This window comes from Coregonus clupeaformis, chromosome 8, assembly GCF_020615455.1.
Source record: "Coregonus clupeaformis isolate EN_2021a chromosome 8, ASM2061545v1, whole genome shotgun sequence".
Classification (NCBI taxonomy): Eukaryota; Metazoa; Chordata; class Actinopteri; order Salmoniformes; family Salmonidae; genus Coregonus; species Coregonus clupeaformis.
The window spans coordinates 56,808,610-56,952,788 of NC_059199.1; the positions used below are offsets into that span (position 1 = coordinate 56,808,610).

Here is a 144,179-nt window from a genome sequence, read left to right on the forward strand (position 1 = left end):
CATTACATCTTCTGTCCCCATCTCTTAGCTGTTATTCATGAGCCTAGAGAGAACATCTCTGTCCTCTAAGCAGCCCTGCCTGTAGGCTACTGGAGACCACTGAAAGTCTTTCATGCTTAAAATTTTAACTGTGGTTCCTGGGGTTGACACTACAGCTCGTTAGGGTCCCTGATGAGTGGGGGACATCAGGAACATGCTGTGATCTCATTATCTCGCCGGCCTCTCCGGATACGGTCCAATTGCCACAGTGTGAACAAATGACGTGTAATTAAAGTTAAACAAATGGGCCATGTCATCGCAGCGCAATACTGTCTGGTTGCACCCCCTCCCCAACCGCCTGCTAGTTAAGGAACATTGAGGAAGCGTAATATTTTCCTTGACCCCAACTTGACAGGGCGGATGATAAGCTAATGCAATCTGCGCTAACTTGAGCAGGTAGCAGTGTAGCCAGCGGGAACTGAAAGCAGTCTAGCTGAAAGGTAAAGGATATGGTCTGGTACTGGTTGCGGTTATCGGTTCAGATATACTGGTAACTGCTTATGCCGCTGCATATAGAATATACCTAAAAGCTGGCAGGGGAAACATAACCTGGAAAGAAATTAAGAGGTTAGATAATGGCTATGATAATGTTATGGCACTGTAATATACCACACGACACAGGCCCATACCCGTCTATTCATCTTGAGCCAAAAGGGGCTGAAAATCAATGTTTACATACACTTAGGTTGGAGTCATTAAAACTCGTTTTTCAACCACTCCACACATTTATTGTTAACAAACTATACAGCATCATTTACATTTACATTTAAGTCATTTAGCAGACGCTCTTATCCAGAGCGACTTACAAATTGGTGCATTCACCCTATAGCCAGTGGGTTAACCACTTTACAAATTTTTATTTATTTTTGTTTTTGTTTATTTTTTGTTTATTTTTTTTTATTTATTTAAAAAAAAAAATATATATATATTTTTTTTAAATTATTTTTTAATTTTTTTATCATGCTGTGGGGGCGCTTTTCTGCAGGAGAGACTGGTGCACTTCACAAAATAGATGGCATCATGAGGAAGGAAAATTATGTGGATATATTGAAGCAATATCTCAAGACATCAGTCAGGAAGTTAAAGCTTGGTCACAAATGGGTCTTCCAAATGGACCATGACCCCAAGCATACTTCCAAAGTTGTGGCAAAATGGCTTAAGGACAACAAAGTCAAGGTATTGGAGTAGCCATCACAAAGCTCTGACCTCAATCCTATAGAAAGAGTGTGGGCAGAACTGAAAAAGCGTCTGCGAGCAAGGAGGCCTACAAACCTGACTCAGTTACATCAGCTCTGTCAGGAGGAACGGGCCAAAATTCACCCAACTTATTGTGGGAAGCTTGTGGAAGCCTACCCGAAACATTTGACCCAAGTCAAACAATTTAAAGGCAATGCTACCAAATACTAATTGAGTGTATGTAAACTTCTGACCCACTGGGATTGTGATGAAAGAAATAAAAGCTGAAATAAATCATTCTCTCTACTATTATTCTGACATTTTTTACATTTCAGTCATTTAGCAGACGCTCTTAACCAGAGCGACTTACAGTTAGTGCATACATTTTCATACCAGCCCCCCGTGGGAATCGAACCCACAACCCTGGCGTTGCAAATGCCATGCTCTACCAACTGAGCTACAGTGGTGATCCTAAATGACCTAAGCCAGGGAATTTTTACTAGGATTAAATGTCAGGATTTGTGAAAAACTGAGTTTAAATGTATTTGGCTAAGGTGTATGTAAACTTCTGACTTCAACTGTAAACTACGCCATTTTATCCCTTAACTGACTGACAGCAATTATTTTTAGCAAAAAAATGTGTCAATCAACCCCCGAGCCTCGGTCCCAAACCCCAGCCCCTGCACAACATAAGCGCTGCCATGGTGACGCATGAGTCATCCGGCCTTAATCACCTGTATGTGTCCCTTATGACACCACCGCCACCGCCGGAAGCACCGACTCTGCGGAGCATAGCCCCAGAAGTTTCAATTAGGGCATACATTTCAGGGTCTAATATCCTTCCTGGGCCCAGTTCAGAGAGGGTAGGCATGGAGCTAAGTGCTAGGTTGTGTGGGACTGAGGCGTCTGCCAGGCCTGTATGCCCTCTGGCATCCCTGCACACCCAGGCAGGGAGCTATAGGGGGTTTACTTAGCAAGGCTGGAGCCGTCCTTGAATGGGCCCCGTGATAACATAGCAATGGTATTCTGCAAGTGTGGTCAAGGAGATAGCTGCCTGTGTCAATTGTCTACATGCAATGGATAGAGCTAGGGAGAGTAGAGAGAGCAGAGAGAGTGAGTGAGGGAGAAAGGGAGAGAGATGGAGAGAGTAGAGAGGAGGAGGAAGAAAGAGAAAAAGGAGAGAAACAGTGAGGAGGAAGAAATGAGAGCTTGAGAGGAAAAGAAAGAGGGGGAAAAGAGAGAAAAAGAGTGAGGGAGAAAGCAAAGCAGCATCATTATATTTGAGTTAGTTTCCCCCTTCTGTCTTTTACCCATAGGCATTTTAAGAGACGGCAGGTGATCCATCGCAGATCTCAAAGCACCACAGGGATCCTTACACCACACTCCATAACTGCAAAGCCTTCCCTCAAATACTTTTTGACACCTCGGTCAAATCATAGCTCTTTATGCCAGAAGCACAGACGAGGTCCAAGTCACCATGAGACACACACACCACAGGAGTTTCATAAACACTGTTACGATCTTTGTCTGAAAACAAACTCCTAAATCTCCCACTAATAGCCTGTTTCAGCCCACCAACAGCTCTTGCAATATCGCTGTTTTTTTAAAATGACGCTGGATACAGACAAGGTGCAATAGTGTGCCAGAAAATTGGTTTCTTGCAGACAACTCCTATGTTCAGACACTTTGAGATCAATCCTTTGCAAAGAATCTATACTTAGTCCCTTAGGTCTCTTTAATCTGTTTAAACTCAACTGGAAGTGCGTGTTAAAACACCTCTGCAACTATTGCATACATAACATCTGTCAGGGTAAAGGTTATTTCAGTTGGGGCTGAATCCTCCTATACAGTATTAGCCCTGAGACATCACTGTAGACTCTTATGACATTACAGTTTTGTATCAGGGTTAATGCACTATTCCTTTGATGTAATTTATGTGTGTATTCTACTGTTGTATCTTCTCTGAAAATTGTATAGACATCTACATCCATGTTTGGTGGTTCATGATGAATGTTTGTAAACTTTGTCATTCCTATTTTTAGATCCTGGGTTCGAGTGGGAATGAGGATCACATTCAAGGCCTTTCTTCTTCAGAAAAGTTTAAACAAAAATATCACAAGGGCAATGTTTTCTAATTGTCGCATCCACTCCCAATGAAAAATTTACAGCAGTCCACTCCACCGCCAGGGATAGCCTCAGCACCAACCAAGAGGCCTCTGGAGTTTCAACTTACCTGAATGTTGTCAAGTGAATCTTCTCTATGTTGAAATCTTGGTTGAAATCCAGGTTTTGAATTGTGATTTGAAGACTGAGCCACGGCAATTTCCAGATTTCAGAGGTTGGTCACTCATACCTTCCACCTTACCTTCAGATATCTCATTGTTCTCCTCGGTGACACTGGTGTCTTTCTGGTTCTTGGGTCGTACATTCTGGGGCTGTACGTTCTCATTGTCAGGCTCTGAAAGTTGGGCTGAAACAAACCAAACACATTTCCATTGACACATTATACTGTAGAATACATTTTGTCAAAGATGTTTGAACAATGGCAATCACACAGACCAGCTATTTCCTTTGATTAAACAACCTCATTAAATCCTGGAATAAGTTGTAAAAGTTCAAAGGCTCTTCTCACCCTCAAATGTTCCTAGGAGTGGCTTGCTCTCCTGAGCACCTTTCACAGCAGTGACCTTGACTGTGTACAACTTTCTGGGATCTAAGTCTATGATCACTTTGGCTTCCTTTTTTGTCACCTCTAGTTCAGTCTCCTCTGCATCTGTCATTGGGAGAAAGTAACAAACAAGACCAAACTTTGTCAATATTCAAGAAATTGTTTTCACTTGTGTTCTGATTGTTTGTTAAATGCATTCTATTGAAAATTAGTTTACCATCATTTTATTTTGAGTTCGACTATTTTGAAATCTCCTTTTCATGTGGAATGTCAGGAATGGTATTGATGTTGAGTTGACGTACTAGTTGCAATGAAGGATACTACTGCTACGGGGGTATATTGGCAGTAAACGAACTAGTCAGCGGCTAAACGGCTGCTGCAGGACAAGTAAAGAGAGGCCTCTGCGCTTAACACACCTGAATTATTTTAAGCAGTACCCACAGGACATGAAGAACCTCAGTTTGACTCACTCAACTGTCTCTATCTTCAAAAACAACTTAACAGGGCTGTTTGTTAAAAAAAAACAGGAGAGAAAGCACTCACTGTGTAGCCTGCTGTGTAGCCAGGCAGAGCATTGAAGCACTTAAGGGAATGTAGCTATGTATCTAAAATGTACCATTTATGCATACGTTTCATCATTCTTGTTCTGCATATCAGAACAGAACTACGGAATTATAATTATCCTGACATTTAACACTCATCTTTCACAGGTTCACTGACACGTACTGTTCCTCCTTTATTACAATGATGGTATATCTGCTAAGCACGGCCTGAAGGCAACATGTTGCAAATGGAAGTGTGTGGGCATGTTGTAGAAATTGGGGTGTCAAGCCTTGTCAGATCTTGCTTAAAGATGATTAAAAATACTATTTAGTGAGGGGTGCGCCCATCATAGGTCATTCATAGGTTTTATTGACCAATACTTCCGAATGTACCACAGCATACTTGAAAAGCACTGATATTTTATATTTTTCAGCAAAATGTCTGTGTGATTACAGCACACTCAGTATACATGATACATAATGCATCAGAAATGCACAGTGATCACACTTATCTTACCCTGCATCTTATAACGGTCAAGTCAATGTGCATTTTGAAACCTGACAAAAATGGGAGTGTAAGGGCTCTATTTTCTACTGGTGTTAAGCCAGCGCAGTGTCAAAAGCACGCTCATTGGCAATTTCGACCGGCGCTCTGCTATTTTCAAACACTTGCGCCAGGATTGGTAATTGACCTTTCTTATATGAGCTCGCTTGTGCTGAGGTGGGAGGGGTGGCAATATCTGAGGTGTGCCCTTAAAAACGTGCAACAATTTGCCAATTTGCCAAAATCCCATTTCGTTTCATTTGATTAAAAACCAAGCATAGCCTCCCCTCCTCTCAATGAAGGCAGTTTTTTTTGTCCTGCCCAATGCATTCACCAAGTAGTCAAGACTATCGATAAAGGGTTTGGCCCGTGAGACCGCTTTGAAATACATCTTAATCACCAAAGCTGTATTAATGCATACTCCATTCGGCTTGTATTCACCCCCATTTCCAAAGAGCGCCTCTTGTCCGGCTACCAAAGACGTGCTCCACCAAACATATTCAAATTATCCAGCCAGTCCTATAACATCATATTATGGGTAGGCTATATCTTGCTTATTGAGAACGTGCCTCACACATACAAAACAATTTATGGGAGCCTAGTATTTTTTATTTGTGGTAAGTGCGATGCGTAAATATATTTAGGCCTATGCTCGTTGAAGCCAATTTCAACAATGTGACTGTCAATTACTCATTACTGTGGCCTAAGCTATTTAATAAACTGTAGTATCAATCCACAATGGACTAGGATGAGAATATTTAGTGCCCCCACCCGAATTGGAGTTGACGACAACGCAAATACTATCAATAACCTACAGATTTTGGGACAACGAAATGCAGTATTAAGCCATGAAGCATGTTGATTGGCAGTGAGTGGCCAAGCCCTCGTCACACCTCCAATTTATTTATCCATCAAACCCCACCCCTTTCGTGCCACCGCCAGCTACTACGCCAATAATTCTGGTTGTGAAAATAGCAAAAATATTTCTGACAAACCCCTAAACATATAGTGCTACTGCCAGCGCTAAGATTTACCATTGCATTAGGTTTGTTAAAATAGAGCCCTAAGTGTTGGAGAAGGGAGTAAGTATTACTACCCACAATCCAGCGCTGCATTCAATTTCACCCCAATCATGATGATTTGTGTATGTCTGCGGGTGTCGCTCTCTGTCAAAGCAACTCTTCTTCAATGAACATAGGCTCATTGACTAGCCTCTCGCATGAGCTCCCATTTCAACCCACACGGAATATGAAAACTCTGACTGACTCCGCAATTGGAATGCCATTCTGAGCAATGACAAACACTGAACCACAGGGGTGGAGAGAAAGAGAGAAGAGGGAAATCAGACCTGGTTTCAAATAGCATTCGTTTTCTTTAAAATACTCAAATACTTCAGCTGCGCTAGATTGAGCTTGTCTGGTTCAAAGGAACCAACGGAATAGCCCCAAAAGTGCAAACCTCGCCACCCATAGGATACTCCAGGCAGGCAGATCAAGAGCTCATAGCATTTAAAAAGACAAACAAATACTATTTGAACCCAGGTCTGGAAGAAAACGGATGAAATATCCTCCATGCTGCAGCTGGCATGAAGAGAAGTTCACCAAATGAAACTGGCTTGGTGGGGAGATGTGCTCCTCAGCAGGGTGCCAGGGGTGGGATGAGATTGTGTCCCCCGCCCCGGCCCGCCTCAGGCAGTTTAGATACAGCTGCTTGTGCTCTGCTCACTGGGTCTTATCTGACGCTTACTACATTATCTTGATCAACACCAGCTCAAGGCCAGGCAAGCCACTGGAGCTGCAGCTTCCCCCTAGCTGCAGGTAAGGACTCAAAGTAAAAGCCATGGTGGAATGTCATGGAGTCTATCTATACATTGAGAATTGGCCATTTATAAATATGTTTCCTTAAGAACAACATGAGAAGTGAAATGGTAGGCTGTACTACACAGTGAGTCAATCGCCTAATAGGTGCATCAATCATAGTGATTAATATAGATTACAAAATGGTTGTTTGATTACATTATCATCTGATAGATAGTTGATATGTAATTATGTTTTCTTCACTGCAAGTATGAAGCTGTTGTGAAACACGCAACATAAGTTAGAGAGCATCCTTCAAGGCCGAATCGTAACTTGATCATTTGTTCTCATTGCTGGACCTTACCTGATTGTGTGCTATAAATAAATCTGTAGCTTTCAAAGTCTCCTTTCGGTTCTTTCCATGACACAAGCAGCTGGGTTGCGCTCAGGACTTTGAAACGAAGTCTTCGTGGGGTGGCAACTAGACAAAAAAAGACAATAACTGACTAACTCAAGAAGCGTTTGTATATAGTATTCTATAGTAATATTCAATGCATGGTTAATGACACCAAGACAGTGGTTGGGGTTCAATCAGGTGTAAAAACCAATGTTCTTTGAAAAAAGATTTTTAGCCAATTGAAATGCATGAAACTTGAGATTCCCCAGTTAAAAGTGATTATGAAACAGTTAGCAGCTAGATTGAACTCCAGCCAGAGTTTGGCAAGGTAACAGGCACTCTCCATCTGTGTTTCAACAGTCCTAAAAGAGTGTATCTTGGCCAAATTAAAAAGATACAGATTCAAAGAGTACCACAGATGTCACTTAAAAGCAAAGTCACATTCTCTCCCTTCCTTTGCCATTGATAGCGCTCATATCTCTTTTGATGGGGGGTCTTTTGTGCAGCACTTATCTCAGCATTAAAGTACCATCCCCGATCTCATCATGATTGCATTTCGCCGGAGCAGTCGAATTGAGACTGTATTACAAAGAGTGTGCTCTTTACTTTGGGGCCTTTTCAGAGTAGAATGTGCCTTTTTTTTCAATTGCAGCAGCGACAAATTGAAAGGCACTGGAATAGCATTTATTCCTGTCTTCAAGAAGATATCTATCTGCAAGTCGAGCGATATACCACTTTCACCACTTCCTCTTGGGTCAACATCCCATCAGCTCTGCAAAGCAGGCAATAATAGGCATTACCAAATCCCAGAGAAAAACTAAACAAACCCCAAAAAAACATTCCCATCCAATTTGGTAACAATGGAAAGAACTGCAAACAGTCCCACAAACTGGTCTTGTTTGTGTCCTCATTAAGAGCAGGCAAGATATCTTTTGCCAATGTATTCTTTAAATACCTTCAGACGTTAATGGTATGGAAAGAATACAATCAAGGTATGGAAAGAATACGATCAAGCACATAGAATGGAGTAACTCATCGGAGGGTAAAGAGCCCGGAGATGGTGCATGGTGCTAACAGGCGAATAATAATACTGTACCGAGCTCACCAACCTGAAAATGGGGGGTGGGTATTCAGCAGGGCTTAACTCTCTCTGAAAAAAAGATACGTCTTCTCTGAAGAATGTCGCTTCCCCGAGTAAGAGAATTAGAAAGTGTGTTGTTTGTGTGCGTTTTTTTTTTAACCTTCAGAGACTTGGTTCATTAATTTGCACATTTCCAGAACAGACTAGTAGTATAACATCTACAAGACTAAGGACTTGCCTGTGTGAAGATGGGCTTAAATTCTTATATATTTTTCATAGCTGTCTTGCGCAAACAGCCGGCAGGCTGGTGAGGGTTTAAGAGGCCTCAAGCACCCATGGGAAGTTTGGAACAAGTCAGACATGGAAAGTGTAATGCATTTTAAATTATCTGTGAAAATGTGTTATAAGGAGGGCCATATTGGGTGAGATACTGACACTGTAGGGATGGGCATGTGGCCACATGCCGCTGGGTGACAGTGGCATGTGTTCCCAGACCTCCTTCCCTTGTTTATCGCCTTAAGGTCCGGATGCTTTCAGTTAAACCTCTGTGGTGTACTTTGAAGGAAACTTCTATAGAAGCCCACTGACAGCCCACCCTGACCTGTAAAAGGGACAGGTTGTTTACCTTAAACCAGAGGGCAGCCCTTCAGAGCAGAAGGCTTCCGCCGAAACCCAATGGATGCTGTCCAAGGTGTAATGCTACAATACAACGCAAAGCAGCACTATACTGTAGCCCAGGTTAGCACAGTGCAGAGTCCACTCTTAGCACAGGAATGCTGTAGTTTGTTTCACTTGAATCAAATCAAATCAAATCAAATTGTATTTGCCACATGCGCCAAATACAACAGGTGTAGACCTTACAGTGAAATGCTTACTTGAGGACTGGGCAACGTTGTCTAGACAAGCCCAGATAAACAAACTGCAGCTGTTTGAGGATGCAGTTCTTGTTCGTCTTCACATCAAAAAGGTTAAGGTCAAAGGCAGATATATAAGGGTAGGTAGTTCATGTCAAAGCATATTCTGAAAGCACTTGAGTCAACTGCAAAAGGAATGTTAATGATGTGATTTTACACACAAAAATGAGCCTATATTACCAGAAAATAGTGACTTTTCCCTTCGAAGTAAAATAATCACAAAGTGACAGTGACACAAAGACAAATGCTTCGACAAAAACTGCACATCAAAAAGACACACACAGGACGACAAAGAATAAGAAACAGCCTATATAATTGTGTTTACCTTGACCCTGAGCTGGCACAGGTAAGACAGAGATAAGAGCCAGACAGAGTACAGGACTCCATACCCACATCTTCAGTCCTATAGCTTGCATCCTTCACACTGGTATAGGAGAGGAGCTCAGAAAACCTGAGGAGACAGCAAAGGGAATGACAATGCTTGATGCTATTGGAAATAAATAACTTCCATTATTAATGGGATCATCATTATCTATACTTCCCCAGAGTCAGATGAACTTGTGGATACAATTTTTATGTATCTGTGTACAGTATGAAGGAAGTTAGAGGTAGTGTCGTGAGCCAATGCTAACTAGCGTTAACGAAATGACTGGAAGTCTAGATCACGGGTTCTTAAACTTTTTCAGCCTGGGACCCAAATTAGAAATTCTGTGTTTTCCTGAGACCCAAGCTTATCAAAGCATGCAACTATACGTACATATCGGTACATTTCATTGCCCATATGCCTAAAACAAATGCAATATAGACTAAAACAAATAACAATAAAATGAAATACCCATATAAATAGCTAATCATGTTTATTTTCTCCCATTAAAAACACTTATATATCTGTCTAGGTTGGAATTGTTGCTGTTAAAATACCATAAATCATTTTTATTCTGAATTGGAATAAACTGATTGATCACATCACACAGATGTAGACCAGAAAACACACACACACACAGTCCTAATGAGAGGTGTGTGGCTGGTTGAAGTTTTCAACAAGCATGTCTATTCTGTGCTCAGCTTTTGATAGTGTAACCCTGAGGTCATGCTCAGCATTGAGTCTGTTTCTGTACTTTTACTGTTTTTTTTAAGTATAGCAGAATTGAGAACCCTGACTCGCATAGGTATGTTGTGCCAAACTGGATCAGAACATATACTGCTTTCAGTTAGACAAGAAAGAGAGGAGCAACCCAGAACTGTGAGAGTGTTTTTCTTAAAAAGCATCTTGCTTCAATCAGTTTATTGTATTTTAACAGCAACAGTTCCAACATAGACTTTTTTCACAAATAATTTGTTCAGTAAGATCAGTAGACCTGATCATTGTTCATCTTCATCTTCCCACTCACGCAGCTGCCAAACTGAGCAGAGACACCGATACTAGCAGAGAGCGCACTAAAAAGAGAGCGCAGTTGCACTTAGCCAAATCAATTCTAGTAATGAATGAAATAATTATACATTTACTCTGACACGTCGCAACCCAGCATGAACAGGTCCGCAACCCACGTTGGGTCGCAACCCATACTTTAAGAAAGGCTGGTCTAGAGGAACAGCTTGACTGAAAATCTCGAACTATCCCTTTAATGCAATTTCAAAGTAAGGAATGGAATTGGTTCTTAAGGAGGTAACAATTCACCGATATGCATAGGTCCACGATTAAGATACAAGTGCGTAGGTCTGCGGAATCCAAACAGATCCAAATGTAGTAACGTTACAAATCGCTGGTTCACAAATGTATTTTGCTCATATTACATTCTTTCTACCTTCTGAAAAAAAACTATAATATTTTGTGACAACCGATGCGTCCTGTCCTTCAGTGTCGAACTGCATGTAACTGTGTCATTGATCTAAAAGTCATTTTGCATGTGGACCCCAAAACTAGACGTTGAACTGAGGTATGTGCCCAGTGGGAACTCTGATCTGGCTATACCTGCTGAACGGCGCTTACTACAATAGATTTTGTTTTGATTGTTCAGGTTCACCATCAGCAATAGTTTTGGTAGTTTTACTTTAAACAATCAGTGTATATGATATTTTTTTTGATATACAAGGTAAAGTTGATAATTTCAGAGTGAGGACAGTAACCCTATTTTGCGAGAAGCACTGCATGGTCAAAGCAAGAGGAGAAGAGAAGATCCTTCAGTTAAAACGTCCAAACGGTCAAAACCATTCCATTTTGAGATAGGGGTGAAATCCAAAGTTGTGCTATTTATTGATTGGCTATGTCATAGCTAATTTGTAAACGACAAATATTGATACATTACTATCTCAAACACTTGGCAATTTAATGAGTGGGTGATGATTTCAGAACCAAGGCTACATTGCCCCCAATAATCTGATAGTGGTATTGGAATGGTAGATGCCTAGTCTCCCTTATGACTCAACTAAGGTGCCTACATAGTACATACACCAAATACATACATCATTTACACACACCACACTCACACACACACACAGATGTCAGCTGAGACAGATTCAGCTCAGAGAGGCCCAGCTCATGAGCTCCATCTGCAGCAGATTTTAATTTAGAATGGACAATTAATGTGTTTATGCAACAAATGTTAGTGCATCCAATCTCATTACATCAAACCTAATCATATCGACTCGTTCTCTAATCAAACTGATTCGCAACTAATCATTTCAAACTAAAACGCTCATTTTGGAGCCCATGTATCTAGCACAGGAGGTTGGTGGCACCTTAATTGGGGAGGATGGGCTTGTGGTAATGGCTGGAGAGGAATCAGTGGAATGGTATCAAATACATCAAACACATGGTCGAATCGTCTTGAAAGGGAAAGATTCACATCCCTATAAGTTATAGAGCAATACAATTACTATCATTGATCAACTCCAAAGAATGTAGATACAAAAGTTGATTCCTATTTAAATTTCAAATAACTTTGGAAATAACTCATCAAAGCATCTAAACTTTGACATAACCATACTGACACCCATAAACCACTCAAAGCATATTTGAAACGTGGCATGCTCCTGCAGAGTACTGTGGCAGGAATAAAATGCAGGCAATTATGTAAAATGAATGACTATTTTCTCAAAAAATTGGAGGATGTAAAAGAAAAGATGTCACACCTTTACCTTTATCTCAAACTTATGCAAACATTTCAACAGGAATACTTAATCATTAGGCTAGCTGACATTTCAAAGCAGTACTTCCAATTCTCTATGCCTAATCATTCTCCTCAGCTATTAAATAGCCTAAATAGCCTTCTAATCTTAGCATTCTGAGAAATTGCAGGAGTAACCTACAGGCAAACCCCAGTAGTAGTCAACTATCCTCGATGATGGTTCGTGTAGGCCTACAGATTTAGGAAAACATTGAAAACGACTGTACATTATATTTTAATGATAAATTAGATAAACAAACAGTATCGACGAAATACAATAGATATAGTACATCGACTAAACTACATTTGCATAAATTGTCAAACATGCGCCCCCACGACCACCACTGTCGCATGACAGGTGAGGTTCCACTTCCTACCACTTCTACTTTGAATGTGTAGAAATAATACACTGACTTTATCCCAAACTAAAGAAAATATCTCATACCTTTTCAAAACATATGTTTACAGGTAATATTGCTCCCAATGGACCCTTCATGCGTGTCTTCCTTCGCCGGCTGTTGGCAAACTATCTTCAGCTCGCGCTCCTTCAGTTTCAGACTTGCGAAGGTGGGTGTATCCCGCGCTGCTATTCATTCACCCATCCCTTTAGCTATTCATTCCTTCACCTCGTTTAATCTCGATTGAGACAGATAAATGTATTTCGGCTGCAGCCAATATAAAAGAGGTGACAAGCTGCGAAAACTCTGTTTCTACCATTCGTCGGCGAGCTTTTTTTCAAGTATGTATTTTTCGCGCACTTCTAGTCAGCACGAGTGCTACCTACGCGCAATTGTTCGTTCCTCTTCTTAGGGGAGAATATACTGTGGCTGAAACATTTTAGGTAGCTTAATCAGCCAGCCATATGATATCTTGGCATAGTCTAGATTATTATTATTATTATTATTATTATTATTATTATTATTATTATATTACACACACACACACACACACATAAGTGTTGTTATGTAGGCCTATAAAACAATATTTACATGTGAACCTGCTACATGCATGGTTTCTGAGTAGCCTAGTCCTCTCAAAACCAATTTCAGGTTTCAAGGTTTCAATTTGTAAGATCTCCATCCTCATCTCTGCTCTATTATTTGTTTGCATTCCATCTATCTGGCTGTCACTATCATCAGGGTGCAGCAAGTTGTCCTTGGCTCAATATGCAATGGGACATGTATGAAAGTGTCTATCAATCTTATGCTTATGCAACCAAAATATGTTCCATCAGTCTATGTTTTATTTGAATGGTTGGGTAAGAGATAAAATAATTTCTGGAAAGTGACTTTGTTAAAAAATAAATCAAATCAAATCAAATCAAATCAAATTTTATTGGTCACATGCGCCGAATACAACAGGTGCAGACATTACAGTGAAATGCTTACTTACAGCCCTTAACCAACAGTGCATTTATTTTAAACAAAAAAAGTAAAAATAAAACAACAACAACAAAAAAAAGTGTTGAGAAAAAATAGAGCAAAAGTAAAATAAAGTGACAGTAGGGAGGCTATATATACAGGGGGGTACCGTTGCAGAGTCAATGTGCGGGGGCACCGGCTAGTTGAGGTAGTTGAGGTAATATGTACATGTGGGTAGAGTTAAAGTGACTATGCATAAATACTTAACAGAGTAGCAGCAGCGTAAAAAGGATGGGGTGGGGGGGCAGTGCAAATAGTCAGGGTAGCCATGATTAGCTGTTCAGGAGTCTTATGGCTTGGGGGTAGAAGCTGTTGAGAAGTCTTTTGGACCTAGACTTGGCACTCCGGTACGCTTGCCGTGCGGTAGCAGAGAGAACAGTCTATGACTAGGGTGGCTGGAGTCTTTGACAATTTTGAGGGCCTTCCTCTGACACCGCCTGGTATAGAGGTCCTGGATGGCAGGAAGCTTTGCCCCAGTGATGTACTGGGCCGTACGCACTACCCTCTGTAGTGCCTTGCGGTCGGAGGCCAAGCAGTTGCCATACCAGGCGGTGATGCAACCAGTCAGGATGCTCTCGATGGTGCAGCTGTAGAATTTTTTGAGGATCTGAGGACCCATGCCAAATCTTTTTAGTCTCCTGAGGGGGAATAGGCTTTGTCATGCCCTCTTCACGACTGTCTTGGTGTGTTTGGACCATGATAGTTCGTTGGTGATGTGGACACCAAGGAACTTGAAGCTCTCAACCTGTTCCACTACAGCCCCGTCGATGAGAATGGGGGCGTGCTCAGTCCTCTTTTTTTTCCTGTAGTCCACAATCATCTCCTTTGTCTTGGTCACGTTGAGGGAGAGGTTGTTGTCCTGGCACGTGTAACTAACTAACTAGGGGCGGCAGGTAGCTTAGTGGTTAAGAGCGTTGTGCCAGTAACCGAAAGGTCGCTGGTTCTAATCCCCGAGCCGACTAGGTGAAAAACCTGTCGATGTGCCCTTGAGCAAGGCACTTAACCCTAATTGCTCCTGTAAGTCGCTCTGGATAAGAGCGTCTGCTAAATGACCAATTTATTTTTATTTATTTATTTGACCACATCAAATGTGTTAATGCCTTTCATAATATCTATGTCAAGTTAAGAGTCAGAGGAATCCTAGGATCCTTGGGACATCCCTACCCGAAAACCCTAACCATAACCTTAACCCCTACCCTAACCTTAACCTTAACCATAACCCTTACCTAGCCCTAACCTTAACCCTTTGCCACAATGGTGTTATGAGTGGGATGGCACTCCAATGCAGCCTAAATTTTTTTGAATGAATATCCAATCAAGTTTAATGTTTCACACAATTAATATTGTATTTTTTAAATTAAATGGTTCCAAACACACTATATTGAAAAATATAGTTGTTTTGACTTATCTGAGTAACTTCGGGATAGCTGTTTTGATTAGACTATCTCACATCAAACCTGTGCTCATTCATCAGTGGACAGTTAACACGTCATTGACTAAAGGATGGCTGTGACTGAATGCAGTACAGTGTGTTAGCATGGGTAACCCCATGCAGTATTAGGGGCTAGGCTACAGGAGCCCCTCAGGCTACACACCTTTCCCAGTTGGCCCGATGTCGAATGTTTCTCTACAAGCACAGAGGGGTAGTTAGAAACGCCATGTTTTAGGCATCGCCATGACAGCAAGGTCATGGTCATGACAGAGGTGATAAAGAATAATATTTTAAAAATCTATTACCAGTGGAATCCCTCTTCAGCTGTCTTTATTGGAGGCCCCTTATGGGTTTCACATTCCTGCAGTTATGGGATTGACAGTAGTCACAGTAGTTGCAGTAGGATATGGTTACACATGGCTCTGGGTTACACTCTATCTGTTACTCTTTTTGGTTCTGAATACCTTGTGCATTTGTGCATTTATAATGCTAAGCTCCCCACTAGATGGAGTTTGAAATAGCTCACAATTCTGCCCTTGACACAAGCCCTGACCCATCTAAAGAGCATTCCATGCTACTGCACTTAAGCCCTTGACCCATTAACCCCTCAAGAGAGTTATTTTAACATACATTTCCTACACTAACAGGCGCAAATCTAGATATTTTAGTATCCCTCTATTACTCTGTAGTGATAGCAACTCTAATAATAATGCAGGAAAAAAATATATAATGCAGAGGAAAAGCTTGTGGTTTGTTATTGACCATGTACTATTATAATCTCCACCGGGCACAGCCGGAAGAGGACTGGCCTCCCCTCAGAGCCTGGTTCCCCTCTAGGTTTCTTCCTAAGTTCCTGCCTTTCTAGAGAGTATTTTCTAGCCACCTTGCTTCTACATCTGCATTGCTTGCTCTTTGGGGTTTTAGCCTGGGTTTCTGTATAAGCACTTTGTGACATCTGCTGATGTAAAAAGGGCTTTATAAATGAATGTGATCAATTGATTGTAATATTATTGTGGCAAACGTGACATCAAACAAACATGATGACAAAAAAAACAACATCTTAAAGTACTGAAAAGGTCTTCACAGGAAAAAGCCTGTAAAAGAGATTTGGATATTCAGTCAATGAGATCCAATTTGGGGATACGAGTTGTATATGTGGTACATACTGCCACCTGGTGGTCAGAGCCATATAGAGTCTATGGCTCTGCTTACATTGTTGAACGTTGTTCCTTATACTGTAGTTCATATGCCATCTACATATATTATAGCACCATGCACTCCTTAACCAGATATTATTGCCACTTAATCTAGGAATGCCAATGTGATCCTTTCGATCTTGATCTTCAAGGTAATTTCAACTTTTATTGCAGTTTCAAGTTCCTGCCATGGTTCAATAAATGCTCTCACTTTATTGCCATTAGATTGAAGCAGAGTAAAAATTCTAGCCATAATCTTGATGAAAATATGATTTTGTCCAGTGATGTTGCTAAAATAATTTGCTTCATTAGATGTGATTCCTTAAAAAAAAAAAAGATTATAAGATTGATTATTTGCGTGATGAATTATATAATTGCTTTAAAATCATAAACATTGATACATTCAAATACACATTTGCTAATATTTTGAATTGAATTACTTTATTTTATTAATTCATTGGCTAATTTGAATATTTACACACTGATCAAACACTAACACAAATGTAGATACTCTTTGCTGGCCTGGCTGCACTAATACCCTCTAAAGATCAGTTGATCATGGCAAATGTATAGGGTCAGGCTATATGGCTATATACAAGTACAAATCCTTTAGTGATTTTGGTCCTTCATACCTTATGTTGGACCATGTAATCATGCATTACACTTGAAATATTTTACAAAATGCACAATGTCACTGCAATAACCTATTTCCATTTGACATAATACATTAATTAGTTTTTTCAAAAATAAAAAAAGATTAACATGTTGATAGGCTACTACTGATTGATTATTTGAACTTTTATCAGTATTATGGGTTTCCAAAAACATTGCAGTGGAATCAGAAACCAAGATGACATCCAAGCCTTTTTATGCTGCTAGAAAGTGGTCTGTAGTTTGACAGTATTGTGCTATTTTCAGTCCAATATGAATACAAGGTTTAAATTGCTCCTGCTACCAAACTTAAGAATTCAATGCCAAACATATTCAAAGCAAAATGCAAAGCTAATTCAACAAAACAACTTCTATTTAGAAACACCTCTGCCACGTCAGAAAGCGTGGAGTTGTTTACAGTATGTGCCACCTCACTTATCAACAACTCCCTAAATACTTGTCTTTCTAGGAAGGAACCCTCCATTGGAGCATACGAGGGAGTGGATGGAAAAGCAAACAGCAGGGGGATGGCAATGAGTAGGCGCACAGGTCAAAAGTCTAAACCGCCGCGAGAGAACAAAAACACAAACTTGGTCCATGTTAACCACGGAACACTGGTCAGAGTCTCAGACTGATGATGTAAGCACACCTGGCTTCACAATGGGGCTCATCAGGTTTCTGTGGAGTCACTGTTGCTGTGACCCCCGTCTCAGGTCGAAGATGTAGCTAAGATTTGCTCCATATCAAGGTCATAAGGTTTCTATGGATTTATTTGGGCCGAAATGGTCCACATTCTTACTCTAAGCTTTCCGCCTCCAAGAGCCAATGGGTTACTGAGGCCTTAAGTTGACTGTAACCAAATACAATACAACCTCATCCTCAACAATCAGACTCCTCCATAACCTCCATGACCACGGTTCGCGGTCCAGTGAGGATGAGGTTGCTGACCATCTTGTAGTCCAGAGACAGGACGTCCAGACCATTGACATAGACCACAAACTGGCACACCTGGAAAACAGACTTTGGTCAAATACTGTACGTACTGAAGAGAATTTATGAGAGCTGCATACAGCAGAGGAGACATTTATTGATTACCCATCTAACAAATATATTGATTTGACAAAGCTATCAATCTGTAGACACTGGAGCGGCTCTTTGCACTACATGTTCCACAATGCCATGGTGCTCACCTTCACTCCTACTGCTGCTGCAGGGCCACTGGGGTCCACTGCCTGGATGTGACATGGCCTACTCCCCCTGACCACAAAGCCCCAGCCCACCGCATCACCAACAATCTGGAGAAAGATTTATCACATTACTTACAAAGAAAATACTCTGTAAAATCACAAATATAATGTACTCATGAAAAAGGTTTTATTGATATTTGGTTGAGTTTCATGCTTTTAGCATGAATAAGAGATAACACTGTGGAAACGTACCGTAAACGTCCTCTTTATGTATGGACCTCCTGGTCTCTGCAGCTCCTCTGGACTCACTTGTCTCTTCAGCACTGTCAATGGAACAAACACATAATTAGCAGGTTCTCAGTGTAATCATGAACATTGGTGTTTACATTTAATCTGTACAGTAGAGAGGACATGATACAGCTTTAGGTGAAGACCAGAGAGACTCTTACCTGATTTGGGGTTTGACAGCACTGGTGAGGTAGGGGTAAGAATGGGACCTCTGTTACAATACCCACTGTTGCCACTACTACGACTGTTATCATGCCCCCGAGACACCACCTTTCTTTCCTTGGATGGAGTGACTGAGAGAAGGAGAATAATAATATATAGAGATATCACACAGAGGGAACATTGGCATGTTGTATGATTGAGAGTGATTGACAAAGTGTACCGAGAGGAAAAGGCACTAATAACAAAAGGAAGCCACCATGTTATTCATTCCGAGATTTCACACACACATACACTCCAGTTTCAGAACTGTTTACTGTGCTGTAGTATCTACAGTAGAATACTAACACACACCACATAACCCACTGCCTACCATGTCATATCTGAGTGTTTTGAAAGAACTAAGCGTCTGCTGCTAATCAAATATAGCCACACAACGTGCTGATGAACACTCCCTGACCTGATTGATATCATAATAACACTTCCTGACAAGCTAATGTTTATCTACCAGCCTATCCAGGTAGCTATAGATACTACACTTAGTTACATAACAATCACCAGCATACTATTATGATGGCACATCAAATAAATGTCAAATTCACCCCCAGTCAAACTCAATGCAAAAATGCTTTCATCTATGTTCTGAATCTCTTCTAATTTATGGTTGAATATAATTGGACTGATCTATCATTCGGCATCAATCAAATTGATCTCAATCTAACAAAAAAAAAATGAATAAATGTGATCATTAAAAAAAATGTAATAAGAGCCCAATAAGAGCCCATTGAAAACAGTTCCACAGTCACTTGTGATACCATTGTATTCACAGCACTCATAAAGGTGAACAACACCAATGTTTATGATTTAACAAGAGACACAATATTACATTAGCCATAGCAAGTAAACCTAAAACAAATTCAGTAAACCTAAAATCAACACTTTTCACATAATAAAAGTAGCCCTTACCAACTGTCCGAGGTCCCATCATACAATTCAATTCACTTCAAAGGTTTGCCAGCCAAAGTGCCAAGTAACTTGGGAAGTTGCTGTCCACTATCTCTGATGCTGCAGTCAGCTGTGGTGCTCCGGTGTAAATGTTAAATGTTAACCCCCAGAGAGAGTAAACAGTCTAGGCTGGCTGGGAGGGAGGGAGAGGGAGGGGTTGAGGGATGCCTTGTTGCCAGGCTATCCCAGGGTAGGAGATAAGAGCTGAGAAAGGCATTGGGATCACTAAAGCTCTAATGGAGGTAGGGACAGAAACAGTGGAGTTTTCCACTGGTCACTGTGGTCAGGCAAGGTGGAGTGGAATAACTGGACATTCTCTGTTACACACATGCACACACAAACACACACATACACACACATTCTCTGTCATGGTACATGGTTGAGAGACGTGGCCAGGAGGAATGTTCAACAACATCAACGACAACAACAACATCCATATCAACAATGACAACATCCACAATGAGATATAGACAAACAAACCGCTGATAATGGCCTAATGATAATGGCATTCTGTGAGATGAATCAAGAACATTCCTAGCTGTTGACAGCAAGAGGTATTTGCTTCTACAAATACAATATTCAATATATTTACCCAATGATATAACAGGCCTATATAATACCATTGGTCATTTGGAAACAAAGAAGCTACAGGAAATTTAAGAGCAGTAGCAAATAGAACATAATAGGATCAAACATATTTGTTTCTAGAAACAAAAGCTGCCATGTGTTTGCTGGGTGTCATTTAGGTCAATGAACCTGTTCAATATTTTTTTAAACCATATGACAATGACAGTCATCCTAACGTATAGTTTACTATCACTGTCCTAGATTATGTGAACTATATCCAAGAGAAAGTTTATTGTGTCATTTCAATGACAAACCAAGATGATCATCAAACCAAGATGATCATTGACCACACACCAACACTGAGTGCACCATAATCCGTAGTATAACATTAATGACCTCTATTCTGTGGTTCCTTTGCCTGCTTGCCCGGCCAGAGAGCAATATGCAATAGCAATGTCGCTCTACTCTCACATTTCTAAAAGGTAGAGACATACTTCATAATGTATAGAGGTGAGTCATGATCAATAGACTGATAGACAAAGTCTGATATGGATGACACACTGCCTCTGGTATTTAAAAAACATACAGCTGAATAACTTTATATAGGCCTTCTCTTACATATAGATGTACAATCTTCATTTGATCACTCTTTTGTTGCCGAGAATTTTCCTGCACAGCAGGAAATGCAAACCTGTAGGCTATTCGAGATTTAAAAAGGCTTCTAAAGTTAGCAATTTCCACTATAAAATGTCAGACTTGATTTGCCCTAATGAAAAATGCATCAACCCCTACAAAAACATGTCCATTAATTATAATCCACATAATAATTCACATTTCCTGTTGCTGCAGGATTATTTTCCTTCTGTAGCAAACTAGCTCAAATTAAGCTCCTACATCTGTAAACTTAGGGCTCAATTCAATAAAACCCACATGCATATGTCCCCAAATAAAATAACAGAATGTTCCTGGATATTATACTACTATTACTAACAGTTAGGCTCTGCTCAAAGGTAGATGTCTTCGGATTTCCAGAAAAGGTAGTGTGTATGTGTGTGTGTGTAAGACTGTGCACAGACTCAGACTCCGCTAGTAAATAAACTTGCTATGGCGGGTTTGACTGAATTCACATAAGGTCACACTGTTATATAAAATGCAGTAAGCTGTAAAGTACACTACCAGTCAAAAGTTTGGACACACCTACTCATTCAAGGGTTTTTCTTTATTTCTACAATTTTTTACATTGTAGAATAATAGTGAATACATCAAAACTATGAAATAACACAAAAAAAGTGTTAAATAAATCAAAATATATTTTATATTTGAGATTCTTCAAATAGCCACCCTTTGCCTTGATGACAGCTTTGCACACTCTTGGCATTCTCTCAACCAGCTTCATGAGCTAGTCACCTGGAATGCATTTCAATTAACAGGTGTGCGTTCTTAAAAGTTAATTTGTGGAATTTCTTTCCTTCTTAATGCGTTTGAGCCAATCGGTTGTGTTGTGAAAAGGTAGGGGGTATACAGAAGATAGCCCTATTTGGTAAAAGACCAAGTCCATATTATGGCAAGAACAGCTCAAATAAGCAGTCCATCATTACTTTAAGACAATACGTAATTTCAAGTACTTTGAAAGTTTCTTCAAGTGCAGTCGCAAAAACCATCAAGCGCTATGATGAAACTGGCTCTCATGAGGACTGCCACAGGAATGGAAGAAGACCCAGAGCTACCACTGCTGCAGAGGATAAGTTCATTAGAGTTAACAGCCTCAGAAATTGCAGCCCAAGTAAATGCTTCACAGAGTTCAAGTAACAGACACATCTCAACATCAACTGTTCAGAGGAGACTGTGTGAATCAGGCCTTCATGGTCGAATTGCTACAAAAAAACACTACTAAAGGATACCAATAATAAGAAGAGACTTGCTTGGGCCAAGAAACACGAGCAATCCTTTGGTCTGTAGTCCAAATTGGAGATTTTTGGTTCCAACCGCCGTGTCTTTGTGAGACGCCGTGTGGGTGAACGGATTATCTCCTCATGTGTATTTCCCATCGTAAAGCATGGAGGAGGAGGTGTTATGGTGTGGGGGTGATTTGCTGTTGACACTGTCTGTGATTTATTTAGAATTCAAGGCACACTTAACCAGCATGGCTACGACAGCATTCTGCAGTGATACGCCATCCCATCTGGTTTGGGCTTAGTGGGACTATCATTAGTTTTTCAACAGGAGAATGACCCAACACACCTCCAGGCTCTGTAAGGGCTATTTTACCAAGAAGGAGACAATCTTTGACCATTTTTAGGGCCTTCTTCTGACACCGCCTGGTATAGAGGTCCTGGATGGCAGGAATCTTGGCCCCAGTGATGTACTGTGCCGTACGCACTACCCTCTGTAGTGCCTTGCGGCCGGAAGCCGAGCAGTTGCCATACCAAGCAGTGATGCAACCAGTCAGGATGCTCTCGATGGTGCAGCTGTAAAACCTTTTGAGGATCTGAGGACCCATTCCAAATCTTTTCAGTCTCCTTAGGGGGAATAGGTTTTGTCATGCCCTCTTCACGACTGTCTTGGTGTGCTTGGACACCAAGGAACTTGAAGCTCTCAACCTGCTCTACTACAGCCCCTTCGATGAGAATGGGAACAGCTGATGCTCTCATGCATGTTTCAGTGTTACTTGCCTCGAATCGAGCATAGAAGTAATTTAGCTCGTCTGGTAGGCTCGTGTCACTGGGCAGCTCGCGGCTGTGCTTCCCTTTATAGTTTGCAAGCCCTGCCACATCCGACGAGCGTCGGAGCCGGTGTAGTACCATTTGATCTTAGTCCTGTATTGACGCTTTGCCTGTTTGATGGTTCGTCGGAGGGCATAGCGGGATTTCTTATAAGCTTCCAGGTTAGAGTCCCGCTCCTTGAAAGCGGCAGCTCTACCCTTTAGCTCAGTGCGGATGTTGCCTGTAATCCATGGCTTCTGGTTGGGGTATGTACGTACAGTCACTGTGGGGACGACGTCATCAATGCACTTATTGATGAAGCCAGTGACTGATGTGGTGTACTCCTCAATGCCGTCGGAAAAATCCCGGAACATATTCCAGTCTGTGCTAGCAAAACAGTCCTGTAGCTTAGCATCTGCTTCATCTGACCACTTTTTTATTGACCGAGTCACTGGTGCTTCCTGCTTTAGTTTTTGCTTGTAAGCAGGAATCAGGAGAATATAATTATGGTGAGATTTGCCAAATGGAGGGCAGGGGAGAGCTTTGTACGTGTCTCTGTGTGTGGAGTAAAGGTAGTCTAGAGTTTTTTTCCCTCTGATTGCACATTTAACATGCTGATAGAAATGAGGTAAAACAGATTTAGGTTTCCCTGCAATAACGTTCCCGCCTCTGAATGAGTGTTTTCCTGTTTGCTTATGGCCGTATAAAGAAGAATATAGATGAAAACTCTCTTGGTAGATAGTGTGGTCTACAGCTTATCATGAGATACTCTACCTCAGGCGAGAAAAACCTTGAGACTTCCTTATATATCGTGCACCAGCTGTTGTTTACAAATATACATAGACCGCCACCCCTTGTCTGACCAGAGGCTGCCGTTCTATCCTGCCGATACAGTGTATAACCCGCCAGCTGTATGTTATTCATGTCTTCGTTCAGCCACGACTCGGTGAAACAGAAGATATTACAGTTTTGAATGTCCCGTTGGTAGGATATTCGTACCTGTAGTTCGTCCACTTTATTATCAAGTGATTGTAAATTGACCAATAGTATCGATGGCAAAGGCAGATTAGCCACTCGTCGCCGGATCCTTACCAAGCACCCTGATCTCCTTCCGCGATATCTCCTTTTCTTTCTACTGCGAATGACGGGGATGAGGGCCCTATCGGGTGTCTGGAGCAAATCCCTCTCGTCTGACTCATTAAAGAAAAATTATTAGTCCAATTCAAGGTGAGTAATCGCTGTTCTGATGTCCAGACAACAGAGTGAAGGATAAGCAGCCAACAAGTGCTCAGCATATGTGGGAACTCCTTCAAGACTGTTGGAAAAGCATTCCAGGTGAAGCTGGTTGAGAGAATGCCAAGAGTGTGCAAAGCTGTCATGAAGGCAAAGGGTGGCTATTTGAAGAATCTCAAATAGAAAATATATTTGGATTTGTTTAACACTTTTTTGCTTACTACATGATTCCATATGTGTTATTACATAGACAAAAACATAGAAGATAAGCTAAGTTTAGAGAACTGCAAGATGACAGTACAGTCAACATGATAGTATTACCACATGACTTACTGTAAAACATTTGAACCACAAATGTAGTTTAGATTTGTCCTTGCTTTGTATCATGTGTAACAGAGTCCACCCCTGCTATAGGCCTACATGATAGCAATGGCAGGCACACAGTGTCATTTCACAGTAGTTTTTTAATCATTGCCATTTAAGGTCAGTTGACAGAAGGTTGAAGGAATTACACACTTTTCAGGAGACAATGGTTGGTCAGCTGGATGTGGTGTTTCAGTGCAGGGCTTGAGCAAAAGTATTAACAGTACCAGAGTTGGTGACCACTGTTACGATGCTTTTGTATTAGTCCCGTGTGGCTCACTTGGTAGAGCATGGCACTTGCAATGCCAGGGTTGTGGGTTTGATTCCCACAGGGGAAAAGTATGAAAATGTATGCACTCACTACTGTAAGTTGCTCTGGATAAGATCGTCTACTAAAATGTACAAATGTACTGTAAATGTATTATAGATAACATTGCCATCTACTGGCCATAGACTGAGTTATAGTGACTACCAAACCACAACTATTTTGTTGATCATAATAATGTGTTAATAATGCAATCATAGTTTGTAATTCTCTGCTACCAACTTTTCAGTTTCATACCACTCTTTGAAGTTCAATAGATCCTTTAGACTCGACTGGGTTGTAAAAAAAAAATACTATTCTGTTTTCACAGACTGTCTCCATCCAAGATGTGCTTGAATCTTTCCACTAGCTTGGTGGGGAATTATTGAGGACATCTACATTTGTTTCTAACAATGGACAACTTAACTAACAAGCAGTCATGATCCAGCAAGGCTTATATTCGTAGTCATACAGTAACAGTGCTGTAACAAAGTGCAAATGAATGGAGGTTACACAGAAGTAGAAATTATGTCAGTACCACTATTCACCAGCAGAGAGAGTACGTTTGATGAGTTCAAGTGTCCCGTTGCAGATGGTAGAGCATACTGTGTGTTTCTGTAAATTCATATCAATGTCAGATTTAGACTTGGTAAATTATTTGGAAAAATACCTCATTTTAATTTGACGCTACAGCACCAAAGTGCAAATTTGTTTAAATCGGCAATCTGCAGTTGCTACATCCATTTTTGTACTTATAAATTGATAATATGTTCTGATTGATTCATGAAGAATATAACTTATAAATGCCTCATGAGCTTAGTTCAACTGTCGCACCCCATCAGAACCCAAAATATATGCTTTTTTACTCCAATGTTTGTAAACAAAGTAAATGTAAAACACTGCATAGCCTCAAACAATGGTTACATTTATACTTTTATATATTGGATGGTCAGTCCTTGCATCCATAGCTAAGTCTATAAATTTGAGAGTGGTTACATTTCTCTAGCCCCATCCCTTAGCCTTTTACTGAAACAGTGGCAGGATGGTGCTTTGTTAATGTTTCAACTACTGATTGCCCCTTTAAGTCTTACATCAGCAAGCAGCACCTAACACCAGTATCTAGCAACAATTATTGTCTCTCCCCAAAATCTGCTCCCAAATAAAAAAATATTCTGAATTGCCCATGTCAGTTCATTCAATCATTTGATTGGATGTGAAAGATTTCAATTGCTACTACAAGAGCTCTGAACGGTTATCTGTTCATTCTCCCCAAGTTACCTTTCAAAACAGCGATGGTGGGTAGTTTGACCAGAAACTTGCAAAATGTCCCACCGATAACTTTAATAACTATAGAAAAATGAACAGATGAAGACATACGGGTGCCGAAAGCAGTAGAACAGTAGGGAACATTCAAGACATACACTACATGACCAAAAGTATGTGGACACCTGCTCGTTGAACATCTCATTCCCCTTTGCTACTATAACAGCCTCCACTCTTCTGGGAAGGCTTTCCACTAGATGTTGGAACATTGCTGCTGGAACTTGCTTCCACAAGAGCATTAGTGAGGCTGGGCACTGATGTTGGGCGATTAGGCCTGGCTCGCAGTCGGCATTCCAATTCATCCCAAAGGTGTTCGATGGGGTTGAGGTCAGGGCTCTGTGCAGGCCAGTCAAGTTCTTCCACGCCAATCTCAACAAACCATTTCTGTATGGACCTCACTTTGTGCACGGGGGCATTGTAATGCTGAAACAGGAAAGGGCCTTCCCCAAACTGTTACCACAAAGTTGGAAGCACAGAATCATTGTATGCTGTTGCGTTAAGATTTCCCTTCACTGGAACTAAGGGGCCTAGTCCGAACAATGAAAAACAGCCCCAGACCATTATTCCTCCTCCACCAAACTTTACAGTTGACATTATGCATTCGGGCAGGTAGCGTTCTCCTGGCATCTGCCAAACACAGATTTGTCCGTCGGACTGCCAGATGGTGAAGCGTGATTCATCACTCCAAAGAACGCGTTTCCTCTCCTCCAGAATCCAATGGCTGCAAGCTTTACACCACTCCAGCCGACGCTTGGCATTGCGTATGGTGATCTTAGACTTGTGTGTGGCTGCTCGGCCATGGAAACCCATTTCATTAAGCTCCCGACGAACAGTTATTGTGCTAACGTTGCTTCCAGAGGCCGTTTGGAACTCGGTAGTGAGTGTTGCAACCGAGGACAGATGATTTTTACATGCTACGCACTTCAGCTCTCGGTGGTCCCATTCTGTGAGCATGTGTGGCCTACCACTTCAAGGCTGAGCCGTTGTTGCTCCTAGACGTTTCCACTTCACAATAATAGCACTTACAGTTGACAGGGGCAGCTCTAGCAGGGCAGAATGTGAAGAACAGATTTGTTGGAAAGGTGGCATCCTATGATGGTGCCACGTTGAAAGTCACTGAGCGTAAGTGTAATCAGATTGTGTTTGCTTGCTAGGTAACGTTAAATATTCGCGTATTGATGTAACCACGTCATCAGCTATTTAAATGAACAGTTAAACCAGAGAGGTTTCAAACTATTTGGCTAAACATACTTATTGGGAATTCAGGAATGTGTAAATTATAAAGTTTTTAAATACTGAATAGGAACCTAGAGGAGGACAGAAAATAGGGTGTGCTGTTGAGACTACTGTAGAACATTGCAAAACAGTTTTTTATCCAGATACTGTATTGCAAAACAGTGTTTTTATCCAGATACTGTATTTAGTGACAAGACATGATATTTATTCAGTATAGATTAATCTAACATTATGTTTTTCCCCATATATATATACACTACCAGTCAAAAGTTTTAGAACACCTACTCATTCAAGGTTTTTTCTTTATTTTTACTATTTTTTACATTGTAGAATAATAGCGAAGACATCAAAACTATGAAATAACACACAAACAAATCAAAATATATTTTATATTTGAAATTCTTCAAATAGCCACCCTTTGCTTTAAGGACAGCTTTGCACACTCTTGGCATTCTCTCAACCAGCTTCACCTGGAATGCTTTTCCAACAGTCTTGAAGGAGTTCCCACATATGCTGAGCACTTGTTGGCTGCTTTTCCTTCACTCTGCCGTCCGACTCATCCCAAACCATCTCAGTTGGGTTGACGTCGGGGGATTGTGGAGGCCAGGTCATCTGATGCAGCGCTCCATCACTCTCCTTTTGGTTACTACATGATTCCATATGTGTTATTTTATAGTTTTGATGTCTTCACTATTATCCTACAATGTAGACAATAGTATAAATAAAGAAAAACCCTTGAATGAGTAGGTGTCTCCAAACTTTTGACTGGTACTGTATATATTAAATTTTTTCTTAAATTCAAATAGAGGAGGAATGGTCCTCCCCTTCCTCCAATGACATTGAAGTTCCTAAAAACTGATACAGTATAACATATTTTTTTATCCCACAAATAGTTAAGGTTAGAATTGGGAGTAGGGTTATCTGATTCTAGATCTGTGGTTAAGGGACCCCTCTTCTATTATGTACCTTGAGCATCACAAAGCACAAAAGCACAAATGTATCCCATGGCATCATGGATGTGGTAGTTTTGAAGGGCAGTGCATTAGAGGACAAACCTAAGTACTGTAGTTCTTGTGCTTTTATCCATTACCAATCCATAGAAAGGTAATTTGGGGGAAGGATGTTTTGCATAAGTCTGTATCCAACATGATTATTGAGAAGGAATTGATTCAATTTGGGAAATTTGTGACATTTTGGCCTTTATCGTTGTAGTGTCTAAAATAAGGCCTGGGTAAGGCCAAAATGTCACAAATTTCCCAACTTTAATTAGTTAGCCTATTTCTCAATAATTATTAAGGATACAGATTTCAAAGGTTTGCCAAACATCCTTCCCCAAAGTTGCTGATTTGGAATATTTGCAGAGCATAGAGACATACAGCCTCAAACCTGTCAGCCTTTCAAGGAGAAAACTGTCAACGCTCGCAATTCTCAAACTTGTGAATACTGGCTTGGCCTTCAAAAACTATAAATAAATAATACCCCTCAACCAGCCTCTCAGCATGCGGTACAATAAGTTCAAATATGTTTTTTAGTTACATTACATTGTTTGAACTAGGTCAGTGGTCCTACATTAGTGAGCTGTGTGGGCAAAATGTAACGCAATTCGCCACAACACACAGCAATAAACAACATGAATAACATAAAACTGTAAAATGGTACATCTGTCCATATTCTGTGAGATATGAGTATTATGAGGAACAATTCTACTGGTGCGCTTGTTTTCACTGTTTATTTGGACCAATCACGATTTTGCATGAGTTCACCTACACCTGGCTGCCGTCTTTTGCATTTTGGAAAGAGGAGGGATTCATTTGGCCCATAGACTTGGCTGAGGCTTTAAGAGGGGAGGGGAAGTTTACTTGTCTGCTACCGACTTGTCCGCCAAAGTTCCGCCACTTGTACTTGGCGAAACATCTCAGCCTTTCCCCCCAGACCCAAATCTATAAGCTGGCAGGAAGCCAGCGGTCAAGCAAGATTTGGTTCTGGGTTGCCGAGATTACCTTTAATATGATTAGTCTTCTGTAAACATGACTTGGAATATGAATTCCAAGAAAATGCTGTCTTTAAAAGGACAGTTCAGTTCGAAATCATAACGTTTTCAGACCTCAAAAGTAGTCTAATGTCATTATGATTCCATGTCCCACGGCAATGTTTGCGTAGATCCAGCTACATGCCCCAAATGAATAGATGGATAAGCACCAAATAAAATAATATATTTTCTATTCACTTTAATTGAGGCATATAGACCTAGCTGAACTGTCCCGTTAACCTTTGTTGAGATTAGCTGACAGCCACTATCATTGTCAGAAAGAAACCCAATTGCATCAATGAGGTACACTGTCTAATGAAAATCCTAGAAATGCCTCATAGGCTGACAAGTAATCTTTACGTTGTTACAGGTGAATAGTGTGTGTGTGTGTGTGTGTGTGTGTGTGTGTGTGTGTGTGTGTGTGTGTGTGTGTGTGTGTGTGTGTCTCTCCAAAACTCTTGAGCGTGCCGTCTTTAGCCAACTCTCTCGCTATCTCTCTCAGAATGACCTTCTTGATCCAAACCAGTCAGGTTTCAAGACTGGTCATTCAACTGAGACTGCTCTTCTCTGTGTCACGGAGGCTCTCCGCACTGCTAAAGCTAACTCTCTCTCCTCTGCTCTCGTCCTTCTAGACCTATCTGCTGCCTTTGATACTGTGAACCATCAGATCCTCCTCTCCACCCTCTCCGAGTTGGGCATCTCCGGCGCGGCTCACTCTTGGATTGCGTCCTACCTGACAGGTCGCTCCTACCTGGTGGCGTGGCGAGAATCTGTCTCTGCACCACGTGCTCTCACCACTGGTGTCCCCCAGGCTCAGTTCTAGGCCCTCTCCTATTCTCGCTATACACCAAGTCACTTGGCTTTGTCATATCCTCACATGGCCTTTCCTATCATTGCTACGCAGACGACACACAATTAATCTTCTCCTTTCCCCCTTCTGATAACCAGGTGGCGAATCGCATCTCTGCATGTCTGGCAGACATATCAGTGTGGATGATGGATCACCACCTCAAGCTGAACCTCGGCAAGACGGAGCTGCTCTTCCTCCCGGGGAAGGACTGGCCGTTCCATGATCATCACAGTTGACAACTCCGTTGTGTCCTCCTCCCAGAGTGCAAAGAGCCTTGGCGTGACCCTGGACAACACCCTGTCGTTCTCCGCTAACATCAAGGCGGTGACCCGATCCTGTAGGTTCATGCTCTACAACTTTCGCAGAGTACGACCCTGCCTTACACAGGAAGCGGCACAGGTCCTAATCCAGGCACTTGTCATCTCCCGTCTGGATTACTGCAACTCACTGTTGGCTGGGCTCCCTGCCTGTGCCATTAAACCCCTACAACTCATCCAGAACGCCGCAGCCCGTCTGGTGTTCAACCTTCCCAAGTTCTCTCACGTCACCCCGCTCCTCCGCACACTCCACTGGCTTCCAGTTGAAGCTCGCATCTGCTACAAGACCATGGTGCTTGCCTACGGAGCTGTGAGGGGAACGGCACCTCCGTACCTTCAGGCTCTGATCAGTCCCTACACCCAAACGAGGGCATTGCGTTCATCCACCTCTGGCCTGCTGGCTCCCCTACCTCTGCGGAAGCACAGTTCCCACTCAGCCCAGTCAAAACTGTTCGCTGCTCTGGCACCCCAATGGTGGAACAAGCTCCCTCACGATGCCAGGACAGCAGAGTCACTCACCACCTTCCGGAGACACTTGAAACCCCACCTCTTTAAGGAATACCTGGGATAGGATAAAGTAATCCTTCTACCCCCCCTTACCCTACCCCCCAAAAAATAAAAAATAAAATAATATAACTATTGTAAAGTGGTTGTCCCACTGGCTATCATAAGGTGAATGCACCAATTTGTAAGTCGCTCTGGATAAGAGCGTCTGCTAAATGACGAAAATGTAAAATGTGTGTGTGTGTGTGTGTGTGTGTGTGTGTGTGTGTGTGTGTGTGTGTGTGTGTGTGTGTGTGTGTGTGTGTGTGTGTGTGTGTGTGTGTGTGTGTGTGTGGTGGGGCAAATATTTACAAACTTTGTCCAAAGTGCAGTGGTGTGCTCTTTCACATTGCTCTCAACCAATGTCAGCACAAGCTTATTTGAGTATACTCTTGACCTCACTTCCTATAACCATATTACTGTCCATTTGATTCCTGGGCTATTCTTAATTTGTTCAGTTAATCTAGAGTGGCAACAATGTTTCCCTTTAAGGTCTGTCATTGTGGTTGACACTTTTGACTGTACAAAGACTGAGGCAGGTTGGGACCCGAGCAATGGTTACTGCATGTGGAGTAGTGACAAACTCACAAATTCATGATATTCTTTTTTGTCTAATGTATTTTCTTTAATCATTTAAACTTGTGGTGTGTATCTGGAGTTCGAAAAAAAACTCCAAGGCTCTTACATGCAGGATTCTCTGGTCTAAATTCGCAGGATAACATTGTTAGAAACCATATCCAATAAGTGTCCTTATAGTAAAGTTAGCCAACCAGAGCCTGAGGGGGAACAAGACTGTGTCCAATCCAAGACAGTCTGTCATTTTAGTCCGTGTCAGAAGTTGAATGAAGCCCTTTTTCAGAGAGAGAGAGCGAGTGTGAGAGAGAGAGAAAGAAAATGTTTAATTAATCTGGTCCCCAGGTGACATGGAAGTTGAAACCCTATCCAATCCAACTTGCTGTAGGATCAGGGAGGTAAGCATAGCTCCAGGTAGCAGAGGTTCACGGCCCAATCAATTTGCTCCATGGCCATGCCAGGTAATCCGCTCCAGAGGCCAAATAGCCTAATAAGACAGGGCAAGCTTTTAGTCTTAATGCAGTGTCTTTCAACAGCTACCCATGACTCCCTAAGCCTCCAACGGCTGAATAAAAGACCATTGTTTCATAAATATTTCATAACATCGGAGTACATTTTAGGAAGTGGATGCCCTCAAGCAAAGGTTGTCCTGATTAGTTTCAAACAGTAAAGCAGCGACAGAGAGCCTCCTGTAAAGGGTTTGACTCCCAGAATAAAAAAACTGTATTGGTAACATTGTCATCTTTATAATGCTGTGGATTAGAGCCCCTGTGAAATGAATGGAATATAACATTATGTACTGTACTGTATATCAGCATGCACTGAAAGATGCCCCTGTGGGCTGTTTGAACCCTCTATACTTCTGGGACAGCCTTGAGAGAAGCATTGAGTAAATGTTCCCTTTGCATTGTGACATCCCCTTTGACTCAGTAAACAGAACATAATGATTAGTAAACTATACCGAATGGGGCGTATTTGTTGTAGTGAATGAAATCGAGGACTCATACCTCAAATATGTGTTACCCTGTTCAGTATCAAAATACTGTTATCTTTGCTTTTTGGGCTTGATTAATGAAATGCATAAGTACACAGGCAATTATAAAGGGCAAGAGGAGTGCTTTACCATGCATTTCCAAAATATATTTCAATAAGGTGTCAATTTCAAGTCAAATCCCTAGCACCACAAGTAGAGGTCGACAAGGGGGCACATGCCATATCTGACAAACAGTACAGCCCTATCTGTTATCTCAATGTGTCCTCATCCTCGGGATAAACATGGAATCACCCTGTGCGCTCACCCTCCCATGCAATGTTTTTGGTACATTTTAAAACGCATTTCCTGCAATTCTACACAGTTTGACATGACTTATTATGCCTTTCTTGAGGCTTATTTTGAGGGGTATATTGAGGGGTATTTTGAAAGCACAGTATAAGTGGAAGGATAAGTGAAAGGCCCCCCATCAGGAAAACCGCTTACTTCCTGCATTTCAACACATTTTGCCATTGGGCAGAGAGAAACATTTGCAGTTTTATAATGCTATTCTACACATTTTGTCATGCGTCTGAGAGACAATTTGGCAGTTTTAAAGCTACTTTTCTGCAATTATACACATTTTGCCATGGGGCAGTGAGAAAATCCTATACTCATATTTGTTGCCAAAGCATAAATAGGAGAAAAAAACACTTCAAAAACCCCACCTCAAACTTGTATCTCAAACAGACTGTTTAAAAAATGCTTGCTATTTCCTCATAGAGGAGGGTGAGCTGGCCAATCAGCGTTCTACTCGCAGGAATATTTTGTATGACTGGTATACGCTCACACCATTCTGTTGTTGGGGTGCGCCCACACCATTCCAACACAGAAAAGCTGCTGTTTAACATACTTAATTAACATTTTTTGGAAAGAAAACGATTTCACTCATATTGTAATTAATTATAGGTCATATTTCATAGAAATCTGCAAACACTGGCGAGTTTATAACCGCTTTAAACTGTATAACTGATCAATGCACCATCAAACCAGGTCATTTCATGCTTAAAACCCCCCAAAAAAGAATGAATAAGATATTTGGCTACAGAAGTACCATTTCTTACCGATCTCTACAGCTTCCGTCCAAAAACAAATCCAGTGAAATGACATGAACACATACTGGAGGAGTTACTGGCTAGCTACAAGTGGCTAGCTTAGCTAACAAACTAGCTATGTTGGTCGCGGCGCACATGACCAGAATCACACATCGATGAACCACAAAAGGCACACCCCATTTCTTTTTTTCGTGCCCAAAGTTGACCATTAAAGCTAATTTCCTGCAATTCTATACATTTTGACATTGCTTATGACGTGTTCATATACTATCTGGGTTGCCCCGACCCCCAGGGGGCCCACAAACCCCCCAAATAATATATAAATATGTACATTTTAATATATACATATATACATTTTAAATAAATTATTGGGGGGGACAGTCGACCTTTTCAGAATATGGGGGGGCCCATCCCCCGCGGCAATTTCGCATATGCTCCCATGGCCTTTTCCAAACAAGTTCTTGGTGTGGTGTTTTCTCAAATTTGGCAGCTACATGATTTTACAGCTGTCATTTCAACATAAGCTGTAGTAGAGAAAGTTTTTATAAAAACCCACCCCCTCTCTCTGAGCGCCTCTCTCTCCCTCTCCCTCTCCCTCAGTCATTGCGCGGGTCGAGTAAACCCACAGTTTAGTGCTGACTATGGTTTACAGAACATCTGCCAGCAGCACCATTGTACCACAGTGCAGCTGTCACCATTACTTAATCCGCATTGGTTTGCAGCAAAAAGAAAATTGAGCAAGACAACTCAACAGCGCTGAACACATACGCCCTAGTCATCGATTCAGAACGGTCAGAGGTGGACTTTGTCCACCATTTTTTGACTCTTTTGGGGAATACTAAAGAGGAGGATACGCAATTTGGAACATGTTACTGGGAAAATTGGTACGGTAAAATTGTTGCATAATTGTTGTATTCTGAAATGTAGTCTTGAAATTCTTGGACTTCTTTTGGACAACCTGACAAAATGCAAAATGCTTCCTTGCAACAGATTGATTCGTGTAGGGAAGAAATTGTTCTTTGAATCGTATAGACAGGCGTCCAGATTTTGCAAGCGAGCTATAACAAAACGTATGTAATTATTCTTCCTAGGCATTAACATATTGTCTTAAACGAAAATAAACAATTGATGAATAGCCTAATTGTCGGTAGGCTATAGTCTGTAAATAGTGGCACACGCACTTGTTTACCCGGGAAAGTAAACATGTTAATTGGCTAATGATTAATATTTTGTCATGTAAGGCTCCATTATGTTCTGTGACTAATTATTTTTCATACATCTTAATTGATGCCAGCTATTTTTTGAATGTTTCAACTGAAACTGAATAGGCAGGCCTATGTGTCAGATGTATCAGTTTAACTGCAACAGTTCAGATGAACTTGAAACAATATTGATGCAAATGAGTGACAGGAATCGTCTGTTCAGATTGATTAGCCTATAATTAATCACATTCATTTAAGTCTTCTCTTAATTGACTTAATTATCAGCATCTAATTGAGATGTTTATTTATTCCCCCCAGAAAATTTCACATATGAAAAGATTGGTTTCAATAGCCGAGCAAACTTGTACAAAAACAAATAAAAAAATCTAATCAAATACACATGATTCAGGGATCAACTTACAAAGATTATTAAAGACAAAGGGCTTGTTTGGATTGAACTAATTTCAAGGATTGTTTATATTACACTACCTCGTTCAAAATACATCGAACATGGGGATAGTTTTTAAAAAGCGATATTTGTGTATGAAATATTTTGCCATGATAATAAAGTTACTATACATAAATTCAGCTTTTCTGTCATCCATTAGAAAAACAAACCTCTCTTCAAACTGCGTCAATCCGTGGGCTGTTTGTGGAATAACAAAAGGCAACCAACCACTTGTTGTGATGAATTTTAAGGAGTACATCAAGCAAAAAAAAATATTACGTTCCTCTCTTCAAGGATTGTTTAATCATATTTCAAGCTCAACACATACATACACTAGTAACAGAATATTTGTCAATATGAAGGTACTATGGTCAGACCAGAGGCAAATATAGGCTATAGGTCAAATACTTTAAAATAGCCTATTTGAGGTGCTCTTGATTTTGCTGTAAATGTACAGTGTAGGCTAAATCATGCTCAGCTTGAGTATTTGAATGTAGTTGACATCAACCAGTATACAAATATCTAAGTTGTCACGGTACCTACCTATAACTGGTATTTTCGCACTAGTAGAACATTATTTTGGGATTTGTTTGAATTCATCAGGTGGATTACCTGATGTTCTAGTCTTGACTCCTTGATGCTGATGTTGCGTGAACAGCTTTAGGATGATGTCTATCTCTTATTCTCAGGTAGTTGTTCTCGTCGCACTCCTTACGGGATCCAGTGTTAGTGTGGCATATGTCTTTCAAGCAAGTCGACCTGGAGAAGATGCAGGATCTCCGCCACAAACCAAAAGTGAGACATGAATCGATGTGTTGACATCTGGCCTTTCCTGCCCTGACACTCAATTGGAAAATAATGGTTTTATTACAGTAGAATAAAATAGAGGATAATATAACTGTCCCTTCGAGGATGGAAATTGTCCTATGGCATCACCACTGTTCATTTTCTTCCATATTTTTCTGGTACAGTAGGCTAATATACTTACAGTAGTAACCCAATATTTAAGATTGACGTTACATTTTCTGCAGCCTGGTCGCCTTAGCCTTCGTCTTGTCATAACGCCAGAGCTTATTATGTGCAACACACAAACTGTGTTTTCTAGTGAATATGGGATCTGTATTAGGACACATCCATGGAAGTTGTGTCAGAGTCACATGGAGTTGGCATGTCTCTTTAGCATTGTGCTAATGGTGTTCTCTTGTCCCAGCTATTTCAGACTCCCTGTGGGTTAGCTCAGCAGGATCATGTACGGGCAGATGTTTTGAATTGGAGGAAGCTTTACCGCCAGGTTGCAGATGTGACAACTTGTGCAAAACCTACTACAGCTGCTGCTCAGATTTCGATGAGCACTGTTTAAAAACAGGTTTGTGTACCAGCTTGTCTTTTAACTATTTTCTCTTACTGTATCTCTTACTGTGGTGCTATGGTATAATTAAGCAATAAGGCCCGAGGGGGTGTAGTATATGGCCAATATACCACGACTAAGGGCTGTTCTTATGCACGACGCAACACGGAGTGCCTGGATACAGCCCTTAGCCGCTGTATAATTGCTGTATACCACAAACACCCGAGGTGCCTTATTGCTATTATAAACTGGTTACCAACATAATTACAGCAGTAAAAATAAATGTTTTGTCATACTCTTGGTATACGGTCTGATATACCATGGCTTTCAGCCAATCAGCAATCAGGGCTCGAACTGCCCATTTTACAATCCCCAATATGCACAGATTATAACCATCCACTACTGTTGAAAATAATGTACACCAAATTACACAATGGCTGATATTGAATTTGCTTTCTGATTGATTTGTGTGCATGAGTCATGACTATGGTCCTGTTGTAGCTAGTTGTTGGTGCTGAATACAGGCTGTTATGTCCCTTCCCTGGTGCAGCGGGTGGCTTTGAGTGCAGTGAAGATCGCTGTGGGGAGACCAGGAATGATGAGCATGCATGCCACTGCTCAGAAGACTGTCTGGAGAAAGGAGACTGCTGCACCAACTACAAAGCCCTCTGCAACGGTACACACTCAAACTAGGGATGTATGAAGATGTATTCACTGTTGAAGAAAGTGAATTTAGGTCAGTTCATTCCGTATTGGGACCCAAATGGGAAGGCAGTTGGTTAGAAGGTGACGTAGGATGTGGGCTTTGGGTTCTTGTCTTGCATTTTCCTTTGGACAGAAGTGCATTAGCTTCACATATGTTGTTTGCTCTACAATGAACCGCTAAAAAGTGCAAGCTGTGAGTCGCATATACAATGTTACTTTTGCATTCTACATGGTATCGAAAGGAAATTTGAGGAGAATTCTTCTTTTGAATCAAATTCCGATGCACCGGCAACAGACAATTTTACTAGATCATGTGCTAAACTTTTAATTTTCAAATTCTCCTATTGCAGAAGACACTAAATGGGTGGACGATGAGTGTGAGGAGATCACAGGCCCTGAATGCCCTGCAGGGTAAGTTTGAATCAAAAACCCAATAAATGTTTTCTTATTATTTATGATTTTATCCTTAGAAACAGTGACAATGGCTTTATGGTCTGGGGAAAGGGGCAGCAGTTGAGCAGACACCTCCAACTTGGACTGGAACCAGTAGCCCTGTGGCTACCTTTTGACCTAACACTACTAGGCCATATGGTTCCCATAGAATTTGTGTAAAATAAAGAAGTGACATCACGTCAACAGTTAATTTTCCATGACAGCTTTACAGTATTTGATCGTTATTCACAGTTTTATCCGCCCTCCTCTGATCATGCTGTCGGTGGATGGGTTCCGGGCCTCCTACATGAAAAAGGGCAAAGCGGTGATCCCCAACATGGAGAAACTACGTAATTCACTCCCACTCACATCCTGACACTAGATAGGCCATACTGTAGCTAATGGTGTTGAAGGCAGAAAAGGTGAAGTACCCAGGCAATTTGCATGGCAATCACATTTATTTTATAAAGTCGTTTTTTACATTAGCAGTTGTCACAAAGTGCCTTACAGATACCCAGCCTAAAACCCCAAAGTGCAAGCAATGCAGAGGCAGAAGCACAGTGGCTAGGAAAAACTCTCTAGAAGGCATAGGGGTCTACTCTACTCTACTCTACTATTATGTTTAAGATCAGAATGGATGTGTTTAGATTTCATGCAGTGTGATGAAAGTTTCTAGGCTACTGATCATTGGCTCATTTATTTCCATATAGGAACATGTGGCACTCATGCACCCTACATGCGACCGGTGTACCCCTCCAAAACTTTCCCCAATTTGTATACTCTTGCCACGGTATGTTTACTTATTCTGATGCCATATGAATATACCACTGTTTTATTGAAACTTGAAATAAAATATGTTTTCAATTAGATGGTTTCCAATACATTTCTATATACATTGTAACAACTTTACAATAACATTGTAACAACTTTTAAACAGATCATTGATGTTTCAATTATGTTTCTCTGGTAACTCTGTGAGTTGTGATGTTTTTAAGGGGCTTTATCCAGAGTCTCATGGAATAGTGGGCAACTCCATGCATGACCCCGTGTTTGACGCCAATTTCAACCTGAGGGGGAGGGAGAAACTGAACCACCGCTGGTGGGGTGGCCAACCTGTGAGTGTATAGATACTGTCAAATTCTTCACAGTTACACCGTTTTTAAACTTAGGGAAATACACCAAGATTTGTGCAGAATCACAATTACATTTGTAGTGTAAGATAACAACTTGGAGCAGTATCAAGTGGTTAGGAATGGATAAGATAATAAGTGAATGGATTTTTTGCATACTGTATGCCTCATGTTTTATATCTGAGCTTGGAACATTGCCTGTTTCCCTGTATGTCTGTAGATCTGGATCACTGCGGAGAAGCAAGGGGTGAAGGCAGGCACCTTCTTCTGGCCATGGTGAGTTAACTTGGTCACTTTGTCAATGACTATTTCGACCTTCAACTACAGTGGCCTGTTAGAGCAAAATGAAACCCGTCGATTGAGTGCGTCAATTAATAAAAATACAAATAAAATCCCCATCAAAATCTGTCTGTTTAAGCTAGAGATATCAGTTTATAACTGTAGCTTATATCTTTGTATGGGCTGCGTCTCAATCCACCACATCCGCCTATGTCTGCCTTCCGCATCTGCGGTGGAAAGTGCCAGCACTACAGCACTGTTTGTCAGACCAGGAGACATCCCAAAAATCTAATATTGAAAGGGGAGACTCTCACGAACATGATGGTGTCACAGGACTCATCTGAAGGTAACCCGGTACCAGTTTAAAAAATGACTGGAAGTATGGACGTTGTTATTTTACTTGTGAAATAATGCAAATCATTTGCATATCTATGACCTAATAAGCACGAGGGAGGTGGTCCTTCCTACACCACATCTTTACAAACAATACCCCTCATACAAGCAGACACATTGTCCATTGAGCTTTCAAAGCATGGTAGCGTAGAGCCCAGCTTGTTTTGCTAGCTAGTTTTGCTAATTAGTATATACACATGAGAGCCACGTGTTAGACTGCCAAACGAACACTTTGGTGGATATTTCTACGTTTTGACACCCTTTTGGGTTTTTGCGAAAATGTTTTACCCCATAACATGTAGTTATTCTAAACCATGAGATACCGGCAAGTATACTTGACTGACATGTCTGTGTTGTTGCAGGGTGATTCCACTGGAGAGGAGAATCCTGACCATCTTACGTTGGCTAAGTCTTCCTGACGATGAGAGGTTAGATATTCATCCCCAATGCTCATTTAATATTAACATCAACTTGTGCCAAACTCACTTCCACCAATTTTCCCAACCAAATTTCCCCAAAACACTCAGAGATGGACTAATTTGGGGGGGGGCATTAATATATATAAGAGCATTAATAGATACTGAATAGAGAAGCAAGCTACTGTACTGTACTGAGGTCAGTGGTTGAGATGTGTGTCTGTGTGCTGTCTTTAGGCCCTATGTATATGCTGTCCACTCAGAGCAGCCCGACACGTTCGGACACAGACTGGGGCCCTTCAGCAACGAGGTGAGCGCCTCTGATTGGGCCAGAGATAACCTCATCCCCAGGCTCGAATTGGTTCGACAGAGAGAGCGAGCGAGAGCCGGCTGGTGGACGAAATTAGGCCAGAGATGGTTCATGGTTGCTATGGGGCGGGGTGGGTGTTGGGGAGGATGTGTCACGTAAGAGCCTCATCTTAATGGGCTAAAGAGCTAAATCATGTTGCGCTCTCTAACTTTAGTGATATTTAAACATTGATACTGTAAATACAGGTAAAATGTTATCATGAACCACAATTGACAAAGTCCAGAGATTGTTCTTGAGGCATGACTTACTGTAGTAACCATTGTGTGTTTTGTGTGCTGTAGTTGGACAACCCCCTGAGGGAGATTGATAATGTCATTGGTCAGCTGATGAACGGCCTGAAGCAGATGAACCTACACCGCTGTGTCAACATCATCGTTGTTGGAGACCATGGTATGGAAGAACGGACCACAAGGACCACCATTTTGAATTGTATCTGCACTAGCCTATGTCTACTCTGGTTAACTGACTTAACACCAAAACCTGATGTCTTTCCCTGATGTCTTGATAACATTGTGAAAATATCCATATTTACCTTGTTGTAATCTGATGTCTCTGCAACCAGAAAACCATTTTACAAGCATAAAATGATGTTATTTTGATCTCCCATGTCAACTTTTGTTCCATGGGAAATATTTACTAACCTTGGCTTATGCGTAACTTATCTCTTTCTCCCCCTAGGAATGGAGGAGGCCCACTGTGATAGGACTGAGTTCCTCAGTACCTATCCTGTGAACGTGGATGAGATCAATCTGATCCCTGGATCTCTTGGGAGAATCCGGGCCCGGGATCCCAAATCAACCACCTGTGAGTTACACAGTACTGTAAGAGAATGGACATAGCAGGCTAGATTCATGAACTAGAATGTGTTCACACATATTTATTTCGTTCTAGTTAATTTTTTCCTATGTATCTGTTTGACTTTTTATGTTTACTTTTTTCAGATGACCCAAAAGTAGTTGTGGCAAATCTTACAGTAAGTGCACATGAAAAATGAACAAAACTAAACAATTATTATGTTTTTGTTAGATATTTTGCTGGCTGTGTAGAACTTACAGTAAGTCATCTACGTGTGGTCACAGAGTCCATGTAATGACCTTGTTTTTCAGTGTAAAATGCCAAACCAGCACTTTAAGCCTTACTTGAAACAACATCTCCCGAAACGGCTTCACTACGCCAACAACCGCAGAATTGAGGCTGTCCACTTACTCATGGAGAGAAAGTGGCACATTGCCAAGTACTGTATTTTTCTACACTACTAGTACTATCAACTCAACTAGATTAAGTTAAAAAGCGTTATATGGAATTTGGGGACGAATTGGTATTTGTGTAATGCTTTTTATTTTGTATATTCTTTCTATGTGATGCAGGAAAGTGCCTGAAAACAGGAGGCATCCTGGGAGATGTGGTTTCTTTGGTGACCACGGATTTGACAATAAGATCACCAGTATGCAGGTAAACCCCTTAAATTAACATTCTGTCAGTGCAACATTTTTCACATATTGTATTCTTAGCTGCTTGTGCTTACATTGTTTCCAATGTTTGTTCCCTGTATAGACAATCTTTTTGGGCTATGGACCAAGCTTTATGTTCCAGACAAAAGTGGCAGAATTTGAAAATATCGAGTTGTACAATGTCATGTGTGGTACGATTTCTTTCTGTACTTATTAAGTGCTATTACGAGCTTATTTGTTGGCACCACTGATTACTCTGAAACCAATATTTACAAGAGATATTTAATAACTAGGAAATATAACGTTTCTGTGGAAATTTCCATCTCATATGCCCTTTCTCAGACCTCCTGGGCTTGACCCCTGCCCCTAACAATGGAACCCATGGCAGTCTGAATGACATGCTGAAAGCCCCTCCTTTCACACCCATCATGCCAAAAGAAGTGACCGCACCCACCACCTCTGACACCACCTCTGCCATAACCTACGACCTGCGATGTAGCTGTGACAATGAGGTCAGTGGTGAGGTCATGAGTGGAAACCTGAGGTCAGTGGTGAGGTCATGAGTGGAAACCAACTCAAAGTGTTTTATAATATAATAATATAATATGCCATTTAGCAGACGCTTTTATCCAAAGCGACTTACAGTCATGTGTGCATACATTTTTACGTATGGTTGGTCCCTGGGATCGAACCCACTACCCTGGCGTTACAAGCGCCATGCTGTACCAATTGAGCTACAGAGGACCAGGGTTGGGATCCATTCCAAAGAGCAATTTCTCAAGCAAGAATTTAGCTAGGACTGTCTGGGACTGGTCTGAGTAAGGAAAAACTGAAAACGAGCTGTTATTGGCAGAGAGGTTTGGAACTCTCTTTCTTATTGGTCTAATAACTAATTTATCGCCTGGTGATGCCACCGGGCATGCCAAAACTCCATCCCACTAAAACAGGCTGAAATTTCAGGAAGTATTTTCAAACAGCTCTTACACTAAAAGGGCATTATCATAATTGTCACAATTTCACAGTATTATTCCAACCTCATAGTGTGGAAAAAAAAATATATATAAAACAAAGGAAAATCACATTTTTGACTGCACTGGGCATTTAAGGTCTCTGTTCCTCTGTTTCAGAACAAAGTAGAGGAGAACAATCAGAGATTCAGCCCAGCAGCAGATGGTAAGTGTCTATCTTTTAGAGTGTGTTCCGTTATAGTTTACTTAACGTGATAGTTAACTTTTTTGACGTTTTAGCTTATTTTCCACTTACCTAGGGTGTTGTGGAGACATCCAAACCATTTTTAAGTTTGTTAGCTGGTAATTTATCAACTTCCAGAATCTTCTGGCTAACAGTTTATGTGAAAGATTGTATCAGTTAGCAGTGCATTCAAAAGTATTATAACTGGCCTAGTCTGACATGAAACGCGAAAAATGCTAATATTGGGGATATTGACATGCATTGGTTTTTGGACACAAATGGCCAGGGAAACAAAACCAAAGCATGGATTGCTGTCTTACCTTGTCCATAAACTGCTCACTGGGTAAGGAAACTATGTAATTTTGTAATTTGGGTGAACTATCCCTTTAACTATTCTTAAACTCATACCCTGACTTTCCCGCTTACTGAGTGACTAAGAGCTTAGCAACTGCCTGATGTGTAACCGGTGGCACTGTGTGACTTAACAGCTTTGCTTCCTCGCTCACACGTCCGCTACTGGGATTGATCTTGTGTCTTCTGTTTCCCATACACATGTGACCACCCTCTCGTATCACGTCCATGACGCTGGTGGGGGTATTTCAAGCTGAGTTGTGAGCTTTATCAACTAAACTCGGTTACACTCGCCCCTCTCAGTCCATAGCAACCCCAGCCATTGAGCTGAGTGCAACTGCAGATCCGGGGGCACGGCACCACTGTAACCGGCGGCATGCTACTTGCTTAACAGCTTTGCTTGTCAGCTTTGCTTCCTCGCTCACAAGCCCACTGCTGAGAGGGATTGATCTTGCATCCTCTGTCTCGCAAATACACGTGACTGTCCTCTTAAAACACCTTAGCCAGCTTAGCCACCGAAAAGCAATTAAATGGCACAGGTGGTGGTATTTCAAGCTGAATCTTTATCAACTCAACTCGGTTACAGACGCACCATGACAATGTGAACGTGATTGGAAGGGAGAACCCGTAGTGCAGAGCGTTTACACTTTGTACACACGTTCATTTTCTACTCCTGAGTGTCTCCAGCCAGCTCCAACACATTTCCCCCATGCTTTTGAATGCACTAACTAATGCAAATGCTAATGCTAATACTAATGCTAGTGTGCTAACTGACACAATCCGTTTCCACTAGCATTGCTACATGCTCCAAAAACACTAGCCAGGGGATTCTGGACGTTAGTATTGAACCAGCTAACGAACTTAGAACTTTGGATGAAACAATAACACTCAGGTAAGTCGAAAGCTAAAACAAAAACAAAAAACTATCCAGTTTGTTAACCAGCACTTGACCAGCATCATATCAGTGTCTACATGTGAAAACATATTTTTTACATTCTGTAATTAAAAAGATGAGAAGAACCAGAAAATTGCAATATGCATGCAACATGCAATATTCAGACAATATAAAATAAAAATAGTACTATACTGTAGAATTAAAATACAAAGTGACTGATTTCGAGCCCAGGTTAACTACTGCCCTCCTTGCTTGATGAATTGGTGTTTTCACAGACGCCACACACCTCCCCTTCGGTCGACCAGCGGTTCTTTTCCAAACGACGTATAGCCTCCTCCTCCACAGTGACTTCATCAGTGGATACAGCCAGGAACTCTCCATGCCCCTATGGACGTCATTCACAGTGCCCAAACAAGTAGGCTATTCATCACATGGAACACAAGAAATGAAACTGACCTCAAGTCATTTAATGACTCGATCCATATGATTTGAGAGCTTATCCTCAGACCTGGGGCATGTTGATTCGTTGATCAGTGGTTGCAGAATGGTTTTTGAATTGTGACCCACATAAGGCTTGTTACCCACAGAATAGACACACAAAAAAATAGCATAGCCACAGCCCAAATTTTTTCATAATTTCATCATTAATAACGTTTGGTCAGGGACTGGCTATGACCTACCAGTCTGTCCGGAGCCACCATTTGGGAAACATTGCATTAGGTCATATCTTTTCAAAGCTCTTTTGAAATGTCTCTGTTTACTTGAATGGTTGCAGGGAGTAGCAAGTGTGAAAACAATTAGTATGTGTGAAAACAATTAGTAGTCCTGTTGGGAGATCGTAAATGTTATTTTGGTATTTGACTCAACTGGTTAATTGCATTTTGTATTAGAATGTGCGTGGTTTTGCTTTATTGGGGGGAGAGAGCCTGGATAGGGACTTGCGTAACACTAACCTAACAGAACCCTATACAGATCCAGACACGATCCAGCACACAAATATCAAATAATGACATGTCCCCAATCACATACAGCAACACTGTATTGGGTGTTTGTATACCACTTCTCTCTCATTTTACGATGGGATTTCACAATGTGTTACTAATGACAACGTGTTCCCTTCCAGGAAGAAGTCACACCCATCCCTGAGCCTGAGCCAGTGAGTAAGTGTGTGAGAGCAGACATGCGGGTCCCTCCTGAACACAGCCTGGCCTGCACCACCTACAGCCAGGACACCGACATCTCCTATGGCTTCCTCTATCCACCAGGTGGGTCGCTCACTAGCCCACCCTGGGTCGTGTTCATTAAGGCACACTGAAGCAAAACATTTTGCAATGCAAAACGAAAACAAGCGTATCTTATTGGACAAGTTCAGACAGTATCTCTCGTTTCACTTATTTTCGTACCTAATGAAGATGACCCTGGTCTTGGGGAGCTACAGGGTGTGCAGGCTTTTGTTCCAGGCCTAAATGGGAGGTAAATTAAAGTATATGTTTGTATTTTTTATGCTAGAGCTGGCCATGTCTCCTGAATCAAAATATGATGCATCACTGATCACAAACACCGTTCCCATGTACCCTGCATTCAAAAGTGAGTATTCATTTATTTTTATACAACAGGTGGTTTCTCGTGGCTATGACCACTTCACAGCCATGATAAAAATGTCATAACACATGGCCTCTCATGTATTATTGCTTGAATGTATACTTATAATAATTTATTTATCTTTTTTATTTGTATATCCAACCCCTTTGAAAATGCTGGTTCAAATGCTTTATAAATCTGGCACTGCGTTTTGTTAAGCAGTTTGTAGTTATAGGTTCTCTAAGGAGATCCTTGTTGCTCACTTTCTGTTTTTCTCTGGTTGATGCTTCCCTGCAAAGCTATTACAGTTACCAATCACATAGTATATAGTACATGTGGCCCTCTGTGACTCTTGTGCTGCATCTTTGCTTGGACTGGCCATGCTAATGTGTGGAGGGAGAAGTAGGAGGGTGAGTGAGGAGGGAGGCTAGTCTGATGACCTCAGGTCTGGGAGAGAAGGGACAGGCTGACACCCATTGTCCTCTCACTGGAGAGAGACGTCCAGTACCCGCACACACACGCACGCACACACGCACGCACACACGCACACACATACACACAAAGAGAGAGCCTCAGTGAAGCCTGGTGGTGAATGATTATAGAGAAGGATGTGAAGGGGAGTTCCCTTGTCTGGGGAGTTTTAGTGCAGGGCATGACTTGTACTTCTTCTTGAAGGAATGTGCATCAAGATCAGACCAGCCTTTGGCTTTTGAGATGCATACAAGGTGCCCTGCTATAATTCACAAGGTGTAATAGCACATTAATAACATGTATTCACAAAATGCTATACACAGATGCAGTATAGAGAGTATTTTTCAAGGCTGGCTATAAGCATTAATTTCAGTTCATGATTTCTTACAACCTCCTAAATGCATTCATGCAACAGGGGATTTACAGACAATGTTAGCTAACATTTGTTTTGGTTCTTCAACTAACATTTGTCGTTGTCCTTCAACTCTGCAGAAGTATGGAGCTACCTCCAGGGGACTCTTCTCAAGCGCTACGCAGAGGAGAATAACGGCATCAATGTGGTCACCGGTCCCATCTTTGACAACAACTACGATGGCCTCCGGGACACCACCGTGATGATCAAAGAGTAAGGACTCAGACCAATAGCGTTTGCACTTAGCACCTCTGAACGTAATTTTGCGAACCGAGTGTGCACCGATTTTACATGGAGAATCCCATGAAAAATGTAGGCAGTCAGATATCCCTAAAACATAGCTCGCTGAACGATCGGTAGACGAATGCTAGATTCACATTACTGCAGTGGGCTAAATCAGGGTCACACAGAGTGATTCTTTGAAACAAAAGTATACACTTCACATACATACTGTAGCTAGGGGCTTAAAAAAAGAAGACACCAGTACCATGTCAGATATAGAGTAGAAATGTATTCAATTTTGATTTTGCATCCCAAAATTACACTTTATATACTGTACATCACAGGAGACTGAAATATAACAAAACTATTTGACATAGAAACACCGGATTTGATTTGTAAAAAAAACATTATTAATTATGAAATTATGAAAAATATTAATAACATTCCACCCATGAGGCCAAAGAGGGCGCATTTGGTAATTGACTGCAGAAAAAAGGGCTACAGGTGACAGGTAGTGATGGGGGAAAAATACTGTTACATATCACAATTCTATTTTTGGAAGATATTATATCTATATTTGACTCCCAAGTATCAATTTTGCTACTATAGGCAGTGGTAGGTAGCTGTAGGTATTGTTAGCTAGTGCTAGTCGGCTGTACCTGCCCCAAAACGCCGGTATTTTTCATCCTATAGCTTGTTCTCCGGCTTTAAAAAAATAGTGAGCCAACATGTTTTCAGCACTTTTATTTCCATGACTGATCAAAACTTGTTTTCTCATGCTCTCTCTTGTCTCTCTGCAGCAGACATATGGTGAGCAATATGTTATGTCGTGAGAATTGCAATACAAATTGTATTGGCACCTAAGTATCGTGATAATATAATATCGTGAGGTCCCTGGCAATTCCCAGCCCTAGTGACAGGTCAAGGTGTTGCCCTTTGACCTGTGTTTGTAAGATGTTACAATCAAAGGGGATCACGTTTTGTGTTATTGTATTTTTATGTTCATATGGTTATGGCTGTTCAACTGGAGTGATCTGGATTCATTTGGGGTTTTACATAATTAATCAAGGGTCTCCAACAGGTCGATTGAGAGCTACCAGTAGCTTGCAGACCACCTATGAGTAGCCGCCAAACAATCATATGAAACTACATGCAATTTTCACGTGTTCCACCACAAACTGTCGTAAACAAATCTGACAAGTATCAGACACAGCAAGCTCCCAGCTACTATCTAACCAATGCAACATTGACATTGTCCCACCCCTGGTTTGCCACTATCGGCTTAAAAAGCAAACCTAACACAATATCTGCCTATTAATTTACAGCAATATTGCCCCTTTCTGTCTGTGTGGTGCGGGCGTTTGTCTATCACACCGTTTGTAGCCAGGAGTGATGGGTCTTCCGTGAACAAACAGCTCTTTTTAAACGTCTCTTTTAGGTAAGAGAATCGCATATGTGAACGAGCCGTTCATTTGGCTCCCTGATTTGCATACTTTTACTATTGCTTTTTGAGCTCCAGACATCGATTATCTGCAGATAAATTATAAAAACATTGTCTGAAGATGGTAATTCCTCAGTGCAGTAACAATATAGTGAAGAGAGAGCCTCATTCTGGTTCACGCACATTTTTTTCAGTGCGTTGTAACTGGCATGCTGTTTTTATACAGTAATACCGTTTTTTGTATCGCTTTGGTGCAATTTTCACAAGTATGTGGTAAATTTTCCCAACTCTTAGTACAAAACTATAAATGATCATCAAAAAGGCAGTTGTTTCAAAACTCTAAACAAACGTTCAATTGACTAAGTACAACACACAAAATCATAGTCACTTTTTCACCAAATGTAATCAGTGTTTCATCTAGAAATACATGTTTCAGATTGCAATACATGTTCATATAAAGTAATTACCTTTCACAATTCAAAGCTCACATTACTTTTGATATGATTCTCTTCTCTTTTGTTAAAGTACATTTTACTATTACTTAATCCGACTGCTTTTAATTGAAATCCAAGCCCTTAGCCATGGTATATTGGCCATATATCACACCTCCTCTGGCCTTATTGCTTAAATGTACTACTATGATGATGACTATTTAGATTTTATTTTAAATCTGATATTGACAAGATCAGAAATGCTTGTGTTTGTACAGTGGGGGAAAAAAGTATTTAGTCAGCCACCAATTGTGCAAGTTCTCCCACTTAAAAAGATGAGAAAGGCCTGTAATTTTCATCATAGGTACACGTCAACTATGACAGACAAATTGAGGAGCCTCTGTCTGGAGGACAGCCTCTGTCCTCCACTCATTACCTGTATTAATGGCACCTGTTTGAACTTGTTATCAGTATAAAAGACACCTGTCGACAACCTCAAACAGTCACACTCCAAACTCCACTATGGCCAAGACCAAAGAGCTGTCAAAGGACACCAGAAACAATATTGTAGACCTGCACCAGGCTGGGAAGACTGAATCTGCAATAGGTAAGCAGCTTGGTTTAAAGAAATCAACTGTGGGAGCAATTATTAGGAAATGGAAGACATACAAGACCACTGATAATCTTCCTCGATCTGAGGCTCCATGCAAGATCTCACCCCGTGGGGTCAAAATGATCACAAGAACGGTGAGCAAAAATCCCAGAAGTGTACATACACTCAATTAGTATTTGCTAAATGATGTAAATGTAAATGTTAATATTTGGTAGCATTGCCTTTAAATTGTTTAACTTGGGTCAAACGTTTCGGGTAGCCTTCCACAAGCTTCCCACAATAAGTTGGGTGAATTTTGGCCCATTCCTCCTGACAGAGCTGGTGTAACTGAGTCAGGTTTGTAGGCCTCCTTGCTTGCACACGCTTTTTCAGTTCTGCCCACAAATGTTCTATAGGATTGAGGTCAGGGCTTTGTGATGGCCACTCCAAGTTTGATGTCTTCACTATCTACAATGTAGAAAATAGTAAAAATAAAGAAACCCTTGAACGAGTAGGTGTGTCCAATCTTTTGACTGGTACTGTATGTCAGACTTGGATTCGCCGGGTTTTTCCACAGGTGCATGAACAATGAGGATATTTACTGCGATTTGGATGAGAACCAATGGCCAAATGCTCAAGACAGGCTTGATGCAAACTAGTGCCTGGAAAACCTTTATTTTTTCATTTCTTTACTTTGATTACATTGTGAAAGATGTCTTCAATGATCCCACCTTTGATCACACATGGGATAGAAATGATGGACATTTGATGTTCAGTAAATTTTTATGGGTAGTGCAAGTGTATTGCCTAATGTGAAAAACAGTGTAATGTACTGTAATGTACAGTACTGTAGCATACTACATTAAAAGGGCAATTTTGAAACATGTATCTTACATGTTTTGCTATTGGATTAACTGGTTGTTAAAATAACTAAATTGAGAAGATATCATTATGCTGTGTTTTGGTGATTAGACCAATGTACTCATTATATTTCACAGTAAACATTTTGGATCAATGGCTGTGTGGTGAAATTTCTACCAGCATGTTAAATGTGCAACCAGAGGGAAAAAAACTCTAGACCACCTTTACTCCACACACAGAGACGCATACAAAGCTCTCCCTCGCCCTCCATTTGGCAAATCTGACCATAACTCTATCCTCCTGATTCCTGCTTATAAGCAAAAACTGAAGCAGGAAGCACCAGTGATTCGGTTAATAAAAAAGTGGTCAGATGACGCAGATGCTAAGCTACAGGACTGTTTTGCTAGCACAGACTGGAACATGTTCCGGGATTCTTCAGACAGCATTGAGGAGTACACCACATCAGTCACTGGCTTCATCAATAAGTGCATCGATGATGTCGTCCCCACAGTGACCGTACGTACATACCCCAACCAGAAGCCATGGATTACAGGAAACATCCGCACTGAGCTAAAGGGTAGAGCTGCCGCTTTCAAGGAACGGGACTCTAACCCGGACGCTTATAAGAAATCCCGCTATGACCTCCGACGAACCATCAAACAGGCAAAGAGTCAATACAGGTCTAAGATTGAATCATACTACACTGGCTCTGACGCTCGTCGGATGTGGCAGGGCTTGAAAACTATTACAGACTACAAAGGGAAGCACAGCCGCGAGCTGCCCAGTGACACAAGCCTACCAGACGAGCTAAACCACTTCTATGCTCGCTTCGAGGCAAGCAACACTGAAGCATGCATGAGAGCACCAGCTGTTCCGGATGACTATGTGATCACGCTCTCCGTAGCCGATGTGAGTAAGACTTTTAAGCAGGTCAACATTCACAAGGCCGCAGGGCCAGACGGATTACCAGGACATGTACTCCGAGCATGTGCTGACCAACTGGCAAGTGTCTTCACTGACATTTTCAACATGTCCCTGACTGAGTCTGTAATACCAACATGTTTCAAGCAGACCACCATAGTCCCCGTGCCCAAGAACTCTAAGATAACCTGCCTAAATGACTACCGACCCGTAGCACTGACGTCTGTAGCCATGAAGTGCTTTGAAAGACTGGTCATGGCTCACATCAACAGCATAATCCCAGAAACCCTAGACCCACTCCAATTTGCATACCGCCCCAACAGATCCACAGATGATGCAATCTCTATCGCACTCCACACTGCCCTTTCCCACCTGGACAAGAGGAACACCTACGTGAGAATGCTATTCATTGACTACAGCTCAGCATTCAACACCATAGTGCCCTCTAAGCTCATCACTAAGCTAAGGATCCTGGGACTAAACACCTCCCTCTGCAACTGGATCCTGGACTTCCTGACGGGCCGCCCCCAGGTGGTAAGGGTAGGTAACAACACATCTGCCACACTGATCCTCAACACGGGGGCCCCTCAGGGGTGCGTGCTCAGTCCCCCTCCTGTACTCTCTGTTCACCCATGACTGCATGGCCAGGCACGACTCCAACACCATCATTAAGTTTGCCGACGACACAACAGTGGTAGGCCTGATCACCGACAACGATGAGACAGCCTATAGGGAGGAGGTCAGAGATCTGGCCGTGTGGTGCCAGGACAACAACCTCTCCCTCAACGTGACCAAGACAAAGGAGATGATTGTGGACTACAGGAAAAAAAAGAGGACTGAGCACGCCCCCATTCTCATCGACGGGGCTGTAGTGGAACAGGTTGAGAGCTTCAAGTTCCTTGGTGTCCACATCACCAACGAACTATCATGGTCCAAACACACCAAGACAGTCGTGAAGAGGGCACGACAAAGCCTATTCCCCCTCAGGAGACTAAAAAGATTTGGCATGGGTCCTCAGATCCTCAAAAATTCTACAGCTGCACCATCGAGAGCATCCTGACTGGTTGCATCACCGCCTGGTATGGCAACTGCTTGGCCTCTGACCGCAAGGCACTACAGAGGGTAGTGCGTACGGCCCAGTACATCACTGGGGCAAAGCTCCCTGCCATTCAGGACCTCTATACCAGGCGGTGTCAGAGGAAGGCCCTCAAAATTGTCAAAGACTCCAGCCACCCTAGTCATAGACTGTTCTCTCTGCTACCGCACGGCAAGCGATACCGGAGTGCCAAGTCTAGGTCCAAAAGACTTCTCAACAGCTTCTACCCCCAAGCCATAAGACTCCTGAACAGCTAATCATTGCTACCCGGACTATTTGCACTGCCCCCCACCCCATCCTTTTACGCTGCTGCTACTCTGTTAAGTATTTATGCATAGTCACTTTAACTCTACCCACATGTACATATTACCTCAACTACCTCAACTAGCCGGTGCCCCCGCACATTGACTCTGCAACGGTACCCCCCTGTATATATAGCCTCCCTACTGTCACTTTATTTTACTGTATATATAGCCTCCCTACTGTCACTTTATTTTACTTCTGCTCTTTTTTTTCTCAACACTTTTTTTGTTGTTGTTTTATTCTTACTTTTTTTGTTTAAAATAAATGCACTGTTGGTTAAGGGCTGTAAGTAAGCATTTCACTGTAATGTCTGCACCTGTTGTATTCGGCACATGTGACCAATAAAATTTGATTTGATTTGATTTTTGATTTGATTTGATTTGAAAGATGTCTACAAACAAAATGAATGCACAATAAAACGTTTTGAATGTAAGACTGGCTCCGTAACAAGTGTTACCAGTTTGGAGTTTTGTACTAAGAGTTTAGAACATTCACCACATAATTATGAAAATAGTAGCAAAGCGATTAAAAAAACTAACACCAACCAGGTCAGGTTTGTTTTTGTGCCTGCAACAGTGCGTCTTTCTGTGTAAATGGAAAGGGGGATACGTAGTCAGTTGTACAACTCAATGCATTCAACCAAAATGTGTCTTCTGCATTTAACCCAACCCCTCTGAATCAGAGAGGTGCAGGGGGCTACCTTAATTGACACTATCAGCACTCAGGGAGCAGTTCTTGTTGGGGGTTAACTGCTTTGCTCAAGAACGGCAGAATTTTCACCTTGCCGGCTCTGGGAATTGAACCAGCGACCATTTTGTTACTGGCCCAACGCTCTTAACAGCAAGGCTACCTACCGCCCTTCCGGGTGTGGTGTTTGTGTGGGTGTTTGTGTGCTTGCCTGTATCTTCATAAAAGTGACTGCTAATGACTGTGACCCCCAGGTACGCCGCAGTCTCGGCTCCGGTCCCTACCCACTACTATGTAGTGATCACCAGCTGTCAGGATGTCAACCAGACGGTCGAGGTGTGTGACGGCCCCCTCAATGTCTTCTCGTTCCTCCTACCCCACCGCATGGACAACGACGAGAGCTGCAAGGTAATTCTCTCACCACATGGGGGTACTATGTCTATGACTATCTATCTGCTTGAAGAAGCCTATGTAAGAAATTGTCATTAACCACAGATCTAGAATCAGGTTATCCTACCGCAAACCACAGTGCACAACCAATGGAAATATAATCTAAAAAAATGAGGGCAGAGTGTGTGTTTATTTCACAGTACAATACCACACCATTTACAAGGTATTTACTTAGAAATTACATGGCAAAGGTTGGTGTTTATGTGAACTGATTCAACTGATGTTATTCCCTTGACAACTTCTTGGCACCACATGGTACTTTATATTTTGTTATTTTTTTAGGGGATAGTGTTATGTATGAGATGACGTGCTGTACGTCGTACTGTACGTTGTTATGGCTTACAACAGTGTGCTGCTTTACGGATGAATGGGTTGTGAGAATGAGTGGCACATGTCATTAAACGACAGAGTGATGTACAATGTGAAACTGTGCAGATGTGCGTTCTTCTACAGCTAGGCTAGATATAACATTGGCGACGAAGATGGCTGAATTCAGCTTACCACCGCCAGCACCATTCCTCGCCATGCCTGATGAACCTCCAGTCCCGTGGAATAACTGGCTTGAAAGTTTTAACACTTATCTCGAAGCTATGGACTTTTTCTACAATCTCCGACAAGCGGAGGACAGCACTGCTCCGTCACTGCCTCGGTACAGAGGATTTTCAGAGCGCTTGCATCGGCTCCTACATTCACTGCTGCAGTCAGCCTCCTACGGAACCACTTCGCCGGGAAAGAGCGAGTGCTCCTCCGGAAAAGACACCAACGGCCGGGTGAGTCCATTCAAAGCTACGTGGCTAATCGGAGGGATTTGGCTAGCTCTTGTAACTATGGGACACTTCAGGACGAGATCATCAGGGATCAGTTGATAGAGGGGACATTATGTGAACAGACAAGGGAGAAACTGCTTTTGGAATCGTATAATTTACAACTAGATGGAGCTATTAAAATAGCACTCCAGGTTGAAGCGGCGTTGGAATGCTCTACTATGCTAACAGACAGCTCTGCAGCATACACTCGGCCATTCTCACACAGCAACTTCAGCCCGAGCAGGCGCACTACAACGATCACGTGCTGCGCACGTCGATAGCTGCATGGACACAGACACCGGTATGCAGAAGTAGCTGTGGCAACTGTGGGGCTAGCTCTCACAATTCAAGGGCTTCAAACTGCCCAAAAATATGCAAGAACTGTTCAAAATACAATCACTTTGCGAAAGTGTGTTGTTCTGGCCCAGCTACTAGCTCCACCCAGAACCTTATTTTCATCTCACTCTCAACATGAACACACGGAAATCTTCAGGTACCCCTCCATGCAGCTGGCAGAGACCTCACAGCCTTTGTTCAGATATACACGCATGCCTTTTGGACTTAGCTCCGCCCCCAGCTGCTTCCAGAAGGTGATGAGGACCATCCTCGCTGGAATACCTGGGGTGGCAGTTTATCTGGATGACATCGTGGTCCACGGCCCTGACCTCCACATCCATGATTATCGACTCCACAGAGTATTCAGTGCTCTACTGCGGAACAACCTGACCCTTAACAGTGGAAAGTGCACCTTTGCAGCTCCAGTCATCAAGTTTGTGGGGTTCCGCCTGTCGGCCAAAGGCATTGCCCCACTCATGTCGAACATTGAAGTCGTCCACCAGATCCCGGTGGCCTCATTCTTGGGCATGACAGCCTACTACCTCCGGTTTCTGCCCCACTACTCTCAGACCACAGCGCCCCTTTGCCAGCTCCTCAAGAAGGACGAGCCATGGTCCTGGACGGCAGCCTGCTCAGATGCGGTCCGCTCACTGAAGAGCCAGCTCACCACAGCCCCAGTCTTGGCTCACTTTGACCCCGTCTGCCCCACCATTGTCAAATGTGACGCCTCTGCTGGAGCACTAGGAGCTGTCCTCTCACAGCTGCAGAATGGCATTGAGAGGCCCGTAGCCTTCGCCTCAAGGGCCCTGAGCCCCACACAACGGTACTCTGTGGGCGAACGAGAAGCACTGGCCTGTGTCGGGGCGTGTGAAAGGTGGCACCTCTACCTATATGGCTTGCTGTTCACGCTCCGAACCGACCACCAGTCCCTCACGACGCTACTGTCGGCGTCAGGAACTGGCCACAAGCCACTTCGGCTGCACAGATGGGCCGACCGCCTCAGACAGTATGACTATCAGCTGAAGTTCACTCCGGGGAGGGATAACGTGGTGGCAGACCTCCTCTCACGCTCCTTTGACGCTCCTACTCCGACCGTCTTGCCAGACGACAACGAAACAGAGCTCGTACAAATGCTCTATGCTCCCCTTCAGTCAGTCGTCTCACTGGAGGAGCTGAAGCAAGCATCGGAACAGGATCCCTCACTGTCTACCCTGCGCACCTACATACGCACTGGATGGCCAGCACATGTGCCGGAAGAGCTGGCGACTTTCGCCAGGTTGAAGCACAAACTTTCTTGCTGGGAAGAAGTCTGTGTCTCTCGAGGGTTTTGCACTGTGGTCCCGAGTGGCCTGCATGCGCGTGTTCTATCCATGGCGCACGAGGTTCACTTGGGCATAGTGAAGGTCAAACAGCGATGTTGAGACCTTGTGTGGTGGCCAGGCATTGACCACGACATTGAAGCCCTGGTCAGGGATTGTGCTGCATGCCTCCTCAGTGGGATAACAGGACAGTCCGCCCCACCCCCCCTGCAGCCTCTCGCAAGGCCTTCCCGCCCCTGGGAGCACATCCAACTGGACATCTGTGGCGAGATCCATGGACACGCAGTCCCTCACCATCAGCGCTTCCTGGTGGTGGTGTATGACCTCCACTCTAAGTGGCCAGAAGTGGTTCCTGTCGGAACTGTCACAGCACAGGCCATTGTGGACATCTTAGACAGCCTGTTCACAAGGTGGGGCCTACCCCTCACCCTTACCACGGACAATGGGCCCCAGCTAACCTCTGCCGAGTTCTCCTCATATCTCAGCAACAAGGGACTCAAACACATCCGCACAGCCTACTACAACCCACAAGGTAACGGAGGGGTGGAACGCTTCAACCAAACGCTGAAGAACGGCATCAGAGCGCACCTGGTCCAGGCGTGCACGTTCCAAACTGCTTTGAATCAAACACTAATGCAATACAGAGCAAGCAAACACACAACAACACAGGTCTCCCCGGCATCCCTCATGCTAGGTCGTGAGATGGAAATGCCACTGGACAGACTTAGAACACAGAGAGTAGCATAACCGGCGACTAGGCGCACCCAAGAAAAGCAGGCAGTGACCAGGCACCAAAGAGCAATGAAACAGCGTTTCGACAAGGCACACAGGGTGAAGAAGTTGATCATCCAAGTGTCAGACTGGGTCCGAGCCCAAAGGCCTCAGCGGTGCAATAAAATGGCCTCATTCTGGTTGGTATTTGCTCGTCTGAGGCTACATGACCATGACCACTTATCCCACGATGTCAGTTTATGACTGTGACATCTGTGTAGAACCATGACCTTGTCTTGTGACTAGGGTTGCGGTGGTCACGAAATTCCGTCAGCCGGTGATTGTCAAGCAAATAACTGTCGGTCTCACGGTAATTGACCGTTAATTAACATAAACACGTTTAGCATTGTGGTGGAAATTCAACACCAGTTCAATTATTAAGAATTGTACATTGTTTCAGAGTAACGAGACATCGTCAACAGAATGTAATCTAGCAGTCTCGCAGGCGTCAAATGAGCCGTTTTTGCCTGTGTAATAATTGCGTGCACAGCATGGGGCACATGGACGGTTAGGGTAGACATAGCCATAATATCAGAACATGCCAAAACAGCTTCAGTAGCAGCCGCTACCGATGTCAAACAAGAAACCATTCCCCTGATCACACTATCTAATCGTTTAGAATAATAACCAACAGGATACTGTGTCAAAACTGCTGACTTAAACCCACTCGTCTCCGAAACAAAGAGATGGAAGGGTTTATTATGGTCTGCCAACCCCAAGCAAGGGGTAGACATTCATGTTTGTTTCAATTTTACCAATGCCACCTCAACCTCATCAGTCCAGACCACAACTTCACTCGCATCCATCTTTCTCTCTTGGTGACAGGTTTAGGCAAAGCTTTAATTGCCTCTAATCTGTCTTTGGAGAGGGCGCGACCCTCAGAAGTAATGTCATGAGCCAAATATTTAACGGAGCTCTTGCATAATTGCATTTTACTCAGGGAAACTTTATGGCCATTTTCTGCCAGAAAATCCACAATGCCCTAGTGTCCTCGTGACATATCTCCTCTGATTGTGAGCAAACCAACAAATCGTCAACATACTGAACCAAAGTACTCCACCCGGAGCAAAAATAACCTCTAGGTTTCGAGACATTTCTTGGGCAAAGATCGCCGGTGATTCCACATAGCCTTGTGGCATCACCGTCCATTTCCATTTAGCCCCAAAAAACGTAGACGATAACCAATCCTGTAACTCTTCAGCTACAGGGATGCTAAAGAAAGCATTAGCTAAATCAATTACTGAAAAACAACAACTACCTGGAGGCACCTGGGATAAAAGGGTAACAGTGTTAGGCACCAGGGGCGCTCTAGCATGTACAGCATTGTTTACTATTCTAAGGTCTCGCACAAAATGATAATCACCAGATGGTAAAATTTGGTGTGTTACAGGGCGAATTCGGGCAGGGAACCAGAGCGCCTCTTTCAACTAATGCACTATGAATGGGAATTATACCCTTTTCGGCTTCTTTGCTAAGAGGGTACTGAGCTTTGTAAGGTCTGTGGGTGCTTTTTGGAATTACTACAACTGGTGCAGCTCCTTTCATGTGTCCAATGTCATTCTTTGATTTAGCCCACAACTCTTCAGGGATATCTTTTAGCCAATCAATGTGTGAATTATCTTGTAATACCTCAGGCATGGTTTCAACGGGAATTTGTTATTTTCTTGGTGTTGTCATTGCAGTAGCCCAGTATGGGGAATAGAACGTTGCTGTAGAAGCTGACCACTGTTCTTCCCCTTCCCAGGCCACCCCAATCAGTTGCTTCCATCCCTTTCTTCATCCAAATACCCACATCTTTCCATTGTTTTCCAGGAGCTTTTGATAAGCTACAATGGGGAACAGAGCCAGGGACTTCATACAAACTCATCTTAGTATCCGTCAACAACACTCCAGCTGCTACGAAGTCTTCTCCTCTGTAAATCCCATTCATGGTTATCTCAACTTTCTCTTTTTGTTTTGACCATCTCTGTTGGTATTCAGGGTCCTCTTCGCATGAGGGAACAGCAGCAGTACAATGTAGGTATTCAGACACTTCCCAGTTACCATGCAACGAGAGAGATTGCTCTCTCAGCTCCCCCTCAACATGTTGATCATTCAGGTGCCAAGCATTGTAACAGTTCATCAGGCATGAGAAGATTCAATTTTCTCTCGATCCCAATGACAATCTTTCTTCAGTACAGGCAACAGATTAATTCATTTTACACATAAAATCTCTTCCTAATAAATGTACTGGGCAGGCAGAGGAGTACAGGAATCGGTGTCTCCATTTGCCCTCTCCCCACTCCACGTCCAGGGGAAAGGTCAAACATTCTTCAGAGGGAATTCCAGACGCTCCAACTGTGTGCATTGTTTTCATTGAGGGGGAGAGAGACAGGGCAGACATTTTCAACACTGAGACCACGGCCCCAGTGTCCACCAAAAATTGAATTTTGTGTTTATTAACTAAAATATCAATAAGCGGGTTTTGGGTTGACAAGGTGGTCAATTCTAGCATTTGACAGGTCTCTTCTGGTTATTCATCATTGTTTTCTTCATTAGTTTCATCTTCTGTTTCCACCGCATCCTTTGTTTGGTAGCCCCTTGTCCACCTCCTCTTCCAAATGGGTTGTCCACCTGCACGCCAACAGGTGGGGACGGCCACTCTCCTTGGCTTTCTCCTGCTGGGCAGTGTGTTGAAAGATGCCCTACCTTCCCACAGTTGTAGCAGCTCCAGTCTCTCCCTCCTTCAGCTCCAGGGCCCACTCCAGGACAATGTCTTGAAAAATGCCCTAACTTCCCACAGTTGTAGCAAGTCCAGTCTCGCCCTCCGTCAGCTCCAGCAGGGGCCCCTCGGCCTCTACCTCTTCCTCCTCCAGAGTAGTACATCAGCTGTGCCTTCTTCAGTGTCTTTCCGTCCTTAGTTTCATTTTCCTTCAACTGTCTTTCCGCATAGGTGATATATGGCTTTACGTCAAACAGTGGTTTTGTTTCCCATGCAATACAAGTTGTACAGTGAGGGAAAAAAGTATTTGATCCCCTGCTGATTTTGTACGTTTGCCCACTGACAAAGAAATGATCCGTCTATAATTTTAATGGTAGGTTTATTTGAACAGTGAGAGACAGAATAACAACGAAAAAATTCAGAAAAACGCATGTCAAAAATGTTATAAATTGATTTACATTTTAATTAATGAAATAAGTATTTTACCCCCTCTCAATCAGAAAGATTTCTGGCTCCCACCCAGGTGTCTTTTATACAGGTAACGAGCTGAGATTAATCTCAGCTTGATACCTGTATAAAAGACACCTTTCCACAGAAGCAATCAATCAATCAGATTCCAAACTCTCCACCATGGCCAAGACCAAAGAGCTCTCCAAGGATGTCAGGGACAAGATTGTAGACCTACACAAGGCTGGAATGGGCTACAAGACCATCGCCAAGCAGCTTGGTGAGAAGGTGACAACAGTTGGTGCGATTATTCGCAAATGGAAGAAACACAAAAGAACTGTCAATCTCCCTCGGCCTGGGGCTCCATGCAAGATCTCACCTTGTGGAGTTGCAATGATCATGAGAACGGTGAGGAATCAGCCCAGAACTACACGGGAGGATCTTGTCAATCATCTCAAGGCAGCTGGGACCATAGTCACCAAGAAAACAATTGGTAACACATTACGCCGTGAAGGACTGAAATCCTGCAGCGCCCGCAAGGTCCCCCTGCTCAAGAAAGCACATATACATGCCCGTCTGAAGTTTGCCAGTGAACATCTGAATGATTCAGAGGAGAACTGGGTGAAAGTGTTGTGGTCAGATGAGACCAAAATGGAGCTCATTGAATGAATGCTGCCTATGACCCCAAGAACACCATCCCCATCGTCAAACATGGAGGTGGAAACATTATGCTTTGTGGGTATTTTTCTGCTAAGGGGACAGGACAACTTCACCGCATCAAAGGGACGATGGACGGGGCCATGTACCGTCAAATCTTGGGTGAGAACCTCCTTCCCTCAGCCAGAGCATTGAAATGGGTCGTGGATGGGTATTCCAGCATGACAATGACCCAAAACACACGGCCAAGGCAACAAAGGAGTGGCTCAAGAAGAAGCACATGAAGGTCCTGGAGTGGCCTAGCCAGTCTCCAGACCTTAATCCCATAGGAAATCTGTGGAGGGAGCTGAAGGATTGAGTTGCCAAACGTCAGCCTAGAAACCTTAATGACTTGGAGAAGATCTGCAAAGAGGAGTGGGACAAAATCCCTCCTGAGATGTGTGCAAATCTGGTGGCCAACTACAAGAAATGTCTGACCTCTGTGATTGCCAACAAGGGTTTTGCCACGAAGTACTAAGTCATGTTTTGCAGAGGGGTAAAATACTTATTTCCCTCATTAAAATGCAAATCAATTTATAACATTTTTGATGTGCGTTTTTCTGGATTTTTTTGCTGTTATTCTGTCTCTCACTGTTCAAATAAACCTACCATTAAAATTATAGACTGATCATTTCTTTGTCAGTGGGCAAACGTACAAAATCAGCAGGGGATCAAATACTTTTTTCTCTCACTGTAGTTACAGCTGTCTTCAGCTCTTGTCTCAGTTCTGTCACCACAGCATTGCACAGTAGGCTGCTGTATGAGTCTTGGTCAGGCGTCAGGCCTGAGTGTTGGAGGAAGACTGTCTCCATTCTTTCTGTGTAGTCACTCAATTTTTCATCAGTTCTCTGTTTGGTGGAATGGATTTTCTGCCAGTCTGTGCATTTGGGGAAAACAGCCTTTATTGCGGTAAAAACTGCATCCAGCTGGTCACCACGATCATCAACTGGTACATTGCGGTCCCACATGTGTTTATAGTCCTTCCATTTACATTTCAAGCAGTGGCGGAGTATTTCTTCCATTTCTCTGGTGGTGGGGTTGTTCATGGAGATGATTGCTTTTACCCCTTCATCAAACCTCACAGCATCCTTTGCTGGGTCAATGGCATCGCCCATTATTGCTTTTGTTTCGTCAACATCCCATGGTTTCTCCATTTCGAACATCCCACCTCCATTGGGGATGGGGTAGAGTATTATTGGAAACATTCCCTCAAGCTTCTTTTTGGAGGTTTTCTTTCTATCCTTCTGCTGTTTTTTTCTGCTTTGTCCTTCGTTGCTGCTCCTTTTATCTTTGTCTTGGCTACTTTCATCTTCATTCCTCCTGCTTGCGCTCCTTCTTGTTTCTCTGCTTTCTTCTTTTCTCTTAAGTTTATCCAGTTCTTTTCTGAGCTCTTCTAGCTCATCTTCTTCACTCTCCCTCTCCTCTGTTCCTCTCTGCTCGTTCGCTCTGGTCCTTGTTTTTGCTGTTAGCCTTCTGTCTTCAGCTCCAGCACCTGCAGCTCCTCCAACAGCTCCTAATCCCACGGCTCCTCCACCTGGCACAGGCCCAACCCCAACTGGGTTAGGAGGGGGTGGGAGGCCACCATCTCCGTCTGCTGGTGGAGGATTTGGCAGTGGCGGGTACAAGTGGGGCCCCATGCAAGGGTTCCCCTCAGAGAAAGGCCAGCCAGCCAGGCTTCTTTTTTTTTTTTATCTTCCTCTTTCTTCTCCGGTTCCACTTGCTTTACTATCAGTCCTCTTACAGCTTTATCTTTTGCATTTTCTGCTTCTCTCTCCCACTTTCTGAAATCGTCCCACTTCACTTAAACTTTCTTGTGTTTTCATTCTTTACTTTCAAGTTGGCCTCTCACTGACTCCATTCTTTCTGTACTCGGTGTCCCATCAACAGGGAAATATCCATCTGTCCATTTTGTCCAGTCTTCTGTTTGGTTCAGTACCCCCCTACCATTTTTTTTTGCCATTACACTACACAGCCCTTTTGGTTCCCAGCACGGATCCTCCATCCTACTCTTACTAGTTCCCTTTCCCATACTCAAACCCTTTGTTGAACTCTTTAGAAAAATATTCCAGCTTAACACGTCATCCCACACCAGGGCCAAACCCCTGTTCAGTTAATTAGTCAAGCACACAATACTCTCATCCACATTCACTTAGTACTATTCCTAAACACACTCAGTAATCTCCCTTATTACTCGTCGTTACCTCCTATGCATACATATGTATCTTCTGCAGTTCCTCTATAGTCCCCATAGTTGCCATAGTCTCTACAGCAGGGCACACCAACCCTGTTTCTGGAGAGCTACCGTCCTGTACGTTTTCACTCCAACCGAACCAGGGGGTCTGTAGTGACGCCTCAAACACTGAGATGCAGTGTCTTAGACCGCTGCGCCACTAGGGAGCCCATAGTCCCTGAGCATCTATAGTCCTAATAGCATCCATAGTCGCTATAGGCGTAGCATCTATAGTCCCTCAGCATCTACAGTCCCTCAGCATCCATAGTATCAATAGTTTATATAGTCATAAATGCTATGGTCTCTATAGACTCTATAGTCTTGCCACTTCCCATACATGTAGAATAGCACATTGTGTACCTAATTCTCAGTGGTTCCCCGACCACATAGACACTTCTCATCAATGCCTAAAATAATACCTTGTGCTATTATCAGTGGTTCTCAGACCATGTAGACACTTCTCATATAAATGCCTACAAACAATTGTCAGTGGGGCCTCTCCTGCCCTCACTCTTGCCTTCTCTTTAAGACTATGGACAATTGTCAGTGGGGCCTCTCTTGCCCTCACTGTAGAATTATCCTAAGACTAGTTCTAGCCTTATTCTAAGACTAGTGGTACCCTTCTTCTACATCTTTATGTTCAATTTTATTGGTTTTATAATTTGTATTTTATTTTTATACAAATTCATTTAAATTGACTTACTGAAATTCAGTAGACGTGTCCTTCAGAGGTTCGCGGATCAGGTATCTTCCCTCGGGCAGCTCACAGTAAAAGTCTGGTCTGGTCGGGTCCATGTCATCTTTGGTCAGATGGGAATTTCTCTTGCACGCCTTGACACGGAACGCGCCACTGGTGTTCCCTCACAGACCTTCACTGGGATCGGTTTGTGACGCCAGATTGTGGTGGAAATTCAACACCAGGGGCACCTGAAGTCAATCTTAAATGAATCACTCTTTATTATCAGCAAGCTGGAGAGGTTACAACAAACTCTGCACACTGTACAGGTCTATCAGAAACTCAGCTGAAGCGGTCCCAGCAGTTGTCTTATATACGGCTATACACAGACAAGTTAGATTTGCATGATTTAGCATAATTCATTCATCATTACCAGTGGCTCGCACATGTGACTGACCAATACCTCACGAGGCTCTCTCTTTCTCCAAGTTGAGACCTTGAAACTGAGATACCTTGGTTGTTCCCGTAGCAATATTCTGGGCGTACTGCCAAGTCGAGGATCAGTGATAGCGAGGATTCCTCCATATAGGATCAGTCAGTTACCTGCATGAACCCATCTAATTGGTTACAAGAAGTAGCATTGATTTTGATACACAAACATACAATTTCCCTTACAGCATCTCCTGGCTTCCACACATAGCCTACAAGCCATTTAAAAAAGTATAATAAATCCATGCAATATCCTACACCTTCGCAATAAATCCATTATTTAATTTAGACAGGTCTAAAGAAGCATGATATGAAGAAAATGTAGTCTATTTCAGAAGAAAATAATAGCATACTCTAAGTTGTCGTTATGTTAGGTCCTGATGTGGCTATGCCAAATGGCTGTGGGCTAAACTAGTTCATTAAGCAGACAAGATTTGCTTATAATTCCGTGGCATTATTTTATAGTATGACGAATACAATTGAACAAAGCTGAATAAAATATTAATATTTTCTCCAACTGATTTGAGGGAGTGTGCATATGCGGCTATTCTGTGTTGAGCGGTTAACAAAGAAATAGGTACTCCTATATGCTTAATTTAGAGTTATTAATGTAACTTCAGTTGTTCTACAAACGTTGGGCTATATGTTTTGATTTGTAATACATTGTAAGGCTGCATGATGATACTCTAATGATGATTTGAAAAAGTTGCTTGAAAGGCATGAGCTCTGCTTTGTTTTTTGCGCAGGCTGTACACACTCCAATAGTCTCTCATTCACAATTTGACAAGCACTGGATAATGCCTCAACTTTCACAGCGGCATCCCCTTTGTGGCCGTCATGCACCCTAAACAAATCCATGCCTTTTGCGGCCCGGAGTGCTGCGTTGTGCTCTTCTCCCTGAGTGTGCTGCGCAATCCGAAGCGTCTCTCACTCCCATTGCTCTCCGTCACATGATCGGGTCTTTCTCACAGGCTACAAGTGAAGACAGACACATCGGGGACGCAACTGTGCGCGTCCTTATCCAATTCCGAGGTGCATATTGAAGATATTGGAAGAACTGTCCATTTACTTTTCGTCAGCCAACAAGATGAGTAGGCCCTGCGAACAGCAAAACCACTAGCCTATGTCAATCTACTATCCCCCAAAGTACAAAAGTCGACCTATTCTATTCTGTTCGAGAATACGATAGATCCCAAATTAATACAACCACTAGCAACAATCATTTTTTATGCAATGTGGCTAACGCAACAGATCAGAACGTTTAGCTTAAATTGATGATAAACCAAACGCACATGTAAGCTATAAGCGCAAATGTTCCATTAGCGGAAAACACCATTATCAAAAGTGACCGCAAATGGAATTATGCATGTAATGCTTTTATTAAAAAGGTGCATTTTTGTGGTGAAAATGATCTTCCCTAAACTTGAAACTCACGCGCTGCTTTTATATGCCAGTTAGGCTCTACACCCCTTGTAAACCCGATTAATGTGCTTAATTTTAAGAAGTTATTTGGCCACTTTAGTTGTGATACAAACCTTATCAAAACATATAGGCCTATTGGCTAGACTACAAGAGGTGTGCCACTATGATTAGAAAAAGTTGCAAAAAAAAGGCATTGTTTCTTATGCTGGGCATCATTCACAAGTGATAGGCTAATATTGTCACCTATCAGACTATTCTTGATTTAATCTTTCCATATACTAAATAATATATGTGTAACATTTGTTTTGATTTAGAATGGACCATTATCATGCACCTGCATTGAAACAGGGGCAGGTGGAAAAAATACATGTAATCTATCCACTTAAGACACTTTTCCCTGTGGTTTATTTTCATGCCAGCCAGGAAACCTATAGTCATTTTGTAAATATAAGCAATGTGCTTAATATTAGGAAAGTTGAGAAATAAATATAGTAGGCCTAGCCTATAGAAAGCTGATGGGATCCTCCTCTTTTTAATAGCAGCCATCACTCTGTTTTCTCCCGCAATTCAATAGCCTATAGAAATGTTGCACAACATGAGCTCATGGGCTCTCATTAAGTGTTTGATTAGATTTCCGAACACGTTTGCATTGATGTCAGAGTGATTAGAGGGACAATAGGAGTGCTGAGTACCAGGCAGTTAGCAAGTTTGGTAGGCTACTAATGACCAGCAGCAGCATCAGAGCTTGGAGAAGACTAATTACCGTTACTAAACGGTCATGTGGAATTTGACTGCCTTCATGACTAGTGACCGCCGGTGTGGCAGTAATACAGTCACCGCAACAGCCCTACTTGTGACGGTCATATAGTGGGTTTCCTATGAATGCAGCTATGGTTGTTTCTGGTAATGTCATTGTAATTTCCGCGCTATCAAAATTGATGACCTTGTAACTCTGTGTGTAGTCTTTTGAAATGCTTTCTATAAATAATAAAAAGAGATTGAATGAGCCAGCTGATGATCATAATAATGTCAGAATTACATATGATTTATATTTAACACGCATACAAAAATTTATAATATTGTCTTGTGGTGGTCCTGCAGAGCTCAGAGGATGAGTCGCAGTGGGTGGAGGAGCTGCTGAAGCTGCACACAGCGCGGGTCAGAGACGTGGAGATCCTCACAGGCCTGGACTTGTACCGCTCCACCACCCTGAACTACACCCAGACCCTCTCCCTCAAGACCTACCTGCACACCTTCGAGAGTGACACCTAAAACAGACACAAACAAACTCACTCTCACTGTATCAATTTCCCTCTCTTCTCAATCTTCATACTGTGTTTCACTTCCCCTCTTTGTCTCCCCCCTCTCTGTCCCACTGGGCACAGATATCAATTCAACGTCTGTTACACGTTGGTTCAAAGTAATTTCATTGAAATGACGTGAAAAACAACGTTGATTCAACCAGTGTGTGCCCAGTGGGGGAGGGGGGGGGGACTCTCCCCCCCAGTACATCTCTGATCCTTAGGTGTATATTTTTATAGATTTTGTCATATTTATTATGTAGAGGATAATAATGCAGCCACTTCGTCACACTAATCCAGAGAGCTCTGGTGTTCGAAATAGGAGTGGAATTAGACTTTTGTTGTGTGTTGTTTGAGAGAAAGTGTTATGTCGTGAATGGAGTGTTGGTTTGGGGAAGTGGAGGAATGGGTTGGATTAGGTTAATGGATGCTTTTGGTTGCAGGAAGATGTCGTATCCAGTGGTGGAAAAAGTAGCCAAATTTCATACTTGAGTAAAAGTAAAGATACCTTAATAGAAAATGACTCAAGTAAAAGTGAAAGTCACCCAGTAAAATACTACTTTAGTAAAAGTCTAAAAGTATTTGGTTTTAAATATACTTAAGTATCAAAAGTAAAAGTATAAATCATTTCTAATTCTTTATATTAAGCAAACCAGGCGGCACCATTTTCTTGTTTTGAAAATGTACGGATAGCCAGGGGTACACCAACATTCAGACATAATTTACAAATGAAGCATGTGTGATTATTGAGTACGCCAGATCAGAGGCAGTAGGGATGACCAGGGATGTTCTCTTGATAAGTGCGTGAATTGGACAATTTTCCTGTCCTGCTAAGTATTCAAAATGTAACCAGTACTTTTGGGTGTCAGGGAAAATGTATGGAGTAAAAAATGACATTATTTTCTTTAGGAATGTAAAAGTAAAAGTTGTCAAAAATATAAATAGTGAGGTAAAGTACAGATACCCCAAAAAACTACTTAAGTAGTACTTTAAAGTATTTTTACTTAAGTACTTTACACCACTGGTCATATCTATTAATACTGCACAGTGATGATTTGCTATAGCCTGAAGTGTCTTTGTAATTGGTGTGAAGACTTTATTGCCACTTCCTACACTTACATAAGGTTTACATAAAGATGATATAACAAATGTTATAATCAGTCAAGATACCAATGACAACTTTCTGTAATACTTTATTGGTGTCACAAAGTGTTGTTCAGGTTAGCTAACAGGCTAGTGGTGTGCATTGGTGTTATGGGTGTTATAAGGGCTAAGTCAGTTGTTATAAGCTCTTATAACTGTGTTATAACATAACTTTAACAACTGGTATATGATGTTTATGACAGTGGAGTCAAGTGCAGTGTTTGGCTTTGCGCGTACTGTACTAAATCTACTACTGATGGTGGCCCTGCCTGCAGCACAAAGTCCTACAGATGCAGCACAATTAACAAACATTTTCATGTCACTTAATACAACCTCCATTGATGGCCTCAGATGGTTGACATACTGTATGTTGATGGTATCTGGTTATGTTTTTCCCTTCTAAATTGTGTATTATTAACATGTGGTCCCATGTAGCTCAGTTGGTAGAGCATGGCGTTTGCAACGCCAGGGTTGTGGGTTCGTTTCCCACAGGGGACCAGTATATAAAAAAAAGAAGAAATGTATGCACTCACTAACTGTAAGTCGCTCTGGATAAGAGCGTCTGCTAAATGACTAAAATGTAAAGATGTGGCAAGGTTCTGATCAGAATAAATTCTTATAATGTTGCAGATGAGCATTTGAGTAATTTTTGCTTCAATAACTATTAAATCAAAATAACTGGTTATACAGAAGGAAGCCTGGCGTGCCAAAAATAGTTCCAAATTGATGTTTTGTATAGAGAAATTGGAGAGCACCATCTTGTCAATAATTGAACCTTGGCTGTAGTATTTGGAGTTAGACAAATGTTTAAGAAGTGTGTTTTCTTATGCTATACTTAAGCAATAAGGCACGAGGGGGGGAGGGGGGGGGGGTGGTATATGGCTAACATACCATTGCTAAGGGCTGTTCTTAGGCACGACGCATCCCCAGCTCAATGTAACATCGATAGCTTTAGGCTACTACATAAGACTCAAATTCTCCCTGTACCCATCATGACGTTTCTACAACCTAGCCTATGAATGAAAGTTTACAACGTAGGTGCACAGGTCGAGAGAATTTTGAGTAATCAAGGTGACAGACAGTGACACATTGAATACTTCCTTGCACATTCTTGCCTACGTCTAGCGTATCTAGGGTGTAATCATTAGATCAACAGTTGCAAACAAGAGTTTCTATTGGACTAATTCAGGTATGTTTATCCCAGTTTCGTTCATTTGCTTCCGTTTAAGAAATGTTTTTCAACAGAATCGGCGCGTTGGATACGCCCCTGATCACACGCAAACACAGTTCACTTTCATAGCAGCCACATACAAACAGGTCGTTGTATACAGTGAGGGAAAAAGGTATTTGATCCCCTGCTGATTTTGTGCGTTTGCCCACTGACAAAGAAATGATCAGTCTATAATTTTAATGGTAGGTTTATTTGAACAGTGAGAGACAGAATAACAACAAAAAAATCCAGAAAAATGCATGTCAAAAATGTTATAAATTGATTTGCATTTTAATGAGGGAAATAAGTATTTCACCCCTCTGCAAAACATTACTTAGTACTTGGTGGCAAAACCCTTGTTGGCAATCACAGAGGTCAGACGTTTCTTGTAGTTGGCCACCAGGTTTGCACACATCTCAGGAGGGATTTTGTCCCACTCCTCTTTGCAGATCTTCTCCAAGTCATTAAGGTTTCGAGGCTGACGTTTGGCACAGATTTTCTATGGGATTAAGGTCTGGAGACTGGCTAGGCCACTCCAGGACTTGATTACTCAAAATTCTCTCGACCTGTGCACCTACGTTGTAAACTTTCATTCAAATACTTTCTTTCAAATACTTTTTTTTCACCATCATTCAAAAGGTTGGGGTCACTTAGACATTTCCTTGTTTAAAAAAATAATAATAAAAAAATCCATTAAAATAACATCAAATTGATCAGAAATACAATGTAGACATAGTTAATGTTGTAAATGGCTATTGTAGCTGGAAACGGCTGATTTTTTATGGAATATCTACATAGTCGTACAGAGGCCCATTATCAGCAACCATCAGTCCTGTGTTCCAATGGCACGTTGTGTTTGCTAATCCAAGTTTATCATTTTAAAAAGCTAATTGATCATTAGAAAACCCTTTTGCAATTATGTTAGCACAGCTGAAAACTGTTGTGCTGATTAAAGAAGCAATAAAACTGGCCTTCTTGAGACTAGTTTAGTATCTGGAGCATCAGCAATTGTGGGTTCGATTACAGGCTCAAAACTTTCTTCTGAAACTCGTCAGTCTATTCTTGTTCTGAGAAATGAAGGCTATTCTATGTTAGAAATTGCCAAGAAACTGAAGATCTCGTACAACGCTGTGTACTACTCCCTTCACAGAACAGCGTAAACTGTCTCTAACCAGAATAGAAAGAGGAGAGGGAGGCCCCGGTGCACAACTGAGCAAGAGGACAAATACATTTGAGTGTCTAGTTTGAGAAACAGGTGCCTCACAGGTCCTCAACTGGCAGCTTCATTAAATAGTACCCGCAAAACACCAGTCTCAACATCAACAGTGAAGAGGCGACTCCGGGATGCTGACCTTCTAGGCAGAGTTGCAAAGAAAAATACATATCTCAGACTGGCTATCTCAGACTTCATCTTTTCTTTTTATTGGCCAGTCTGAGATATGGCTTTTTCTTTGCAACTCTGCCTAGAAGGTCAGCATATTTTTCTCCCCAATTTTGTGGTATCCAATTGGTAGTTACAGTCTTGTCCCATTGCTGCAACTCCCGTATGGACACGGGAGAGGCGAAGGTCGAGAGTCGTCCGTCCTCCGAAACACAACCCAACCGAGCCGCACTACTTCTTGACACAGTGCCCGCTTAACCCGGAAGCCAGCCACACCAATGTGTCAGAGGAAACACTGTACACCTGGCGACCGAGTCAGCGTGCATTGCACCCGGCCCACAATAGGAGTTGCTAGTGCGAGATGGGACAAGAACATCCCTGCCGGCCAAACCCTCCCCTACCCTGGACGACGCTGGGCCAATTGTGCCAAGTGCCTTAGACCACCGCACCACTCGGGAGGCAAAAGGGTTTTCTAATGATCAATTAGCCTTTAAAATGATAAACTTGGATTAGCAAACACAACGTGCCATTGGAACACAGGACTGATGGTTGCTGATAATGGGCCTCTGTACGCCTATGTAGATATTCCATAAAAAATCTGCCGTTTCCAGCTACAATAGCCATTTACAACATTAACAATGTCTACACTGTATTTCTGATCAATTTTATGTTATTTTAATGGACAAAAAATTTGCTTTTCTTTCGAAAACAAGGACATTTCTAAGTGACCCCAAACTTTTCAACGGTAGTGTAATTCCTTCTCGCATCTATCTACGTGCTCTCCTCCTCACCATTTCCCTTCATTTGTGGACTTCAGCGCACAACACATCAGCTGTCTGTGACCAGGCGAAAAATATTTTCCAAGCCAAACCTTCATATCATGACCGCTAAACGCTACACACAGCCTACATCATTGTCACGTCATAGTCAACATAGCTACTAGAACTAACGCGTTAGTAAACCCGCTACAATCATGCAGTACAGTGTACAGTAAACAGTTTTACAGTTTCACCGGTGGGCCCTGGTGGCAATAAATTAATAAATCCTAAAGCTTACCTTGACTTGGAAGAGTTGCAGTGTTGGATAGCCATAGCCAGCTAGCTAACATAGCATCATTTTCTGGGTGTTTGAGTAGGCTAAACTAGCTAGCTGCATTCTACACTAGCTAAATAAGTGAAAGTAAACAAATATATACTACAAAATATAGCTCGCTCTCTCTCTCTATACCATGGTGTTACCCTACAGAGTGCTGCTGAGGCTACTGTAGACATTCATTGCAAAACAGTGTGTTTTAATCAATTATTTGGTGATGTGGAATATATTTAGTATAGTTTTATCTAAAAAGGATAACTTTTTTATGTTTCACTATTTGAATATTTATAAAATTCACTGAGGAGTATGGTCCTTCCTGTCACGCCCTGACTCAGGGGACGTTTATATGTTGAGTCAGGGTGTGTAGTTTCTATGTTGTGTTTTTCTATGTTTAGTTCTAGATCGTTTAGATCTATGTTGGCCAGGGTGGTTCCCAATCAGATGCAGCTGTAGCTTGTTGTCTCTGATTGGGGACCATACTTAGGCAGCTTGTTGGCACCTGTTAGTTGTGGGATCTTGTTCTGAATAGGTTTGTAGTGTGTACCTTGAGACTTCACGTATCGTTTGTGTTGTTGTTTTGTCGTGTGTTCAGTACTTAAATAAACATGTACGCTTATCACGCTGCGCCTTGGTTCAACCAATCATTAAACAATCGTGACAGAAGATCCCACCAATCCTGGATCAAGCAGCGTGATGAGGAGAGAGGATGGACTTGGGAGGAGATGAGCGAGAGTCTGGCAAGAGGGATGGAGGCCATGATCACGGGGGAGAGACAAGCCCCAAAACATTTTAGGGGGGGGGCTCACGCCGTGGACGACGAGGCAGCAGGAGGCCGCGATAGAGCGGTTCAGCCGTTTAGCAGAGGAGGCAGCCAGATTAAGGGGGTCAGTGGTGCAGAGGGAGCAGAAGGAAAGTGTAGAAGGAACGGCGAGAGGAGCTGGTTAGGCAGCAGAAGGAGCGGGGGTTAATGAAGGAACCCAGTCCCGCTCCTCGCACCAATCGAGTGGTGCGTGTCGCCAGTCCGGTCCGGCCCGTTCCTGATTCCCGCACTAAGCCAGTGGTGGGTGTTCCCAGTATGGTTCGGCCCGTTCCTGCTCCTCGCATCAAGCCAGTGGTGCGCATCGCCAGCCCGGTCCGGCCTGTTCCTGCTCCCCGCACCAGGCCAGTGGTGCGCGTCGTCAGCCCAGTCCGGCCCATTCCTGCTCCCCGCACCAGGCCGTGGTGCGCGTCGCCAGTCCGGTACGGCCCGTTCCTGCTCCCCGCACCAAGCCAGTGGTGCGCGTCATCAGCCCAGTCCGGCCCGTTCCTGCTCCCCGCACCAAGCCAGGGGTGCGCGTCGTCAGCCCAGTCCAGCCCGTTCCTGCTCCCCGCACCAAGCTAGTGGTGTGTGTGTCCAGTCCGGCACGGCCCGTGCCTGTTCCACCGGTGCCTGGTCCGGCACCGGTCAGCTGCTCCACTCCGGAGCCAGAGCAATCCGCTCCACCGGGGTCCAGTCCCGCTCTGGTCAGCGGCTCCACTCCGGAGCCAGAGCAGTCCGCTCCACCGGTGCCTGATCCAGTTCCGGTCAGCGGCTCCACCCCGGAGCCAGAGCAGTTCGATCCACCGTCGTCGGGTCCAGCTCCAGTCAGCGGTTCCAGTCCAGACCCAGACGTCAGCCCCTCTCCAGGTTCGGGGTCTCCCACACCAGGGTCCAGACAGGGCGTGGTACTTCGTGGGAGGAAGGAGAGAGGAAGCAGCGCGCCAAGGTCCAGACCAGACCAGGGGCGCAACGGGGAGGTGGAGAGAAAGTGGTGGTTACACCCGGAGCCGGATCCGCCTCTTGAGGCGGAATGCCCACCCGGCCCCTACCCTGTTAGGTTTATGTGGCGCGGTCGGAGTCCGCACCTTTGGGGGGGGGGGTACTGTCACGTGTATGTGTATATTTCGTGTTGTGTTTATTTCTATGTTTAGTTTCTAGATCGTTTAGATCTATGTTGGCCAGGGTGGTTCCCAATCAGAGGCAGCTGTAGCTCGTTGTCTCTGATTGGAGACCATACTTAGGCAGCCTTTTGGCACCAGTCAGTTGTGGGATCTTGTTCCGTGTGAGTTATGTTATTTTGTCTACCTTGGACTTCACGGTTCATTTGTTGTTTTGTCGTGTGTTCAGTACGTAAATAAATATGAATACATATCACGCTGCGCCTTGGTCCTTCTCGTTAATGAACGATCGTGACACTCCCCTTCCTCCTCTGAGGCACCTCCACTGATACATACACAAACATATACAGGTTTTTGGAGAGGCGTGGGGAGCAGCCACACTGGGCGCCTGAGGAGCTGTTGTTGTGAGGGGTTAAGTGTCTTGCTCAAGGGCATAACGGCAGGCAATGGCATCTAGGATTTGATTATAGCAACCTTCCGGTTGCCAGCTCAGTTCCCGCCAGATTTTTCCCGTCGGACCCGAGATTCGAACTGGCAACACACGGTTATTGGCTTGCCTCTCTAACCGCTAGCCCTCTGCAATCAGATCTGAACAATGTGAAATCAGAGTTGTAAAATGTTTGTCCAGTCTTCCCTGTTAATCGTTAGCTTTTCCTGTAAAGCTTCATATCAGGTGAGTTCTGGACAGGTTCCCAAAGCTGTCAATTGATCTCTTGCATTTTACCGGGGCAGAAAGAGGTCCCCTCTTCTGACAATAAGTTACTTCCCCACACTCATGGCGTTCCATAGTTCACCTTTGTGGTGATTCCTCCGGTTCTCTCTGTGTGTGTAGTAGAACCCTGTGTTGACTGTGTTTAGAACTGGACAGCTCTCAGGTATGGGGATAAGCAAGGAGTTGCAGAGAAGGAAGACTATTGTCATAAGTGCATCCAACATCCAGCTTCTTTTGAATGTTTCACTAATGGAAATGTTGTATAATGAGACATGGGTAACACTAAACCTAAAGCCTGCAGGAGATATGTATCATGATGCAGTCATAATGTATTGTAAGACTTATGTCTTATGATCATCTCATAGTAATCTTAACTATACTGAACTCAAATATAAATGCAACATGTAAAGTGTTGGTCCCATGTTTCATGAGCTGAAATAAAAGATCCCATAAATGTCCCATACGTACAAAAAGTGTATTTCTTTCAAATGCACAAATTTGTTTACATCCCTGTTAGTGAGCATTTCTCCTTTGCCAAGATAATCCATCCACCTGACTGGTGTGGCATATCAAGAAGCTGATAAAAAGCAGGATCATTACACAGGTGCACCTTGTGCCGGGGACATTGAAAGGCCACTCAAAAAATGTGCAGTTTTGTCACACAACACAATGCTACAGATGTCTCAAGTTTTGAGGGAGCATGCAATTGGCATGTCCACCAGAGCTGTTGCCAGAGAATGTAATGTTCATTTCTCTGCCGTAAATCGCCTCCAGCGTCGTTTCAGAGAATTTGGCAGTACGTCCAACCGGCCTCACAACCGCAGTCCACATGTAACCATGCCACCCCAGGACCTCCACATCCGGCTTCTTCACCTGCGGGATCGTTTGAGGGGGGAGGGGTGCTGAGGAATATTTCTGTCTGTAATAAAGTCCTTTTGTGAGGAAAAACTCATTCTGATTGGCCTGGCTTGGCACCCCAGTGTGTGGGCCTGGCTCCCAAGCGGGTAGGCCTATGCCCTTCCATGGCTGCACCCCTGCTCAGTCATGTGAAATCCATAGATTAGGGCCTAATGAATTTATTTATATTGACTGATTTCCTTATATGAACTGTAACTCAGTAAAATCTTTGAAATTGTTGCATGTGGCGTTTATATTTTTGTTCAGTGTAAATATTTTCGTATTGTGTCTAGTGCATTTACATGTGTTACTGTAGTTCACAAAAGAACACAACTCTCTAATCAACTGAATGCTTCTATCAGGTTTGAGTAGAACAGTAATTAGAGAATATTCTCACCCATAACCTTGTCATTATAGATTTCGCTCACTGCCAGTTACCAGGGCCTGAGAGCAGGAACCTACAGTATTTCTGGCCTGGCTCAAATGTCAAAATTAATGTCCGTTTTCTGGACATCAATGGGTAATATAGTCACAAATGAATGATCTTGTTTCTCATATAAGCTTTATTTTCCTTGGATGATAAGAACTGTCCTTATATATCTGCATGTCCTTCACTTAATTTCAACAAAATACATTTTGATGAGAGGGTCTTCACGCTCCTGAAGTGGCTTCAGTTGCCAGATAATGAGAGGGAACTGCCCCATTTAACTTGCACTTTAAAGATAGAGGCATCCCAGCTACTAGCATGTATTTATCAGCTTGCTTATCAGAGATTTCTCTGTAACCTTCAAGCCTAAAGTGCATCGTGTATAATGTCATGGTGTATAACAATTGTTGTCCCTGCAGGCCCGATTTATTCACGTTGTACCTCAAGGAGCCGGTCAAGTCGGGGCACAGCTTTGGTCCCGTCAGTGGAGGGGTAACGTCAATAGGAAAACAACTAGGATGCATCTCAATAGTCTGAAATTACTTCATCTGGAATAAACTGAAATAACTTGACAAGAGAAGGCAAACTACCGGTTGCCATCCACCATATTGCTTTCCCATGCCCTGTGTTCTCAGATCAGTGCATATGAAGGGAAGGAGAAGAGGTGAGGAAGCGACATCAGACCATTGAGATAGCTCTGGTGCAACAACCTTACAACAACCTGCAGGTCAAAGCAGGTTCAGGATTGTTACGCTTATTATCTGAAACAATAGTTTTATCTACCATTCGAGAGTTTGGTACAATAAGGTTCTATCTGCATTTAGTTATTGACATAGCCTTGTTCTGTTCAATGTTCTCTACCTAAATAGTACTCTAAATGCCCCAATTCATGTTGTTAAGTTCAAAAGAATACAATATAAAAATCGCTGACACCATTCAAACCAATGAGGGTTCGGAATTTTAAAGCCAATTATCTCAGAATCATATTTTTTCAGATATAATCTTATAGTTCCAAGCTCTCACATTGATAAGATACAATTCAGATGCTCTAACGTACTTTGATGGAATGGTCCATAAATCTTTATTAATAAAATAACCAGTGCTTGACTTGGGCAGGAGTTCACCGGAGCTTGAGCTCCTGCACCTCTTACAGAATATAAGCTTAAAACTATTGCTGAGTTCCTGCACCTAAATATATACAGTACCGGTACACAAAATGAGTACTGGCACCTAAGACTGCCGCCTCAAAGGTGTTGTTTGATTCCCTTCAAGAACTAAACAGCAAGAGGTCATGATATACTGCTTTGTTGTAATGTAATCCAAAAAGGTTCACTTCTTGTGTTTAGGTCAGGCATGTTTCGAAACGACCATCTGTTTGTTCTCGTAACTGCTTTTAACGTGCTTTTATAGCACCCCCATCAACCTCTGACACAACTCTCATTTACACAACATATAACGTGCTGTATACAACACACGGCTTAGATTTCATGGTGTATGCCGTATTATATACACATCTTTGCATTTTTAGTTTTGAGATGCCTGAAAACATACTGCATGCTCACTGAATGTCATCCTATGCAAAATATACTGGGCGTACAAAACATTGGAACATATCTTTTTGTGCTGTCATGACAACTCCTATGGTCTTTGTTTGGCAAGACAATGACCAAAGGAGTTGTCATGACAGCACAGACAGGTCTGGTGCAAGGCTACCTACTAGCTGAATCTGTTCCTCTGATACAACTCCAGTACATTTCATCACCAGTCACATCAACCCAGCATGTCCCTTCACCAACCTCCACTCCAGACAACACCAGAACCTTGTCGTCCTCATATCGTGATTGGCAGTTGTGTATGTGTTCTAGAAAATGGTCCCCGGTGGTCAGAACAGCCTTCTACTGCAGCCACTGCTGTCTGACACAGAGTTTAAGGTGACGGTCACCCCGGTCTATGCCGACAGAGACGGCACCGGTGTCAGCCGCATAATAATAATAATAATAATATGCCATTTAGCAGACGCTTTTATCCAAAGCGACTTACAGTCATGCGTGCATACATTTTTGTGTATGGGTGGTCCCGGGGATCGAACCCACTACCTTGGCGTTACAAGCGCCGTGCTCTACCAGCAGAGCTACAGAGGACTACAGAGGACCGCATGGGACGCACCTGTAAGTCTGTCTGCATGACCTTCTCTCCATGGTGACACGGACTCTGAGCTATATGTCCTGTTCTGTTTGGGACAATGAAAGCTCTGTGCTTCTGTATTCTTCTTTCAGGTGGAATATGAACTTTAAATATATACACTGAGTGTACAAAACATTAAGAACACCTGCTCTTTCCATGACATAGACTGAATAGGTGAATCCAGGTGAAAGCTATGATCCCTTATTGATGTCACTTGTTAAATCCACTTCAATCAGTGTAGTTGAAGGGGAGGAGACAGGTTAAAGAAGGATTGTTAAGCCTTGAGACAATTGAGACATGGATTGTGTATGTGTGTCATTCACAGGGTGAATGGACAAGGCAAAATAATTATTTAAGTGCCATTGAATGGGGTATGAAGGAAAAATTAAGCTTAAGGACAATTTTGTTAGACAACTGTACTGTGTGCTTTAAAGCTTGAGGAAGGAGAGTATGGGGGAGGATCACTTGGATGCTAATATATACAGTATGTCTTGTATAATAGAGAAGCTTGCCAAGAAAACTCAGTAGAGAGGAGCATGCTGATCTGAACCAGATGCTCCTATATAAGCTAAAATGTATTTATGTCTTAGAGAGTCCAATGCTGGCTATGTCCAGAAAAGGTCTCCCCTGCGCAGGTCACTATTGAATAAACCCTGGGTGAATGCTTAACAGTTTTCTCGAATACAAGAGCTGATTTTTCCGCAACAGTACTAGGTGCCAGGCACACTGGTTTTAGGGTGTCAAGAACTGCAATGCTGCTGGGTTTTTCACACTCACTAGTTTCCCATGCGTATCAAGAATGGTCCACCACCCAAAGGACATACAGCTAACTTGACTCAACTGTGGAAGGCATTGGAGTCAACATGGCAAACAACGCTTTCGACACCTTGTAGAGTTCTGTTTTACACCTGTTATATCCTGTACATGCGACAAATAAACTTTAATTCGATTTTATCTCAAACATATATAGTATGTGGTGTGCATAGTAACATTGTCCATGTGAAACCCTTACAGACGTGTTGGAGATCTCCCCATCTCAGAACAATGGAAGTCATGGCAGTATGAACCATCTCCTGAGGACTCACTGGCACACTCCCATATACCCCGTGGAGCAGACAACCCCCGGGCAGTGCCCTCTGGTGATCCTTGATCCTATAGATACCCTGGGCTGCACATTGTTTATTAATTTGTGAACATTTCTAAATACATAATTCCACTTTGACATCATGGGATATTGTGTGTAGGCCAGTGACAAAAAAAATCTTTATTTAACTCATTTTAAATTCAGGCAGTAACATCACAAAAATCTGAAAAGGTCAAGGGGTGTGAATACTTTCTGAAGGCACTGTAGTATAATGAATCCTAGCAGTCTTGTGCAATATCGAAAACAAACTTTTAACTGATATCTGTCAACTCACTTTCAGTGGCCACTGTTGAGCAGAAGCACACGTTGTTTGGGAGACTAAAAATGCTGCAACCCAATGATGACTACTATATCATCCAGACTTTGTCAATGCCTCTAGCAAGAGATCCCTCATGCCAGTCTGGAACTCATTCACTGTGGACAAACCTGTAAGAGTTCCATGTCATTTCATCTAAAGTCCATCATTTTTACAAATCAAGTGTAACTGATCAAGTGTAATTTGTTAGCCACATTCATTTGAACTCTCAGTTAGGTCTAACTGTGATATGTGAATGTCATGACAGTGTGTTCACATGATCTATTCTTTAGTCAAACATGAGCTATGATGAGTAAACAAACTTCTCAGAGATCATCCCCAGAAGCTAACTTTACTTGAAGTCTCTCAAGGGGAACTGCACCCGCTGATTTGGCCTCGTTTTTTGGCTTGCTCCTCAAGAAATTGTGGTGGCCATGACAGAAGCCAAACGTGAGTTGGCTTGGGGGTGCGGTTTAATGTGGGTGTTTCTTGGGTGTCCCCTCTAGCTCAGTTGGTAGAGCATGGCGTTTGCACCGCCAGGGTTGTGGGTTCGTTTCCCACGGGGGGCCAGTATGAAAATGTATTCACTCACTAACTGTAAGTCGCTCTGGATAAGAGCGTCTGCTAAAATGTAAATGTGTTTCCTTGCCACTACCAAGACACACCCATCTGTCAGAATGTTGCCTGCAGCGGTTTCCCCACATTCAATTACAACAAAGAAACCTCCCACAGGTTGCTGAATTTATGTAGATATTCTAAACTAAGTGTTTTGTTAACTTTCACATGTAGTAACCGGCCCATGTAGAATAAACAACCCTTTACATAATACCATTGAAGCAGTGTTCTGCTAATATAACAATGTGCACCTTTCACCTTTCATTGTCATTCTCAGCCGACACAGATACTGTGCCTATCGACATGTGGTCTGGTGGTAATGGAGCAACCTTGGCAAACATGTCAGAGTGGTCATACCTTCCTGTGTGGTGTCTCGTATACAACAGTTCCCTGATCCTGGTGCAGAATGTACCGGGTTTCTCCCTCCCAATATTGACTGATACCATTCAATAAAATAAAATAAATACATTACAAGTAAAAGTTGTGTCTAGTAACATCTTAATGCCGAGTGGCACGTCTCTCTCCATTTAGAGACATTAGTATCAAGCCTCTGTTGGTCAGGTCTCCATCACATCATCTTGCAAGTCTCCAAGTGCTGGCTCCATAGATGCATCTGTGAACACATACACAGTCACTGTTCCACTGTTCTATTACTTTTCTATTGCCAATGGCAGTTAGAATAGGTTTTACAGTATCTGACAAAGAAACATATACTATGTTGAAGTTTGAACAGGTCAGACTAAACCTACTTAATTCTGGTCTCCCCATCAACGACTGTTGGTGGGCAGGCAAGAGGTGAGGCTGGAGGTGAGGTTTTGATGGGCATGGCAGCGTAGAGCAGCTCCTGGCCCCTCATCAAAGTTACTGGTCGGTCACAAACACACACACAGAGCACGGATTACATTATCAATGGTGGTTATGATTAGTATGGTGGAACCAACCTGATCACTGCATTCACCTTTCTATTTCACTTCAGATATCACGAAATGTGAAGTGAAATAGAATGGTAAATGCAGCGATCAGGCTAGTTCCACCAGGGTAGGTGATGAAGGTGAATTGGGACAAAACTCTAAACTGTTTTGACCTTCGACAAGGTCAAATGTCACCAAACTAATTCAAGTGTCCTCCCTCTTCCATTTATAGAAATGCTCACAGCGAGGGCATGTCTGCGTGATGCTGAGGGTCCCCTTGCTGGTCTATGTTGCATGTTTAGCTTCAAACTGGAATCTCTCGAACAACTGCAGCAGGCAATCCTCATAAATAATGTACTTCCTCATCTTATGAGGTGGTGTTGACTGGAAGGGCCTGTGACAGGGTGATAAAATGGACAGCCAAATGGTAAATTGCATTTTGTTATAAAGGACAAAGCTTTTAAATAATGCACTTCACAACCAAAATGACCCTACTACTTGTATCTGCTTGGCTGGGTAATTAACCTACTAGTTTATCAAAGCAGGTATTTTTTTATACAACTTTTCACATACCACACATTACAGTAGTCGATGAAGCCGTCTGTGTCATTAGGGCAGTAACTAGGGTCAAGCTAATTCTAGGTCGTCACTAGTTTCCACAGCCACAAAGTCATAAAGGCCGCCTAGTTGTACAATTACTCTTCTTAAAATGTGATTTCAAACATAACCTAATTATTATTATTATTATTATAACCCGAACCTTAACCACACTGATAACCCTAACCTTAAATCAAGACCAAAAAGCTAATTTTAGTTATGTTTTTTTAAAATGCAAAATAACCAATTTGTGGCTGTGGTAACTAGTGGAAACGCTAATTCTATGTTTTACAGAAGTAGACAGAACGTGGCTCCGGATTGGATTAGATTTAGGCCGGTGACGTTACATTTGGTTGCTTCTAGTTCACTGTATTAATCAGACTCAGACATAATAACAATAATATGCCATTTAGCAGACGCTTTTATCCAAAGCGACTTACAGTCATGCGTGCATTCATTCTTATGTATGGGTGGTCCCGGGGATCGAACACACTACCCTGGCATTACAAGCGCCATGCTCTACCAATTGAGCTACAGAGGACCACATGAGTTAGCTACCACCATAGCTGCATCCATTATTTCGTTTTGCCATAGACAATACAGAATACACTTGTATGATCTACGAACTAACTTGCAAAAGACTTGTAAGCTAAAGTTAGCTAGCCTGTAGCTAGAGCATTATAAAATGATAATGTTACATAACCAGCAGTATCTTTATCATTATCTAGCTAGCTAGCTACGCTGTTAGCTAAAACATTAGCTAGCCTGCCTTGCTAGCTAACGTTAGCTAGACTCGCTTTATTAAAAGATAGCAACCTAGCTACATAACCAGCAAGAACATTATCTAATATCGTTAGCTAAATTATACCAGAGAGGTCATTATATTCCAATATCTCTGGTTATAGTACTCACCACCAACGGTTGTTGCACACACATAAAGCTAGCGTTACTTGTGCAGACTTGGGGACCGACGAACTCCAAGCACCTATTCCGACCACATATTTGGGTCCTTCCGCAGGGCATGCAAGCAATAGGTAAATCCATATAGGGCCCGTGATCCTTTGAACACATTGGGAGCGATGAAGCCCCATTCAATGAAGGGAAGCAAAGTGGGCAGAGTGGCGATTTGCACGTGGAGTTTGGCAAAAGCGAGCATGATTTGTTGACATAATTGTAATCCAAACCCAACCTTCATTTACTTTATGACCAAAATGATCCTAATTACACTTTGTAGTCAATTGTGAATGTTTCTGACTCATATTGATGACACATCGGCCGTTTTGAAAGTGATTAGTTACTTTTTAGGGGCAGTAGCTCTATAAGGGAAGTGTGGAATGTAAATTGACAAACAAAGTACAGAGGTCATCCTTGTCAAAAACGCCTTGGGGAAGATCAAAGGTTCCTCTTTTCATATTGTCTACTCCAATGCTCTTCTTGCTTCCCTTGGATATTTTGAAAATGATGTGGAGAGTGGACACGAGGAATTTTGTCATTAATCATAAATATTATTTCCACCTCTGTAGGTAAACATGGACCCTTTGCCAGGAGTCACACCAGACTGTCTGAGGGTTGATGTCCGCATCTCTGCTGATAAAAGTCCCAGATGTGACTAATATGCTCCAGCCGGGAACATCACCCACGGTTTCCTCTACCCTCCCAGTACGTGGGATGATTTTACATCTATACTTTCAAAGACACTAGTCTTGAGCAAACAGAAGAAGCCTGAGACATCAACAATAACAAAGTCTACGTTCCACCCCCTTACAGGAGTAGTTCACTATTTTACAACTAGATGTTAGATGGTTCTTCACCCTGAAAGTAGTCTATGGGCCAAGAGAAACTATAATCCATGGTTCAGTTTTCTTTAAAAAGCAGCTAAAACTTCAGCTAACCTTAGCCACCACAAGCAAACAATCAATGGAAGTGATGGGGGCTTGTGAGCTTGTAAAAAAATAAATATGTCTAAATCACCTGAAATCAATTCAAATCAACTCCATATTTGGTGTGATGTTACTTAAAGGTGATTTGGCCATAAAAAATAAAAAAACTCACATGCCCCCATCACTTCCATTGATTGTTAGCTTGTGGTGGCTAAAGTTAGCTGAAGTTTGTATTGGCTGTTTAAAACCTCGTAAATGTAAATACATGTCATCTAAAATGTAATCTACGTAATCCCCGGGGCGTTCCAACGTGTCTTCGTTTGGGCACATATGGAACAGGAGTGACGTAGCGGGAGACATCAGAAGCCAAGATGGGCCACCAGTAATTTTGGGCTAGAGAATGCAGGCTGCGCGTAATACCAGAGTGCCCTGCCGTAAGGGTGGTGTGCGCCCAGATCAGCAGGCGTCATGGACACTGGTGGGTACATACACACGCTCCGGAGGGGCGTTGGCAGGCGCTGGGTCCTCCTGAGCCGCCAGGCGGTTGTCTTCATCCACATCCCAAACGACAGAAGCAACGATGAGAGACGAGGGCAGGATAGGACCCCCCAGATCCTTCCTTTCTCTGGTATGGTGCATCCTGGAGAGTGCGTCGGCCTTCACATTCTGGGATCCTGGGCGGTAGGACAGAATGAATTGGAAGCGAGTGAGAAATTGGGCCCACCTGGCTTGACAAGAGTTCATCCGTTTCACTGCCCGTATGTGCTCTAAATTCCGGTGGTCAGTAAGAATCCTGAATGGATGGACTGCGCCTTCCAGCCAGTGTCTCCATTCCTCCAGAGCGAGGACCACCGCCAACAGCTCCCTGTCTCCAACTCCATACTTCCTCTCTGCAGGGGTAAGCTTTTTAGAGAAAAAGGCACAGGGATACATTTTCTCTTGCTCACCGTGCTGCTGGGAGAGGACCGCACCCACGCCCTCCTCCGATGCATCCACCTCCAGGATGAAAGGACGAGATGGATCTGGGTGTTTTAGGATGGGCACTGTGATGAACCTCTCCTTCAGCCTCTTGAAGGCAGCATCAGCCTCAGGGTTTCAGGCCAGCTTCTGAGGCTCACCCTTAAGGAGAGAGGTGAGCGGGGCGGCTATGGAGCTGAAGGACCTGATGAAATGCCGGTAGAAATTAGCGAAGCCCAGGAAGCTCTGTAGGCACTTGATGGTGGTGGGAACTGGCCATGACCTGACGGCGTCCATCTTCACTCCTTCCATGAACACCCCCTGAGGACTGATCCGGTATCCCAGGAAGGAGATGGCCTGTTGGTGGAATTCGCATTTCTCCCCCACAGGCTGTGTTCCCGGAGGCGGAGTAGGACAACTCGGACGTCCCTGACGTGCTCCTCGAACGTAGCCAAGTAGATCAGGATATTGTCGATGTACACCACCACCTGTCTACTCAGCATGTCCCGGAACACGTCATTGACGAAGGACTGGAACACAGAAGGTGTGTTGGCGAGGCCGTAGGGCATGACGCAGTATTCATAGTGGCCTGAGGTAGTGCTGAATGCCGTCTTCCACTCGTCTCCTTCCCGGATTCGGATCAGGTTGTAGGCACTCCTCAGGTCCAACTTGGTAAAGTAACGGGCCGCTCGTAGCTGCTCGATGGCCGACGGAACCAGAGGGAGGAGTACCGGTACTTGGTGGTGACTGCATTCAGGCCCCTGTAGTCAATGCATGGTCTCAGTCTTCCGTCTTTTTTGGCCATGAAGAAGAAGCTGGCGGATGCAGGAGAGGTAGAGAGTCTGATGAACCCCTGTTTCAGGGTCTCCGCCACATACTTCTCCATGGTCTCAGTCTACGCCATGGAAAGGGGGTCAATGCGACTCTTCGGGGGGTGTTGTCCCTCCAGCAGGTCAATGGTGCAGTCCCAGGGCCTGTGAGAAAGGAGAGACGTAGCCTTTAATGAAGAGAAGACATCGGAGAGATCTGCGTACTCACGTGGAATGTTGGGCTGGAGGGCGGACTCCGGACTCTCCACTGACGTGGAACAACAAACCACTGGCAGGCAGGTCTTCCGGCATGATGGTGGGGTTGTGTAGTCTGAGCCAGGGCAATCCTAAGACGATCCGGTGAAGGGGTGCCCTTCCTTTAAGAAGTGAAATCACCAGCGCTATCCTGGCTTGGTCAGATGGATATGCCCCAGGCTGACGCGCCAGATAAAGGAAAACCAGGAAGCCGCTACATTTAGTAGTTTTACCGTCATAGCGCTCCAGTAGGGCGAGGGTGGGTGATAGCAGGAGTGGGTGATAGCACGGGAACAGGTGGATTGTTGGCACTCGCCACTCCCTGAGGTGTTACCGGAGCACTGGGCAGATTATGCAGAGTTTGGAGCACTTCCTGCATGGCGGCGAACAACTGGGCAAGCTGCTGCTGGTGCTGGTCGAGGCACTGGGAAACTCCTGCTGCATCCATTTTTGATTGGTGTGTGATTCTGTGACGCGAACTGAGTATATGAAGAGGCAGGACGCAGACGCAGGAATTAACAAGTTCAAGGTTTACTTAACAATGAGCAAGAGAAATAACAAAGATAGAGTAAACGACACGAAGCTAAACAATCACACACAACATCATCCGAAACAGTCCAGGGCTAAATAGGGGTGGTGATGAGATGATGAGGTGCAGGGGCGCTGGAGGTGATTAGGGTGCGTTGGGTTTCCATTCCGTTGTGGCCAAGGTGGTGCACTCAGACCGGTGGCTCAGTAGACCGGCGAATCAGAGCGCCGGAGGTGAGCAACGGGAGGAGACGTGACAGGTACACATCCGGAGGATAGGGAGACTTTTATTATGTTCAACATAGGAGGGCCAAGCACAGGAAGTAGCTCTTTGAGTAGTTTAGTTGGAATAGGGTCCAGTAAGCAGCTGGAAGGTTTAGAGGCCATGGCCCATGACTATTTTCGTGAATGTGTAAAAACTCCATTGATCCTAGGTCCTGTAAGTTCTGTGCAGACTCAGGACAACTGACCTTTGGAGAACTACACAGATTCAAAGAGGAGTCTGTAATTTGTTCTCTAATGATTATGATCTTTCATCGAATAAATTAATGAAATCATCACTGCTGAAGTGAAATCCATCCTCTCTTGGGGAATGCTGCTTTTTAGTTAGCTTTCCGACACTCTCAAAAATCAATGTTGTATTGTTATTTTTCTCCTCAATTAGGTTGGAAAATAGGCTGATCGAGCTGCAGTGAGGGCTCTTTGATATTGCACGGTACTGTCTTTCCAAGTTAGTCGGAAGACTTCCAGTTTGGTGGAATGCCATTTCCGTTCCAATTTTTTGAAAGCTTGCTTCAGGGCTCTGGTATTTTCTGTATACCAGTGTGTCACACCCTGACTCAGGGGACGTTTATTTGTTGAGTCATGGTGTGTATATTCCGTGTTGTGTTTGTTCATTGTTGTAGAATCTAGTATGTCTAGATCTATGTTGGCCGGTGTGGTTCTCAATCAGAGGCAGCTGTCGCTCGTTGTCTCTGATTGGGGACCATACTTAGGCAGCCTATTGGCACTAGTGGGTTGTGGGATCTTGTTCCGTGTAAGGTATGTTGTTTGTGTGCTACCTTGGACTTCACGTTTCGTTTGTTTATTGTTTTGTCAGTCGTTTATTCATTAAAAATAAACATGTACGCATATCACGCTGCGCCTTGGTCCGTCCCGTCTATAAACGAACGTGACAGAAGATCCCACCAAACGAGGACCAAGCAGCGTGTTCAGGAGCAAACGCCGGGAATTCAACGGGATGTTACATTAGTAGATGTGCTCCTCGGTTGGGGGAGAATTACGGAGGAGGAGGCCGTCCGTTACCGGAAGGCGATGAAGGAGGATGCCCAGGTAGGAGAGGAGAAACGGCGCCAACAGTGCCGACGACGGAGACCCGAGAGGCAACCCCAAGAAGAAAAAAAACAATTTGGGGGGCACGAGGCAGCAGGAGGCAGCAGGAGGCAGCGACAGGGCGGATCTGCAGGTTAGGAGAGGAGGCCACCATGTTACGGGGGCTATTGGTTCAGAGGGAGGAGCTACAGGAGGCAAAAAGGGAGAAGGAAGGTGTAGAGGCACGGCGAGAGGAGCTGGTTAGGCAGCAGAAGGACCGGGGGTTTATAAAGGAACCCAGTCCCGCTCCTCGCACCAAGCAAGTGGTGCGTGTCGCCAGTCCGGTCCGGCCCGTTCCTGCTCCCCGCACTAAGCCAGTGGTGCGTGTTCCCAGTACGGCCCGACCCGTTCCTGCTCCCCGCACTAAGCCAGTGGTGTGTGTTCCCAGTACGGTCCGGCCCGTTCCTGATCCTCGCATCATGCCAGTGGTGCGCGTCGCCAGCCCGGTCCGGCCTGTTCCTGTCCCTCGCACCAAGCCAGTGGTGCGCGTCGCCAGCCCGGTCCGGCCTGTTCCTGGCCCTCGCACCAAGCCATTGGTGCGCGTCGCCAGCCCGGTCCGGCCTGTTCGTGCTCCTCGCACCAAGCCAGTGGTGCGTGTGTCCGGCACAGCCCGTGCCTGTCCCACCGGTGCCTGGTCCGGCACCGGTCAGCTGCTCCACTCCGGAGCCAGAGCAGTCCGCTCCACCGGTGCCCAGTTCAGCTCCGGTCAGCTGCTCCACTCCGGAGCCAGAGCAATCCGCTCCACCGGGGTCCAGTCCAGCTCTGGTCAGTGGCTCCACTCCGGAGCCAGAGCAGTTCGATCCACCGTCGTCGGGTCCAGCTCCAGTCAGCGGTTCCAGTCCAGACCCAGACGTCAGCCCCTCTCCAGGTTCGGGGTCCCCCACACCAGGGTCCAGACAGGGCTTGGTACTTCGTGGGAGGAAGGAGAGGAGAAGCAGCGCGCCGAGGTCCAGACCAGACCAGGGGCGCAACAGGGAGGTGGAGAGTAAGTGGTGGTCACGCCTGGAGCCGGATCCGCCTCCGAGGCGGAATGCCCACTCGGCCCCTACCCTGTTATGTGTATGTGGCGCGGTCGGAGTCCGCACCTTTGGGGGGGGGGGTACTGTCACGCCCTGACTCAGGGGACGTTTATTTGTTGAGTCAGGGTGTGTATATTCCGTGTTGTGTTTGTTCATTGTTGTAGAATCTAGAATGTCTAGATCTATGTTGGCCAGTGTGGTTCTCAATCAGAGGCAGCTGTCGCTCGTTGTCTCTGATTGGGGACCATACTTAGGCAGCCTATTAGCACTAGTGGGTTGTGGGATCTTATTCCGTGTAAGGTATGTTGTTTGTGTGCTACATTGGACTTCGCGTTTCGTTTGTTTATTGTTTTGTCAGTTGTTTATTCATTAAAAATAAACATGTACGCATATCACGCTGCGCCTTGGTCTGTCCCGTCTTTAAGCGAACGTGACACAGTGTTATGATGAGTTTCTAAGATATCAAGTAATCAAGGATGTAAGAATATACTTAGACACTTAGCTGGGTAGTTCATCAAAGTATTTAATATGGTACCATGGTTCGACATACCAAATACAGACAGAGCTTTGCCTCTTACTATGTCGAACTCCAGAACAAAGATCCACTCTCTCTATATATACACTCTGTTACAAGTCTCTCCACGAACATCTCATAATCATCATGGGCACTCCCATTCTTTGATGTTATTACTCTTTACCCCAAGTCAGTATATCCTGTCCATCAATCATGCTATCATAAACATCAGTAATCTCCTTTGACATAACGGAATATAGACTCCATGGCACCAAGCCACTTATCTAGTAACTATAACCTGGTCCCCACGATACTATGACATGACATCATTACAACCAAGGAGATAATGTCTTGTGACAAATGTTTTTTGTTTTTAGGGGTGCGACTGCATCTAGGGTATTACGCAAGGTTACATTTAGATTTTTGTACTCCGATGTCCTAGGGTAGGTGGAGGGAGTCTGGAAGGGCATCTAGGAATCTTTGGGTTGTCCGAGAATTTATAGCGCGGCAATTGATAATCCTTGGTTGGGGTCTGGGCAGATTATTTGTTGCGATTGCAAACGTAATAAAAGGGTGGTCCGATAGTCCAGGATTATGAAGAATTTTTTTTAGATCCACAATATTTATTCCACGGGACAAAACTAGATCCAGGGTATGACTGTGGCAATGCGTAGGTCCGGAGACATGTTGGACAAAACCCACTGAGTCGATGATGGCTCCGAAAGCCTTTTGGAGTGGGTCTGTGGACTTTTCCATGTGAATATTGAATAAGGCTTGAAATTATGCGTTCTAAATATAGTATAATCAAATTATAAAACAACTAACTATAAGATTATACCTTCCTTATAAATGTAAAATCCATATTTGTATGACCCTTTGAACGCATTGGGGGCGATGAAGCCTCATTCAATAAAGGGAAGCAAAGTGGGCGGAGCTTGGCAAAAGGGAGCATGCTTTGTAGACATAATTGTCATCCAAACCCAACCTTCATTTACTCGTTGTGACGCACTGAAGTTCTGAACAGTCAGAAACCGGTACCAGAACCACGCAGGTCCCCTAAACAGGGGTCTTTACATATTTTTGTAAGCCCATAACCATATGTGTGAGGTGTATACTTTTGTTTCAAAGCAGATCTGTTTAAGACTACCAAGAAACACACTGTGTAACCCTGATTTAGCCCATTGCATGTAGAGTGGATCACAGGATTGGATTTATATCAAGGTAGCACCAGACCTATCCCGGAACTTCTACGAATAAAGACTTGCGCAACTGCTGCCATTCAAAATATACTACGTTGTCTGTGGGAACCAGGGCTATCTGTTTAAGACTACCAAGAAACACACTGTGTAACCCTGATTTAGCTTATTAATAACCAGGCACTTATTTCCAGAAGGATTTACTCTATGTGATGTAACAATAGAATTGTTACGAACCCCGTGGCTCTAAACGTCTAGGGTGGATGGACATGAGACCCGTAACATAAATTATGCAAATTAGGAGTGTGGCATGGAGCAGTGAGAACAAATGTGACACAACAACCATGAACTACCGTCAAACACAAATGGTTTATTTCAGAACACACGGTAAGGGTTTGGGAAACAGGGCTGAGCAGGACCCAAGAAATGAAACAATAGTGTAAAACCCCCTAACTGATCTAGCCTGCCTGAAGAACCGCTAGGCTACTGCTAGTCATACAAAAGTACAGTGGGTGGTCCGCTCAGGTCTAACTAGTGTTTTTAGACAGATTTCTTCCTACGGGTAATGTACGCCCAAGGGCAACTAGCTTAAACTCCCCTTTTCCCAGAAACACACAATAGTTACCAAACAGGGTAATCAGCAATTAAGTAGTACACAGGACACAACAGTATCCGCACTCACATAACAAAGCAGTAGTCTAACAGAATACCAATCATAATAAACAGCAACTTTAGTGAGTAACCAAAAACAGGACACCACCGTGTCCATACTCACATCCGGAAATATTCTCTCTCTCTCAACAAACACAAGACTGGTTTTTATACAATGGGATGTGTGATTGAACAAACGAGTAACAGGTGGTGCAATGCACAGGAATGTTCACTGATTGGTCCAATCAGCAGACACCTCAACGACCCCCAATCAGGAACATACAGGACACCTGTGATTAGGGCAGAAGGAGAGAAACACACAAAAACACAGGATAACTGTATCCGTAACACTCCCACCCTTAAAAGAGCAAACCACAATGGTTTGCGACACACGTACTATCACAACACCCAAATTCACAAATCATCCTATCGGGATAACAAAAAAAACCTAGATCATTACACACGAGACAAAGCATCTGCCAACACATTATCCAACCCCTTTTTGTGGCGTTTTCTATCAGGAGTCTGTATCACGTAGTCAGTTTCAGTTAGTTTCTTTCCAATGACATAAGGACCAGAGAAACGTGCTGACAATGACGCTCCTGGCACAGGCAACAATACAAGAACTCGGTCACCTGGCTGCAGTGAACGAGAAACAGCCTGTGTGTCATAGTGTCGTTTCATCCGTTTCTGTGAGGAAGACAGCGCTTCCTTTGCTAGAGCACAGGCAGCATGTAGGCGCTCACGAAAGCGACTAACGTAGTCCAACACATTTTCTTTCACACACAACTCTTGTGACAAAAACTGATCCTTAAGGACTTTCATAGGTCCTCTCATGGTGTGTCCAAACACCAGTTCAGCTGGGCTGAACCCTAGGGATTCCTGTACTGTCTCACGGACAGCAAACAAAACTAGAGGAACTCCCTCATCCCAATCTTTCTCAGATTCCAAACAATATTTACGGAGCATAGACTTCAGGGTCTGATGCCAACGTTCAAGCGCACCCTGAGACTCTGGGTGATATGCGCTTGACACACGGTGTGTAACTGACAAGGATTTTAACACTTGTTTGAACAGTGTAGAAAGGAAATTCGTACCCTGATCAGTTTGTATCACCTTAGGTAACCCAAAAGTTGAGAAGAATTTGATCAACGCTTTACTCACCACCGGAGCAGTAATCCTTCGCAGAGGAATGGCCTCTGGGTACCTGGTGGCCACACACATAATTGTTAACATAAACTGGTTACCAGATTTTGTTTTTGGTAATGGTCCAACACAATCAACCATCACATGTTCGAAGGGTTCACCTATGGCCGGTATGGGACAAAGAGGCGCGGGGGAAATAACCTGGTTCGGTTTCCCAACTACTTGACAGGTGTGGCAAGTCCGACAGAACTGAGCCACATCTTGTTTTAAGCCAGGCCAAAAGAAATGTCGCAAAACACGATCATAAGTCTTGGTGACTCCCAGATGTCCGGACCACTGGTGATCATGAGCGAGGGATAAAACATTTTGTCGAAAGGCTGTAGGAATCACTATTTGGTAAACAGCATTCCAATCTTCGCCAGCATCAACATGGGATGTCCATTTACGCATGAGGAGATTACCATCAATGAAGTATGCCATGTTTTTCTTCTTTAGCTCGTCCTCTGAGACAACACTAGAAAAACATTTAGCCAGGCTAATGTCAACCTGTTGGTTAGCGATCAGCTGCTCACGAGTAACTGGTAACTGTATGGCCTCAGCAACAAGTTCCACATCCTTCTTCCTTTCTCTGGGCTGTTGGTCAGACTGCACCAGCTTACCAGAGGTAGCACCCGAACTATCCTCTGGGTCACACTCTCTGAATAGAATCGTGTTCGACAAATCTATCACTTCACCCACTTGTCGTGCTTGAGCATGTGTGACAGCACAAGCGGGGAACACATCTGGATAACCCTGTGCCAGCTCCTCGGAGAGAGACTGGTCACTTTTATCCAATACCTCCAATATGGGTATCACCTTTCCTCCGGCAATATCGTTGCCCATTATAAATGTCACACCTTTTACTGGCAACATAGGACGTACGCCCACTCTGAACAATCCACTGACTAACTCAGAGTGTACGTTCACAAAGTGCAATGGCACTGGGACAAATCCCATTTCAATTCCTTGTACTAACACACTGGAACCACAATATGTATTATTAGACAAGGGCAACACATCAGATAGTATGAACGACTGCGCCGCACCAGTATCTCTGAGGATTCTAACTGGACGCTGAGACGCTTCGTCATCTGATATAGAAACAAACCCCTCAAAAATGAACGGTTCATAACTGTGATCTGGGACAGGGACTTTCAAACCACATTCACTATGAGGCCTCTGTCTTGATTCCGGTCTTACAACCGTACGAATCAGTCCAACACCCGTTGGCGGCCTGGCGTGCTGAGGCATCCCCGGTTTGCGTTTAAGCAAAAAGCAATCACTAACCAAATGTCCCACCTTATGACAATAGAAACAGTGACGCACATCTTTTGGGCGTGCTGGATGTACTGCTGGTCGACTAGGACTAAAAGTTAGCAACTCCGCAGCCCTGCTCTCCGTACGAGCCGAAAACACGCTCTTATGCGTCAACACAAACTCGTCTGCCAATACAGACGCTTCCGACAGTGAGGATACTTTCTGTTCGTTCAGATAAACTACAATGCGTTCCGGTAAGCAATTTTTAAACTCTTCTAACAAGATTAACTCCCGTAGAGAGTTAAAATCAGTTACCTTACTAGCACTGTGCCATTTGTCAAACAGATTTCCTTTGTCTCTAGCAAACTCCACATAAGTCTGAGTAGGAGACTTTTTATGAGACCTAAATCTCTGTCGATATGCCTCAGGAACAAGCTCATAGGCACGAAGAACAGTAGCTTTGACCACGGCATAATTCAAACTGTCTTCAAGAGGTAGCGCTGCCAGAACCTCTTGGGCTTTACCTGTTAGTTTACACTGAAGTAATAGGCACCATACCTCTTCGGGCCATTTCAATGCTACCGCTATACGTTCAAACACACTGAAATAGGAATCAACCTCTGACTCCCTGAACACAGGTACCAAGGTGATCTGCCTACTAATATCAAACGTAGCAGCCGACACAGCTGGTGAGGATGGCTCACTAGCAGGCATAGTACTAGCAGAGACTAACCTCGCTGTTTCTGCCTCTAGTTCCATTTTACGCACCTCCAGTTCCATCTTACGCATCTCCAGTTCCATCTTACGCGTCTCCAGTTCTGCCTCTAGCTTACGCGTCTCCTGTTCTGCCTCTAGCTCCATTTTACGCATCTCCAGCTTGTCTTGCCTGATTTGTGCCCGCTCTTCCGCCTCCATTTGGAGCCGTGTCGAGCGGACATCGATCCTGGCATCACTGTCAGTCAGTGGGGAGAGTGGGTCATAACGGGCAATGTGGCTGGAGCCTTAGCCTCCTCCTCAGACACTGATGGGCTTACAGGAACAGCCACCACCTCCCCTACAGGAGCAGCAGACTCAGGCGGCGGTAACTCAAGCACTCGCTCGTTTAACAATATCGCTAGCACTACTTCCCTAACTTCTGCTTTCACTAAACCCCTCGGTATGGGTGCAGAAAAGTGGTCAGCCAAAACCTGTAGATCCACTCTATGGCAATTCTCAAAAACCTCCCACGTAGGGTTTTCCAAAAATGCCTCCAACTCAAAAGTAACCATCCTACTAGCAACACGAGCCGTCGACTACTGAACACACAAAAAAAACAGGTAGTACAGCTGCCAAGCTCAACACTGAACCAGACACTTACTAATTTGCATGAGTAGCATGGGATAGATCCCAGACGAGCCCCCACTTTATGTTACGAACCCCGTGGCTCTAAACGTCTAGGGTGGATGGACATGAGACCCGTAACATAAATTATGCAAATTAGGAGTGTGGCATGGAGCAGTGAGAACAAATGTGACACAACAACCATGAACTACCGTCAAACACAAATGGTTTATTTCAGAACACACGGTAAGGGTTTGGGAAACAGGGCTGAGCAGGACCCAAGAAATGAAACAATAGTGTAAAACCCCCTAACTGATCTAGCCTGCCTGAAGAACCGCTAGGCTACTGCTAGTCATACAAAAGTACAGTGGGTGGTCCGCTCAGGTCTAACTAGTGTTTTTAGACAGATTTCTTCCTACGGGTAATGTCGCCCAAGGGCAACTAGCTTAAACTCCCTTTTTCCCAGAAACACACAATAGTTACCAAACAGGGTAATCAGCAATTAAGTAGTACACAGGACACAACAGTATCCGCACTCACATAACAAAGCAGTAGTCTAACAGAATACCAATCATAATAAACAGCAACTTTAGTGAGTAACCAAAAACAGGACACCACCGTGTCCATACTCACATCCGGAAATATTCTCTCTCTCTCAACAAACACAAGACTGGTTTTTATACAATGGGATGTGTGATTGAACAAACGAGTAACAGGTGGTGCAATGCACAGGAATGTTCACTGATTGGTCCAATCAGCAGACACCTCAACGACCCCCAATCAGGAACATACAGGACACCTGTGATTAGGGCAGAAGGAGAGAAACACACAAAAACACAGGATACCTGTATCCGTAACAAGAATGTAGGTGAAAAAGAAACTGTTGCTCATCTACACGCCCCCTCACTGAAATACCAATCTACTTCTCCCCACAGGCATCCAACTGTCAAAATAATGAGGAATATAGTCTTACTGAAGAACCTCGTTGTTTGTGTTATTTCTTATTTGACGTCCAGATCTCATCAACACAGCAGAGGAGGAGTTAGATGGCCTGTTGATGAGCAATGTTTTAACCATGTATCCTGAGTTTAAGAGTGCGTACATACTTCACAGTCTGAGACAGCTCTCTGTAGCTCCCTTTTAACCAATTTGGAGCTTGGCAAAAGGGAGCATGATTTGTTGACATAATTGTCATCCAAACCTAACCTTCATTTACTCGTTGTGACGCAATGGAGTTCTGAACTCCATTTTAGACGAGACTGACTTCATGCCCAAAATTATCCTATTTTTCTCTTTATCCTACCACTAACAAACACGTAGGGAACTGCAAAAAAAAAGGTGGTATAACGTTGAGAAAACACGTATACTTTCATGTGTTTTGAAGACAGAGTCACCTTTTGCATGACCCTTTTCCAATACCTGTCAACTATCATGATGTTTTGGTGGAAAACCCCTGGTTCGTAACTTGATGTGGATTGTTTTTGTCTGAACCGGTCTTGTTGTGTCAACACCTCTATAGTCATAATTAGGTCTGTGTCACTGATCTGCTTGTTCTTATACTTCCACAGAATGGTGACACGGCATCTCTATGGGTTGAAGACCACCTGTGGTTCCACCAATCACATGTCAGAGATGTAGAGTGGATCACAGGATTGGATTTCTATCAAGGTAGCACCAAACCTATCCCGGAACTTCTACGAATAAAGACTCGCTCAACTGCTGCCATTCAAAATATACTACGGTGTCTGTGGGAACCAGGGCTATCGCTCAATGCAAGCTATTAAGCGGAAATGTCAGTCGGAAAAACCGGTACCAAAACCACGCAAGTCCCCTAAACAGGGGTCTTTACATCTAGAAAACTTAACCATGGATTACAGTTTCTCCTGGCCCATAGATTACTTTCAGGGTAAGGAACCATCTAACATCAAGTTATGAAATAGTGAACTACTCCTTTAACTTTGCTTTTGCTTTTCTACACTTCAGTCATGTAGCCCTTTCCTGCAGTCAAATGACCTAGTTGCCTCATGGGTTGAATATTCATAATATTTTTCATAATTCATAAACAGCTGCCGAAAATCCGTCTTTCTATGTCAAACTGTTTTGTTATATCTCAGTCTTCTATGATGTATATAAAGTGTAATACTGGGATGCAAATTCAAAATGTAATACATTTCAACTCTATATCTGACATGGTACAGGTGTCTTCTTTTTTTAAGCCCATAACCATGTGTGTGAGGTGTATACTTTTGTTTCAAAGTTGATCTGTTTAAGACTACCAAGAAACACACTGTGTAACCCTGATTTAGCCCATTGCAGTAATTATTAATAACCGGGCACTTATTTCCAGAAGGATTTACTCTATGTGATGTAACAATAGAATGTAGGTGAAAAAGAAACTGTTGCTCATCTACACGCCCCCTCACTGAAATACCAATCTACTTCTCCCCACAGGCATCCAACTGTCAAAATAATGAGGAATATAGTCTTACTGAAGAACCTCGTTGTTTGTGTTATTTCTTATTTGACGTCCAGATCTCATCAACACAGCAGAGGAGGAGTTAGATGGCCTGATGATGAGCAATGTTTTAACCATGTATCCTGAGTTTAAGAGTGCGTACATACTTCACAGTCTGAGACAGCTCTCTGTAGCTTCCTTTTAACCAATCTTTTACTCTCTTGTTCACTCACTGTACTCTAATTCAGCTAGTCTCTTTACTTCTCTCCCTTACTCACTCCCTTACGACTCCTACATGTTATATTATAAAATCTTTGTTTATGTTTAATATACTTAATATACTTTAATATACTTACTATAATTATTTACATATACTTTTTTTATTTTGTGATTTAAAACATTTAAAAAAAACGTCAACAAACAAAACAGACATTACACAATACATTTGTATGAACTATGATGTCCTAACTAACTTGTAATGAGGTAACGTTAGTAAAAAAAATATATAGCGTTGAGAAAACACCTATACTTTCATGTGTTTTGAAGACAGAGTCCCCTTTTGCAACACCTTTTCCCCTTTCCCAACACCTGTCAACTATCATGATGTTTTGGTGGAAAACCCCTTGTTCGTAACTTGATGTGGGTTATTCTTAGTCTGTACTCACATTGCTTTTGTCTGTACCTCAGTCTTGTTGTGTCAACACCTCTATAGTCATAATTAGGTCTGTTTCACTGATCTGCTTGTTCTTATACTTCCACAGAATGGTGACACGGCATCTCTATGGGTTGAGGACCACCTGTGGTTCCAAAATCACGTGTCAGAGATGTAGAGTGGATCACAGGATTGGATTTCTAAGAATAAAGACTCGCCCAACTGCTGCCAGTCGCCGTCCTAATGAGCACACCAGGAAATGTTCCACCCCCAAAAGCTATTTTCAGAGCTCAATGCCGCTGTTCCTCCATGGTGGCTGTGGACTCCCACGACCTTGGTATCGTGTGTTTGGGTGCGCAGCACGCCAAGGACGGAATCAGCGATCCCCCTATTTGCGCCAGCTGCGCCCTTCTTCCTTTGAAGGAGAGGAAGCAGCGCTGGGCGTTTTTCAGGGAGGATATCCTCTTAGAGGATGTGCTCTCAGTGTTAGCCTCAGCCTCCGAGGCATCATCTGAGGGCGCCGACTCTGAAGATGACAGGGAGGATGGGGAAGACATGGATATTCCGATGGAACAATCCGCCCCTCTGACCCAGACCTTCAAGACCCCTTTCCAGTTGAGAGTGAGAGGTCTTGTAACTCCCTGAGCGAGAGATCAGTAGCCCTGTCCTTCGCAGTGGCCTCTCTGCGCTCAGACTTTCCTGGGCTCATTGAGAGGGCTGCCAGACGACTGGAGATAGCGCTGCCCCCCATTCCCCCCGCTGCGGAGGGGGATATGATGGAGGGCGGACCCTATTCTCGGCCGAGAAGGGCGGCAGAGCCATTGGCTCCAGCCATGCCCTCTCTCAGTAAATACGTCGAGGGCTCATGGGAGGCACCTTTAGCGGCGTGTTCAGCGACTAAAACGTACCTGCCATTCACTAGAGTGGAAGGAAGAGAGATGGTTGCCAAGGGAATCCCCAGGCTCGAGAGCGCCATATCTAGTGACGGGTTCGAGTCCCTGGCCCTCCTCCAAAAAAGCCACTTTGCCAACACAAAAGGACAGACTCACAGCGCAGCTGGCAGAGAAGTCCTTCACGTTGGGAGCCCAAGCTGTAGCAGCAGCTAACAATATTGCCCTCCTCGCGGCCTCTCTGTCCCGTTTAACAACGGGTAGGACTGAGCTCACGAGAGAGGAGGTGGAAGAGGTGTCCAGAATTTCTGGCGCTATTCTTCACCTAACCCACTTCGGTGGTCACGGAGCTACACCTCTGGCTGTCTTTAACGGCCATGAAAGAGGCCGACAGAGTGTCACTGCTCAACGCCCCCCTCTCTGACGACGGTCTCAAAGAGGCGACGGAGCATTTTGCCAAGATGGACGAGGAGAAGAAGCAGCTGGCAAGACACCTGCCACTGGCAGGGAAGTCTAGCCACGCACCACAGAAGCCGTCTACCTCTAACGCCCCCAGTAGATCAGGATCTACAGCGAGGCGGCGTGCCAGGCATCAGACGTCAGCCGCGAGCAGCGATTCCGCCAGCGAGGGAGGTGATTACGGCGTCGACTTGGCAGCACCCTAAGGGTACTCACAAGAGACAGCGCCAATGACGGGACGAGGGGGAGAGAATGGGAGCTGGCTCGGCGCATGGTACGACTGAGCCCACTATTCCCCCCCACCCTTCTGTTGAGGGTATGGAGGAGACTGTATGTTTTGATGTGTGCAATAAAGAGTTGGCTCCTATTGACATTGTACACAAGAGAGCCCTTTTTCCATAACACGTCTGAGAACGTTCAGAGCACTTCACGCCCTATGTCTCTCCCCCACCACTCTGAGTGTAGCTCAGCCCACCTAGGGTGTGTAGCTGAGCACACACAAGAGGTGAGTGTGATAAAGGTAGCAAGGCGCAGCCTTAGCTTACCTCATAAAGATCTCACACCACAGACTCCTAGGAGTGCTGTTGTGAAGGTCTCTCATAGCAGAATGCAGTCACAACCAGGTAATGGATTGATGACGCAATCGCTATGCGGGGATGGCGCTCTGCCCCAGGCAACCGCCTCGGTCAGTGCAGTTCAGACCCGTGCTGCGTTCATGGAGGGCCAGAATACTACGGTTACGAGTTTAACCAACGTATTTGGCGCCCCCGTTTCTCTCAGAACGCGCTGATGTTCACCACTCTGAGTGTAGCTCAGCCCACCAGGGGTGCGTAGATGAGCACACACGAGGTGAGTGTTAAAAAGGTATCAAGGCGCAGCCTTGTGTTACCTCATAGAGACCTCATGTTACAGACTCCTAGGAGTGCTGTAGTGAGTGTCTCACATAGCAGGCTGCAGTCTCAGCCAGATCTTGGCATGATGACGCGACCGCTATTAGGGGATGGCGCTCTGTCTCAGGCTAATGCCTCAGTCAGTGCAGTTCAGACCCATGCTGTGTTCACGGAGGGACGGAATGCTACGGTTATGAGTTTAACCAACGTATTGGCGCCCCCGCTTCTCTCAGAACGCGCTGATGTTTCCTCTCCCTTTCATGGGAGGCCCGCCTTGGGCTGTTCCACCACTTCAGTGCTGGGGAACAGTGGGGGCAAGGGCCATCGAGGAATACAGGTCCTTCCTACTGAATGTACCACAGCTTCGCGCTCTTCCGCTTTCTCTGCATTGTTGGGAGTGGCGGCGAAGCTGTACCCTCTAACGCTGGCTAGACCAGACGTTGCAGAAGGGTTATGCCATCCAATTCCATCGGACCCCTCCCCCATTCAGGGGGGTGGTGGAGACGGTGATGAAAACACCCAAAAAAGTGGCCGCTCTGGTTTCAGAGATTACGGAACTTTTGGCGAAGGAGGCGGTCACAGTAGTTCCCCGGGAGCAAAGGAACAAAGGGCTATATTCACTCTATTTCCGGGTGCCCAAAAAGACGGGGGGAATGAGGCCGATATTGGATTTACGCATTCTCAACGAGAGCGTAGCCAAACAGCCCTTCCGAATGCTCACGACAAAACGTTTACTGGAAAGCATAGGCGTACTTTCATGTGCCGGTGCAGCCGCGTCACAGAAAGTTTCTGTGATTCGCCTTTCAAGGGGTGGCGTACGAGTTCACAAGGATGCCATTCGGGTACGCACTGGCACCTCGCACGTTTTCCAAGTGTGTGGAGGCGGCATTGGAACCGTTGCGTCGTCAGGGAATAAGGCTACTAGCCTACCTAGATGACCTACTGGTTCTCGCCCCATCATCAGAGCTGGCGTTCACTCACACGACACAGACAGTGATTCATCTCACGCGTCTGGGGTTAGCTGTGAATTGGAAAAAGAGCGCGCCTTGGCCCAGTCATCCGATACAGCTAGACACTGTAATGATGAGGGCTCGAATTTCGGACCCTCAAAGGGTAGCCCTGTTGCTAGCCCTGAGAAGGTTTCGTCCGAATCACACAGTAACGGCACTGTCAGTCATGTCACTCTTGGGTCTCATGTCGTCAGCCCATTTCGTGGTCCCGCTGGGACTCCTGCGCATGCGTAGGATGCAGCGATGGTTCGCCCAACTAAGACTAGACCCAGTGCGTCAACTTCATCGGTTGGTGGTGGTTCCTCTCTCGCTCAGTGCAGATCTGAACTATTGGAGAGACCCGCTCGTTCTCACGCACGGAGTACCGATAGGCAAAGTGTCCTCCTACATTCCAGTGTTTACAGATGCCTCTCTGACTGGATGGGGAGGGACATGTCAGACCCAAGCGATAGGAGGGGTGTGGCCTCTTTCGAGTCGCCACATCAACCTCTTGGAGTTGGAAACGGTTCGACTGGTTCTGACCCACTTCGAGTCTACCCTTCGGGGTCGCAGGTAGCTTAGTGGGTAAGAGCGTTGTGCCAGTAACCGAAAGGTCGCTGGTTCTAATCCCCAAGCCGACTAGGTGAAAAATCTGTCGATGTGCCCTTAAGCAAGGCACTTAACCCTAATTGCTCCTGTAAGTCGCTCTGGATAAGAGCGTCTGCTAAATGACTAAAATGTAATGTAAAAATGTGTTGGTCTGGTCAGACCATCTGGACCACAGTAGCCTACATAAATCGCCAGGGAGGTGTCAGATCTCCTGCACTCCACCGGTCGGCGGTGGAATTGTTTTTGTGGGCTCACGAGCACCTTCGCTCCTTGAGAGCAGCACACATTCCGGGATACTTGAACATGGGGGCAGACCTCATGTCTCGAGGGGGTCCTCGAGACGACGAGTGGCGTCTGCACCCGGAAATTGTTCTCCAAATTTGGGAACAGTTCGGGAGAGCCGAGGTAGACTTATTCGTGTCACACGTGAACGCGCATTGTCCTCTATGGTTCTCTCTGAGGGAACAGGACAAACACCAACTGTGGCCGAGAGTTCTCCTGTATGCATTCCCACCGCTGTCCTACATTCTCCCACTGTTAGCCAGGGTGAGATCAGGCGGGCTGTCAATAATATTGGTGGCCCCCGATCGCCCAGGGGCTTCATGGTTCGCGGAGATGAGTCAGATGTTGATTGCGCCACCTTGGCCAATTCCACATCGATGGACGCGTTGTCTCAGGCGGGAGGCTCGATAGGCCGATTGCCCATAATCGGCCAACCACTGAAGGCTTGGCTCCTGAGAGGGACAGGCTAGAGCGCCGTGGGTTATCTGATTCAGTAATCAGGACCATACAGGGTTCACGTGCCGGTTCCACTTCCAGGGTGTATGCCAGTAAATGGAATTTTTTTCACAATGGTGTGTCACAGAGAATGTAGACCACATGAACTGTCAGGTTGAGAGTGTTCTCTCCTTCCTGCAGTTTATGTTTGATAAGCAGCAATCACCCGCCACCATTAAGGTGTTTGCAGCAGTGATTTCTGCTTGTAACGAGGGGTTTGGCAGAGACACTGTCTTCAGCCACCCTCTAGTGAAACGTTTCTTATTAGGAACGCGGCGGCTTAGGCCAATGCCTACAGCCACGCTTCCTCAGTGGGATTTGGCTTTGGATCTCGAAGCGCTCTGTGAGTTGCCGTTCGAGCCATTGAATCAAATACCCCTCAAGATGCTGTCTATGAAGACGGCACTGTTGCTCGCTTTGACTACTGCTAAGCGTGTCAGTGATTTGTGTGCTCTTTCGACGAGACCCGACTGCCTTTCCATTAATGGTGATTTGAGCAGAGCGGTGTTACGTCCTAACCCGGCATTTATGCCGAAGGTTATTAAGAGCTCATATAGATCACAGACCGTGGAGCTGTGGGCTTTTTCTCCCACTCCCCATAGGGAGAGGAAAGGCTCCATCGCCTGTGCCCAGTGCGCGCTTTGGCGTGTTACGTTGAGCGCACAGCAGCGATTAGGTCATCGCCTCAGCTGTTTGTGTGTCACGGTGCGGCTGCACTAGGTAGACCACTTTCGAAACAGCGTCTGTCTCATTGGCTTTGCGTAGGCATTGAGACAGCTTATGAGGCAGCGGGGCGACAATTGCCTCAGGGTATCAGAGCTCACTCCACTCGTGGAGTAGCGGCTTCTACTGCCCTTTTCAGAGGAACAGGGGTAGAGGATATCTGTGCAGCGGCGTCGTGGTCGTCACCGTCTCCATTTATCCATTTATCCATTTCTATCTCTTGGATATGTCTTCTAACTCTTTTGCTCAGTCTGTACTTAGCGTGGATGAGGGGAGGACTTGAGCTAACAGAGAGGAATGCAGGACCAAAGAGACAGGTCTCTTTCAGGTCCGCTTCTGATAGAAGGACATATTATAGCATGACTCCTGACTGACATGTTCAGTACAGTAGAAGGCATGTATTGATCTGCCCACCAGTGAATAACTGGGTTGAGGCGGAATGATGAGGGATAATAGTAGTAACCTTGGTTACGGTACTATTAGACCGGTCATGACAATTTTGACGGAATGTGACGTCATCTATCTGCTTGTTCAGATTGGTATGAGTCATGTTCTGGGATCTGCCCACTAATCTTTGGGGTTCCATTGATTGAGTGGGGCGGGCTACCGTGTACACAATGTAGAGTGACACTTTGTGTCATTCCATTAGTGGTCGGTATTGTTGTAACAGGATATTGAGGTACCATCTATCTGCTAGTACAGATTAGTATGGCCCGTATTCTGGTGATCTGCCCACTAGACATTGGTGTTGCCATTGGACTAGGTGGGGCGGATTTGGACCGATGACGCAGTATATTGTGACACAGTGTATTGTGACACAGTGGGTTACAGTACTGTGGGACTGGGTCGCAGCCATTGCTAGGCCCGACCTTTTCATTTCGATGGGAAGTGTTGGGCTCGTCAGGGAGTACATTTTGGAGCGTTGTGCTCCGCCTTAAACCAATAGGAGCAGAGACAAAATTATGCACACACCTGCAGCCAATAGGAGTACAGGTGTCCCTATTAGAAGGGACGCTTCCCCTCAATCAGCCTCCCGAATATTATCTTCAGCGAGACTAGAGATGGTCGGCAGGGCCTTAAGTCCTATGGGGCTCCGCTCCACTCATAGAACTGGAGTTACACTCCGGTAACTATCGTTCTATATCCCATAGGGGAGCTCTGCTCCTATTGGTTTAAGGCGGAGCGCAACGCTCCAAAATGTACTCCCTGCCGAGCCCAACACTTCCCATCGAAATGAAAAGGTTGGGCCTAGCAATGGCTGCGACCAACAAACAAACAATATACTGCGTCATCTGTCCAAATCCGCCCCACCTAGTCCAATGGCATCACCAATGTCTAGTGGGCAGATCACCAGAATACGGGCCAAACTAATCTGTACTAGCAGATAGATGATACCTCAATATCCTGTTACAACAATACCGACCACTAATGGAATGACACAAAGTGTCACTCTACATTGTGTATACGGTAATCTGCCCCACTCAATCAATGGAACCCCAAAGGTTAGTGGGCAGACTCCAGAACATGAGCCATACTAATCTGAACAAGCAGATACAGTGAGGGAAAAAAGTATTTGATCCTCTGCTAATTTTGTACGTTTGCCCACTGACAAAGACATGATCAGTCTATAATTTGAATGGTAGGTTTATTTGAACAGTGAGAGACAGAATAAAAACAAAAAATCCAGAAAAACGCACGTCAAAAATGTTATAAATTGATTTGCATTTGAATAAGGGAAATAAGTATTTGACCCCTCTGCAAAACATGACTTAGTACTTGGTGGCAAAACCCTTGTTGGCAATCACAGAGGTCAGACGTTTCTTGTAGTTGGCCACCAGGTTTGCACACATCTCAGGAGAGATTTTGTCCCACTCCTCTTTGCAGATCTTCTCCAAGTCATTAAGGTTTCGAGGCTGACGTTTGGCAACTCGAACCTTCAGCTCCCTCCACAGATGTTCTATTGGATTAAGGTCTGGAGACTGGCTAGGCCACTCCAGGACCTTAATGTGCTTCTTCTTGAGCCACTCCTTTGTTGCCTTGGCCGTGTGTTTTGGGTCATTGTCATGCTGGAATACCCATCCACGACCCATTTTCAATGCCCTGGCTGAGGGAAGGAGGTTCTCACCCAAGATTTGACGGTACATGGCCCCGTCCATCGTCCCTTTGATGCGGTGAAGTTGTCCTGTCCCCTTAGCAGAAAAACACCCCCAAAGCATAATGTTTCCACCTCCATGTTTGACGGTGGGGATGGTGTTCTTGGGGTCATAGGCAGTATTCCTCCTCCTCCAAACACGGCGAGTTGAGTTGATGCCAAAGAGCTCCATTTTGGTCTCATCTGACCACAACACTTTCACCCAGTTCTCCTCTGAATCATTCAGATGTTCATTGGCAAACTTCAGACAGGCCTGTATATGTGCTTTCTTGAGCAGGGGGACCTTGCGGGCGCTGCAGGATTTCAGTCCTTCACGGCGTAGTGTGTTACCAATTGTTTTCTTGGTGACTATGGTCCCAGCTGCCTTGAGATCCTTGACAAGATCCTCCCGTGTAGTTCTGGGCTGATTCCTCACTGTTCTCATGATCATTGAAACTCTACGAGGTGAGATCTTGCATGGAGCCCCAGGCCGAGGGAGATTGACAGTTATTTTGTGTTTCTTCCATTTGCGAATAATCGCACCAACTGTTGTCACCTTCTCACCAAGCTGCTTGGCGATGGTCTTGTAGCCCATTCCAGCCCTGTGTAGGTCTACAATCTTGTCCCTGACATCCTTGGAGAGCTCTTTGGTCTTGGCCATGGTGGAGAGTTTGGAATCTGATTGATTGATTGCTTCTGTGGACAGGTGTCTTTTATACAGGTAACAAGATGAGATTAGGAGCACTCCCTTTAAGAGTGTGCTCCTAATCTCAGCTCGTTACCTCTATAAAAGACACCTGGGAGCCAGAAATCTTTCTGATTGAGAGGGGGTCAAATACTTATTTCCCTCATTAAAATGCAAATCAATTTATAACATTTTTGACAAGCGTTTTTCTGGATTTCTTTGTTGTTATTTTGTCTCTCACTGTTCAAATAAACCTACCATAAAAATTATAGACTGATCATTTCTTTGTCAGTGGGCAAACGTACAAAATCAGCAGGGGATCAAATACTTTTTTCCCTCACTGTAGATGACTTCACAATTCTGTCAATATTATATGACCGGTCTAATTGTAATGTAAACAAAGTTACAAACACTATTTCCCTCATCATTTTGCCCCAACCCAGTTATGCACTGGTGGGCAGATCAATAACATGCCTTCTACTGTACTGAACACGTCAGTCAGGAGTCATGCCATATATGTCTCTCTCCTAGAAAAGAGCGGACCTGATGGAGACCAGCCCCTTCAGTCCTGCATTCTTTTCTCTTAGTTCAAGTCTTCCCATCAGCTACGCTGAGTACAAGCTGAACGGGAGAGTTAAAAGACATATCCAGAATTGAGGACATGAGCTAAAAACGGAACTGAACAAAGCAGACAGTTAATGCTCTAATATCCCTATAACTACTGGTACTACAGTGTCGCAACACAAAGTGTCGCTGAACACTGTGCCTTCAGTAACCCGCCGCCCCTAGTCCAAGGAAACCAAAGACTAGTGGGCAGGAACGTAATACTTGAGCTCAACTGAACTGCACAAGCAGACCATTACCGCTCTAATATTCCTTTAATAACTGACGCTCAACAGTGATGCGACACAAAGTGTCGCCCCCCACCGTGTCGTCAGTAAAACCGCCGCAGCCAGCCTAAGGAATAACCCAAAGGCTAGCAGGCAGATAGCAGGACATAAAACCACACTGTTCTGATCCCTCAGACAGTCTGTATCTCCATATTCCCACACAACTGATCTCACAGTGAGGCGTCACAAGGTGTCACCCTAGACCGTGTTATCAGTAAATCCGCCTCACTCAGTCTAAGGCTAACCAGAGACTAGTGGGCAGAGGGAACAATATGATGTCCTATCCATCACCGACACAACAGTTATATAACCCAAGGTGTTATCATAACTTGTGTATTCAGCAATTCGCCACCTTCAATCCGATGATTGATGGTTAAAGGAATATACAAAAAACGTGAGCAAACACTGCACTGAACCCTCAGACAGTAATAATGCTCTAATGTTATTTTAAGATTGGTTTAATAGTAATGTAATAAAAGGTTACAAAAACTATTTCCCTCATCCTCCCGCCCCAACACAGTTACACACTGGTGGGCAGGTCAAAATACATTACCTCTACTGTACTGATAACCTCAGTCAGGAGTCATGTCTCATAGAACAAAGCCGAACTAATGGGAACCCAGCCCCCTGGTCCTGCATCTTTTTTCTCTTAGTTCAAGTCCTTCCATCAGTTACACTGAGTACAGACTGAACCAGAGGAGAGTTAGAAGACATATCTAACAGGTAGAAATGGATAAAAGGAGACAGTGACGATCAAGGCGCCGCTGCGCAATTATCCTCTACACATGTTCCTCTGAAAAGGGTAATAGAAGCCGCTACTCCACGAGTGGATTGGGCTCTTCTACCCAGAAGCAATGGCCGCCCTGCAGCCTCATAAGCTGTCTCAATGCCTTACCAAGCCAATGAGACAGACGCTGTTTAGAATGTGGTCTACCGAGTGCAGCCATACCGTCTCCCAATAGCGATTGCGTCATCATTCCAGTAACTGGCTATGTACACAGGCTACTATGTGAAACCTGTACCACAACACTCCTAGGAGTCTGTGGTGTAAGGTTGTTATGAGGTATAACAAGGCGGCTCATCAAAGATGTCTGCCCTGTTCCCTTATTCACACCTGCCTCATGTGTATGCTCAGCTAAGCACCCGTAGTGGGCTGTGCTACACTTAGAGTGGTGAGGATGGCATTCGGTAGGAATGACCTATATTCCTCTACGGCCCTCGCCGCCACTGTTCCCCGACAGTGAAGTGGTGGAACAGCTCAAGGCGGGCCTCCCATGAAAGGGAGAGGAAACATGAGCGTGTTCTGAGAGAAACGGGGGCGCCGACACGTTGGTTATACTCGTAACCGTAGTATTCCGGCCTTTCGTGAACCCAGCACGGGTCTGAACTGCACTGACTGAGGCGTTAGCCTGAGACAGCGCGCCGTCCCCGAATAGAGGTTGCGTCATCATGCCATTATCTGGCTGAGACTGCAGCCTGCTATGTGAGACACTCACTACAGCACTCCTAGAAGTCTGTAAAATGAGGTCTGTATGAGGTAAACCAAGGCGGCGCCCTTGGTGGGTTGAGCTACACTCATAGACATAGAGAATGAAGGGTTCTGAACGTTCTCAGACGTGTTATGGAATTGGGGCTCTCTTGTGACAAAGTCAGGTGGAGCCAACTCTTTATTGCACACATCAACAAAAACATACCCTCAACGGTAAAGTGGGGGGGAACAGTGGGCACAGTCACACCAGGCGCAGTGCCGTCTTCCGTTCTCTCCCCCTCGCCATGTCATAAACAGCATATTTTCTGGCCGCCCTTCGGGGGATGCCAGGATGACGCTTTAATGACCTCTCTCGCCGGCGGAATGGTCGGCCCCTCTGGCACTGCAGTAGGGGCGGGGCCCGCTCCCTTGCTGCTGGAGGCCGCCGTCTGACGCCGGGCACGACACCGAGCAGTAGCGAGAGTAAGGGCCACCCTCCATCATGTCCACTTCCGGGTTGGAGGGAATGGGGGGTAGCTTAATCTCCAGCCGTTTAGCAGCCCTCTCAATGAGATGGAAAATCAGAGCGCAGAGAGGCTGTGGTGTCATCATCCATGGATGTAAATAACCGTCCTGAGGGAAAAAGGAGTGTTAAACATCTGGGTCAGTGTAATGAATTGTTCCAATAGAATATCCATTTCCTCCCCAATAGCCCTGTCATCTCCTGAGTCAGCACCCTCAGATGATGCCTCAGAAGCTGAGGCTAACACTGATAGCACATCCTCAAGAGGAATATCCTCCCTAAAAAATGCCCAACGTTGCTTCCTCTCCTTCAAAGAAGGAGGGCGCAGCTGGCGCATAGTGGGGGATTAATGAGGCCGTCCCTGGCGTGCTGTGTCCCTCAACACACGAAACATAAGTCGTGGGGGTTGACAGCCGCCAAGAGGAACAGCGACATTGAGCTCTGAAAATAGCTTTTGGGGGTGGAAAATCTTGGCGTGCTCATTTTAGGACGACGTCGATGACCTGGAAAATCGACTGCGTTTTCTTCGTCCTGAGTCTTCGTCTCTTCTTGGCTTCTTCAGTCTAGTCCAGTCGCTGAAGATAAAGGGAGGCTGATTTTCAAGGGCTGAGCGTAGATGTGGTGCAGAAATCAAGCGCAGGACTACAGAGGCTCTTCAACAGTCTTTAGTGAGGATCAAACAAATACAAAAGACTCACGGCAAAATCCCAGCCGGAGGGCAAGCGAAACAATTACGCACACAGGGAACAGTGCGTAACCCAAACTGCGCACACAGTGCGGACACTCTCTCAAAACAAAAACAGAACGAGAGAGAACAAACTGACGCCTAGCTGACACAAAACAATTACACACAACACATGACAAAACCTAAGAGAACTTATAGGGCACATAATCAACACTAACAAGGAACAGGTGTACAAACAGACCAAACCAAACGAACATCGAAACATAGAACGGTGGCAGCTAGTACTCCGGAGACGACGACCGCCGAAGCCTGCCCGAACAAGGAGGAGGAGCAGCCTCGGCCGAAACCGTGACAGTACCCCCCCTTGACGCGCGGCTCCAGCCGTGCGCCGACCCTGGCCTCGAGGACGACCAGGCGGACGCGGAGCAGGGCGCGTAGGATGACCACAATGGAACTCGGTCAGAAGAGACGGGTCTAAGATGTCCCTCCTCGGCACCCAGCACCGCTCCTCCGGGCCGTACCCCTCCCACTCCACGAGATATTGGAGCCCCCCCATCCGGCGTCTCGAATCCAGGATGGACCGAACAGTGTATGCCGGAGCCCCTCGATGTCCAGCGGGGCGGAGGAGTCTCCTCTATCTCAAAGTCCTGGAGTGGACCAGCTACCACCGGCCTGAGGAGAGACACATGGAACGAGGGGTTAATATTCTTGTAATCAATAGGCAATTGTAACCTGTAACACACCTCGTTCAACCTCCTCAGGACTTTAAAAGGCCCCACAAACCGCCGACCCAGCTTCCGGCAGGGCAGGCGGAGGGGCAGGTTTCTGGTCGAGAGCCAGACCCGATCTCCCGGTGCGTACACCGGTCCCTCACTGCGGTGGAGATCGGCGCTCGTCTTCTGTTGACGGATGGCCCGCTGCAGATGGACGTGAGCAGCGTTCCACGTCTCCTCCGAGCGCCGCACGCACTCATCCACCGCAGGGGCCTCGATCTGGCTCTGATGCCAAGGTGCCAGAGCCGGCTGGTATCCTAAAACACACTGGAACGGAGTTAGTTTGGTGGAGGAGTGGCGGAGAGAGTTCTGTGCCATCTCGGCCCAGGGAACATACCTCGCCCACTCCTCCGGCCGGCCCTGGCAATATGACCTCAGAAACCTACCCACATCCTGGTTCACACGTTCGACCTGCCCATTGCTCTCCGGGTGGTACCCCGAGGTAAGGCTAACCGAAACCCCCAAGCGCTCCATAAAAGCTCTCCAGACTCTGGAGGTAAATTGGGGGCCTCGATCAGACACTATATCCTCGGGTACCCCGTAATGCCGGAAGACGTGGGTGAATAGTGCCTCAGCGGTCTGTAGGGCAGTAGGGAGACCCGGCATGGGAAGGACACGACAGGCCTTCGAGAACCGGTCCACAACGACCAGAATGGTGGTATTCCCCTGTGAGGGGGGAAGGTCTGTAACAAAATCCACCGAGAGGTGCGACCAGGGTCGTTGTGGAACGGGCAGGGGTTGTAACTTACCCCTGGGCAAATGTCTAGGCGCCTTACACTGGGCACACACCAAGCAGGAGGAAACATAAACCCTCACATCCCTGGCTAACGTTGGCCACCAGTACTTCGTGCTAAGGCAGTGCACTGTCCGACCAATACCTGGATGGCCAGAGGAGGGTGACGTGTGAGCCCAATAAATGAGTCGATCCCGAACCTCGAGCGGAACGTACGTCCGACCCACCGGACACTGGGGAGGACTAGGGTCGGTACGTAACGCCCGCTCGATTTCAGCATCGACCTCCCACACCACCGGTGCCACCAAACAAGACTTCGGTAGTATGGGAGTGGGCTCAACGGACCTCTCCTCTGTGTCATACCGCCGAGACAGGGCGTCTGCCTTTCCGTTCTGGGACCCAGGAATGTAAGTGATCTTAAACACGAACCTGGCTAGAAACATAGTCCACCGCGCCTGGCGAGGATTTAGTCTCCTAGCTGCCCGAATGTATTCCAGATTACGGTGGTCAGTCAAAATGAGAAAAGGGTGTTGAGCCCCCTCAAGCCAATGCCTCCACACCTTTAGGGCCTGTACCACGGCTAACAGCTCCCTGTCCCCTACGTCATAATTTCGCTCCGCCGGACCGTTGCGAGAGAACGGCTCAGATACCGGCTTCTGACGCGTCCACCTCCACTTGGAATGGTAAAGCGGGATCCGGGTGCGCCAGCACCGGCGCCGAAGTAAACAGGTCCTTCAGTCTCCCAAAAGCCCTGTCCGCTTCAACTGACCACCGCAAGCGCACCGGACCCCCCTTCAGAAGGGACGTGATGGGAGCTGCCACCTGTCCAAAATCCCGGATAAACCTCCGGTAGTAATTCGCAAAGCCCAAGAACTGCTGCACCTCTTTAACTGTGGTTGTGGTTTGCCAATTACGCACGGCTGACACACGGTCAACCTCCATCTTCACCCCTGACGCAGACAACTGATAACCCAAAAAGGAGACCGACTCCTGGAAAAACAGACATTTCTCTGCCTTGACGTACAGGTCGTGCTCCAACAGTCTCCTCAATACTCGGCGCACCAGGGCTACATGCTCGGCTCGGGTAGAACTGTACACCAGAATATCGTCTATGTACACGACCACCCCCTGTCCCTGCATGTCCTGGAAAATCTCATCTACAAAGGATTGGAAGACTGACGGAGCATTCATTAAACCGTATGGCATGACGAGATACTCGTAATGACCCGAGGTGGTACTAAATGCTGTCTTCCATTCATCGCCCTCCCTAATGCGCACCAAGTTGTAGGCGCTCCTGAGGTCCAATTTTGTGAAGAATCTTGCCCTGTGTAATGACTCCGTCATAGTCGCAATCAGAGGGAGTGGATAACTGTATTTTACAGTAATCTGATTGAGACCACGGTAATCAATACACGGGCGCAAACCTCCATCTTTCTTCTTCACAAAAAAGAAGCTCGAGGACGCAGGGGAAGTGGAGGGCCGTATGTATCCCTGTCTCAGAGACTCAGCTATGTATGTCTCCATAGCTCTCTTCTCCTCTTGCGACAACGGATACACATGGCTCCGCGGGAGCGCAGCTCCTGCCTGGAGATCTATCGCACAATCCCCCTGTCTATGAGGTGGCAATCGCGCCGCCCTCGCCTTGCTAAACACGACTGCCAGATCCTCATACTCGGGGGGAATGTGCAATGCGGGCACTTGGTTTGGACTCTCCACCGAGGTCGCCCCCACGGAAACACCCAGACATCGCCCCCCACACTGGGCAGACCACCCCTTAAGAGCCCTCTCTCGCCACGAAATAGTGGGATCATGGCTAATCAACCAGGGAAGCCCCAGCACCACCGGATACGCAGGAGAGTCAATCAGATATAGCTGAATCGTCTCCTCATGACCCCCCTGCGTCTCCATCCTAAGTGGCGCTGTGACCTCCCTAATCAACCCCGATCCTAACGGACGGCTATCTAGGGCATGTACAGGGAAGGGATCTTTAACAGGAAGGAGAGGAATCCCTAACTCTTTACAAAACTTACGATCTACAAAATTCCCAGCCGCGCCTGAATCTACTAGCGCCTTATGCTGGGAACTAGGTGCAACCTGTAAAAAACAAACAGGTATGGTTATGTGCACGACAGAGAGCTCTGGGTAAGTGGGGCGCCTACTCACCAAGAAGGACTCCCCAGCGCGTGGCCTGCCGTCTCGTCCCTCAGGAGACCCTCCCCAGCACCTGGCCGCAGTGTGTCCTCCACGGCCACAGTTGGTGCAGGGGACGGCCCCCCTCGAACTCCCTCTCCTCCGTTCTCTAGCGCCAGCCCCCCCCGAGCTTCATGGGACTCGACTCGGAGGTGCTGGAGGGTGGAATGGGCGACCCCCCCCCAGGGCGTCCGCGGGTGGCCAGCAGGGTGTCTAGGCGAATTTCCATGTCCACCAGTTGGTCAAAGGTGAGAGTGGTGTCCCTGCAGGGCAACTCTCTACGGACGTCCTCCCTGAGGCTGCAGCGAAAGTGGTCTATGAGGGCCCGCTCATTCCACACTGCATCAGCCGCTAGAGTCCGGAACTCCAGTGCAAAATCTTGGGCACTCCTCATCCCCTGCCGGAGGTAGAACAGACGCTCCCCCGCCGCTTTCCCCTCTGGTGGATGGTCGAACACAGTCCGGAAGCGGCGGGAGAATTCCGCATATGTGATAGTAGCGGCGTCTATCCTCCTCCATTCGGCGTTGGCCCATTCCAACGCCTTGCCAGTGAGACAGGAGATGAGGGCGGAAACGCTCTCGTATCCCGAGGGCACCGGGTGTACAGTGGCTAGGTAAAGTTCAGGACAAAGGAGATGATTGTGGACTACAGGAAAAAAAATAGGACTGAGCACGCCCCCATTCTCATCGACGGGGCTGTAGTGGAACAGGTTGAGAGCTTCAAGTTCCTTGGTGTCCACATCACCAACGAACTATCATGGTCCAAACACACCAAGACAGTCGTGAAGAGGGCACGACAAAGCCTATTCCCCCTCAGGAGACTAAAAAGATTTGGCATGGGTCCTCAGATCCTCAAAAAATTATACAGCTGCACCATCGAGAGCATCATGACTGGTTGCATCACCGCCTGGTATGGCAACTGCTTGGCCTCCGACCGCAAGGCACTACAGAGGGTAGTGCGTACGGCCCAGTACATCACTGGGGCAAAGCTTCCTGCCATCCAGGACCTCTATACCAGGCGGTGTCAGAGGAAGGCCCTCAAAATTGTCAAAGACTCCAGCCACCCTAGTCATAGACTGTTCTCTCTGCTACCGCACGGCAAGCGGTACCGGAGTGCCAAGTCTAGGTCCAAAAGACTTCTCAACAGCTTCTACCCCCAAGCCATAAGACTCCTGAACAGCTAATCATGGCTACCCGGACTATTTGCACTGCCCCCCACCCCATCCTTTTTACGCTGCTGCTACTCTGTTAAGTATTTATGCAGTCACTTTAACTCTACCCACATGTACATATTACCTCAACTACCTCAACTAGCCGGTGCCCCCCGACATTGACTCTGCAACGGTACCCCCTGTATATATAGCCTCCCTACTGTCACTTTATTTTACTTCTGCTCTTTTTTTTCTCAAAACTTTTTTTTGTTGTTGTTTTATTCTTACTTTTTTGTTTAAAATAAATGCACTGTTGGTTAAGGGCTGTAAGTAAGCATTTCACTGTAATGTCTGCACCTGTTGTATTCGGCGCATGTGACCAATAAAATTTGATTTGATTTGATTTGAAGTTCGACTTGTAGAAGGAAACCCTAACACCCGGCAGCGGTGCCATCATACGCCCTCGGGAGCGAGAGCCGAATCCCACTGGGTTCCGGAAGTTGAACAGGCGGACTGGCTGATGGCGATGGTGCGATGGGTGGATGCGTGGGAGCCCCGCCGATCTCCCATCTACGGAGGGTCTCCACCACCCCCTCGAGAGAGTTCCCAATCCAGCTGATCTTTTGATCCTGTTCGCGAAGGCGCTCCTCGATTGCCTCGACAGATGAGGCGGCTCCTGCTGATTACATAATGGTGTGTAATTCTGTCAAGGGCTGAGCGTAGATGTGGTGCAGAAATCAAGCGCAGGACTACAGAGGCTCTTCAACAGTCTTTAGTGAGGATCAAACAAATACAAAAGACTCACGGCAAAATCCCAGCCGGAGGGCAAGCGAAACAATTACGCACACAGGGAACAGTGCGTAACCCAAACTGCGCACACAGTGGGGACACTCTCTCAAAACAAAAACAGAACGAGAGAGAACAAACTGACGCCTAGCTGACACGAAACAATTACACACAACACATGACAAAACCTAAGAGAACTTATAGGGCACATAATCAACACTAACAAGGAACAGGTGTACAAACAGACCAAACCAAACGAACATCGAAACATAGAACGGTGGCAGCTAGTACTCCGGAGACGACGACCGCCGAAGCCTGCCCGAACAAGGAGGAGGAGCAGCCTCGGCCGAAACCGTGACACTGATGGAGGGGAAGCGTCCCCTCTTATAGGGACACCTGTACTCCTATTGGCTGCAGGTGTGTGCATAATTTTGTCTCAGGCTGTTCGCTGCCTAGGCAGCGGGGTAAACCAATAGGAGCAGAGCTCCCCTATGGGTCGGAGCTCCACGATATAGAACAGCTTGTACAGTGCAATAACAGCTTGATTACTATTTGTTTTACGTGTATACCTTTTGGATAAGAAATATTGGATTTTTTAAACTTAGTTTGTCTAGTATGGGTATTTATCCACTTGTGAATAAATATTACATGACATGATTAAAATCAATGCAAGAAGTTTTTTTTAAAATATATTAATTAATGCTGGTTCTGTCCTGTAAAAAATGTTTTATGTGTAATGACGACCTATATATTTGTGTATTATTGCAAATGACATAACATTTTCGAATGCTGCTGTAGTGCAGCATCACCACGAGTCTTTTCCCCATTAAATTCCTGTGCAGAGATGATCCCCTAATCTTACATTTTAGTAATTTAGCAGACTCTCTTATCCAGAGCGACTTACAGCACAGTAGTGTGTGCATACATCTTCATACTTTTTGTTCATACTGGTCCCCCGTGGGAATCAAATCCACAACCTTGGTGTTGCAGGTGCCATGCTCTACCAACTGAACCACACAGGCCACAGAAAGGCCTGTTTGACAATTACAGGAAATATATCAGCTCAATGAGCTAATGCAGTATTTCCACTCAGCCAAACCCTCCCATACCCTTTACTGTTATCTGCTGGCAAAGAGACAGCAGATAACAGCAGATAACAGAAGACCTTCTGACCTCTTCCTCTTTTTTATTTGTTGAACATGTTAATAATGCAGCATGATTGATATGTAATAGTGCAAAATGTCTTTATGAAAAGTTATGGTTCTCCCAAGTAATGAGCATTTGGCCTTATGTCCCCAGTCAGTCTGGTGGGTAATAAGTTGTGCAGTAGCATTGAGTGGATCATTAGTTATTGTAAGTGCAGTGTAAAATATTGACTATTCTACTTCTGAAGAACATTTTCATGGAGGATATGACGGAAAAATATAGATTTCCTTTTTACTCGTTACTCCTGACATCACATTTCCAGAAAATAAATTGGCCCAATGTACTTTATGCTCAAGTAGAAGGCTGAGCAACATATTGTTATCATTTCATCGCCATTCATAAACATGGCTTTTTAATGGCTCAATACTGTGGAAAGGATGCTGTGGGGTGAATTTCCATCCAAGCAATTCTTAATCTTCCAACTCCAGCCTTTAGATGATTTATTTAGATGTGATTCATATACCATTGCCAAAGCAGAGGAAGTTGGAACAATGTAGTGTGTGTGTGTGTGTGTGTGTTTATGTGTCACGCCCTGGCTCTGGGGACTCTTAAATGTTGAGCCAGGGTGTGGATTATTCTATGTTTCGTTTTCTATGTTTTTTGTTCTAGATCGTTTAGATCTACAGTGGGGAAAAAAAGTATTTAGTCAGCCACCAATTGTGCAAGTTCTCCCACTTAAAAAGATGAGAGAGGCCTGTAATTTTCATCATAGGTACACGTCAACTATGACAGACAAAATGAGAATTTTTTTCCCAGAAAATCACATTGTAGGATTTTTAATGAATTTATTTGCAAATTATGGTGGAAAATAAGTATTTGGTCAATATCAAAAGTTTCTCAATACTTTCTTATATACCCTTTGTTGGCAATGACACAGGTCAAACGTTTTCTGTAAGTCTTCACAAGGTTTTCACACACTGTTGCTGGTATTTTGGCCCATTCTGTCACACCCTGGCTCTGGGACTCATTATGTTGAGCCAGGGTGTGTTCATTCTATGTGTTTATTTCTATGTTGGTAGTTCTGTTGTGTTTATTTCTAGGTTGGTCTGAGTGACTCCCAATCAGAGGCAACGAGTGTCAGCTGTTTGCTGGTTGTCTCTGATTGGGAGCCATATTTAACTGTCTGTGTTTCACTTTGGGTTTGTGGGTTTTTGTTCCGTGTTCGGTCATTGTCACCGTGGACTTCACGAGTCGTGTTTTGTTTTTGTTTAGAAACTTTAACTAATTAAAGTCATGTTTGTTTCTCACGCTGCGCCCTGGTCCTCTCCCTCCTTAGACGATCGTGACAGAAAAACCCACCATACCAAGACCAAGCAGCGTGTCCAGGAGCAGGCAGCCTGGACGTGGGAGCAGATCTTGGACGGGCAGGGGTCCTGGACCTGGGAGGAAATCCTGGCCGGGATGGATCGCCGGCCATGGAGTGAGACGGTGGAGGCGCGCCGTAGAGAGGAGCTACGGCGTGATCAGGGTCGTCGTCGGACGGTCGTGAGGCAACCCCAGAAATGTTTTAGGGGGGGGCACACGGCATGGACGACAGGGCTGACGGAGGAGAAAAGGGGGCGGATCCAGAAGGCCACCAGGCCAGGGGTACACCGCCCTGTACGTCCTGTGCGGATGCCTCACACAGAGTGTGTGAGGGTAGGCATTCAGCCAGGACGGGTGGTGGCCGCTATTCACTCCAGGCCTCCTATCCGTCTCCACAGCCCGGTTCGGCCTGTCCCTGCTCCACGCACCAAGCCTACGGTGTGCGTCGCCAGCCCAGTCCGGCCTGTCCCTGCTCCACGCACCAAGCCTACGGTGTGCGTCGCCAGCCCGGTCCGGCCTGTCCCTGCTCCACGCACCAAGCCTACGGTGTGCGTCGACAGCCCAGCCCGGCCTGTCCCTGCTACACGCACCAAGCCTACGGTGTGCGTCGCCAGCCCGGTCCGGCCTGTCCCTGCTCCACGCACCAAGCCTACGGTGTGCGTCGACAGCCCAGCCCGGCCTGTTCCTGCCACCCGCACCAAGCCTACGGTGTGCGTCGACAGCCCAGCCCGGCCTGTCCCTGCTCCACGCACCAAGCCTACGGTGTGCGTCGACAGCCCAGCCCGGCCTGTCCCTGTTCCACGCACTAAACCTACGGTGCGCGTCGCCAGCCCGGTCCGGCCTGTTCCTGCCACCCGCACCAAGTCTACGGTGCGCGTCGCCAGCCCGACCCGGCCTGTTCCTGCCACCCGCACCAAGTCTACGGTGCGCGTCGCCAGCCCGACCCGGCCTGTTCCTGCCACTGCACCAAACCTACGGTGCGCGTCGCCAGCCCGACCCGGCCTGTCCCTGCTCCACGCACCAAACCTACGGTGCGCGTCGCCAGCCCGGTCCGGCCTGTTCCTGCCACTCGCACTAAGCCAGGGGTGCGAGAAGTCAGCCTGGTAAGGCCCGTTCCTCCTCCACGCACCAAGCCAGGGGTGCGAGTCGACAGACTGGACCAGGGGCACTATGGGGGGGTGTATTGGAGGGTGGTGGTCAAGGCCGGAGCCAGAACCGCCGCCGAGGAGGTATGCCCGCCCAGCCCTCCCCTGTTTTGTTTAGTTGAGGCGCGGTCGCAGTTCGCGCCTTTAGGGGGGGGTACTGTCACACCCTGGCTCTGGGACTCATTATGTTGAGCCAGGGTGTGTTCATTCTATGTGTTTATTTCTATGTTGGTAGTTCTGTTGTGTTTATTTCTAGGTTGGTCTGAGTGACTCCCAATCAGAGGCAACGAGTGTCAGCTGTTTGCTGGTTGTCTCTGATTGGGAGCCATATTTAACTGTCTGTGTTTCACTTTGGGTTTGTGGGTTTTTGTTCCGTGTTCGGTCATTGTCACCGTGGACTTCACGAGTCGTGTTTTGTTTTGTTTAGAAACTTTAACTAATTAAAGTCATGTTTGTCTCTCACGCTGCGCCCTGGTCCTCTCCCTCCTTAGACGATCGTGACACATTCCTCCATGCAGATCTCCTCTAGAGCAGTGATGTTTTGGGGCTGTCGCTGGGCAACACAGACTTTCAACTCCCTCCAAAGATTTTCTATGGGGTTGAGATCTGGAGACTCCAGGACCTTGAAATGCTTCTTACGAAGCCACTCCTTCGTTGCCCGGGCGGTGTGTTTGGGATCATTGTCATGCTGAAAGACCCAGCCACGTTTCATCTTCAATGCCCTTGCTGATGGAAGGAGGTTTTCACTCAAAATCTCACGATACATGGCCCCATTCATTTTTCCTTTACACAGATCAGTCGTCCTGGTCCCTTTGCAGAAAAACAGCCCCAAAAGATGATGTTTTCACTCCCATGCTTCACAGTAGGTATGGTGTTCTTTGGATGCAACTCAGCATTCTTTGTCCTCCAAACACGACAAGTTGAGTTTTTGCCAAAAAGTTATATTTTGGTTTCATCTGACCATATGACTTTCTCCCAATCCTCTTCTGGATGCACTCTAGCAAACTTCAGACGGGCCTGGACATGTACTGGCTTAAGCAGGGGGACACGTCTAGCACTGCAGGATTTGAGTCCCTGGTGGCGTAGTGTGTTACTGATGGTAGGCTTTGTTACTTTGGTCCCAGCTCTCTGCAGGTCATTCACTAGGTCCCCCCGTGTGGTTCTGGGATTTTTGCTCACCGTTCTTGTGATCATTTTGACCCCACGGGGTGAGATCTTGCGTGGAGCCCCAGATCGAGGGAGATTATCAGTGGTCTTGTATGTCTTCCATTTCCTAATAATTGCTCCCACAGTTGATTTCTTCAAACCAAGCTGCTTACCTATTGCAGATTCAGTCTTCCCAGCCTGGTGCAGGTCTACAATTTTGTTTCTGGTGTCCTTTGACAGCTCTTTGGTCTTGGCCATAGTGGAGTTTGGAGTGTGACTGTTTGAGGTTGTGGACAGGTGTCTTTTATACTGATAACAAGTTCAAACAGGTGCCATTAATACAGGTAACGAGTGGAGGACAGAGGAGCCTCTTAAAGAAGAAGTTACTGGTCTGTGAGAGCCAGAAATCTTGCTTGTTTGTAGGTGACCAAATACTTATTTTCCACCATAATTTGCAAATAAATTCATTAAAAATCCTACAATGTGATTTTCTGGATTTTCTTTTCTCAATTTGTCTGTCATAGTTGACGTGTACCTATGATGAAAATGACAGGCCTCTCTCATCTTTTTAAGTGGGAGAACGTGCACAATTGGTGGCTGACTAAATACTTTTTTCCCCCACTGTATGTTGGCCAGGGTGGTTCCCAATCAGAGGCAGCTGTAGCTCGTTGTCTCTGATCGGGGACAATACTTAGGCAGCCTGTTGTCACCAGTTAGTTTGTGGGATCTTGATCCGTAAAGGTTTGGTGTGTGTAACCTCAGGACTTCACGTATCGTTTCGTTTTGTTGTTTTGTTCGTGTGTTGTGTATCAATAAAGATGTACGCTTATCACGCTGCGCCTTGGTTCCACGAGTCATCAGTCAACGTGCGTGACAGAAGATCCCACCTAAAGAGGACCAAGCAGCGTGTCCAGGAACAGACAGCCTGGACTTGGGAGGAGATCCTGGACGGGAAGGGATCCTGGACTTGGGAAGAGATTCAGGCCGGAATGGATCGTCGTCCTTGGGAGGAGACTGTGGAGGCGCGCTACAGAGAGGAGCAGCGGCAACGCAGAGGGTACCGGCCGAGGAGGAAGCCCGATAGACAGCCCCAATAAAAAAAAATTTGGGGGGCTAAAAGGGTGGTTGGCGGAGCCTAGAGTTAGAGCAGAGCCAACTACCCGTACTCAGGCTAGGAAGCGTGACACTGGGCAGGCTCCGTGTTATGCGGAGCCACGTACTGTGCCGCGAGTGTTCCAGCACAGTCCTGTACGTCCGGTGCTAGCACCACGCACGTGTCGTGCTAAGATGGGCATGCAGCCAGGACGGGGTGTGCCGGCTCAACGCTCGTGGCCTCCAGTACGCCTCCTCGGTCCTGTATGTCCTGCGCCAGTGCCACGTGCTGTAGCGCCAGTACGAGTGCACAGCCCTGTACGTCCTGTGCTGATGCCTCACACATATTGTGTGGAAATAGGCATTCAGCCAGGACGGGTTGTGTCAGCTCTCCGCTCCAGACCTCCAGTCCGCCTCCACAGTCCGGCCCGGCCCGTTCCGGCTCCCCGCACCAAGCCAGTGGTGCGTGTTCCCAGTCCAGCCCGGCCTGTTCCTTCTCCCCGCACCAAGCCAGTGGTGCGTGTTCCCAGTCCAGCCCGGCCTGTTCCTGCTCCCCGCACCAAGCCAGTGGTGCGTGTTCCCAGTCCAGCCCGGCCTGTTCCTGTCCCTCCCACCAAGCCAGTGGTGCGCGTCGCCAGCCCGGCCCGTGCCTGTTCCACCGGTGCCTGGTCCGGCACCGGTCAGCTGCTCCACTCCAGGCCAGAGCAATCCGCTCCACCGGTGTCTAGTCCAGCTCCGGCCAGCGGCTCCAGTCCGGAGCCGGTAAGGTCTGGTCCACCGTCGTCGGGTTCAGCTCCAGTCAGCGGGACCAGACCAGGGGCGCAACGGGGAGGTGGAGAAAAGGTGGTGGTCACGCCCGGAGCCGGATCCGCCTCCGAGGCGGAATGCCCACCCGGCCCCTACCCTCTTGTGTTTGTGTGGTGCGGTCGCAGTCCGCGCCTTTGGGGGGGGTACTGTCACGCCCTGACTCTGGGGACTCTTAAATGTTGAGCCAGGGTGTGGATTTTTCTATGTTTAGTTTTCTATGTTTTTTGTTCTAGATCGTTTAGATCTATGTTGGCCAGGGTGGTTCCCAATCAGAGGCAGCTGTAGCTCGTTGTCTCTGATTGGGGACCATACTTAGGCAGCCTGTTGGCACCAGTTAGTTTGTGGGATCTTGATCCGTAAAGGTTTGGTGTGTGTAACCTCAGGACTTCACGTATCGTTTTGTTTTGTTGTTTTGTTTGTGTGTTGTGTATCAATAAAGATGTACGCTTATCACGCTGCACCTTGGTTCCACGAGTCATCAGTCAACGTGCGTGACATTATGTAAGAGAGCGATAGTGTGGCGCTTGTGTCACATCACGACAATAGCTTGATCTGGGGAGGAGGATGTTGAATCGAAAGTTATAAATAGGACCACATATTTAAAAAATGGAGTCTTGCCATATCTCATTTGATGTAGGTCAACTACGGTTACTAATGATCAGGAATGTGACAGCAATACATTAGACATAATAAACGTGTGTGTGTGAAGATACATTCGAAATAAACCTAACCCAACATTATTTTTTAAAGGCTATCGGCAACATTTCCATTAAACTGATGAGATACACCCCAGGCCCAGGGAACACACACACACAGAAACAATCGTTGGTCCTCTTTTGGTAATCTACGAAAGTAGTCATATATAGTTTGTGTCCTGTCATGAGCATAATTGCATCAACTTTGTCACTGATCCACTCCATACTGCTGCCTCCCTCTCCTCTGTTCTCATCCCACTAGATCTGTCCACTGCCTTTGACTCAGTGAACCAACAGACCCTCCTCTACAGGCTAAGGGCTGGGTGTCATAGGCCAATGGTTCCCAAACTGTGGGTCAGGACCCACTTGTTAGTCGCAGCAGAGTCGTGCATTGTTTGTGCATTATTACACATTTCATTATCATACAGGCTGCATTCACGGTAAACGCTGCATATGTCGGCTCAATCGGAAATTACCTTTAAATGTATATCGCGGAATCTGTAACGATTCAGCGTTACATATTGAATAGAGCCCTTATTCTTTGGTCTGAGTATGTTTTTTCACCGCTCAACCCTTATGGTCGGTCGCAAATCAACAGACACCTCACGAAGCACAAACGTTTGGGTACACCTGTCTTAGGCTCTGCACTCTCCTGGTTTGCATCCTAGATGGCAGATCGTTCCTACCAGATGACATGGAGAGGGGTCAAACTCGGTACCCCAGGGCTCGGTACTAGGTCCTGATTTGCTCTCATGTTCATGCCAAGAGAGGTAAACCCCTTGTCAGAGATTGGTGTGCTTCTATAAGGCAGATTCCCAACAAGTCGAAAGCTGTGTGCTATGTATTATGAGTAAATGGTTCTAATCTTGGATGTACTGGAATGAACTGATGTCAGGTCAGTGGAAAGGGTATTCTAACTCACTCCACTTGTGAAGGATCCTAACCATAACATACTTAGTTTGGCAGTTCACTCCCAGTTCTCAGTAAGGTTATCCAAATGTTTACAAAACCTTGAGTTAATGCGGGGGTCAGTTCCTTGGCCCTGTCTCCAAATGCTGATAAGAGAAACTCCATGTGATAACCTCCACCTAGTCACTCTGAGCAGATCGGAAATTGTGGCATTGTGGAAGCTTGCTTTCTGTCAACTTGACACATTGCACATGAAAGAGCTGGATTGCAATGCTCTCTTTAGGCTGGACACAATCATTAAGATAAACAACTGGTGAAATGATGTACTTTAAAACAACTATGCTTAGTCATGCAATTTCAAAAACCATACACTTGTCCGGCCGTCAGTCCGTCTGTCACCCCTCTGTATGTCTATCTTCACTTCTTTTTGTGTTCCTATGTTGTCACTGTCTGTCTGTCACTTCTAAGTGTTAATTGCTATTACATATAGAGCCAACATATTAAGGAACTGGCAGTACATCTGTGTATCTGTTTTCTTCCTACCTCCACTGCACTCACCTCTGAGCTGTCTCTGCTAAGCCTAGCATTCTTTCCCACAGCACTGATACCAGAAGACCAGGGTACCACACTGCCTGTGCTGGGCCCAGCAACATCCTAGTTGTGAAGAAAGATGACTGAATAAATGGCTAATAGATAATAATACATTATGAAAGCCTAACTACTTATATTGCAAATATAAGTGCCTGGCTGTCATACATGTCACCCCTATGTTAAGGATGAATTACTATTACACATATAATATATAAAGTAACACTTAATTTTAAGGGTTCATGATAAATCATTTATAAGGCATTTACGAACTATTTGCTCACCATTTATTAATCATTACTCCCACATTTGTAAATGTTAGTAAGCTAGTTATTCACACACATGTATACAGTTCATTCGGGAAGTATTCATACCCCTTGAATTTTACAGCCTTATTCTAAAATGGTTTAAATTGTTTTTTCCCCCTCATCAATTCACACCCAATACCCCAGAATGACAAAGCAAATGTTTTTTGTTGTTGAAACAACGGAAATATCACATTTACTTAAGGATTCAGACTCTTTATTCAGTACTTTGTTGAAGCACCTTTGGCAGCGAATACAGCCTCAGGTTTTCTTGGGTATGACGCTACAAGCTTGGCTCATCTGTATTTGGAGAGTTTCTCCCATTCTTCTCTGCAGATCCTCTCAAGCTCTGTCAGGTTGGATGGGGAGCGTCGCAGCACTGCTATTTTCAGGTCTCTCCAGAGATGTTAAATCGGGTTCAAGTCAGGGCTCTGGCTGGGCCACTCAAGGACATTCAGAGACTTGTCCCGAAGCCACTCCTGCGTTGTCTTGGCTGTGTGCTTAGGGTCGTTGTCCTGTTGGAAGGTGAACCTTCGCCCCAGTCTGAGTGCTCTAGAGCAGGTTTTCATCAAGGATCTCTCTGTACTTTGCTTTGTTCATCTTTCCCCCCGATCCTGACTAGTCTCCCAGTCCCTGCCGCTGAAAAACATCCCCACAGCATGATGCTGCCACTACCATGCTTCACCGTAGGGATAGTGCCAGGTTTCCTCCAGACGTGACGATTGGCATTCAGGTCAAAGAGTTCAATCTTGGTTTCATCAGACTAGAGAATCTTGTTTCTCATGGTCTGAGTCCTTTAGGTGCATTTTGGCAAACTCCAAGCGGGCTGTCATATGCCTTTTACTGAGGAGTGGCTTCCGTCTGGCCACTCTACCATAAAGGCCTGACTAGTGGAGTGCTGCAGAGAAGGTTGTCCTTCTCGAAGGTTCTCCCATCTCCACAGAGGAAATCTGGAGCTGTGTCAGAGTGACCATCGGGTTCTTCTCCCCCAATTGCTCAGTTTGGCCAGGCGGCCAGCTCTAGGAAGAGTCTTGGTGGTTCCAAACTTCTTCCATTTAAGAATGATGGAGGCCAATGTGTTCTTGGGGACCTTCAATGCTGCAGAAACGTTTTGGTACCCTTCTCCAGATCTGTGCCTCGACACATTCCTGTCTCGGAGCTCTACGGACAATTCCTTCGACATAATGGCTTGGTTTTCGCTCCGACATGCACTGTCATCTGTGGGACCTTATATAGACAGGTGTGTGCCTTTCCAATTTTTTTTATTTTTTTATTTTATTTCACCTTTATTTAACCAGGTAAGCCAGTTGAGAACAAGTTCTCATTTACAACTGCGACCTGGCCAAGATAAAGCAAAGCAGTGCGATAAAAACAACAACACAGAGTTACATATGGGGTAAAAAACCATAAAGTCAAAAAATACAACAGAAAATATATATACAGTGTGTGCAAATGTAGCAAGTTATGGAGGTAAGGCAATAAATAGGCTATAGTGCAAAATAATTACAATTAGTATTAACACTGGAATGCTAGATGTGCAAGAGATTATGTGCAAATAGATACTGGGGTGCAAAAGAGCAAAATAAATAACAATATAGGGATGAGGTAGTTGGGTGGGCTAATTTCAGATGGGCTGTGTACATGTGCAGTGATCGGTAAGGTGCTCTGACAACTGATGCTTAAAGTTAGTGAGGGACATAAGAGTCTCCAGCTTCAGAGATTTTTGCAATTCGTTCCAGTCACTGGCAGCAGAGAACTGGAAGGAATGGCGTCCAAAGGAGGTGTTGGCTTTGGGGATGACCAGTGAGATATACCTGCTGGAGCGCAGACTACGGGTGGGTGCTGCTATGGTGACCAATGAGCTAAGATAAGGCGGGGATTTGCCTAGCAGTGATTTATAGATGGCCTGGAGCCAGTGGGTTTGACGACAAACATGTAGTGAGGACCAGCCAACAAGAGCGTACAGGTCACAGTGGTGGGTAGTGTATGGGGCTTTGGAGACATAACGGATGGCACTGTGATAGACTACATCCATTTTGCTGAGTAGAGTGTTGGAGGCTATTTTGTAAATGACATCGCCGAAGTCAAGGATCGGTAGGATAGTCCGTTTTACGAGGGCATGTTTGGCAGCATGAGTGAAGGAGGCTTTGTTGTGAAATAGGAAGCTGATTCTAGATTTAACTTTGGATTGGAGATTCTTAATGTGAGTCTGGAAGGAGAGTTTACAGTCTAACCAGACACCTACGTATTTTTAGTTGTCCACATACTCTAGGTCAGACCCGTCGAGAGTAGTGATTCTAGTCGGGTGGGCGGGTGCCAGCAGCGTTCGATTGAAGAGCATGCATTTAGTTTTACTAGTGTTTAAGAGCAGTTGGAGGCTACTGAAGGAGTGTTGTATGGCATTGAAGCTCGTTTGGAGGTTTGTTAACAGTGTCCAATGAAGGGCCAGATGTATACAAAATGGTGTCGTCTGCGTAGAGGTGGATCTGAGAGTCACCAGCAGCAAGAGCCACATCATTGATATACACGGAGAAAAGAGTCGGCCCAAGAATTGAACCCTGTGGCACCCCCATAGAGACTGCCATAGGTCCAGACAACAGGCCCTCCGAATTGACACATTGAACTCTATCTGAGAAGTAGTTGGTGAACCAGGTGAGGCAGTCATTTGAGAAACCAAGGCTATTTAGTCTGCCAATAAGAATGCGGTGGTTGACAGAGTCGAAAGCCTTGGCCAGGTCGATGAAGACGGCTGCACAGTACTGTCTATTATTGATCACGGTTATAATATCGTTTAGGACCTTGAGCGTGGCTGAAGTGCACCCATGACCAGCTCGGAAACCGGATTGCATAGCGGAGAAGGTACGGTGGGATTCGAAATGGTTGGTGATCTGTTTGTTAACTTGGCTTTCAAATACTTCCGAAAGGCAGGGCAGGATGGATATAGGTCTGTAACAGTTTGGATCTAGAGTGTCACCCCCTTTGAAGAGGGGGATGACCGCGGCAGCTTTCTAATCTCTGGGGATCTCAGACGTTACGAAAGAGAGGTTGAACAGGCTAGTAATAGGGGTTGCGACAATTTCGGCGGCTAGTTTTAGAAAGAAAGGGTCCAGATTGTCTAGCCCAGCTGATTTGTAGGGGTCCAGATTTTGCAGCCCTTTCAGAACATCAGCTGTCTGAATTTGTGTGAAGGAGAAGCGGGGGGGCATGGGCAAGTTGCAGCGGAGGGGTGCAGAGTTGGTGGCCGGGGTAGTGGTAGCCAGGTGGAAAGCATGGCCAGCCGTAGCAAAATGCTTGTTGAAATTCTCGATTATTGTAGATTTATCGGTGGTGATAGTGTTTCCTAGCCTCAGTGCAGTGGGCAGCTGGGAGGAAGTGCTCTTATTCTCCATGGACTTTACAGTGTCCCAAAACTTTTTGGAGTTAGTGCTACAGGATGCACATTTCTGTTTGAAAAAGTTAGCCTTTGCTTTACTGACTGCTTGTGTATATTGGTTCCTAACTTCCCTGAAAAGTTGCATATCGCGGGGGCTATTTGATGCTAATGCAGTACGCCACAGGATGTTTTTGTGCTGGTCAAGGGCAGTCAAGTCTGAGGAGAACCAGGGGCTATATCTGTTCTTAGTTCTGTATTTTTTGAATGGGGCATGTTTATTTAAGATTGAGAGGAAATTACTTTTAAAGAACAACCAGGCATCCTCTACTGACGGAATGAGATCTATATCCATCCAGGATACCTGGGCAAGGTCAATTAGGAAGTCCTGCTCGCTAAAGTGCTTTAGGGAGCGTTTGACAGTGATGAGGGGTGGTTGTTTGACCGCGGACCCGTTACGGACGCAGGCAATAAGGCAGTGATCGCTGAGATCCTGGTTGAAGACAGCGGAGGTGTATTTAGAGGGTAAGTTAGTCAGGATGATATCTATGAGGGTACCCATATTTACGGATTTAGGGTTGTACCTGGTAGGTTCGTTGATAATTTGTGTGAGATTGAGGGCATCTAGTTTGGATTGTAGGATGGCCGGGGTGTTAAGCATATCCCAATTTAGGTCACCAAGCAATACGAACTCTGAGGATAAATGGGGGCAATCAATTCACATATGGTGTCCAGGGCACAGCTGGGGGCTGAGGGGGGTCTGTAGCAAGCGGCAACAGTGAGAGACTTATTTCTGGAAAGGTGGATTTTTAGAAGTAGAAGCTCAAACTGTTTGGGCACAGACCTGGATAGTATGATAGAGCTCTGCAGGCTATCTCTACAGTAGATTGCAACTCCACCCCCTTTGGCAGTTCTATCTAGACGGAAAATGTTATAGTTGGGGATGGAAATTTCAGAATTTTTGGTGGCCTTCCTAAGCCAGGATTCAGACACTGCTAGAACATCAGGGTTGGCGGAGTGTGCTAACGCAGTGAATAACTCAAACTTAGGAAGTAGACTTCTGATATTAACATGCAAGAAACCAAGGCTTTTGCGATTACAGAAGTCAACAAATGATAGCGCCTGGGGAGTAGGAGTGATACTGAGGGCTGCAGGGCCTGGGTTAGCCTCTACATCACCAGAGGAACAGAGGAGGACTAGAATAAGGATACGGCTAAAGGCTTTAAGAACTGGTCTTCTAGTCCGTTGGGTACATAGAATAAAGGGGGCAGATTTCCGGGCATTGTAGAAAAGATTCAGGGCATTATGTACAGACAAGGATATGGAAGGATATGAGTAAAGTGGAGGTAAACCTAAGCGTTGGGTAACAATGAAAGAGATAGCATCACTGGAGGCACCGATTGAGTCGGTCTCCGCGTGTATGGGGGGTGGGACAAAGGAGCTATCTAAGGCAGGTTTAGCTGGGCTGGGGGATCTACAGTGAAATAGTACAATTAGAAATAACCGAAACAGCAATAAGCAAACCATATTGACATGGGAGAGAGGCATAAAGCAATCACAGGTGTAATTTGAGAGAGCTAAGACAACAGCTGGTAATGACGACACAGTTTGGGCTGAGGCTAAACATAAACAGGATGCGGTACCGTAAAAAGGAACAGTCCAGCAGGCATCAGCTGTATAGCTGAGTTATCATAAGGTCCAGTGAACAGCAATAGGATAGTTCGGAGGTAGTTCGGGGGCTGCTAAAGCACTAGCGAGCAAGAGGCCACGGCTAGCGTGTGCTAGCGGGGCTAGTAGATGGAATCTTCGTGGTCGACGTCGTAACGGGAAGCCTGTTGTAACCACATCAGACGATTTTGTCGGCAGACCAGTCGTGTAGGATCGGCGGGGCTTCGTGTCAACACTAGGTGGTCCCGTCCTGTTGACAGAGAGGTAGATAGCCGGGAGATGGGCCTAGCTCAGGATGATTAGCCAAACCACATTGTCCATTTTGTTGCAGCTAGCTGGTAGCGATGAATCCGGAGTTAAAGGTCCAGTGATTCAGTGATTCCGGCAGAAAAACTGATATGTTCTGGGTCGATAACGCGCTGTGCAGACAGTGCAGACTGGCCGAATAATAGTACAGGCTAGAGCTTGCTGGTAGGTGGTGCAGGCCACGGACAATGGTGAAAAACCGCTAACGGTAGCTAATAGCAAGTAGCTAGTTAGCTGGCTACTCCCGTCCGGTAGACCGAGAGGTAGATAGCCGGGATATGGGCCTGGCTCTAGGCTAGCTCGAGGCTAACTGGTGCTTGGATCGGGGGCAGTGGTGATTAGCCAAACAGCAACATCCATTCGGTTGCGGCTAGCTAGTTGCGATCCGGTGATTAATGTCCAGTGATTAAATTATTCCGGCAGAAAAATCCAATGTTCTGGGTGAAATACCGCTAACTGTGGCTAATAGCAAGTAGCATAATGCCCAATCAATTGAATTTACCACAGGTGGAGTCCAATCAAGTTGTATAAACATCTCAAGGATGATCAATGGAAACAGGATGCACCTGAGCTCAATTTAGAGTGTCATAGCAAAGGGTCTGAATACTTATGTAAATAAGGTATTTCCGTTTTTTCTTTGTAATAAATTTGCCAAGATTTAAAAAAACCTGTTTTCACTTTGTCATTATGGGGTATTGTGTGTAGATTGATAAGGGAAAAAATATTTAATACATTTTCGGATAAGGCTGTAACGTAACAAAATTGTCAAACCCTGATCTGTTTCACCTGTCTTGTGCTTGTGTCCACCCCTAACCAGGTGTTCCCCATTATCCCCTGTTTATTTATTCCTGCGTTTTCTGTCTGTCTGTTGTCAGTTCGTCTTGTTTGTCAGGTCTTACCAGCGTGTTTCCTGGTTCTCCAGTTCTCTAGTTCTTGTTTTCTAGTCTTCCCGGTTCCGACCTTTCTGCCTGCCCTGAGCCTGCCTGCCGTTCGGTCCATTTTTACTCTGCCTTGGAATACGAACCTCAACCTGCCCTCGACCTGCCATTTTGTAAATAAGGTATTTCTGTTTTGAATTTTTTATAAATTTGCACACACACAAAAACTGTTTTCGCTTTGTCATTATGGGGTATTGTGTGTAGATTGATGAGGAAAACAAATAATTTCATCAATTTTAGAATAAGGCTGTAATGTAACAAAATGTGGAAAAAGTCAAGGGGTCTGAATACTTTCCGAATGGGCTGTATATATATTTCCTTAAACATCCTGTGTTGTGTGCTTGTTCTTTTACCAGGTACTGCTGGAATGTGTACCAATGGCATGCCCATCTTTTTGTAAGAAATTACACTGGTCACTTAAAACATTTCTAAAGTATTTCTAAAGTATAAATAGCACTCACTTTAGATTAGGGACTGCAAAAATACTTACTAATTATCAGTAAATGGTTTATTAATGTTGGAGTAATGATTAATACATGGTGAACACACAATTTATAAATGCCTTATAAATGTTTTATTACGGACCCTTAAAATAAAGTGTTAACCATCCTGTTAATGAATGAATAAACACATTAAGTATATTAGACAAAGAAGAAAATTGCTGAATAAATGCCTTATAGATGACCATTATATAATACCTTATAACTATAATGAGTGCATGTCAAGTGTTCCCCCCTGCCCACTTAGCTAAGTGTTTTAATATTAAGCTACATATAATTCAATAAAAGAAAGATAAAGAGAGAGAGACTGCCAGTTCCTTAATGTTTGGGCAACAAAATCCAGAAAAACGCATGTCAAAAATGTTATAAATTGATTTGCATTTTAATGAGGGAAATAAGTATTTGACCCCCTCTCAATCAGAAAGATTTCTGGCTCCCAGGTGTCTTTTATACAGGTAACGAGCTGAGATTGGGAGCATACTCTTAAAGGGAAAATCTGTGGAGGGAGCTGAAAGTTTGAGTTGCCAAAGTTCAGCCTCGAAACCTTAATGGCTTGGAGAAGATCTGCAAAGAGGAGTGGGACAAAATCCCTCCTGAGATGTGTGCTAACCTGGTGGCCAACTACAAGAAATGTCTGACCTCTGTGATTGCCAACAAGGGTTTTGCCACCAAGTACTAAGTCATGTTTTGCAGAGGGGTCAAATACTTATTTCGCTCATTAAAATGCAAATCAATTTATAACATTTTTGACATGGATTTTGTTTTTGTTATTCTGTCTCTCACTGTTCAAATAAACCTACCATAAAAATTATAGACTGATCATTTCTTTGTCAGTGGGCAAACATGCAAAATCAGCAGGGGATCAAATACTTTTTCCCTCACTGTATACCATGACAACAAAAAGACAACAGTCACACTGTGACGGAATAAATTCAGCTACACATAAGTTTGTTTCATCACAAAACCAAAGAGCAACGTCTGTCCGGTGTATCAAACAGCTATACCTGCAGCATGGTCAAGCAAGTTTAGAACCACGGAGTTACCGCAAGTCAGCACAAAGACAAAAAGAGCACTGCCTCCACTATTCCAGCACCATTTCAACTTTTAAACATCATCAAATCAACAAGGCTATATATGCTTAGTTTAATACACTGAAAACAAACTTAAATGTACCAAAACTATTTAGTCCAATCAGTGTTGCTAAATATTACGTGGCTGTCCATGGCACTGATTTATGTCTGTCTGTCTGTCTGTCTGTCTGTGTGTGTGCGCGTGCGTGGGTGCATGCTTGCGCAAGTTAAACAATTTTGGGGGACTCCCCTTACTTGTAGACTAGTTGATCGCCAATGCTGTCCTCCTCTCTTTCATGTTGGCAAAACGGTCTATGGCTCTGTACGATTGATTTCTCCGGTGAGATTCAGCCACTTGCAAATTGACGGAAAATTATGAAAATACAAAGAGAGGAAAGACAAAATTATTTTATAATGTTTCTTTTTTTATTGGTCAAATATTTGGGGAAGCCTGGCTTCCCTTGGCATCCATGAAAACACGGCATTGGTATGCTACATGACCTGTGTCAGTGTGCGTGAGTGTGTCTTTCTCTGTTTTCTTCCTACCTCGATAGCACCACAGCAGCTGATCTGTCATTACTCACAGACACAGCACTCGGACCAGCAGAACCAGAACTTTTAACAAATAAGTAGGTTCATTTCACACATTTAACAGTGACGCCCTCAAGAGCTAACTTTTTTGGCACCACCTTTCCGTTTTTCTGTTTTGACTGAGTGACTGAGAGAGTAAGAGCGGGTCGCATACCGCGTTCAAATAAACTGGGTACTTGGAACTGGGAAATCTCTGACTTCCAACTGAAGTGCATTCAAGACCACTGGGAACTTGGAAATAAACGAGCTCCGACTGGGAAAAATCATTGGTAAAAGACCAAGTCCATATTATGGTAAGAACAGCTCAAATAAGCAAAGAGAAATGACAGTACATCATTACTTTAAGACATGTAGGTCAGTCAATACGGAACATTTCAAGAACTTTGAAAGCTTCTTCAAGTGCAGTCGCAAAAACCATTAAGCGCTATACTCACCCCACTTTGTCACAACACAACTGATTGGCTCAAACGCATTAAGAAGGAAAGAAATTCCACAAATTAACTTTTAAGAAGGCACACCTGTTGATTGAAATTTATTCCAGGTGACTACCTCATGAAGCTGGTTGAGAGAATGCCAAGAGTGTGCAAAGCTGTCATCAAGGCAAAGGGTGGCTATTTGAAGAATAGTTGACAGTGCATGTCAGAGCAAAAACCAAGCCATGAAGTCGAAGGAATTGTCCGTAGAGCTACGAGACAGGATTGTGTCGAGGCACAGATCTGGGGAAGGGTACCAAAAAATGTCTGCAGCATTGAAGGTCCCCAAGAACACAGTGGCCTCCATCATTCTTAAATGGAAGAAGTTTGGAACCACCAAGACTCTTCCTAGAGCTGGCCGCCCAGCCAAACTGAGCAATCGGGGGAGAAGGGCCTTGGTCAAGGAGGTGACCAAGAACCCGATGGTCACTCTGACAGAGCTCCAGAGTTCCTCTGTGGAGATGGGAAAACCTTCCAGAAGGACAACCATATCTGCAGCACTACACCAATCAGGAAGCCACTGGTGCGCTTAACGATGGTGACCGGTGTGAGTAATGATGAGGGCGCCAGGGAGGGGGAGCGGGAGCAGGCATGACAGTACAAGCCGGCTGAGGCATGGAAACTGTCACGAATTCAGCCGAAGCTGCCCCTCCTCCTTGCTCGGGCAGGCTTAGTCGTTCGTCGTCACCGGAATACAAGCTGCTACCGATCCATGTTTCTATGTTCTACTTGTTTTGTCTATATTGGTCTCACCTGTTTCCCATCTTGTAATTATATCTTCCCTATTTAACCCTCTGGCTCACACTGTGTGTTGTGCGTGTTTGTCCAAGTTTTGGTTGTCGTATGTGAGCGGGTTTGTTCCTCCCTGCGTGGAGGTATGTTCTTTAAGATACCTACGAATAAAGTACGTTATTCGAGTAGCTCTGTGTCCTGCGCCTGACTTCATCCTACCTCTTTACACTGACACCTTGACAGAAACACGCACCAAAATATGGAGTCAGCAGGTACATTCATTTAGTCCGGATCAAAGGAGGAACGTGTCCAACAGCAGGCGACCATTATCCAGACTCTCGGCACCGCAATGGAGCGCGTGTTGAACACTATGGAGCGATGGGAGAGAGGTGGTGGTCCTACACTTCCTCCAACTACACAACCACCCACACCGCTGTCCACCCCTTCGTCACCTGGGTCCAGTGGGATTCGGCTCTCACTCCCGAGGGCATACGATGGTACAGCTGCCGGGTGCCAGGGTTTTCTGCTCCAGGTAGAGCTCTACCTGGCTACCATCCACCCGGCTCCCTCGGGATATGAGAGCATGTCTGCCCTCATCTCCTGTCTGTCTGGAAGAGCGCTTGAGTGGGCCAACGCTGAGTGGGGAGGAATAGACGCAGTGTCAGTACGCTATGAGGATTTCACCCGCCGCTTTCGGGCGGTATTCGATCATCCACCGGAGGGGAGAGCGGCGGGGGAACGTCTATTCCACCTCAGACAGGGGAGGAGGAGCGCACAGGACTTTGCACTGGACTTCAGGACTCTGGCTGCCAGCGCAGGATGGAATGAGAGGGCCCTGATCGACCACTACCGATGCAGCCTCCGGGAGGACGTTCGTCGGGAACTGGCCTGCAGGGACACCAACCTTAACCTGGACCAACTGGTGGACATGTCGATAAGGCTGGATAACCTGTTGGCAACCCGCGGACGTCCGGATCAGGGGCCGTCCATTCCATCCCCCAGCACCTCCGACCCTACTCCTATGGCGCTCGGAGGTGCTGCACTTAGGGAGACCGGAAGGAGGGCCATCTCCTGCACCAACTGTGGCCGCGGAGGACACACTGCTGGTCGGTGCTGGGGAGGGTCTTTCAGGAGTCGAGGCGGTAGGCAGAGCACTGGTGGACCGTCTCAGGTGAGTAGGCAGCCGACTCACCCAGAGCTCCCTGTTGCGCGTATGTGTATAGATGTTGTATTTCCAGAGTTTTCCCCTCATTCCCAGCATAAGGCGCTAGTAGATTCAGGCGCAGCTGGGAACTTTATTGATCGTCGGTTTTCCCGTAGTTTAGGGATTCCTATTGTGCCTGTTGCTGTGCCCTTCCCTGTACATGCCCTAGATAGTCGCCCTTTAGGGTCAGGTCTGATTAGGGAGGTCACAGCTCCACTCTGGATGAAGACGCAGGAGGGTCATGAGGAAAAAATTAGTCTCTATCTGATTGATTCTCCTGCGTTTCATGGCAACAGAGGGCTCTCAAGGGATGGTCTAGTCAGTGCTCGGGGAGGTGTGTAGGTGTTTCCGTAGGGGCAACTATGGTGGAAAGTCCAAACCAGGTTTCCACCATGCACATTCCGCCTGAATTTGCCGATTTGGCTCTCGCCTTCTGTAAAAAGAAGGCGACTCAATTACCACCCCATCGACAGGGGGATTGTGCGATAAACCTCCAGGTAGGCGCTGCACTTCCCCGGAGTCATGTGTATCCTCTGTCACAGGAGCAGACGGCGGCTATGGAAACCTATGTCACCGAATCTCTGAGGCAGGGATACATTCAGCGTTCCACTTCCCCTGTCTCCTCGAGTTTCTTTTTTGTGAAGAAGAAGGATGGTGGCTTATGCCCGTGCATTGACTAACGTGGTCTTAATCAGATCACTGTGAAGTACAGCTATCCACTGCCTCTGATTGCTAGTATGACGGAGTCATTGCACGGGGCGCGCTTCTTCACTAAATTGGATCTCAGGAGCGCGTACAACCTGGTGCGTATCCAGGAGGGAGATGAGTGGAAGACAGCATTCAGTACCACCTCTGGGCACTATGAGTACCTCGTCATGCCATACGGGTTGATGAATGCTCCATCAGTCTTCCAATCCTTTGTTGATGAGATTTTCAGGGACCTGCACGGACAGGATGTAGTGGTGTATATTGATGACATTCTCATATACTCCGCTACACGGGCCGAGCATGTGTCCCTGGTGCGTCAAGTGCTTGGTCGACTGTTGGAGCATGACCTGTATGTGAAGGCGGAGAAATGTCTGTTCTTCCAAGAGTCCATCTCCTTCCTAGGGCAACGACTGTCCGCGTCAGGGGTGGAGATGGAGATTGACCGCATTTCGGCCATGCGTAATTGGCCGACTCCAACCACGGTGAAGGAGGTGCAGCGAATCATTGGTTTTGCGGACTACTACCGGAGGTTTATCCGGGGCTTTGGTCAGGTAGCGGCTCCCATTACTTCCTTGCTGAAGGGGGGACCGGTGCGACTGCAGTGGTCAGCTGAGGCGTACAGGGCTTTTGGTCATCTGAAGGACCTGTTTACCTCGACTCCAGTGCTGGCTCATCCGGATCCCTCCTTAGCATTCCAGGTTGAGGTGGAAGTGTCCGAGGCTGGGATAGGAACTGTACTGTCTCAGCGCTCGGGTACGCCACCAAAGCTCCGCCCCTGTGCTTTCTTTTCTAAGAAGCTCAGTCCGGCGGAGCGCAACTATGATGTGGGGGACCGGGAGCTGTTAGCTGTGGTTAAGGCTCTGAACGTGTGGAGGCATTGGCTTGAGGGGGCTAAACACCCTTTCTTCATTTTGACTGACCATCGCAATCTGGAGTACATCCGGGTGGCGAGGAGATTGAACCGTCGCCAGGCAAGGTGGGCCATGTTCTTCACTCGTTTTGTGTTTACTCTTACTTACAGACCAGGTTCCCAGAACGCTAAGGCAGACGCCCTGTCCCGACTGTATGACACAGAGGAGAGGTCCATTGAGCCCACTCCCATACTTCCGGCGTCGTGTCTGGTAGCGCCGGTGGTGTGGGAGGTTGACGCGGACATCGAGCGGGCGTTACGTACCGAGCCCACTCCCCCCCAGTGTCCAGAGGGTCGTATGTACGTTCCACTCGAGGTTCGCGATCGATTGATCTATTGGGCTCACACGTCACCCTCCTCTGGTCATCCTGGCATCGGTCGGACAGTGCACTGTCTTAATGGGAAGTACTGGTGGCCCACTTTAGCCAAGGACGTTAGGGTTTATGTTTCCTCCTGCTCGGTGTGCACCCAGTGTAAGGCATCTAGACACATGCCCAGAGGGAAATTACAACCCCTACCCGTTCCACAACAGCCGTGGTCCCACCTATCGGTGGATTTTGTTACGGACCTTCCACCCTCACAAGGGAACACCACGATCCTGGTCGTTGTGGATCGGTTTTCTAAGTCCTGCCGTCTCATTCCTATGCCAGGTCTCCCTACGGCCCTACAAACTGCTGAGGCCCTATTTTCACACGTCTTCCGGCACTACGGGGTGCCTGAGGATATTGTATCGGATCGGGGTCTCCTGTTCACCTCAAGGGTCTGGAGGGCGTTCATGGAACGTCTGGGGGTCTCGATCAGCCTGACCTCAGGTTTTCACCCCGAGAGTAATGGGCAGGTGGAGAGAGTTAACCAGGATGTGGGTAGGTTTCTGTGGTCCTATTGCCTGGACCGGCCGGGGGAGTGGTCGGGTTTTATCCCCTGGGCAGAGATGGCCCAAAACTCACTCCGCCACTCATCCACTAACCTTTCTCCCTTTCAGTGTGTGTTAGGTTATCAGCCGGTCCTAGCACCTTGGCATCAGAGCCAGATCGAGGCACCTGTGGTGGATGAGTGGTTTTCGGCGCTCGGAAGAGACCTGGAACGCTGCCCATGTACGCCTGCAGCGGACCATCAGGCGACAAAAGGCGAGTGCTGACCGCCACCGCAGTGAGGCCCCGGTGTATGCACCGGGGGACCGGGTCTGGCTCTCGACCCGAAACCTGCCCCTTCGCCTGCCCTGCCGGAAGCTGGGTCGGCGGTTTGTGGGGCCATTTTAAGTCCTGAGGAGATTGAACGAGGTTTGTTATAGGTTACATCTGAATGACCGTATATCGTTCCATATGTCTCTCCTCAGGCTGGTAGTAGCTGGTCCACTCCAGGAGTTGGAGGTATGGGAGGTTCCTCCGCCCCCACTGGACATCGAGGGGGCACCGGCATACTCGGTCCGGTCCATCTTGGATTCGAGGCGTCGGGTGGGGGGCCTGCAGTATCTCGTGGAGTGGGAGGGGTACGGTCCAGAGGAATGGTGCTGGGTCCTAGGAGGGACATCCTCGATCCCTCCATGTTGAAGGATTTCCACCGTAGTCATCCGACTCGCCCTGCTCCGCGTCCTCCTGGCCATCCCCGAGGCCGGGGTCGGCGCAAGGCTGGAGCCGCGCGTCAAGGGGGGGTACTGTCACGAATTCAGCCGAGGCTGCCCCTCCTCCTTGCTCAGGCAGGCTTCGGCGTTCGTCGTCACCGGAGTACTAGCTGCTACCGATCCATGTTTCTATGTTCTACTTGTTTTGTCTGTATTGGTCTCACCTGTTTCCCATCTTGTAATTATGTCTTCCCTATTTAACCCACTGGCTCACACTTTGTGTTGTGCGTGTTTGTCCATGTTTTGGTTGTCGTATGTGAGTGGGTTTGTTCCTCCCTGCGTGGAGGTATGTTCTTTAAGATACCTACGAGTAAAGTAAGTTTTTCGAGTAGCTCTGTGTCCTGCGCCTGACTTCGTCCTACCGCATTACACTGACGCCCTGACAGAAACCTGACGAGCCGGCTGAGGCATGGGAGCCTGACAAGCCGGCTTTGGCGTGGGAGCCTGACGAGCCGGCTGAGGCGTGGGAGCCTGACGAGCCGGCTGAGGCATGGAAGCCTGACGAGCCGGCTGAGGCGTGGGAGCCTGCCGAGCCAACCGAGGCAAGAAACCTCTGAGCCAGCAAAGGCATGGAAGCCTGACAAGCCGGCTGAGGACGAGGACCCGACGTCACCAACCAACACAAAAAAAACTAAAAACTGCCTGATGCCTCCAATATTGGTGTCAGCATTCTGTGAGGACAGATGCTGGGATATGAGAGGCAAGTACAGGGAGTGAACATTTAATATATACAGACATGAAACAAAACACGGACAGCGTCTGGACAGGGGAAAGATAACGACATTAATGCAGACACCGGGATCAAACTGATGAACAGACAGATATAGGGGAGGTAACCAAGCAGTGATGAAATTCAGTTGAGTCCAATGAAGCGCTGATGCGCGTAACGATTGTGACAGGTGAATGTGGCTCTCCTCCAGAACTTATAGGCAACCTTTTATCACTATCCACATACACTCTACTGGCTCACTGCCACTGGGAATTTCGTCCCCCTTACAGATCTCACAGGGGAATACCCCTACTAGGGACCTATCCTATACGGAACCTACCCTACACTGTAATGCCACTCATGGATCTCGGGACCTATCCTTATGGATCCTACCCTACACCATAATGCCAGTCATGGATCTCGGGACCTATCCTTATGGAACCTACCCTATACCATATATTTACGACCGGTCATTACACAATGGGCCTACTGAATAAACCCAGGCTTTTTAGGTCTGTATCCTATAATTGTTCAGCCTACAATTCTCATCTCCCCAAGATATCAGAATGAATGGTAACAGGTGTAGGAAATGTGCCTACCTTATTTCTGGTGCCGGCTCCTGTTTCACTGATTCGGACTCTGTAGTTCGACTGTAAATCGAGGTGAACCCTGATCGCAGCGCCAAGTGTTAGGTTCTAAATAGCAAGGTAAAAACTGACGGACAACTATAAAAGCTCAAACCAAGTTTATTCACCCAATGGGTCAGACAGCTGAACAGACAAAGACAGGTTTCCACCAGCACAAGTATATACACCCCAATTTGGGTGAAGTATCCTCCTTCCCTTTAAACATTACATGTTTATTGCGAGGCAGGAAGTTAAGTGATGTGGGTAATAAACTGTTCCTTCTCCATTAATGTGACCTGACCTCGGCCCCCATTCCTCACTAATCCAAAGCTCTCCACTCTTATCAGTGACTGCAACCATGTGACTGCCTTTCCTTTCCTCAGTACATTCCAAGGCCCTGGCTCATATCCAACCTTAATTGACCTCACCATATACATTCCCCCTACAGATAACCATTAACTTCTGGTGTACCCTTTCCATAGGATACCTGATGATGAACAATATTTAAAGTTTAGAAGAACCCATCAATGTGAACCAGTGAGATACTTGTATATTATTGTATGTTATTTCAAATACAGTGGAGGCGAAACGACCAGAATAATCAAATATGATGTGACAACATAATGGATTAGCTTGTACAGTGGGGAAAAAAAGTATTTAGTCAGCCACCAATTGTGCAAGTTCTCCCACTTAAAAAGATGAGAGAGGCCTGTAATTTTCATCATAGGTACACGTCAACTATGACAGACAAATTGAGAAAAAAATTCCAGAAAATCACATTGTAGGATTTTTTATGAATTTATTTGCAAATTATGGTGGAAAATAAGTATTTGGTCACCTACAAACAAGCAAGATATCTGGCTCTCACAGACCTGTAACTTCTTCTTTAAGAGGCTCCTCTGTCCTCCACTCGTTACCTGTATTAATGGCACCTGTTTGAACTTGTTATCAGTATAAAAGACACCTGTCCACAACCTCAAACAGTCACACTCCAAACTCCACTATGGCCAAGACCAAAGAGCTGTCAAAGGACACCAGAAACAAAATTGTAGACCTGCACCAGGCTGGGAAGACTGAATCTGCAATAGGTAAGCAGCTTGGTTTGAAGAAATCAACTGTGGGAGCAATTATTAGGAAATGGAAGACATACAAGACCACTGAAAATCTCCCTCGATCTGGGGCTCCATGCAAGATCTCACCCCGTGGGGTCAAAATGATCACAAGAACGGTGAGCAAAAATCCCAGAACCACACGGGGGGACCTAGTGAATGACCTGCAGAGAGCTGGGACCAAAGTAACAAAGCATACCATCAGTAACACACTACGCCGCCAGGGACTCAAATCCTGCAGTGCCAGACGTGTCCCCGTGCTTAAGCCAGTACATGTCCAGGCCCGTCTGAAGTTTGCTAGAGTGCATTTGGATGATCCAGAAGAGGATTGGGAGAATGTCATATGGTCAGATGAAACCAAAATATAACTTTTTGGTAAAAACTCAACTCGTCGTGTTTGGTGGACAAAGAATGCTGAGTTGCATCCAAAGAGCACCATACCTACTGTGAAGCATGGGGGTGGAAACATCATGCTTTGGGGCTGTTTTTTCTGCAAAGGGACCAGGACGACTGATCCGTGTAAAGGAAAGAATGAATGGGGCCATGTATCGTGAGATTTTGAGTGAAAACCTCCGTCCATCAGCAAGGGCATTGAAGATGAAACGTGGCTGAGTCTTTCAGCATGACAATGATCCCAAACACACCGCCCGGGCAATGAAGGAGTGGCTTCGTAAGAAGCATTTCAAGGTCCTGGAGTGGCCTAGCCAGTCTCCAGATCTCAACCCCATAGAACATCTTTGGAGGGAGTTGAAAGTCTGTGTTGCCCAGCGACAGCCCCAAAACATCACTGCTCTAGAGGAGATCTGCATGGAGGAATGGGCCAAAATACCAGCAACAGTGTGTGAAAACCTTGTGAAGACTTACAGAAAATGTTTGACCTGTGTCATTGCCAACAAAGGGTATATAACAAAGTATTGAGAAACTTTTGTTATTGACCAAATACTTATTTTCCACCATAATTTGCAAATAAATTCATTAAAAATCCTACAGTGTGATTTTCTGGATTTTTTTTCCTCATTTTGTCTGTCAGAGTTGACGTGTACCTATGATGAAAATTACAGGCCTCTCATCTTTTTAAGTGGGAGAACTTGCACAATTGGTGGCTGACTAAATACTTTTTTTCCCCACTGTATGTCATTGAATGTGTAGACAATGAGCTAATGTTGACTTGTTCTTTTAACCATGAGAGATCACTGATTCACTGAAAGCATAATGAACAGCAGATGATTGTTGGTGGTCTGGAAGTACAGTGAGGGAAAAAAGTTTTTGATCCCCTACTGATTTTGTACGTTTGCCCACTGACTAAGAAATGATCAGTCTATAATTTTAATGGTATTTGAACAGTGAGAGACAGAATAACAACCAAAAAATCCAGAAAAACACATGTCAAAAATGTTATAAATTGATTTGCATTTTAATGAGGGAAATAAGTATTTGACCCCCTCTCAATCAGAAAGATTTCTGGCTCCCAGGTGTCTTTTATACAGGTAACGTGTTGAGATTAGGAGCACACTCTTAAAGGGAGTGCTCCTAATCTCAGCTTGTTACCTGTATAAAAGACACCTGTCCACAGAAGCAATCAATCAGATTCCAAACTCTCCACCATGGCCAAGACCAAAGAGCTCTCCAAGGATGTCAGGGACAAGATTGTAGACCTACACAAGGCTGGAATGGGATACAAGACCATCGCCAAGCAGCTTGGTGAGGAGTTTACAACAGTTGGTGCGATTATTCGCAAATGGAAGAAACACAAAATATCTGTCAATCTCCCTCGGCCTGGGGCTTCATGCAAGATCTCACCTCGTGGAGTTGCAATGATCATGAGAACGGTGAGGAATCAGCCCAGAACTACACAGGAGGATCTTGTCAATGATCTCAAGGCAGCTGGGACCATAGTCACCAAGAAAACAATTGGTGAAGGCCTGAAATCCTGCAGCGCCCGCAAGGTCCCCCTGCTCAAGAAAGCACATATACAGGCCCGTCTGAAGTTTACATCTGAATGATTCAGAGGAGAACTGGGTGAAAGTGTTGTGGTCAGATGAGACCAAAATGGAGCTCTTTGGCATCAACTCAACTCGCCATGTTTGGAGGAGGAGGAATGCTGCCTATGACTCCAAGAACACCATCCCCACCGTCAAACATGGAGGTGGAAACATTATGCTTTGGGGGTGTTTTTCTGCTAAGGGGACAGGACAACTTCACTGCATCAAAGGGACGATGGACGGGGCCATGCACCGTCAAATCTTGGGTGAGAACCTCCTTCCCTCAGCCAGGGCATTGAAAATGGGTCGTGGATGGGTATTCCAGCATGACAATGACCCAAAACACACGGCCAAGGCAACAAAGGAGTGGCTCAAGAAGAAGCACATTAAGGTCCTGGAGTGGCCTAGCCAGTCTCCAGACCTTAATCCCATAGAAAATCTGTGGAGGGAGCTGAAGGTTTGAGTTGCCAAACGTCAGCCTCGAAACCTTAATGACTTGGAGAAGATCTGCAAAGAGGAGTGGGACAAAATCCCTCCTGAGATGTGTGCAAACATGGTGGCCAACTACAAGAAACGTCTGATCTCTGTGATTGCCAACAAGGGTTTTGCCACCAAGCACTAAGTCATGTTTTGCAGAGGAGTCAAATACTTATTTCCCTCATTAAAATGCAAATCAATTGATAACATTTCTAACATGCGTTTTTTTGTTGTTATTCTGTCTCTCACTGTTCAAATAAACCTACCATTAAAATGATAGACTGATCATGTCTTTGTCAGTGGGCAAACGTACAAAATCAGCAGGGGATTAAATACTTTTTTCCATCACTGTACCTGTGAGATTCTGTTTCTGGTCAGTGGTTTGCTTTACTATGTCACAGTTGGTTAGTTACACAACAAACAAACTTTGTTTGAGATTTGTGAGGTGACAGTTCCTTTCAATGAACTCTTTAGGAATATAATATGATTGTGTGTGTGTTTGTTTGTTTGTTTGTTTGTTTGTTTGTTTGTTTGTTTGTTTGTTTGTTTGTTTGTTTGTTTGTTTGTTTGTTTGTTTGTTTGTTTGTTTGTTTGTTTGTGTGTGTGTGTGTGTGTGTGTGTGTGTGTGTGTGTGTGTGTGTGTGTGTGTGTGTGTGTGTGTGTGCATGCGCGCTCTTTGGAAGAATAGACAATGATCTCACAGGATTGTCAGTCTGCAAGCATTATACTTAAGCAATAAGGCCAGAGGAGGTGTGGTATATGACCAATATACCACGGTTAAGGGCTGTTCTTACGCACGACGCAACGCAGAGTGCCTGGATTCAGCCATTAGCCGTGGTATATTGGCCATATTCCACAAACCCCCGAGGTGCCTTATTGCTATTATAAACTGGTTACCAACATAATAAAAAAATAATTTGGGTCATACCCGTGGTATACAGTCTGATATACCACGGCGTTCAGCCAACCAGCATTCAGGGATCGAACTGCCCAGTTCATAA

General features: G+C 45.1%; 3 protein-coding genes and 1 long non-coding RNA gene across 4 annotated transcripts in view; 1 reads left to right on the forward strand and 3 right to left on the reverse strand.

Moving 5' to 3' along the window:
- The window catches only part of LOC121571995 (collagen alpha-1(XIV) chain-like), a 107,440-nt gene extending 94,601 nt beyond the window's left edge, over positions 1 to 12,839 (reverse strand). Inside the window, exons 1-2 of the mRNA XM_045222094.1 lie at positions 12,770 to 12,839; positions 9,483 to 9,608 (exon numbers count right to left, since the gene is read on the reverse strand). Of these exons, the coding sequence (XP_045078029.1) occupies positions 9,483 to 9,573 (91 nt within the window). The 5' untranslated portion in view covers positions 9,574 to 9,608; positions 12,770 to 12,839. The remainder of the gene's footprint in view (positions 1 to 9,482; positions 9,609 to 12,769) is intronic.
- Positions 12,840 to 16,519: 3,680 nt separating this feature from the next.
- On the reverse strand, positions 16,520 to 19,859 carry LOC121571996 (DEP domain-containing mTOR-interacting protein-like). The gene is made up of 5 exons (XM_041883840.1): positions 19,625 to 19,859; positions 18,661 to 18,792; positions 18,464 to 18,534; positions 18,215 to 18,319; positions 16,520 to 18,032 (listed from the first exon to the last, which is right to left on the reverse strand). Exons 1-5 carry the CDS (start codon positions 19,644 to 19,646, stop codon positions 17,904 to 17,906), a joined length of 459 nt encoding a protein of 152 aa, XP_041739774.1. The 5' UTR covers positions 19,647 to 19,859; the 3' UTR covers positions 16,520 to 17,903.
- Positions 19,860 to 34,382: 14,523 nt separating this feature from the next.
- Positions 34,383 to 67,591, forward strand: LOC121571997 (ectonucleotide pyrophosphatase/phosphodiesterase family member 2-like). Its single transcript, XM_041883841.2, has 25 exons — positions 34,383 to 34,672; positions 36,128 to 36,233; positions 36,649 to 36,804; positions 37,337 to 37,462; positions 37,842 to 37,902; positions 38,176 to 38,273; positions 38,634 to 38,713; positions 38,919 to 39,038; positions 39,274 to 39,329; positions 40,088 to 40,153; positions 40,379 to 40,451; positions 40,793 to 40,901; positions 41,190 to 41,315; positions 41,453 to 41,484; positions 41,618 to 41,745; positions 41,879 to 41,963; positions 42,066 to 42,153; positions 42,305 to 42,474; positions 43,090 to 43,135; positions 44,675 to 44,814; positions 45,523 to 45,664; positions 45,909 to 45,986; positions 46,944 to 47,076; positions 53,672 to 53,825; positions 66,862 to 67,591. The coding sequence occupies exons 1-25, from the start codon at positions 34,655 to 34,657 to the stop codon at positions 67,030 to 67,032; spliced, it is 2,562 nt and encodes an 853-aa protein (XP_041739775.2). The 5' UTR covers positions 34,383 to 34,654; the 3' UTR covers positions 67,033 to 67,591.
- Positions 67,592 to 80,559: 12,968 nt separating this feature from the next.
- LOC121572938 lies at positions 80,560 to 82,620 on the reverse strand. Its single transcript, XR_006001935.2, has 4 exons — positions 82,499 to 82,620; positions 81,232 to 81,383; positions 80,828 to 80,942; positions 80,560 to 80,691 (listed from the first exon to the last, which is right to left on the reverse strand). It is a non-coding gene; the product is annotated as an uncharacterized LOC121572938 (long non-coding RNA).
- Between the last annotated feature and the right edge of the window lie 61,559 nt (positions 82,621 to 144,179).

Coding starts and splice junctions, on each gene's coding strand:
- LOC121571997 (XM_041883841.2), top strand. Junction 37,463..37,841: donor CTACAAAGCCCTCTGCAACG/GTACACACTCAA, acceptor CTCCTATTGCAG/AAGACACTAAATGGGTGGAC. Junction 37,903..38,175: donor GGCCCTGAATGCCCTGCAGG/GTAAGTTTGAAT, acceptor CGTTATTCACAG/TTTTATCCGCCCTCCTCTGA.
- LOC121571996 (XM_041883840.1), bottom strand. CDS start 19,646: ATGATGGGACCTCGGACAGTTG. Junction 18,535..18,660: donor GCTGTCAAACCCCAAATCAG/GTAAGAGTCTCT, acceptor TTCCATTGACAG/TGCTGAAGAGACAAGTGAGT. Junction 18,320..18,463: donor ACATAAAGAGGACGTTTACG/GTACGTTTCCAC, acceptor ATCTTTCTCCAG/ATTGTTGGTGATGCGGTGGG.